At 41.0% G+C, this 116,277-nt stretch overlaps 1 protein-coding gene across 2 annotated transcripts; it reads right to left on the reverse strand.

Annotated features, from left to right (window-relative positions):
* Positions 1-215: 215 nt before the first annotated feature.
* On the reverse strand, positions 216-112,286 carry CACHD1 (cache domain containing 1). 2 transcript variants are annotated; one of them, XM_049809415.1, is made up of 27 exons: positions 111,850-112,286; positions 73,117-73,179; positions 60,739-60,887; positions 47,682-47,788; positions 37,160-37,286; positions 34,808-34,952; positions 32,957-33,173; positions 29,277-29,426; positions 27,923-28,156; positions 25,180-25,329; positions 24,503-24,626; positions 23,846-23,963; positions 21,977-22,145; positions 19,703-19,845; positions 18,920-19,101; positions 17,115-17,225; positions 12,963-13,085; positions 10,674-10,773; positions 10,435-10,551; positions 9,178-9,338; positions 8,393-8,479; positions 8,059-8,175; positions 6,945-7,096; positions 6,381-6,542; positions 5,420-5,497; positions 4,357-4,458; positions 216-1,825 (listed from the first exon to the last, which is right to left on the reverse strand). In XM_049809415.1, exons 1-27 carry the CDS (start codon positions 112,189-112,191, stop codon positions 1,587-1,589), a joined length of 3,969 nt encoding a protein of 1,322 aa, XP_049665372.1. In that variant the 5' UTR covers positions 112,192-112,286; the 3' UTR covers positions 216-1,586. The 2 variants fall into 2 exon arrangements, with proteins under 2 accessions (XP_049665372.1, XP_049665373.1); XM_049809416.1 differs by lacking the exons at positions 47,682-47,788; positions 60,739-60,887; positions 73,117-73,179; positions 111,850-112,286 and adding an exon at positions 39,479-39,510.
* Positions 112,287-116,277: the final 3,991 nt, after the last annotated feature.

Consider the following 116,277-nt stretch of genomic DNA (forward strand, 5'->3'; position numbering starts at 1 on the left):
AAAGTTTAGATCTTTCAGTATCGTTGATAAAAACTATAGGAGCCTGACCAAATGTTTCATTCCTGTCATAGCACTCAGTCAGCCAGAAAATTAAAGGAAACTGTGACAGAATAATTTCAGTCTAGCCAGTTATCCACAGAACTATACTTTATATACAGTTTATTTCACTAGAGATTTTAATTTTATACATAGTATAAAGGGGTATCCTGATATCACACATATAGTTATTTTACTGTACTGTTTAAGAACCAATTTTTTACATAATACAGTATTAAGTACCATATTAATTAAAACAAGTGATTTTTTAAAAAAACCTACATATAAATGGATGTTTATCATATGCACAGTGCAAGAATGATTTTATATCATTGTAATCACAAAATGTGAATCTAAAATACAACACCATGATTTAAAACTAATTTATAATTATGATGCTCTGTGTTGTAGACCGCTTAATCTTTGTTTGAATTACCAAGCAATGTTAAATTCCAGACAAACAGCAGCAGCAGCTTAAAATTATGATTTCAGAAAGACACCTTCCACAGTAACCCAAGTTTTACAAAACACTGGTTTATCCCTACTTCTGACCTTGATAATGTCCTAACGAAACAGAAGAATGGCACAGATTTAATCTGGAATTATCTGGTAACTAATGCTAAATAAATTCTTTATTACTTCCACACAGGAAACCTTTACGGATGATCGAGGAGGTAAAGACAGAGAGGTTTATGGGCAGAATTCTCAGAATTTTAGTAACCAAGTACAGGATTTCTCCTCTGCAAATAGGAAGAAAATACTATAATATAAATCAGGTTGTAATATTTACAGAAAACAATTGTGGAAAAGAAAGCATTCATAATGTAAACATGTCAGAAACGACTTCTTCATTTTCCCTTTTGCAGAGTGGGGCAGTGGATGAATATCAGCTAATAAGAAACAGATGTCTTCCTCAGAAGAACCACTTCACCATCACAGAATATATGTGGTAGTTGTTGAGAATTGCTAACATGTTTTCTCCCCTCCCTCCCCCCAAAGTTTCAAGTTCAATAAATAGTAGAAAAATAATCCTTTACTTAAAAATCTTGAGATGCATTGTCCCAGATTCCATACAGCAATTGTCGGAGCAGTAAACTTCCTATGCACAAAACAAACTGCAGAGAAACCAACAGCCTTCCCCCCCCACCCCGCCTCTCTGGCACTTTTTTAGTCTTCAGCTGCGCAGATTTCTGCTCTTCCAGTTAAGGAAACCAAATCATCTCTGGCTCTTTTAAGCTCGCTCTCTCCTCTTGGCTCAGCATAACAGGGCTTCCAAAGCTTCAGCTGCTGTATAAACTTGCGTCCCTGTTTCTGGAGGTCTAACGTGCCTCCTGCTCCATTTTATTAAATGTTATGGCAGGTCCATTCATCAAGCACATTTCCCTTCCATTTCAGAGCCAACCTTACATTTATAAAAATGTAAAGCTTTTATGCCTAACAGTTTACTCAGGAAGTTAGTTAAATCGTTCCTGGTGAAAAGCACAGAAACAAAGCTGCCCGTCGCTGCATGGATCATTGTTCACAAGTTATGTTGCTTTTGTCGTTGTTCATTAGCATTCTGCATCCACAGTGTGTACCGTGACTGCAGCCTGTAAATGGTGGCTGTGGTGAAGAGTTGGGTGGTGCAACCGGTAGTGGTGGAACTTGTGACTCAACAGGGCAGCTGTCTGAGGTGGCGTGTCCAGGTCTAAATCTTCATCGTGGTTTCCAACATCAACACCGGCCGATAATGGGTCGTTATTGCATGGAGGGTTTTCACTGTCTTCCTGAGGGCTCATAGTGCTGTAGCCTAGAAAATAAATCAGCAGGACTAAGGATTAAAAACAAGACTGAAAGGTCAATATTCCACGGAGCTGCCTGCTGCACCCTTCGTGGAATCAGACACAGTCAGGGCTTTATAGAGAATAAAATGATTAATATTCTTTAATTAAGAAAAAAACCCAAACAAAACCATCCTCTTCTGTACGTTCATTATGGATCCCTTTCCCTGTTGCCATCTTTGTTTATAAACTTTGGGGACCTATGGTCTGTACCGCCCCAAACAGTAAAAAAACAATCATGCGGTCAACCGTTTGTTACGGTAGAATTGCTAGTGCGGATTTTAAAACCAAAACCTAACAGAATTTTTTTGGGGGTGGTATCTTTTAAGATATTACTTGAATTTTTACAAACTGACAAGAAATAGGTGGGATCCACTACCGTTACTTCTGTTCCTATCAAACTACATCTTTCCTAGGAAGGATCGCCAGCTATTGTATCTGAAAGCAGCAAAACTTCTTCACATCATCTTATTGCATAATCACAGTATTATATTTTTAAAATTAAGAGAGCGCTTTTCACCTGTGAGGGTCTACCTGCAAAAACCAAGCATAAGTTTTTTAATGCTGGTGAGATTTCCATACAGTTAAAGAAATCTACTGAATCCACACGGGAAGCATTTCACGCAGCAGGTCCATTAAGCCAACTAGTACTGACACAGCTAAGCAGGCTCACATAGTGCAATTAACTCGAGGCTCTCCTTTGGCTAAAACATCTGCTGCTGGAGTCTGAGAACTTAAAAAAAGCAGATCAGCCACCTATAGAGACATACCATTCACTGCATTATCCTAAGGAAATTGTATCACTAGAAAGCTAGCTAACAGCTAACCCTTGCCAGACAAGATAGTGCTTTCTCAGTGAGGAAGCTGTCTCGTAACAGGTCCTTCAGAGATTTTCTGTCCCTTTCTTTTGAAGCAGGTGCTAGCAGTTACTATGAGATTTGGATTTAGCTCTGAAACCAGCTGTTACCACTCAAAACCAGTTTGCAGTACAAACAAAACCACCTCAGTATTTCTAAATGCAAAAACACAAACGAAATCTAAAAGGAGAAAGTTCTTGCTTTAATCAGAAAAATAATCCTCTCAGAAAACTTTGGCTAAGAGCTGAAAAACCACTAGTGCTTCTGAGCATCTCGGTCAGGTTTTCAGCTTGAGCCACCTAAAAGAAGTGTGTTAAAAATAGCAGGCTAAGTACTTCAGAGCTGATTCTCATTTCCCATGGTCTGAGTCACAGTTTCTAGCTGGCAGAGAGGAATTGGGGAAGAAGACTGGGCAGCCCTTTGAAGAAGATGGAATTACAGAAACTAAAAATAGAAGCGCACATTTCAGAAATAGGTAGACCGTTACCCTGCTAACCCTGACGTGTTGACTAGAAAGATGGGAAGGATTTGCTAGGACTACAAGAAATGGAGCAAAAGGAGCATTAGTCTAGCAAATCTGCCTCAGCACAGGTAATCTGGCCCCAAATCCAGGGTAATTCCTCCTAGAGGAAGATTGTCTCTCAGACGTCTGTTCATCCACATTCCAAGGCTTTGGCCTCCAGATTTCCTGTCCCTCAGCAAATTCCATTAGTGCAACCACTGTCTTAATAATTGAACAGGTCTACTGTAACGTACCCAGCCACTACAACACACAGCTAGAGCTGACATCTGTGGCAGACTGCCTTGTCTATCCCTCCTCTTAATTTATATTAAGCCTCCTCATGAGTCAACAGCATTACACCCTTCTAACAGCTTTTAAGATTTAGGAAGACTTAGTCTCGGGGCATGAGAGACGTACCAAAATTCCCTGAACCTAAACAGGGTTGAAGTGCATGTGTGCGTGGCAAACACACGTGGCTGAGTACCCCTTCATTGCTATACGTGTACATGGTTAATGTTGATTGTTATTTGCTTAAAGGTGATGTAAGATGTCCTCTGCGGTGACGATATGGACTGAATGTGCAACAGAAAGGCTAAGTAAGGAGGCCTCTAAATCCATTGGTCTCTAAATCCATGCTTGCTTTACTCCAGCAAACGCACACATGCTGCTAGAATTTTATGAAAGATGTGCACGTCATGGCAAAGAGCAGAGCAGTAGAGACGCTGACTTGATTGCAAGGGATTTGCCTTCTCTTGTTAAGTAGGAAAGGTCCATTATCTCAACTGAACATCTAAATTGTTAGGGTTGGTGATGGAAAAAGAGTGTGGTAAATGTGGTGCCGTTTCTGTCGGTCTGAATTCTGGTCACCCAGCGAAGCTGGCAGAACCCAAAATCAGACAGGGAGGGCACAGCATTTAGCTGCTGCTCCACTACCGCTCTGACAAAACCAGCTCCCTCGCTGGACAGTATTGTCTGCTGAAGGGTATCAGAACTGTTTAACTGTGAAGCAATAAGGAGCAAAGGTTTTTGGTTTGGTTTGGTCTGGTTTTGGCACGCATGTCTGCAACGTGCCAGACACCTGAAGGAAACCCAGTAAACACAATCATTAACCTGGGGCCAGGGCAGTGATTCAAGGTCTTACCGTGGTCGCTTTCCGTTCCCGATCGCCCCCAGTACCGGCGTCTGCGTTCTGGGCTGTGGGCGTGCCGCTCTATTACTGCTGCTATAAATCGAGTATTACTAACTGGGAAAGAGAAAAAAACAGAACTGGTTTTAAAGAAAGTGATTCTACTGAATTACATCAGTGGGACAAATCAGGCACAGGGGAATAGGCCTTCTGCAAACTACTACTTTGAAGAAAGCTGTCGAGCGACAGAGGAGTAGGAGTAAAGAGATGGTGTTTAAATGTGGAATAGATCGAGATCTAGTCAAACTCACCTCATCTGCTTGGATGAATAGAAGTTAGAGAATTACTGCGCCAGTGCTAAAGAACCTGTGGCAGCACTGAAAGCCGACTCAAAATGAAATTAAAAAGGACTTGGAGAAGCAGTAGATGCAAGCCATGAAACTCAGATATGCTTACTTTTCAATCTTTGAGTGTTGACACAGTTTCAAATCTTGGGTAATGTTTTAGTTGTGTTTTAGTGAGGGCCCAGAGACAGGGATCTGGAGCTCTCCCAGAGCTTAGGTGCACCGGCTCATCTTACAGCACACCACTACTGTATGCAAAGTGCCATTTATACTGAATGGTAAAGAAGTACAAGCATCCCAAACCAGTGCAAGTCAGATTTACTGCCACGTTTGTTGAATGTATATGTCGGACTTGGTCTCTGCTTTCCAAGGCTGAAGAAAGACAGGAGTTTTCCATAGTCTGTACTGTCACAATTGCAATTTTTAAGCTGATCAGAGCTATTTCTGGAAGTGGTCATGAAGCGGGGCGGGGGTGGGGGTGGTGGTGTAAGGGGCAAACCTCCTCCACACTTAAAACTAGATTAGTCTTTTAAAAGTAAAAAATGTAATTTTTCAGCATGAGACTAAAGATGCACTGGAAGTTACAATTTAAGTAAGTTAAAACATTGCTCTGTAATTTTCTACTGCTAATCAGTGCAGGGCTTCCTGAGGCATTTTTAATTCTAACGTATTAAGAAAACAAATGGCTCATTTAATCTAACATTTTTTTAACAGCAAAGTGATTTGGTACTTACTGATTCCTCTGTCTTCATGGCTGTCGTCGTCTCTCTCGTCCCTATCATTTTCCAGGTTCGACATACGCACTGACATTTCTACACACCATTACAAACAGAAAAAGGCAACTGTTAAGAGAAAAATTTTGGATCATCTTACTAACGGCTGTCACCCTGGTAATATAGTGGAAGCACTTTGTGTTACTGTGTGAAGAGAGGCAGTCTGAGCTTGGTCTGCTCTTTTTCCAAGATATATGGGGCTAGGGATACTAGGAAAATGATACACCCCAACTCCCCCTGAAAGGAACAGGCTTTAAAGTTCTGAAGTGAACTGATTCAAAATAGAGCTGGGGTAGAATCAAATGCAGAGGTAATTAGCCCCAATCACATTTCTCACCTCTGTCTCTTTCTACCAGTAACCTTTCTCCCAAACACAGTTTTGTCTCTCAGACTTCAGTGGCTTTATTGATGTGTAGATACCCCACGAACATCACATGGGCCAGAAGCAGGGAACACAAGTAAAAAAAAGACATGTCCCAAACAGCCCAAGTAGAAAGGGTGTGAAAACTGTAATATTCCTGAACGCACTACTCTTGTGCAGAAATAAACATATGCGATCGGAGTGCTATGACAAGGTCAAGGAAGCTGCGAAGCTGGGCTTATCGTTTTAGCTCTAGAAAAAGCGTCAAGAGCTGCATGTCAAGGTTTTCCGGCAGACCCTCTTCAGGCAGCAGCAGGTCTGGCTGCACCCAGGAGAGGGCAGCAATACACAATCACCCTGGACAAGACCCGACTTTCCTAAGGGTTGGCAAAAGGGAAATAAAATGGGGTGAGGTATTGAAACAAAACCAAGGAAAGAGGGTTTGGCTTTTTTTTTTGGTTTGTTGGTTGGTTTTGTGATTTTTTGTTGTTGTTGTTTTGGTTTTGCTGTTGTTGTTTTTTTAATTCCCACCCTACTATTTCTCTTGAGTTATCAGCTTACCCTGGGCAGCCAAAGGTGACATGTGCTGGTGGCTCCTCCGATGTATCTGGTGGCGATATGCATATACTGCTAGGACAAGCACCATAATGCAGCCCATAATGCCTCCAGCCACTGGGCCGACTGGTGCACTTTTGATCATGTTCAGAGTGATCACCTCATCTCCTAAATCAACAGGGACAAAACAGAGGGAAAAAACCTAAATGCTTTGCAGAAAGGTTTAAATCAACATCTTTGAAGATTAGAGAAGATCTTGAAGGCTTTTTCTAGGTGCTTAACTGCACACACACCAGACAGCACACTTGAAATAGGAGAAGAAATTCAGAGAGGGTACATCTTAAAGACAAGAATGTATAGCTACACTTAGCTACACGTCAGTATTTTCAAAAATGTAATACCCACAACAGGCCTGATGCTACTTCTTTACTGCTTGATGCGCTATTTATGCTAATTTACCACTACCATAAGAGATAAACATGATGTTATGTGAAGCATGCTCCAACACTGAAAGTGCTTGTTATTGAATACAAACAGTTAAATGCAGCATCTGTTCAGAAGGGCAGTTACCTATTGCTCCCAAGTCATCCACATACGGGCTCTTTGCTCCCACAATGCCACCAAAGCATTCCTTCTGAGGGGCACAATAGGACTTATCCAGATGGGTCTTCCCATCGCTGTCTACCATACACCACTCACAGTCCAACACACCAAAGCAATCCCTGAAAATCAAAATCGAAAGACAACCGTATTTACTTTCAGGTTCCAACACTTCTTGTTTGGCATAGCTCAGTCTATTTTAGAATCATGAGAGAGAGGGAGGCCAAAATCATCCATAAACCCTCATATGCGTAATGTTTGGCCACAAAAAACTTCTCATTAAAATGCTTGAGTACCACAAGGGAAGTTACAGAGGGAAGCTGCATCTTCAGCATGCATCTTCCAAGGCTGTTTGCTTTGGTTTTTTCCTCCATCACTCAGCCTGAGCAAAAGGAGAACTTCCTACTTGTAACTCCTCCAATAAGACATTTCTCAGTGTGGTGAAGTCTGACTATGGTTCCACCCTTTTTCTGCAGTCCTTTAGAAGATGGAAGAAAGGATTTGGGAAGTCTGGTCAGAGCATGGTATATTCTAGCAATCTCAGTTCCCTGGAGACCGCTCATAACTAGCAAAAAATAAGCCCTCAAGCTTCTCTACATAATGCCAGGAGTAGAACAGAGAAGCAGGACACTAGAAGCTGACAAGCAGCTACCATCTCACACGGGCTCCAAAGTCACCACCGCAAAAGTACTGTCTACTTTCTGTGAACACTTTAGTCCACGTGTTTCTCCAGAAGGCAGACAAGCATAGCAGCGCTATCCATTTTGCTAAGAGGAAGAATTCGTTGTCCTTTCAACAGCAAATCTTCCACTTGCACAACCCTCGGTTCTCAGAGTCCCAAAGTGTGACGGGAAAGCCATTTGTTTGCTATTATGTGACTCAAATGGGAATACTGAGGTCTTCTGTTTCTGTGCTACAGCATAATGTCATCACTGGTGTGTGCTGTAATATCTCATTCTGGCATCATACTTCTGGGTTTTTTTCCTTCTCTGTTTTTTTCTTTAAAACATGTAAGGAAGAGCTATTTTCACTTAATTATTTCAAGAACAGAGTGTATTTTGAGGGATAGAGACCACCACTTTACCCGCTCTCTGTTCTCTGATTGCACTGAGTGTTAATACACTGCGGAAGAGCATCCTGGAGGCTTGGATCAATTGCTGTGAAAGTCATTGGCTCCTGATGAACTTCACAACTCGGATTCCTATATTGGGGCAAAAAGGAAAGCCTTGTATTATAAAAATAGTGAAAGCACAACAATGAAAAACATCATTTTTACCTATTAGGTATCATCTGCTTAATTATTCTAAAAATACTGTCTATTCTATCCTGTATCACCTGTAAGTTAGCATGACCAAACAAGTAATTTTGTTAATTAACTTCTGTCACATGCTGTTCCATTAGAGGAGGTCTGTCCTCACCTGCTTTCGGCGTTAGTGAGGTTGCCGGTACATTCATTTACCTCCAGAGGGCACTCGCAAGGGCACTCACATTCGTTCTGTTCCATTCTTCAGGGGCAGAAAACACAGAGAAAACGCATCAGACATTGCACCGTGACTTTAACCCCACAGTGCAGCTCCGCAACAGCAGTTTGCCACGGAGAAGGCTGTTCAGTAACCTTTCTCCTTCCCCCTGGAACACAGGGATTGCTCTCCTCTGCACTGGGACTGAGGACAATGTTGTAACAGAGCCTCTCTGAGCTCTTACCCAGCACCTGAAATTTAAAAAGCAGACAACCCCTGGGCAAGTCTAAGGTCTAGATGCAAGGATCCTTCTTGCCAGTGCAATAAACATATAACGATGCTGGTGTAGGCAAAACCTCCTGCAAGCACCAGGATCACCTCAATGAAAAACTACGTCAATCCATGTAATTAATATGCCAGAACAAAGGGCCTGACCCACAGGTAACTGCCCCTGAGAAACTGAATCTGTGGTGGTCTCTTAACATTGTCTACCCAAACATGTCAAAAACCAACTACCCTGTGTTTTATACGCTGACAATATGGCAAAGGATTAGAGGTATGCTAAGTCACCATGCCTCTTACAAATAGCATAGGTAAAGTAACTATTTTGTTTTCGCTCCAGTTTTGCACTGCATGTTTTCATTTAGCTTATAAAACAAATGTGCTTTTATAAACCTTGGATCAAGAAAGAAGGAAGAAGTAAATGCCTGGACCGCCCCGCTCATTTCCAATCTCCTGCTCACCTGTGGCAGTTGAGGCAGAGTCTGTCTACCATACTGCAGGCACAGAAAGCAAGTGAATCGCAGGTCTCATTGACGATTCCCACAAAGGCGTTGGTGCCCGGGATTCTCGTCAGCCTGTACTTGGAGCAGTGACTGCCGTGCACAAGGTTTGTCAGATCACCCTAGGAAAAAACCAAATAGTGTCAATGGTCTAACAAGAACCCCGGTGTTTTAGGGAGCTGAAGAAAAAAATACGCTTAGCTTGTAAACATTATGAGATGTGGCAGCAGCGTGGAGTCCAATATCCCACTGACAGCAGGTTACATTTCACTCCTTCACATCGCTCACCAACCTATCCCCACTGTGCCAGCCATCGGTTACCTCCGCAAAGAGGCTCCGCTCTGATGGGGAGACACCATCACGACTTGTTGAAAACTTCCTGGCACATGTACTATAAAAAAAATATACACCACAGCTCTGTACAGCTGTGATCTATTTGGTAGGCAGACTCATTCCTCATTCCTATTTGCATGCCACAATCTTAAGATTTTGCTCTGTCCCATACAATTTCCTTTACAGTAATACACTTTCTATTTTGCATTTCAAGGGTGGGGAAAATCTTTAAGCCCACCTGACATAAATCAACGTATTCTGACATAACTTTCAAATATTTTTGACGTTTGTTTCCCACCTTCTCCTCCCAGGGATTGGAAAGTATCACCAACAACCCACGGGGAACACAGAGCATTCAGGTCTTCAAAGACTGCAGTCTAGCAAATGATACTCTCTGAATGCTCATGTACACTGCATCAGCAAATGCGTTTATTTGGACACCTAACTGAAAGATAAGTTACTAGAGAAGACCTTCACTACCTGTGTCACAGGAGGACGTGACACTGGTCAGAGTTGGAAGCCAGAGGTCAGGTCAGAGGATCCAAAGCAAAAATCCCAACTACTGCTGGAAAGTCCTCACTGAATGACAGAGAACTACTTTTATTTTCATGATGCTGGATGAGGCTTTGCAGACATCAACCACAGTTGGCCAGCGATCACATCCATAATCCCTTGTATGTCAACTGACTCCTCTTGCGAGCTCAGTTTGTGCAGTCCAGATCGCTCATTTTGTGTTTGGAGAGGGCAAACGGAGGCCAATCCACATGGAAGGCTGGCTTCCAGCCTCGTCTGCTGATCCTGGCACAGATTTGCGTTTCCACCAAAAGAAACCCAACCCAACCAAAGTACATTCAAAAGCAAAATAAAATAGAAAAACACACTTACCACTAAGCTGGTATTAAATTTATAAAACCGCTGAACTGTTCTGTCACTGAAGCTGTTGCAGAGGTTTTTCTTGACGAAGTTTGGGTGGTTCAGAATGTCATTTGCTACCAGAGGCTCCTAAATAAAAAAAGTAGGATTTTATGCCTTTGACATCAGACACAAACAACAGCTTCTCTACAGTTCTTACCACCTCAAAAATTAGAACAGGTAGGAATAAACCAAGAAAAAAGGAGCCAGACCTTGTGCGTAATGTGCTGTTGCTCCACCGGTGCGTGTCCTTTGGGATCGATGAGGGTTGGGTGTGCCACAAGATACCCTCTGTCCTCCATGATAAAGCACCTGCCCACAACAAACAAAGCGGAGAGCCTCCCATTAGACTTCCTTGGGCTTCAGAGAAATATGGAGAAATAAAATATGATCTTAAATTTATAGCTAGAGGAAGAATTTTTAAAGGCTTCCATTTATTAAAATAACAGGGCCATTAAACAAATCCGCTGCAAAATGCCTTTAAAGAATGTATTTGGTATTTCCCTGAAGCTTTTAAATCTGTTACTGTTACAGCAAGCCTGGGCCATCAAGGACTTGAAAATTGAACTGATTAGAAAGAGAAAGGAAAACTCATCAGTGCATTGTCTTGTCTGATCAGGGAAGATCCAGAAATAAATGAAGCATAATGAACTTGGAAAGCTTTAGCAGTTATTAATCTACTCTGTTACCTAATTAAACAGAGATTTCACACTCTCCTTTAATGACCTCCCGCTTTAAGAATTCAATTTTAATGGGGACATAAATCACCCCTGTTTCATTCTCAGTCTTCCCAATCTTTCCTCTCCCTTTTCAGCTCTTCCCATAAGTTTCCCGTGTGATCTCAGGGAAATGATGTCAGATCGGTGCCCCTATCTAGAAACCAGTGTGCGGTGAGGTTTTAATCCGTAATGTTTTCGCCACCGCCCGTTTCCATAGCCGCAGACAGCCGCGCTGGGGAAGGCAGAGGAGCAAGCGGCACCGGGGAACGGCACAGCCTGCGCCAAGATCAAGAGAATCGGTGGCCACAGAAGGAAGACGGGAGGAGGTTAATGCGGCCACGCAATGCTCCCGAAGAGCTCAGCGGGGTAGCAGCCGTGTCCAGGCACAGCCCTGGCCTCCCGCCTGGGGCCGGTGGACACTTCGGGCAGCTTTAAAGTCTGCAATTCCCATGGCAGTCTGCTGTGTAAAGCTCTACCGACATCAGCTCAGGGAGGGAGAGAGCAGATATAATTTAAAGCAATCAGCACAGAATAGATGGGACTGTATACTTCGGGTATACAAAGGAGTCATGAAAACTTTTAGTTGTATTTTTTTTACTGCTCCAAACTGTTTGGGTTTTGCGTTAGAAATTCATGTAGTGATGTTGCATTTTCTCTTTTTTTCTGAAAGATGCAATAGGAAACAGGAGAACGAGTAGGCTTGTGATTACCCCAGAATGACTGCAGAGAGAAAAAGCTTAGTAGAGATACATTAAAAAAAACCCAAATGCCTGCCAGATAGTTGGAATAGTTGTCTCTTAGTACCTGCATGCTTTTACGCAGAGGCTGTAAGCATTAGATTTGGCTTCTACGTTAGAATGGTCTAACAAAGCATTGAACAATATGCTTGAAATTCCTCATTTAGGGAACGTACAAACAAAATAAAGCATCTGACCCCTTTGATTAGTAATAGTTTTTAACTGGGGGGTGAGGCAATACCAAACCAGAAATCCTGATTATTTTGTTTTATACACCATAAAATATATAAAAACATACCCAAACCAAACCAGAAAAGAACTGGGAGGATGACAGAAAACCACTTCCCTTCCCAAATTTAAGGCTTAAAAACAAACAAAGAAACAACAACAATGACCAAACCATGTTATCAAGTTACTCCAGATCCAAACCAGAGTCTACCCCTGCCTCCCCCCAGCCCCATGATTTTTCAAAAAATGGTAAAGAGGAACAACTAAGATGCACATAGGTCTAAATAAAATTAGATATTCCAGATGAAATCAGACATATTCTGACTAGTGCTGTGCTACCTATTTCTGAGAAAAATATAACAAAAGTATATTTTAATAATCATAGTTAAAATAACTAGAGATAATACAGCATTATTACATGCTCACAGTAACTAAATAGGCAAAGTGACAACAAACAGAAGAGAATGGAAAGTGTGTTCATTTAATAAAGAATGTTTTTTTCCCCAGGATTTCAGTGAAGTCTAAATATAACAACAAAAAAATAATCAGTTATCTTCCTTTTTTTACTCCTGCAGCCTGTTTACTTAGCTGATGACAGTTTTGATCTTGAATAACAAAAAATTCCACATAACCTTTATGAGAACAAGAAGCACAAATTTTAGTAGAAATCAGAGAACATACATTGAAAGTAAAAGAATCCTAGAATAAGTTAAGTTGGAAAGTACCTCTGGGTCATTTGGTTAAAGGCGGGGGAAAAAAAAAAAAAAAAAAAAAAAAAAAAGCTTTAGATATACCTTGCCTGGAAGGAACAGCTTACCTTATTTTATTTCCTCCGTCTTGGTTACAAACTGGCAGCAGGTCCATGAGAACTTTGTAGAAGTATCGCAGGGTGAAGTCAATGCCCATTACTGCCACTGAATGTCCTGAAGACATCTGTGCACTGCAAAGAGGGGAGGAAAAAAAAGGAAAAAGGCTTTCGTGGCTGTATTAATTATTAATATTTTAATTACTCAGTTCTCTACATGAAAAGGGGACTGGCTTCCCTGGCATATAAAAGTCCAGCTCAAATGCACACCTCCGCACTGAAGCTCAGTTCACCCTGCTTGTCTTTAAATGAACAGTTATAGCAGCTATAAACAGAGAGAACAGTGTCTTAACAGTGATAGTTATTTGCTGCAAATCCGGAAGTCTTTTCACTTAAACTGCACCTCATGCAACCAGAACATGGAGGAGAGAGGAGACAGCCCAGCAAGGACTGGATCACACCCGGGAACCGACCCTTCTCCCCATGGACTGTTCTCCCTCAGCAGTTACATACACCCCTACCACCTATACAGATTTAGTATTTAGCAACATAAATTAGGATTAAAAACTCCCCACCCTCACAAATGAATGCAGGACGCAGCTCCTGCATTTCTAGCACCCAAAACCCCACTGCCTCAGGGAGGACTTACATTCTGCACTGCTCCTCTTTGCTCAGCCGCCAGCATTAGGACCTGAATATGAAGCTGCCATAGACATTTTGCTAAATCCCTACAATTCCAAAGTGTAGGAATGATTATGAATTTCAGCCAGAAAAAAAAAGCTGGCCAAGGTACAAACATGAATGAGGTCACCTTGTACCAGGCAAACAGGTGGTATTTAGGTGCTGGTTAATGAGCACCGTGTTAAATGCTTCAAATCACATCCCGCTAACCTGTCAGTTATCCATGCTAGTTGGAGTTAAACAGGAGTAATTCATGTTAACGTGACACTGCCTCCCACTGCCTATGGAGTGCCAAGTGACATTTAAAACTATATCACTTCATAAACGTTCTGATTCAGTATCTTCCCCCAGTGTAGGGCAACCATAAAATAAACATTTAGGGAAAGGGCAGAACCTGAAGTCTCTGTGGCTGCTCACCAGCACTGGCAGCAAGAGCTGCTGTGAATTGCAATATTTCGCCCATACTGAAAATGTGCTTGTGTTCCTATTTTTACACAACAGTTCAGGAATATACACAGTTGCCTTAGCAACCGATACATCAAAGACCGACAAAACAGTCTCAGGCAGATGTATGGAAGTGTATTTTCTTACAGCTCTATAAACTTAAAAAAGCACTACTTTCACTTAGTCATATCGTTTTAACTTTCCTCACCATCAGTGAAGCAATTGCAAGAGGTCTCCTGGCCCAAGCACCGTCTTGACATTTGCTGAGACCATTTGGATGCTGAAAGCTCCAAATAGAAATTATTTTCTATTTATGTTGTTATTTTTCCAAAACTTCCTGTCCTGGCAAATTCCCACCTTCCCCTCAGGAGAAATATCCAGATACTCAAGACCTCTGGAATCAAGACACTTGAACTAAGGTGCAAATCCTCACTGGGCAGCTGGGCATCAGAGCAGCAAGGTTCTGGAACAAAAGCCTTTGAATATAATCACAGAGGCAAAAACCTAATATTTACTATGGTGGGTTACGAAAACGATTATATGATGCAGTGGTGTGCAGTAGCCTGAGGCTGGACCGAGTGACCAGGGAATCCCTGGCGCTCCTAATTCTCAAAGATTGCTTCCTGCAGCACTGAGATGGCACAGCCAGACCAAGCTGCCTCTTGCCCCTGAAGAACACAAAACGATCGGCTCATCCTCAAATCACGGGGCATGCTATTTTGCACCTATGGGGGCTTTACACTGATGACAAAGGAGATGAGTCTGACTTGCTACTTTTTAAAATTTACTCTTGTAAATAGAAATAAAAACATTTAGAAAAACAAGATAACTGAATGGCACAGCTGGACTATACAAAGTAAAAGCTGCTGGCAACCCCCCGCCCATATAAAACTAACTCTGTTTACTGGACTGAAGTTTGTTTGCTTTTAAAGAGGTACAGTGAAGATGTAGTCAGATCTAATTTGTAGATTTATAAATATAGATTCTTAAAAACCTGCATTTAATTACTTTTAACATTACCCATTTAATGGAGAAGGAATGGGAAAAAGGATGACAGTGAAGCAGCTCAGATATATTTAACTGCATGTGACAAGGCATCAAGCTATGAAGTTACTGCTCTGACAAAAAGCCATTAGGAATGCTGTAAATTTTTTAGCTTCGTTTTTAAGCATTAAATCCTTCTGGTTTGCTGATACAAGCTGTATTAAATAACTTCCTGCATGAATCTTCTATTCCCAGCTTCCAAAAAAGAAATGAGATACACATACAATGCGAACGAGAGATAAGCGTCAGTTCCAGATAAACTAGTGTTGTTATTTAAACCCACAGACCAGTTTCTAATGCAAGTATGCCTATTAACTCTACTGATTCCTCCCCCATCTATTTTTTTTTAACTAAGACCTCTTTGGGGATTATAACCACATGTGACTATAAGCTTTAGAGGTCATATTTACCCAAGAATCACACTCACATCTGCCAAACTTTGTTTAACTATTCTTTAATCATGTTCTAATAACCCACATGAGCTTTAAGTTCTTAAAGCTAACTAAACCATCTCTTACTAGATAAAAATCAGAATTTTGATTAATTGCACTTCCCTTCTTATTTCCCGTGTTATTTCCCTTAAGTAAATTCCTCTGTGAGAAGCAACACGCAGGCATTATGCCTGATAATACTCCTGCCAAAAAAGACAGGCAGATGTCCTGTGGTGGGAAATCCCAAACAAAGCCGAGACATCTCTGAGAAGAGTAGAAAAGCAGTGTCCTGAGCTCTGCTGGCTTTGTAATCTGTATTTACCAGCGCAATGTTAGCAGTCACATTTGTACTGGTGGGCTAGTAGATGGAGCATGCACAGAAGCCACGTGCTCAGTGCAAGTCTTGAAAGAGACTCCGTGTAAAAACCAAAATGATAACTTTACCATTTCTGAAACTTGGAAGAGCTTAAGCTAGGAAGGTTTAGTACATGTTCTGTACACTGACCTCCTTTAAACAGCCTACATCTCAAGGCAAACCTCAGCCTTGGGCTGGGGGCCTGGCCAGGAGGGAGCTGAAACAAAAGAAGCCTGGTCCTCGAGGAAAGGGTCATTCCAGTACTGAGAAGAGGTTCACAGAGAGACTGACTCCACTTCTCCTGGTGGTAATATTAACTGTACTGAGAATAAAGAAACAACTGAGAGTCTCTTGATCAACTTTGAATGAAGATACATTAGAATTTCCCCTTTCCTTCTTTTAAGCCATAGAAGCCTAGTTAATAAAGACAATGCTTCTTCCTCTATGGCTATGATACTCATTTTGGTTTTGATCCCAAAGGCACAGGCTGCTGTTTCCACCCCGATTCGTTTTCTGCAATCCTGTAAGGGCAGTTGAAGGTTTACAGGCTTCTCCTCAAGTTCTTCTTACTCCTGAAAGCCCCTGTCCAGAACTGCCAAATTTAAACAGCCCAGGTGAGGAGCTCCCCCAACTCCTGGAGTACAGACAGAGCTTTAATTAAAACAGCCTTGCGGGCTGAACTCCATTTGCAGTTAGGTAGATCTACTTTCACCTTACTCCCTTCCGAACATCACCCTGGTACATACAACTTCAGAAGCATAAGTGTGAGTAACTTCAGGTAATTTAGAGATTAACTGTCTTGATGAAAAAGTATTTGACTACCAGCAGAGAGGGAACATATCCCAAACTGCCTAATGAAAGTGATCCCTCTCCTCGTCCCAGGTCCTTGTCTTGCATACATGACATCTCATCCAGGAGCACACTCTCACCAATCGATCTTTTTTTCTATATGCTGTAATTATTTGTATATCGATAAAGCTACAGAATAAACCTACTCATACAACATGGATTTTCACAGTTTTTCAATATACTATTTCCACTGAATCTACACACGGCTATATTACATTTCAACAAAAGCACTTTAAAAACAGATTTGGTTTTCAGTTCTTGAACACGTAGGAGTCGCTCAGCATATTTCTCTTCTAACCAAAGCTCATCTTGATAATTAAGAGTATTGTTTCTTGACACAAACCTGAAAACACCATTTACCTGGAAGAATGGACTGTGTGACTGATCGTAACGACATAGCCTGCCCCTCCAACATCTAAGTAGGGACCAGTAAAGGTAATTAGTCCTGGATTAGCCACTGCATGCAAGTACCTAAGGGAAGCCAAAAGAAACACTCCTAATTAATGAAAAAGGGTTACTGTAAACTTTAAAGACAACATTAAATTCTGCACGCTGTGAACAACATGCTACCAGAGTAATGTTTCTTAATATTAAACAAGTACCTAAGCATGATAAGGACCCAGACCAAAACCAGACTAGCTCAATAAATGGTTCCTCAGTACATACAACTGCATTAAAAAAACCCCTCAATTTACTTCTGCATAGAATACATTTAGTCTAATTTTAAACATTTTTCCCCAGAACAACGTATGACACAGTGCCAGCAGAGTCTCAAACTCAAAGCAAACACTGGCAAAATCACTGTGTTGCAAATGCAAGAGAAGGGATGTCCTGTAGGCAGAATTCACACATGAAAATCTGGAAAGATGTCAGAAAATGATTACAATTACAATCTCTTCTAAAACTTACTGTCAACATAAAATGAGCCACAATCACGTCAAATATTTTCCTACTGTCATAAGAAAGTTTATAAAACATTCCAACTGTTGGAAACACTTTTGTGTATGAAATATCTATTACTCAGCTTTCCCCCACCCCAGTATATATACTAACCCGTGAGTCTGGACCGCACTGTGCAAGTGACAGAATTCTACTTTATTATTAGTGCTTTGCTTGCATCTTCTTTCCAAAACACTGCCATTTGGCTTTATATAAAAAACAAGACGCTATGGCATGCTGCATATGGAGGCTTTTTCAAAAGCATGGTTTGAGAAAATCAGTGAAGTGTAAAAGCAAAAAAAACCACAAAAAACACAAAAAAACCCTCCCAAAATCAATCCCGAAAATAATTTGAGGGCTTTTAAAATGGAGACAAGGGAGTGTAGAAGTGCATTCAGTTAATTTACAACATGAATTCCCCGTTTATCTCACTACAAAAAAAAGAGAGCAAAATTCCATCATCTGATGTCAGCAAAAACATAAACAACAACAAAAACGAAGAAAACCTGAAGAAAAGCTAATCAGTAGCTACGGTAATGATTTTTTCCAGGGAAAACATGGGTCAGGAGAGCTACAGCACGGCCAATGCCAGGAGGAATTCAGAGCCTTCGCCGTACAGCTGGAGGTTTGGGACCCAGCGCTGGCTCGTGCCTTTCCCAGCATCACGGTGCGGCAGGACCTGGCTGGCTCCTTTCAACAAAACACACAAGTCAAAACACACTCCAGAGCGCTCTCAGGTCTCAGGCTCACTCTCATTTGTAATGTATACAAATATTTTCCCAAATCAGCTGCTGGTGCATAATTAATAGCGCACAGTCCAGCCAGCAAATTTCTACTTTAAATTAGCGAGGAAACCCGCTGTAAACAAACAGGAAGACTAAAATATTAACAACCAAAAATGGCACAAGGAGCTGAAAACGCTCCCGAATTAGCTAATCCCTAAAGGGGATGCTCATTTTCTGAATATTTATATTCCCATCTGCCATAGCAGGGATATGAAACAGAAACGATCGCTTAAAATAAAAAGGGTTGAAATTGGAACCAATAAAGTTTTTAACTAGCTGTATCTAAGCACCAAGTCTTTTACCGACGATGAAAACATTTCTAGTTAAATAGTTTATTAGCTGGCTGTAAAAAAACCCAGGCTATAAAATCGATACCAAATATTTTCCTTATTGCCCTCCAAGATTATCCAAAGCTTTGATAACAGGACCCTAAAAACTCACCATTGTCTCCTGGTGGGATCAAATGCTTTGTCCATGAGGGAACCGGGGTAAATTCGGAGCACCCCATTGGGGGTTGCTATGTAACGGCGCACAATATAACTGTTCAGGCTACTCATTTCCATTTGTGTCATCCATTCATCTGTGACGTGACTGGTAGCCATTACTTCATTTCTGACAGAGAACTGCAAAACAAAGGCGGACCTAGCAGGGTTCCTCTAAGACTTGCATGAAAAGATAATAAGCTGCTCGTGGGGTTTCCTAAAGAGCGATCGGAGATCATCTAAACTCAATTACTTGTTTAAAGTCTTCTCACACCAGACGGATCTGGCACATTCCAAGCAAAGGAAAAGCTTATTATAATGAAATACTGTTGTCGTTATCTCTGCAGCTTTATTAGAGTTCACTGTTTTACTTCTCGTAAATATAAATACTGTTCCGCTTGCATACAAAATAGGAATTTCTCATTTATATGCCAAAGAACACAAAGATATTCCTGCTAAGAATTCACTGTAGCTTTAATTTTTCTAGTGTTTACTTCAATAGCTGCTTATCACCCTTTTTCCCCGCCTCTTGGGGAGGAAGCCCTCTCCCTCCTCTCTCCACTCTTCTGGGCCTTGAAGCCCTTGGCCACCTCTCCAGGCACGGGAATAGCACTCCAAACCACCGCTCCATAACCCTATGAGCATCAGGAGATTGATGTTTCAGGTACTGCCCTCCTGGATGAAGGCATGGGACGTGAGGAAAGCAGGGTCTCCAGGGCTGACCAGAACACCGAGGACGTACCTTAAGGCCAGGATTGGCGATCAGGCGCGTGTTGTCACTGAGGTACGCTGTGTAATGCTCCACCATCCGCTTCGTTTCGGGCTGGCTGAGATGTTCGTATGGAGAAGAGAAGCTGCCTGCAGAGAGCATTACCGTAGGGCTTTCTAAAAAATAGCAAAATATGAGAAAGTTAAGGACAATGAATTGCAAACATCGCATAGTAAACACGTTTGTCCCACGAAAGGGTATCTGACGTTGTGTCCTGGCTGAGGATGCGTGGAAGGGATTACACTGACCCATTCTTCGCTCCTCTGCCTGTTCCTCCGCTCTCCCACAGTTCAGTATGCAAAGTGCACTGCTCCTTCAGGTCATGGGTGGACTGGGAGTGAGGGCAGGAAACATCAAGTTTTCCACCCAAACCAGAGCACTTACCAGCACAGCTGGCAACCCCAGGCACTGACAAAACTTAGGTTGCACATGAACTACCTTTCTTGCATCAAAACACAGAAGTCTGAAAGTTAGTCCACTTACTCTGATCTCTGTGTGTTATTTGGTAGACTTTAGTGCCCTTGTTCTCAAAGTCTAAACAATTTCTGAATTGCTACGTTTTGAAAGGTTACAGAAGCTGTTTTCCCTTAAGAAAAGATTTTGTGCTAAAGAAGAAGAAATCTATTATCCATGTTTCTGTTAGATACAGCAGAGGAAAATGAAAACGAGCACTTTCAGTTACAGATAATGAACAAATGGAGAATTACAAGTGCAGAAGAGGGAGCTTACCAATAAAAGCGTAGCTGTCTGGGGTGATTTTCAGAACAGACTAGAAAGTAAACTTTCACTGTGCAGAAACTGCAATACCAGACAGCTTTTTCTTTTTAAAAAGAAAAACCATTATGATGATGCAGAGCTGAAGGTTAAGAAGAACGCCTTTTCTGAATATCTGACCCATGGAACCCAATTTCCCCATGTGTAATGGTCTCCAGAGGAAAAATTTCACTGGAGTATGTGAAGTGTTCTGCTTTTATTCACATTCCTCTAAAACACATCACCATACATCCAGCAACCATATGTACTGCAGCCATCACTTATGAGCTTCTATTATAGTCCTTCATCTGCTTCCCAGACCAAATATTCTGACGTGATTGCATTTTGCTTTGCATGAAGTTTTTCCACTTGTCAGCTTAGTACTGTGTTTTTTTGGATATTTTCCATTTGTGTCTTGTCTTTCTGGATATAAGATAATCAAGACTAGGCACCACATTAAAGAAAGAAAAAAACCTGCATTTTAAACAATTGGCAAAGCAATTTCCATAGATTTGTCAAGTTCCTCCATAACTCCTCCAGTCTAATCTCACTTAGCTATTTGTGGAACGGCAATATAGCTAAGAAAATTTCACAACTATGCCGCTAATCCACCATGAGACCTTCAAACCTTGCTACAAACAAAAGGCACTTAATTCAGAACTTCTTATAATGTCGCACAGATTTTAGCAAAACCCCCAAGATTAATACTTAAATATGAAAGCTTACAACTTATGATGCTTATACAAAAAAGCCTTTATGTTCTTAGGATGTATTATGTTTTTTAAGTTCTCTACCCTTTCCAGACACTAGAACTTAGACTGCCATGGAGACTACCCCTCTTTCCAGAAATGTTTGAGCAACTACTGAAATTAGTCAGGTAGAGCAGAATCAGTTTAGCTTATCAAAAGCAGGAATGTGTCAGTAACCTGAGAATTTTTAAGTAGGTAAGGAGGGTCTGGAAACCATCAGACCACCGAAGTTCTCAGTTTCCCCCAACAGACTTAACTTCTGACTTCACATGGACCAATGGTATTAAATGCTTATGGCAGCGAAAAACTTGCATAAATCCAAAGTAAAAAGAATAGTAGTCCTACATGACTCGCTGGGACTTCATCCTATTTATGTTATCTGTCAATAAGCTGCTTTACAGCCAAGAGAACAGAACTTTGTTTTAAGCTTGGTGAGACAGCTCTCACTCTCCCCACTGCACTTTCTGGGAACTTGATCAAGCAAGACTCACGGTGCATTTATCTCGTACTCTGACGAGCAGTCCCACTGCGTTCATCCATGCAAGCGCTTGCCATTGAGCAGGGGAGATATGATCAATGAATGGCAATAAAAAGGTAACGGCTGATTAGAAAATCAGCCTTGGAAATAAAAGCCTCTCAAGAGGAGAGCGTTTCCAGTGTTTTCTGAGATGAGTTTTACTTTCTGCTGTCACACTCTACAGAAACATGTATGAAGTGGTCAAGCTGAACTGCAAGTAAGCTTTACCTAAGGTAGCCAGCTGCTTGAAGTGCAGGCAGGCATTTGGTTGGCCCAGCAGATCCAGTCGATGATACAGGAGCTTGCTGCTGGGGACAGTGTTGAGATTCTTCAGCTGTTTAACAGGTATTTCTGGCTGTATTACCACGACACACAGAATAAAGGATGTGTCCTGGACCTGAAAAACATGGGCAAATCATCAAACAGAAACGAAAAGGTGGAGGAGTTACAGAACTTATTTTCTATTTAGCATTCATTCTCTTTTCTTTAATTGGTCATCTTGTCCAGTTCTGGAAGGCAGCACCACACTTCACCATACTCTCAAGGATCACAGTTCCCACTGTCTCTGAAAACAGACAGCTCCTTTTCAAAGAAGCTAATATGGGCTTGTTCCTACAGAAAACGGAGAGAAGGATTGTGCTTAAGCCATATCAGTCTCCATGCAGGATAGAGACACTTGTTTTCAGCAGTCTGATTACTGCAACTCAGTCCCAATCTGTAATCATATTGGAACCACTAAGTTGTACAAAAAATACTTTTCCACAGTCTATGCAGAAAATAAAAAGATTTTGTTTTCCAGAAAAAAGCTTACATTAAGACCTTCATTTTGTTGCTCAATTAGCATTAATTTCTAACACTCTTCCGTGGATACTTTTTGAAGTGCTATTAAGAGAGGAGAGGCTTCAGGTTCACAGTTGATAAAAACACACTGGTATTCCATTTATGAAAAGTACAGACAAATTAACTCTCGAAAATAAGATTTTTATCATTACCACTCTTAGTTGTGTGCTGCATGTGTCACATGCTTTACTGGTTTGTATATTTTAAGATCAGACTAGCAAAACTTGGAGTTGCCCAGCTGTTCTGTAAGGGTGTTTGATATTTAATGTAGCATTACAACATTAGAAAATTAGCTCCAGACACCCTCCTATGTGGATTTCTGTTACACAATGACAGATTTAATCTCTTAAAACTGCTCAGCTTAATCTTTTAGGTTGGATTTAACTTAATATTGTGAAATGATCCACAAGTACCCTCTTCAGTTTGTTGGCACAAAGAAGTAGCCAATTATTTCTGGCATCAGTGAAATTCACCTGGATTATATTTAACCTTAGATTCCATTTTAATCCCTGGGTCAAGATTAGCATTCAGATATGTTCAAAACTGAAGAAAGGAAGACAGCTGCTAGAAGCGCTCTTGAAGCTCTTACAGCTGGTAATATAGCCTGTTGCATACACATCGTACCCAGTTTCAATGAAAGCTTCAACATAACTAGTGTTTGTAAGAAAAGTGTTAACTTACAGGAAACATCAGCACTGGCTACTGATACAGTTCTGCAACAAGATAGTATCAGAATGAGAAGCTGACATTTTCCCAGCTGTATTAATTAATGGATCGTACTACTCTGCCCCAAACATAACAACAGTATTAAGCGAAAGAATGACTTAATACTAAACACTGCCTCAGCACAGTATTCAATTGTGGTCTCTGGTAGGTATTTACGTGTCACCTGGCTTGCAGTATGACATCCAGACCAGCATAGATTTACTTCCATTAGGAAAGCAGGAGTATAATCTCTATGTAACTCTACATTACATACGTCTTACAAAATGAGTGCCTTCATGAAGGAAAAGCACACACGTATCCATACAGATACATCTCAGAAGATGACATGCTAACAAACCTAAAATGGTAATTTCATTGGTTCTTCACTGTAAGAAAAAACCTCCACATTCATGCAGTTTCTGAGTAATTCAAACCTTTCATACTTCAATATACAGCAATACTTCATGCTTCACTATATTCAATACATTTGTGTACTCCTCAATATATGAACTTACTCTATGCCACCCTGCAATAGTGTCACTAAGTCCTTACCATCTTCCAGGCGTAGCTGACATTGTAGGCTTCTTTTCCAACTTCTCTCAGTTTGTTTACATGCCAAGACAGTGAGGAGTTCACAGGAACTGTAATGATCTGGCTGCCCAGGGGAATGCTATATTGGCAGATATAACATACAGAATTTTATTAAACACTGAGAAAGCTCTTAAGCAAAACCCATCTACTGTACATTTATAAAAATATCATACAATATTAAAAGATTAACTGTTATCTATCTTAGGTGAAGAAAAAGTGGATGTATACTGAAAATGCACTTGTGTACTGGCACATTTTGAGTTAAAACACACAGTCAGGTAAGACAAAGGCTAAAGAAAAACCCAGACCGAATAGTGGAAAACCTTCCTGACATGGAAGAGAGACATTAGCAAGAGTATCCCCCAGATCAGCTATGATAACCCACTGCTTAGCACACCAAATGATAAAATGAAGAAAGCTGGAGGAAAAAACAAACCAGAAGTGTTCTGCATTTGGGGATGGGGACGGGGGGATGGGAGGGTGGACACAAAAATCCATCCGAGTATCCAGATACTATAGGAAAAGGAACTTCACCTTAAATTCTCTTAAAACTCCTCTAGAAATACTTCTAGTGCCCTGAGGACTACTAGCGTTTGGACACGCATCCTGATTCCTTACCTAAGGATGTTCTGACGCACCAGCTCAAATCTAGGAATGTTCTCATAATGGATAATATCTGTGTGGAGCGGTGGTTCAGACAGCAAGTAGGGCCTGGTAAGGGATGGGTGCATAAGAGTGTATCCTAAAAAATAAAGACACAAAACCAGACACTGAATGCATTATAACAACTGAGTCCAGGATGATTTTTTACAGAAAAAAAAGAATGTAGTAACTACATGCAATTTTTACAAAGGCTTAACAAAAGTGAAGAAGCAATATTATCAAAGAAGCCGCAAACTAAGAACTTGGTAAGTTGCAAATGAAAGACAGCTCAAAGAACCAACCAATAAAGAGAGGCTGGGATCAGAGGAAAAGAGCTGAACACACATTAACAACACCAGTTTTGCCTTTTGCCCTGCACATAGAAAACCTCGGGTATTAAACATGTAGAAAATCTCAGCAGCAAGTAAGCATTTCCACATCAAAACTCCAGTACAGACATTTCAAGTCATGAATCCACCTACAGTCTCAGCAACTCTCAGGCAAAACTAACCAAACAACACGCAATTAATCTTTTAATAAGCATTATCATTCATTACTTACAGACTATTCAGAGACATGAGGATTAAGAGTTTCCTTTTGATGGTTAATGATCTCAGTGGGACTAGAAGAGATTATTTGAGCCAAAAAGTTACCTTTATTATCAATGAGGAAAGTGTAGGAACCCAAGGAGTCTTGATAATAGGTGACATCTTCCAAGATATATGCGAGATTAACATCTACTCCAACAATCCCTAGCAGCAGGTTTCCAAAATAACATGGTTTACTTACAGTCATTATCAGACCTTAGAATGAGAGAAAGAACATCAAACCATCAGCAATAATATCTAGTTAATTATTTTTAGCAGAAACAGAGCATGCTCTTTATAATTTCAAAATGTTATACAGTTAAATTTTTTTATAGTATTCCTTGCTGGGATAAGGACAGAAATTGGCACACCTACAGGGAAGATGAGCAGGTTATCTGGCATGTCTGGCTGTTAGCCACTCTCCCTAATTAGTTAATTTCTATGTTTCTGCTAGTGACCTAAGGTACATTTAATCAATTTATTAAAATACACACCACAATTAATGTTTTGGGAGTTTTGTCAGTCTGCAAGTAGATGTCTTACAGATAAGAAATGCATTTACTTGAGAAGCCAAGGTAGTATTTTGTTCCTTTAACATCATTTAAGGCAATTTAAAAAATAGGGGGAGGAAGGAGGAAGAGAATTTGTACTTGTAAAGCAACAACAGGGATGAATTATTGCTCATCTAATTGCATATTCAGAATATGAAACCTCTGCTTAACTAAATCCCAGTATGGCCACTTGTACTGGGAATCATACCCCTAATTACACAATGGTTTGGGATACATCTTGTGCCTGAGGTAAGAACTCTCAGTAATACCTTATTTCTCTTACCTTCTACACCATTGCTATTTGGAAACTCAGCAACTCTTTTCCTTCAAACCAATATAAAATTCATTTGCATGTATAAGCTTTTAAGTACACCCTGAAATTTATGGAAGACTAACCTTCTCTATTGCACCATTTCTAATCCTTCTGTTGCTCAAATTTTCCATTATGCTTGGATATAGCTTTGTCAGAGAGCAATAATACAGCTTAATTACCAAGGTTAGGAGATGCAGAAAGTAGCAAGCATTCTGACTCAGAAGAGATTTGGTCAGGCATAGTCTTAAATTTGTTTTGGGACTCAACACACAAGGCAAACATGCAACCTAAACTCAGCAGCCCTTGAAAACTATTCAGCATAACCCTCAACTATTCCTATGTACCAGTTGAGACTAAAAATATGCAAAGTCCTGAATGAAGAAATAGAGAATTTGCTCAATTGTCAAAGCAATATAAAATCACCAATGTATTTCCTAACATCACTGTGATGGTCACATCCCTTTACAGAGCACCGGAGCAGTGCTAGAGAAATGCCAGGTGAGCTGCCCAAGAACCAGCAGGGGTAAACCCTACAACTCTTGACGTTCCAAGCATGTACCCTGAGCTTTAGGAAGGGCACCAGATCCCAAAGGTAAAAGGAGAAGCAGCACTGCAGCTCACAACTGATGACGCTTAAGCAAGTATTTGCTCAGGCAGTGGGTGTGTGTCCAGCCGGGAGAGCTTTGCCAGCACTGTGGGAGCAGCCTAAGGCCGCTCCCTACCTCCTGAACCTGCCCCTGGGAAGAACCCCAAAAAAGGATCAACCCTGCAGTGCATGCTTACCCTGAGCACAAATGGAACTCTCTGATTTCTACATTTCTTCCATGTGTCATCTCATACGCACGCTGGTGTGCTCTCAGAAGTCTCTACCAATATCTACACCTTCAGTCTCTACATTACTGGATGTAGTGGCAAATCAGATCAAGTTGAACACACAGTTTTTGTTAACATGACACCTAATTTTAAGGTAAAAGGGAAGATCCACGCACCTTCCCACCACATCAGCATAAATTAGGAACTGATGGGACAACCAGACTGCAGACATCTCCTGCGTTAAGATAGTCTTCAGGATGCATTCACAGTCTGGAGAAAAACTGTCACTAGGCTTCTACTAAATTCAGTGTATGTCTCGCTCCAGACTGGCCAGGCAATCACCAGCCAGATCAAGGCTTCCTCTTCTGCCCAGTGCTGGGGGCAGACCAAGTGTGCTGAAGCTAAAAGAAGAACTAAGGATAGCGAATTTTAGACAATAATTAATAATCTCTCTTTATGCTATTTGCTAAGCTGGTTGCCTTCCTCCTCTCACCGCGGTCTGACTGCCAGTGTCCAGCATCCCCATCTTCACAGCCCGGCAGCATGGAATGGATACTAAACTAGTTGTGAAGAGCCACTGCTTGGGGTGCAAAGACAGCAAAAAGGAAACTCCAGCAGAAAGGATGACTCAAAAGTCACATCCATGGCTCCACAGGAAAGGGAGGCACAAACGATAGTTAACTTTTTCTCTCTTCCACTGTAGGGGGCTTATGCAGTCCCCTGAGTCTACTTTGTAAGGCCTCAAGACATACAGAAGTACTGATATAATGAACCCTGCAATGGTGCAGCATGGCGATCGCTGTCATTTCAACATGACAAGATTGCTTCCCTCAAGTACAAAGAACTTCTCTCCATAAATTAAATTATGGATGCTATACATGTACACATATGTAAGAATAAATTTCACCCCCAAGAATCCAACCTAAACTGATCTACTCCATGTCTTATTACCACTTTTTTCATAACTAGACCTTCTGCAGATAAAAAACCTGCTGGCATGAAAGGCTAATTTTATATTTGCCTTGGGAACACACCTAAAAACATCATCTTATAAGACTATATTTGAGAATACATAAGCAAAGGGAACCTAATCTCTTATGTTTTTATACCTAAATTCAATGTAAGCACTTACCGTCTCCCATTTCATCTGAGAAAGGCAGACTGAAGACTGCCTCATCGATCATTCGGTTGGGGAGGTTTGTATAGAATCGGCCAACTGTAGTTTCCAGGTTACTCAGCTGGTTTAGGACCATCATGCTTCCCTTGATCACAGGTAGGGCTGTTCGGTCCGGGACCCCGTACTTTACAGAGTTCTGCTCTGCCAGGTCTCGCAGAAAGGCTAGTTCCTTCAAACCTGTCACCCCCTCTGAAACAGAGATGCAAGACATAGAAAGAAGGAGATAAAAGAAGCTTAATTTCCATCAAGACTTCAGTATCTTACTCCAAAGTACTGTAAATAAAAGCAAAACGATACACATGCTATACTGTAGGACTGAATATACTATAGGCTTATTTAAGTGTTAAGGTAAAGTGATGAAAGACTAGTATGGTTTTTGGAAAAGTAGTTAGCTAGTACAAAATTTTAGTAAGATTGCCTTTCACATACTGTTACACGGTGCAAAAATTTAACATGCTGTTCACATCACCACTTTAAACAAAGATCTTTTAACAAAGACTTATGTGACCCATAAATCCACAGGACAGCTCTTTGTTCTCCACTGGTGGCTAGTCCACATAAAGGACCAGGAGCATATTATACGCCCATGGAGATAACAGGCTTTGTTCTTTAGCTTAAACATTAAAAGTTTCACATTTTACACAAGTCCCAGGCTCAATTCCTGCAGACAAATCAAAGACTTTTGTACATATTAGGTCTCAAATGAGTATTTAAATTTACAGTCAAACGATACATTAGCTTAAGTATTCGTTTCCTTGGCCTGAGCCTGTGTGCAATATTTAGTAATACAACATACAGCCTTCTTACTGAAAATGCTTTGTTGGAAAAAGCACAGGATGCCAAACTACTGTGTGCATGATCTTCATATTTAACTTCACTCTTAAGCTGGGTCCTAAGTTCTCAAAGCATTTCAGATTACGTTTGATGTTACAATCATGCTCCTTAGCTAATGACTGAAACAGAAGTCACGTATACTCTCATTTTGCTGCACCAGGAAACAGGGGCAGCGTCAGGAAGGTTTACAGTTGCAATAGTTAGCAAATTTAATTCAGTCTGGTTGCCACTAGACAATTCAGGCAACAACACTTTATATCCTGAGCAGCTGCATTGTGATATATAAGCATATAGTGGCACACAGTTTTATATACAAAAGAATTAACATCTGGATGCAGCCTCTGGGTTACGTGGGCTAATATCCGTTAACAAACTGCTCCCAATAAGGCATGGAATTACATTTGGATGAGCTTAATAAACTAGCTGTACAATGAAAGGAATTTTCATCCACTGGAAATACAAAAACATTTCTCACCATTCATAAGCGCGTAAGTAAGAATCATTACTGAGTTATTGAGGAAACTATTTTCTTCGTTGATGACACGTAGAGTAGCTTTTTTATCATCTTCCGAGGAATCTTTTGATGTAATCCCAGCCGAGAGATAAATTATGACCATATCGGTATCTAAAAAGAATTACATATATATAGCAGAAAGCGCATTAGATTTTTAACTCAGGAAAGCCATGCGCTAAGAGCCCTTATATCTGCTTGTGACCATATATTGCTAACAGCTTCATTTGCGAGATTCACAGGAATCTACAGTGGACAAACACACTACAGACTTATGAATTATATTATTCATTATTAAACTTCCATTCATAACATTTAACAAACATCTGTTTGATTTGGTGCCTACCAGCCACCCAGAAGCACCGTGGCTTGTTACTCCTAAGCAGACCTCACAGGCACCTTCTGGCCCGGCTGCAACCAGGCAGGACCGCACAAGACCAGCACGCAGTGCGCCGCAGAAGCCGCTCTAACTCCACGGAGAGGGCTTAACGAAAGAGAAAAACCTCCAAGTTTCATCTCCTGACCCGCTGTTTTTTCTCCCCTCATGCAATTCTATAGAGCAGAGCTGGGCTGCGTCCTAGGGGAGCATCTGATTGTATTTCCTACATGAAAAGTGTACGCTGCTTTCCCAGCCATTGCTGCCGCAAGAGCTGTGCAGGGGGCTCGGCATCTCCGTTGATGCTGATCACGGGGCCCTCCTCATCCTCCCTTCCAGTAAGGTTTGGCCGTGCCATCAACCCCTGCTGTAGCATGGCAGCGGGCACTGCAACGGCCGTACATGAAAGACAAAATCCCTGTAAAAGACCTTTTCACCCACTCCTCCTCCTCCTCCTCCGTGCCTGCGTTAGCACCGCTGCAATTTAGTCCCTGACTTGCAGCGCGATAGCTGGAGGACGTCACGGGATGAAAGGCACCTGATGCTTTCCTATGGTGTGGGTTAGAGCATAACGCTTGAGAAATGTGACACGGCACACCGCCGTTCATCATCGGCTCGTTTCGCATGAAGTTGGAACACGTTTTTCCAGCTGAGTGTTCTTGGCAAAAGGCCTGCCTCAACGCCTTCGAACACGTAAATTCACATCACTGCTTACACACCAACCTGTTTCATCATATTATATCTCAGTATTAAAAGTTTTTTATGCATGTAATTAAGACACTTGTAGGGATTATACACCAGTATATTATCTGGAGAACATGAGGTTAGTTGGTTATAAACCAATTTTGTTGTCTCATCTAGTGTTTTTTGTGGTTTTGCCTGTGTTTTTTTTTTAAATAGGTATGAATGCTTTGGCTTCTACTTTTTGTCATCATGACCTGAAAAGGTTTTCAGCCAGAATTGGCTTTTGATACAAACAAGTAAGAGCAGCTGTTAATTTGGGGGGAATTTCTGCCCCCCCCCCCCCCCCCCCTTTTTTTAGAAGCTAAAACTAGGGAAAAAAGTAAAGCCAGGTATTAATACAGCTTTGGCTGTAATTTAAGGAAAATTATTAATGTGTTTCCTAGGCTATAGCATAGTTATTATATACCGCAGCCAGATATGATGCTGCAGTCTAAAAGCTTTGCTAGCAGGAGTAACGTAAGACAGTCCTAAGTCTGCATTAGGGACCAGTGCTAAACAGGGCATCTTGTCGTTCAATAGCTGATCATCCTATACTATTTGATAAACTACACTTCTGATAGTTGGAAAAGACCCTTATATTCAGTGTACCATTACTGCATTTATCTATCTATCTATAGTGTGTGCATGTATATAATATATAAAGCTACACTGCAATTTTATATATGTATATACACAGGCACACCTCCCCTACCTATTTACCTAGAGTTTTCAAGAAATGTTGATACTCAGTGGCAGAGCATTTTCTTACACTTTGGGATGAGGGTCTGCTGAACAGGACTGCAATAGGAACCAGCATAAAGCAGGAAATTCAGACATGTTCAACGGCACAATTCTTCCACCTCACACCAGTAGCTCCCTTCTAACTATTCCAGTGCAAATTCGGGAGCGAGGCTGTATCTCAATAGCTTCCCTGACACACCCACACATTGTTCTCCGGGAACAGGATGTCAGAAAATTAACAGTGACATGAATGATTTTTTTTTCTAGGTTTATTTTTCTTTTTTAAAAAGATGAAAAGATTATTTACAAGAAAATGAGACATGTTTTATAAACATCCTCTTCTCAAACCTATTGTGTCTCACCCTATGAATTCTGAAATTTGCTTTATACGCATTAGGTCTTCAAAATCTTTCACACTTAGAGAAAACCTAGATCCAAAGCATTTGCCTTTTCTTTTAACTTTCTGTACTTGTGCCCCAAAATAATTGTTTGGTATGAAACCTAGTAAAAGTACGTGTTTTCACATTAACGAAGAACATGCCAAAACCTTCTAATCCTAATATACAAACAGTGCCAAACATAAAAGATATGTAGGAGGATGGCGCAAGACTCTACAGCTGATGTTCTTGGAATAACTACTGATGTCTAATGCATCTTACCCCAGCCAGCTTCAGCAGCACTGGATTTTTTATTTTCTAGAAAGTTGCACCCCTTTCATAATTTTGCCAGAGGATGGTAAAAACCTGCCCTTGACCACCCCATCTATCTTTCAGCTAAGCAGTGTACAGTCAGATACATGTTTCACTGTATCTATGGCCTGAGGTTCAGAAGTTGTCTGAACCTTTAACAGCAAAAGCACTATCTTATAAACTGAAGGAGTCATGTGAAGGAGCAGCACGCTTCCTTAGTCCTTTCAAAGCACTTTCACTCCTGGACTTTTCTTTTTCACCTTCTTCTGTTCTGAGCTGGTACCCATCAGGACGATGAAGAATTTGCACTCACTGGAGCAGGCACAGGACCAAGGTATGGGATTTGCATTACATAAATTGACTAAATGGATAGAGATCGGTCTGCTTTCTCCACCCTGCCACAGCATTGGCAACGTCCTCTACTCCAACGAGCCCTCAGAGTACAGCTTCAAGAATTTGTTTTCCACGGCTTCCTGGCAAGCAAATGTGCCACTCAATTTCACATCCATCTTTTCCACATCGTTCACCACATCCTCATTACAAAAAAACACCAATCTTTGGAATGGGAAAGAGAAAGCCCATAATGCATACAACAAAACTCAGGAGGATATTCTTAGATGAAGGAAAATTTAGCCAGGCCAACCCCTCATTCCATAAAATATCACCCAAAATTGGTATTCTCAAAACCCCCGTTTTGCTGAGAAGCACGGGCCACTTCTGTAGGATTCTAGTTAGGCACACTACCCATATAGCTATGTTTTAGCAATAAGTCAATGAACCTGCAGCAACAGCAATTTTCATTAAAAGGACCCCCCCACACACACATATTTGGGAAATAATTCAGCTACCAGGCAATTCAATCCTGCAATTTCATATTATACTTCAAAAGAAAGTCAGCAAGTGAAATAAATTAAAAGGGAATGGCCACATTCAACAGCCACTCATGCAGATTCCAGATCAAGTAAATGCTACTTAATAAAAACATGCTTTAAAAAAAAAAATATATATCTATTCCAGACACTACACTCGTTTGACCTCTGTCAAAGTGAGAATCTTGAATAAGAAAACATTTGCAAGCCTCAGAAATAATCAGGATTGCACAACAAGGGACTTACTTCCTTGGAGTTTTGTGCCATTGTTTGTATTTCGTATCAACTGGAAAGCCTTTTGAAATCCCACTGCATGCTGTGTAGGGCTGTCAGATGACTTTATACTGCTAACGAAGGTGGACATCTTCCTTTTTGTCTCACTAGTGGCAGGAGACAGAAATGTCTTATAGCACTGATCCAGCGAGCAGGTTCTTACTGTGTCTGCCACGGTTAACACAGAGATCTTGAAAGAGAAGAAACTATATTGGATTACCTTACCATTTATAATTCTTTACACACCGATATAGAAAACACAATGATAAGCCAACTGAAGAGATTCTGTGGATTTAAAATTCAATTGTTAAAAAATAAATGCTTGAGGCATAAATCCATCAAATTTGAAAAGGATTAGACTTATGGTGATTTCAAGAAAAAGGGACTTCAGCCTTTGTTTCTCAGACGAAGTCAGCTTCGCTCTGCTCATACATAATAGTTAATACATTGTTCTGGGCAGAAGCCTAAGTGAACTAGAGATAACTGAAAACAAAATCAGCAGAGAGCATTTTCAGGAAAGCCTTGAGTGCCTATAGAAAAGTGAAGCGTATACAGAAAATTAAAAAAAAAACAAACACCAAAAACAAACTCTAAGAACTTTTCATAGGCAAAGCATTATGTTGTTTAAATGTTTCAGTCAAAGCAAGTAAAATCTACCATCAATTTTTATCCTGTAAGTAAGTTAAGGCATGTAGTGGTAACACTTGCATTAATATACACATAACATACCAGTCTGATTAAATGAGTGGCATACTTTATTATAAATTACGAGTGATGCAAGACAGTCACAGGATTAAGCAGTAATTATACATCCATATAACAGGTTTCATAACCACTGAGTTACTGACCAAGTAATATGCATCTTAAATGTATTTTCTTCATTATAGGTCTACATTAAGACACTTCTGACACTTAAATTTAAGTACTATTAATTCTGCTAAACTATAAGCATTATTTTCTCGAAACTCTCTAGAAGTACAGAAGTTATAAGTGTTTTTCCCATACTATTAATGAGAAGACTTAAGGCAAAGATTTTAATCAGTTGTTCTTCAACTTGATTTGACCAAAATTCCCTTCCTACTAAAAAAAACAAAACCCAAGCAGAAAGAATGATCAAGGTCCCACTAGCAGATAATTACTAAAAGTAAAGACCAAACTGGGGACTGCTTATGGTCCCACAGAATCACCTTATGGGTCCCTGGTTGTAATCTCTACTGAAAAAAATTACAGGTTAAGTGACTTTCTCATTGTCAAGTAGAGTACCTGTGTCAGAGCAAGAAATAAAACCCAGATTTCTTGGCCCTTTGCTTTATCCTTTCCTTGCTGGTATCATGGTTGTCTGAGAATCTCTCAAACTAATTATATTTCAGCTCACTCCAGCATAGCAGCAGAATAAATAATTTCGATTTTCATAAGCAAAAAAGACAGCCTCAGACGTAAAATGAGTTGCTCAAAGCAATCTAGTACTTCAGAAGTCATCAGACTCAGAGCATGTTTCTCCTAATTGCACAGTGTATCACACTGCTGACCATCACCTGAAGTTCCTGCCAAGATGAAGAAGCCTTCAAAGATCACTCTGAAACAAGACTTTGCTTTAAATCAGTGGGTTTCACTTTTTTCAGCCCGTGGATCCCCAAATGTTTCTCCTGCAGTAATACAAGCTTCCAAAAGTGAGTTCAAGTCTTCATCACCCATTAGAGGTAGACCACAGATCCCCATGAATCCATGGACCACAAGTTAAAAACACCAGTTTGGATGAAAACTGAAAACACTGAGCATGGTTAAAACCAATGAAAATATGCTCATTGCTTGGAGAAAGCTTACCTTATCGTGTTCATCTATAGAGCTCAGAATAACCTGAGCAGCATCTTTGGCAATCTGAAGCTGTGTCTCTGTGACCGAAGCCCCATGGTCCACAATGACAACGATATGCTTGGACTGAGGTCGAACAGTAGAAACATAGATGGGCCTGAAGAAGAACAAAACCCAAACCACTGTCATGAGTCATCTTGTAATTTCCACTAAAATGTTTACAAGTGAAAATAGTCAAGAATTAAAATAAAAAACATCCCATGAAGAAACAATGAATTATAACAGGAATTTTTGCCTTTATGGAAACTTCTACTAGGAAAGACCAGCTGAGAACCTGAACATACAGAAAAGGCCCTCGCTTCCACTCTCTTTCTGAATTTTTAACCCAAATCAGTGTCGGATCCTTCTCCCTCTGTCACAGCAACCACTTTCAGGTAGGAATAAACAATTTTGCTGATGCAGTAGCAGCATTTGGGATTACTGTTTGCAGCAGCTCACATCAAGGTTTGGATTAAGTGTTGACAAGCACAAAATGCCTCATGATAAATGCTGGGTGCCGGGAACCTTACTCACATGTAGAAGTTAAGTGCAATAGTGGGTATCTGCTGGTTACATGACAAGTAAAAACCTGTGCAACTGTGCAGAGTTGCATTAGCATAGGGTGTTTGGTTTATTGTAATAATGGAAGGCTTCTGGCCAAGAAAGGGTCTTCTCTTGTTGTCTGGAAAGCATTTCACACGGGTTGTGCTCCACAACCCCTTGGGCGTGCGCAGTTTTAAACCCCACGGCCAATCTGAGTTAACTCTGGTGAAGAGTCTTGGAGCTGCCATGTGTCTGTTTGTGCTAACATCAAAAAACATATTTTCAGCAAAGCAGTGCTCAGATCCAGTTCAATATTGTGAGAGATATGTGAAAGATTTCACAAGCTCTCATGCCAAGGTCTTAACCTGGAACAAATTAGGAAGATCTTCAGCAAGGAGGAAGGATTAAAAAAAAAAAAAAAAAAAAAAAAAAAAGACAACTCTCTCTCCTCTTTAATCCAGACCCAAAACTAGTTAGAGTCAAGTGTGAGTTTTGGTATCTAAAATTTATTATATCAGAGACAGCCACAAAAATCTTATTAAGAGTAAAGGAAATGCAGAAGACTTTAGACAAGGCACTGTAATAAACAACTGGCACAAATCAGTTCTTAATTGCAAAACAGCCTGCAGCTCTATACTGGTATTAATACCTAGAACTTAAATAGGGCCTTTGATCTTCAAAGCACTGAAGTATTAACTAATTAATCCATCCAAACTGCCCTCTGAAGTAAATATTAGCAAAAAGGTATCCCTTATTTAACCACGAAGAATGTGTGACCCAGACTAAGTGATCTGGATGAAATCACCAATGGTTTTAGTGTCACAATTCTGATCAAGACTAGGGTACCCCCAGCTCTCACATCTTCAGACCACACCTTTCCAAGACCACAGAAAACTTAATCAAGCCCAGACGCTTCATGCTTTGATGACACATAGAAGATAACATCTGTAAACATTTGATTGCTCACACCGACAGGTAACCAAAATACTTCATAATCTCTGTGCACTCAGCTACATGGAAACATACCTGGATGTGCTGATACTTCCTCCGCATGGATTGATTAACTGGTACAATTAGCCAATGTGTGACCAGAGATACTAAAGCCACTGTACTTTCTGAGAAGATTCCACCCTTGAGTCATTATCAGTCCGACAGCACTGACAGCAAAAGCTAGGGAAAAACTAAGTGCACCACAAATGCTTTGCCTCATGCCTACAGAATAGAAATATTCCCCTGTGCAGGAAAACCCTGTCACCATTTGAACATTTTTTCTACAGTTTTTTTAGTAGAAAAAGAAAGCAGCACTATTGCTGCTTCCCTACTATCCACGATGTACCACCTGAACCTTGGGTGGAGACTGGAAAAATGCTCCTCCCTATGCCCCTTCAAGTCTCTCATCCTTCCACACCCCTCTCCAAAGTGATGCACCTGCCAAACCAGTAGAATACCTGTTCACTACTTTATTAAGAGGGATCAAGTATGAGTCAAATATAAGTCAAATTTTGCCTATGGGCTGACCTGCAACTTACAAGTTACTGCTTTTTACAGCTTAGTTGATTTGGGAGAGGTGAGCAATCTGTATGTAATTTTATTTTACTTCAAAGTTTCTTAAAAGTGAAAACTGGTGCTTTAAAAAACAAACCTAAGAAAACCCAAGGGACTCCATTAAAAGTTACTCATGAATGTGTCATCTTGGCAAAGCATAACGCTGAAATGAAATCAGTGCTTGAGGAATTCAATTTTAGTGCCTTGCCCATTAAATCGTAAGGAGACAAAACATACCTGCTGCGGTGTTCATAGCTGCCTTTGCACCGGAACTTGTGGGCTGGGAAAACGGTGAAAATGCCTTCTTCTGAGCTGAAATACTGCCATTTAATTCCTGGGTTAGACTTCAGATTATCAGCAAGAACTAAAGGTTGGAGAGGAAACATGAAAAATCAAATAGAGTTACAAAGGGACATCAAACGTGGAGGTGTGTTTATTCAAGCTCTCTCTCTCCTATGTGCTTGGAAAAGAATAACCAGGGTCCCAACAGGAAATACAAGTAGCTCTATTTAAGGATTGATAGAGCTTCACATCTGACTTGCAAATAGTTAAAGTCTTTTGGAAACTTAACGCTGGATTTGAGATTTTAATATGTGATGACAATTCCTGAATCTCTGAAACTGGGTCCCAAGAAGCCAAGGCAGGAGCAAGGAAGGAAGAGATTAAGGCAATTATATATAATATGTATACATACGTACATACATTTACATGTAATGATAAATACGTTGTCCATAGAGTTTTCATAAAGAAAAAAACCCTAATGTTAAAAAAGTGTTCTTTATACTGAAATAACTCCAAAATATTAAATAGGTTTGCTGCTTACAGCTCTGTAACCCAATCTGTTAACATTACCTATTCTGACGTGTTTAAAAATGTCTACATGAACATTTAGCAAAAATAGTTTTACATGCAAATGTGGGTCACGGAAAAACTCACCATACAGGAATAGTTGAAAAGGTTCAAAAAACAGGAAGAGTCTTTCCTCTTTGTTCATCGTGGTCTCCTACTTGTGTAAGGGTAGATAGTTACAGCTCCCACTCTTGGGACTCAAGAGTTCTCCAAGTTTCTCATTATCTCTGTGCCATAATTAACAAGGGTGTGGGCCCCTCAAGTATTGCTTGTTAGGAGAAATAGCCACTTTTCAGGGAAAACACAGCATCTTCCCTCAAAGGGTTATGCAGTGGCCACACTCTCCAAGTGCCAGCTGGTGGGTGGTGGCTCCATGCTGGTTCCACCCATCCTCACTGTGAGCATCTCCATCACGTTCCCGTTTTCAAGATCATAAAACTCAGAAAGAATGATAATAACAGTTCTTAGCAGCTATATCACGACTTTCCTCCAAGTCTCTCAAACTCCTCTGTAGCAGGTGATTATTAGTTACTCATTGCATAGACAAAAAGTAAAGAACAAAGAAGGTAAATGACACGTTCCCAAGTTGTGTAGTCAAGCAGGAACTGAGCTCAGAATATAACCTTAGGGTACAGATCTCAAACCCTCCTGTAGTTTATAGGCCACATTCATTCTTTTTAAAACGTGCTTGCTTGCTTATTAAAATAATCTCTAAGGAAGCACTACTTAACACTAACAATAAAAGCAATTCAAAAGCTACAGCTTAGTGATACTAACAAAACTGACTACATCAGTAAAAACACAAAACACCACCAAACCCAACAACCAAATAAAGCAGCTACCCCAGGGCCGAGACCATCTGCGCTAATAACTTACAAAGATATTTAATACACCAAGCTAAACCAACAGAGTGTACAGATACAGTGGAAATCCTGAGCACTCACAAGCCCAGGTGGGAACAATGGTGTTTGAATCACCCGAAGCAGAGGCAGCATTGGGATTTCTGCCTTGTAGCACAATCAAAACGTCCTAGCTGCCACCCGGAGCATGCACCTCGACTGCTCTCCCTGCAAGCTTGGAGAGATGAAAGGATCGGCACTCATCCCATGCAATCACCAGCTTTGCCATGCCAGTGACATTAGGCAGCCGTAGGCTTGCCGAGTCCCTTAAAGCAAGAGCAAAAACACTCCCAGGAGAGAGGGAACAGAAAGTCATTAGTGTGGGAGGCACAAACCCTCTCATCACCATGGCAGTAACAGGATTATATTCCACTCGGGGCAAATAATCGTCTCTGCTTGCAGCAAGCTGAAAATAAAAACTTGAGTGTTTGAATTCTTTAGTTTTTACCTAAAAGTTAAAATGGATCATATCAGCTTAAAATGCATTAAAGAAAAAAAGAAGTATTTCCTTGCCATTTCTCCTTTCCCGTTCTTTGATTATAAAACTAGCCAGAACCGGCAGAGGGGAGCTCTGACTTACAGTGCCTCACCTTTTGCTGAGCATTTACATTCAGCATTTCCCTTAGGATTGACACTGAAAATAGGCTGGACAGTTTCATCTCCTGGATCTCATTCATTATCAAATATGCCAGTATTTGGGTTGGAAATCACTGCAGGGCACATTTCAAACCTTAGCCAGACATTCTACAACAAAATATCCACATAGAGTACAGTTTAAGTTTAACATCCTCAACAGTTTAGCACTTACTCAAGTTTCCCAGACTGGCTGCGGTCACAATGTTCTCTCCACATTCAGCTCAGCATAATTACCCTGTAAAAACCACTATCTTGGGGTTTTTTTCCCTCCTTTTTGCCACAGTTTTTTATATTTCCACAGTGCCTAAAAGTCCCAGTGGAAGTCCTGGTTGCACCCTGCTGGACTCTGTACAAAGATGCAGCTTTGCACAACTGTGGCTTTGAAGAATTTGGTGCTTCAATGGACTGAGGAAGAAACAAGAACAAGACATGAAATGGCTGATGAGGGTTTTCCCAGTGTGTTAATGACTGGGCCTGGAACCAGAACTACACTCTGCTCACACCTCTAACTTTCCAACCTTCCTCCAAAAAAATACCAATTCAACTCCAACAAAGATGCCAAAGCTTGTTCCTCTCTCTCCACTGTGCACAGGTAAAATCAGTCTGGTAATGCTTTTAGGAGCAGGAATCTGTTGTCTCATGAATTTTCATGCTTTCAAAGAAAGCACCCATGATCTTGCAATGAAATGTCGAACGACTTTTTGCTAATACTGTTTGTTTCAATCAAGTTCCCCCTAAATTTCTCTTAAGTCCTTGGTTTGTTTTTACACCTGATATGATACCAGTTTAGCAGTGCCATTTCTGATTCGTAAAAAGAGCAGGTTTCTTTGGTCATGAACGATGGTTTCTGTGTAGCAGGGACATAAAAAACCTGAAATTTTAACATTGCCAAATTTAGGTACCATGGAAAACTTAAGGCAAAAATCATTTTTAATTACAAACAAAATAAACCTAACCCACACAGAGTTTCTAGCTTTTATAGCTAGGACTACCAGAAATTCTTCTCCTCATCCCCCTCCAAAGCAGCCAGCCTCTTTTCCTCTCTGAAATCTTGTCTGGAAAAACCCAGATTAATTTCTGAACTCTTTGAAGGTTTGGCAGCCTGACCCTTCAGAGAACGTGTAGCACCAGTGCTCACAGCCCACACAAGCTCTCCTGCATGGGAGCACATTGAACGGCCACAGCTGTGGGAATCCAGGAAAGTATCTGATAACCCTTTATTAAGCTACAAAGAGAAACCTGGGGAAAAAAATCCTTTAAAAGTATCAAAACCTTTTAAGTAAAAAAAAAAAAACAACATTTTTTTTTTTTTTTAATTTTTTTAAAACAACACTGTCTTTCAGCAGTGTATGACAATCAAAATTATCCATTCTACTGCAATACAAAAAAACTTAGAAAAAGCTAATACAATTACACTTTGACATAAATAAGGTCACCAAAGTCCAGGCACACCACCACAGTGCAGCAGAGCGCTTGGGATGTGCAGGTTATTCCTGGTTTCCCTGATGTCCAGGTCCAGGTGCCAGAGAAGAACCTCACAGCTCTATCATGCAGTGGGCGTAATGCAGCAAGTTAGCAAATCACCCTTAAATTTTCTGGTTATTTATTTAGGTGCAGGCATGGAGTACCTACGTAAGAGTTCGTCATGTGCACTGAGTGCTTCTTTTGGACACAGCGGTTTTCAGTGAGACCACTACAGCTGAACTGCTGGTTCACATGATGGCACTGCCTTGCAGGCAGGGAGGGACAGGAGACTATCAAACATTTAAATACTTTTTATTCCTAGGCACCAGGATTTCATAGTTCTGGGGGGGAAGTATGGCAATTGTTTTGTTTTGTATAAAAAGGCTGAATTTCTGCTGTTTACGTTTTCGTTATGGGTTACAGAACTTGAAAAATATATTTTCAAATCAGATATGTGAACACTCAGTTAAAGCCTGGATGAAATAACTTGTCCAGATTAATTTCACCAACAGCATTAAAATAAAGGAGTTTATACTTAAAAGGGGGGGTGGTGGTTAATCATTGCTGTATTAAAGATAAACTTCTCACTCCCACAAGGCCATGATTTCTATTCATTTCCCCACGAGAGTATCTGGATTTAAAAGTGTTCATTTTCCCCATAAAACAATTGGTTTTGAACCTCAAACTCCTTACAGCCTTGGTGCCTCTCTCTGCCGTTCCTCCTTTTTACAAAGTTCTGCTCATGTTTTCCTTTCAGCTAGTATGTTAGTTCAATAATGCCTTCCCCAGAGACTATCAATTTTATCGAAAGTCTTTGCTTTTTTTTTTTTGCTTTTTTTTTCTTTTTTTTGTCCCTATGACCACAGTAGACAATCTCCCAGCAGATAAGCCATGGCTGAAAAATACTTACTTTTTCTCTTTAAGTGCATTTTTATTTTCCATCCACTAAAGCTGTAAGAATGCCCTGCAGATATTTCTTCGTCTCTTGGTCCCTGCCAGGACACTCAGCTCTTTTTCAGCCTAACCTCACTTACCCCAAAATGTCCACTCCCTCAGTTGCTTGCTGGTACTTTATTCCCACCTCCTCCTTCCAGCAAAGCCAGGCTCTGGACAGGTTACCCAATCAAAAGACCCCAACAAAAAACCTACTGTAAGACCAGTTGCCTGCGTAGCCTATAGCTAAAGGCTAAATCTGTCAAAATTACACCCTTGGCAGCACCGGCAGAAATGTGTGCAGGACTTCTCACTGGTACTTGCTTCCTAGGCTCCATATGCTTGACCTGTGGTTCCCATTTTAACTCAAAAAGTAATTTACTTTTTTTTCAATTTCTGGTTTGGTTCAAGTGATTTTGCAAGTATAAGAAGATACCCATCTCCCTGTTCTAACACAAATTACAAAGTATTTTATATTACTGGGACATGTAATGATTTTGCTTTTCTAAAGTGAGCATCGCCACTAAATAAAGACCCCGCCTTTATATCACACTACTTGGAGGAAGCCAAGTGTCCAAGTCTTATAAACACAGAAATCTTAGTGGCATCTCTTAATTTCAGACACAGACTGGAGATATAAATGGCCAGCTGGGAGCTGCCCATAAGCTGGCATTGCCAGGTCACTCTGAAACCTCTGTCCCCTCCACTTAAAATGTAGCACTATCTGACCCCAAATTCTGCTGCAGACAGAAAAAGTTGGAAAGTATTAACACCAGAGTATTTGAAATGATCATTCTCTCTAATTATAAATATCTCACAAGGCAAGAAGGACTTTTAGAAAGAAAGCCCTATGTGATAGTTTATAAAACTTCAAAGGGAATCCGATATGATAACACTTAGCACTTCTAGATACCACTTTACATCTTCAAAGCATAGTCAAATCATTAACTAATTAATCTTCAAAGAGCGGCACAAACAGTCAGTGAAAAAAAAAAGAACTAGTGAACATAATTGCTCATTATAAAAGAGTTTCTTACAGTCCTCTGTTTTAGCATTTATTGAGCTGTAGACCTCACAGTTCTCACCCCGCAAAAAGAGAAAAGTTGAATTTTCTGTGCAACACACATACTGCAGTTCTTCTCTGACAAGTACCTCTATTAAAAATAATCATCATGAAGATACTTTAGTGTTCCCCAGAAACAACAGCAGAAAGCGAATGTGTTTATTTTACAAGTAAAGACATTCTCTAACTCTCTAGACGTACAAATCTGACCCAGGATTTTCTGAGTCAAACTCTATTCTGGCTCACACGTTTTCAACAGAAATAAAAGGTTCTGCAGCTTGAACCCAATTAAAATTCTGCTGATGGCATGAGCCAGGATGGAGCTCAGCTCACTCCTTGGGAGCTCCTTTGACTCTGAAGGGGAAAGAAGTAAAAAAAACCTTTCACATTTTAAGGAATGAGCCCAGCTTCCTTGATTCAAGGCGTTTGGAATGGGGCTATTAACTCTTCTGCTCAAATACCTTCCAACTATTTTAATTCACCCAAACTATCAAAGTATAGCAATATAAGGAACATGACCAAGGCACTCCACATTTTAAATTAGCAACACCTCGAATAAGGCACAGACAAAATTTATTAACAAACTTGGTACCATCTATGCATATTGCGGAGGAAGAGCACTCTGCTAAAGTTGCCTGACTTGAAACAGACATTTTGGCGCTTTGAAGGATGAGAAGAAAGATTTACTGGTTCCTTGTTTATTCAAAAAGAAAAAATCCCGAAGGAATCTGATAACATAATGCACTGGCTCTAGATAAGATTTTGTCGTCTAATAAATAAAGGACTATTCATACCAGTGAGGACAGATCTCTTAATCTAACTAACTGAAGCCTGTGATTCCATCTGAAGAACAGAGGCTCTCTCCTTATCTATTTTGTAGTAATGGCTAAAAGTAATCCAAATGGAAAACTCAAGCCAAGATAAAACAAAACCTTTTCAAGGCATTAAAAGAAAAAAAAAAAAGTCTCCTAGTATCAAGAAGAAAAGTGGCAAAAGCATTATTTTTTAAGGGCTGAGAAAAGAGGAGTACATCTATTTCTTCTTCCTCCCTTCCCCAAGATTAATGTTTATTTTCTCTTTATATTACAAAAGTCCAACAGAACACTGCAAAAACTAGTTCTTTATTTTTGAAAGTTTCATGAGCTACACTTACCCTTCTTAACACAATATTCAGACCAGAAGCTGAGATGGTTGTCTGCACCAAGGGCTCTCCCAGGCTCTGCTCCCGTGGCTTGCCCGGAGTCTGCGGTGCAAATTCCATTCCCTTCCAACACCTACAACTTCACCACTCTGATCCCACTTTCTTACACTGTGCACAGAGCAGGCCAAGATTAACATTTAAAGAATTGAGACGAGGCTGAACAGAGCAGAGTTTAAATTTGGTTTGCTGACAGCTTTTTATAGGCTGGATTATTTAAGTTGCAAAACTCATGCGGGAAAAGTGAGATACTCATGGGATTTTTTTTTTTATTTTATTTTTTTTTTTACATTAAGAATGAAACGATCAACCCAATCGGGAAGACAACCTGGTTGATGGACAGGCCAGGCTGGTTTTGGAAACTGTGGGCAAACTAGAGAAGCGTACAGGAGCTCCTGCTTCTGGGCTGGAGGAGCAGAGGGCTGTCAAACCCTTTCCCTAGGAGACCGACACGCTTGGGGTCCTCCCCAACACACTGCATCCAGTGGGAAAGACAGTATGACATGATTTTTGGGAAGCCATGGCTTCCCATCTTGCCTCTATGTCTAAACTAACAAAGCAAGGCAGGAGAGAAAAAACACGATCAAAATACCCAGATGTACCAACAACTCTCAGGCTTTTCAGACCAGGAAAATAATTCAGGCTGAGGTAGAGTCTGAATCCAAAATGCAACAGGTATTCCTCACTAGCTCTACATGAGGACACTTACAAGAGAAGTAAGAAAAATATGAGATTAGAGGAATTTTTTTTTGTTTGATCTTTAAACTACAACCACCTTTGAAAGAGGATAGAGTAATGAATACACACATGTAGATTTATTGAGATACAGCTCCTGTGCAGACAAAGTGCTCTCTCCTAAATGTATCCTCTAAGGTAAGCACTTTCACAGAACTAGGTCACTGCAGAAATAATAATTAAGAGTTTTGAGAGACACTAAGTAAGTACTTTTAAAAACCATTTCTAACCTGACAGCCATCTTCACAACTGTAAGGATGTTGGTGCACTGACAGCACTCTGTCCTTCTGATCAAAACTGCTTCTCAATCTGTTTATATCCCCAGCCTGCCTCAAGCCAGCTATTGTCTTAGACCATGAATTCCTTTAGGCAGACACTGCTTTTTTGGCACAACAGGTCATGGCCCATGACTACATAAGCGCTACAGATACCACCAACACAATACCCTCCACCCACAAAACAAACACCCAGCCTCTTGCCCCTAAGCCTTCCCACATTCAGTTTATTCCAAAGCCCAAATACTTCTGCAGTGATACAAGGACACTGCTTTGCATGTGGGCAATGTCCAGCTCCGCACCAGCATTATTCCACATATTATTCTACTATTCTACATTGGAACAGGCTGCCCAGGGAAGTGGTGGAGTCACCATCCCTGGAGGTGTTCAAAAAACATGTAGATGCGGCACTTCAGGACGTGGTTTAGTGGGCATGGTGGTAGTGGGTTGATGGTTGGACTCAATGATCTTAAAGGTCTTTTCCAACCTAAATGATTCTATGATTCTGCTCGACCCTTCTGGCAGCAACCTTTCCCTGAAGCCACACCAGTCTCTTGTTCTGTGCCCGGGGTGGTGGAGCTCACGTGGTTTAGATGTTCTCAGCTGAGGACCAGGGAAGGGAAAGTGGGAACTGTCATCTCACAGACTTTTGAACACCTTCACACAAGGAAGCAAGGACTAAGGGTATACCTTGTAGCTCGCCTACAGAAAACTTCTTATTTCACTAGGGGTGTACCAAGTATCAACTTTTGTTTCTCAGATAAACCTGTTTCCACCTCATTTTTCTGCATCAATCCATTCTTTCCATTCCATTTCTCTCTTACAGGCATTTTCTCAGTAATAAAAAAACTTCCCCCAAAGGCTGTGTGTTCTGAGAGCTGCTAACAGGAAAGCCAGAGGAGTCTGCTGTCAATAAATCCTGAAGCACGTCCCTGTTCTTGCTATCACTCAATTCCCTCTTCTCTTCTGTTGCCCTTCTCTGCCAATGCCATTTTTGAAGCTACTCCTTTCATCAGGAAGCTTTCAAGCCTGAGGCAAGGGAAGAGGAGGCACTCAAGTCTTACTGTTGAGCCAAGACAGCAAGATGCTTGAACATGCACTCTGTTTCTGTGAGAATTCAAACCAGAAATTTAAAAAATGTTTAAGGGAAACTATAGTTTATTTGTTTTCCACCACTCAAGAAGAAGGAATATTTCGTTAATACTTTTTTTTACACCCATCTCCTGCAGTAGAAAAAGAATGTGGTTTTTTTACTTAAATAAAAAACATTGATCCATTCAATGTTTTGCTTTTATAACAGTGCCTGAAAACTTGCTTTCAAAAATTATTTTGATTAATGAACAACTGCATGTGATTTTATACATTATTTTAATAAGTTGTTTGCTTATTTGGTTGGGTTTATTTTAATAAAGAGAGAGCCTACAAGTAAAATAAAAAAGCCCAGTGAATCATAGTAAGTGAACAAAGACTACCTACCTTTAGGATGGAAAACAATACACAAATTACAGTGATGAGACGTATGTCAGGAAATTATCTTATCTGGGCAGCACCTGCATCCAAGACGTGGTATACAGTGGATGGGATGGAAAGGAACCTACGGGGACTGTTCGTTTTGCTTTTGGTTTTTACTTTTTCTTTTTAAATTTCATTAGAAATCCAGAAAGCAAAGCTATAAGAAGGCACACAGTAAGAGAGGCTAGAGAGAAATTTGGAGTTCTTTCATCCTATTTGTTGCAAGATACACAAATGCTCTGTGCATGGTGAGGGTGGAATAGTGGGTCTGCCACTTCATCAGTCACATTAAAAAAATAGATCAGTATTTTATTCTGAAAAACCACATGAAAATTAAAATTAAAAAAAAATGTATTCTCTCAAGTCTGCATTACTTGTCAAAAAAAAAAAATAAAAATCAACAAACAAAAAACGCCAGAACTTGTGCTAAATGAAATCCACAACCAAAGTCTATAGTGTTCTCTAATTTACAACACTAAGGCATCATAAAAAGTGTAAAAGTAAGATGGATCAGCTGGACAAAACTGTGACTAAAAAAACCTGAAAGCCATGTATTAATTCAAGTTGCCTAGGATGAAAAAAAGAAAACCTTGCTGCACTGGAGGACCAAAAGCTGAATTTTTCAGGGCTAAGTCATATGTATTTTGGTTCTAAGCATATTTCTAGCTCTTTAAACATATCAAGGAAATGCACTGACTGTCAAGATAGAAATGCCCTGACAAGACAAAGAAAGGAAATATTTAGGATGTCCTTATATTTTGTAGGTTTTGCATATCGCTGCAAACACAGCCTCACATTAGCTGAACTCAGCTAAGAAGATCAGAGAAACTTCTTTGCATGGTCCCTTTAGCAGCTGACACTACTGATGCCAGAGCAGACAGGCCTAGGAAGGAAAGTGCCTTGGAAAAAAAAGAATTAAAAGTGCATAAACCACAACAAAATTATCCACGGTAGGCTGGAATAAAATCTTCATGACATTTTTATAAAGTACTTAAGACTAAGGACATTACTTTAGGTATCATCTTTCAATCATGAAATCTCAAATTAAGAGCAGTGTGACAGTTTCAAGGAGAAATAAAAGCTTGTTGCTATGACAATCAACGCTAATTCTCTATGCCAAGGAAATGTTAAAAGTCTAATGGAAAAAAACCCCAACCTATAACAGAAGGAAAAAAAAACAAATTATATTACTTACCAGAATTTAAGTCACGTCCAGGATTGAAGGCTCTGCTGTTGACAGTGGTAGACAGTCTATCACAGCTAATAGTTCTAGAAACGTTAGTGTTAAAATTTCCATCAAATCTGAAATGACAACAACAGGATTACCCATTTAACATCACCTATTAAACCTACACAGCATTTACAATGGAAACACATATTTTTGAAATTTCAGTGAAAAGTAATTATTCTGGAAACTCTAACATGATACATATTTTAAGGGTCCAGGAAAAATTGTGAAACCCAGAACTAGGAGGGATACACTCCTCACGGCTGGATGATTGCATCTGCTCTCTACAATGATATGTTGCATTTTCCTCCACAGTATATCTTGAAAGAGGATCATAAGAGATAAAATATATTTGTAATTCTAATGCAAAAAGTATTCTAGCACATAGTTCTATTGACAATGAAATATAATTAAACCAATGCCTTAACAAAATTTAAATAAAAAGTGTTTTAAGGGGTTATAAATAACTGTAAACATTTCTGAAGCTTTCAAGGACTTAAATAGTTTTGTATCATTTACATAGGCCAATTTTATTTGTTAACATTTTTGTGACCTTGAACATTTTGATGACATTTGACTTACGGTGTGACTATTCTGGTACTTCAAAAAACTGTTTACTTCCTATCAAAGAATTTTTGTATCATTAACCTATTTCTAAGGAATTACAACAAGCAAGGTCTGCGTAACATCCCATTCTGGACTAAGAGCCTTAACTAGCCTTTCTGGCATGAAAGCTGCTGGGAAACAAGTCTTGGACAGAAACTGGACAGAGTAGGAGTTTGTTCAATACTGTCAAGACTAAAACAGCAAATTACACAAAAACCAGCTATATCAAAAGATACTGACCAACTTACTTAATATTAATGGCACATCAATCACTGGCATACATCTATATACCACTCACCCAGTGCCATTCTAATGCTTCTCATTTAGCTCAATGCACATTATATTTGTGCTTAAGGTGCTTTACTTAGTTGCTTATTGTCAACTGCACTTAACTGCTTAAACTGACATTACGTTTTTTCATATGCACACATATATGTACACATACCAACACACCCACATACATATGCTATCATATAGAGGAGGCCCAAAATATTGTGAGCAAAAGTGGTATGAAAAACAAGCACTGTTCTTCTGGCTGAAAATTTTAATTAAGAAACTGAAATCCAGTAAGTTACAACTACTTCAGCAAATATGGTGCTCAGTAAGAATGGAAGGACGCTGATTTTCCGATTTTGTCCTTACAGAGTACTTGCCGTTCATAGACACAGACAATAAAACAATGCACTTCTAAATCATCCCCTTAAAACAACAATTAGCAGGAACAAAAACCACAGACAGATGGAACTGGTTATTACAAGGAAATTTCAAGTTATGACCACAGAGAGCAAGTCTTTTTAAGCAAACTAAAACTCTCCTAATCCAATATATTTTCCTTCAGCCTAATCCAAAATAATTTCATTCTACAGGGATGTAGCTGCAGCAGCCCACACTCAGCCAGATGCTGGATTTGCTGAGAGCCTCCATCTCTCAATTTATGGGGTCTTCGCACGCCTGACATAGAAGAACTTTTTATGACTTAGAAGTGAAAACTAACTAAGAAAAAGAAAAATATGTGTTAGTAGGCTTAAGATCGTCACCCCTGTAGGTGACTGGATCTACTTTCAGACATTTTAGCACTACAAACCCAGACAAATGCTCATGAGGAGAGCGCTGGAGCTCACTGTGAACAGTACTGCTGTTACACACACAGGCCATGAGTTTGCCTTTTGTTCATAATTCATGCCAGCATAACCATATTTAATGTCGGGCTGATTTTTTTTTTTTTTGCTTAAAGCAGAGGTTTAACTTCTGTTATGAGTGAAGAGTACAGCATTGCCTTCACAAGCTTAGAAATTTGCCCTTCAAGTATAGAAATAATTTCCCAAGAACTTACTATTAAATTCCTTAACGATTTTCTGAATTACAAATAAGTAAAATATTATTTTATGCAAATGCATTACAAAACCTCAGACACTGACTTCTTTGGTCTTATGATTCTTGTAGAGTCACAAGAAGTCTCATTTTACATAGCTAGAGCTCATCAGACTAGAGGCTCTATTTGAAGAAGCTCTAATGAAACTGAATTTCTGAATATGCAAAAAGTGATCATTATTGACTACTAACTGCTTGATTTTAGTATCTTCACTGCCACATAGAAATATCAATAAAAACAATGCCTCCTTAAACTGGCATGCTTTAAAACTAGTTTCATCTATATCCATAAACACTACCTGCATCTTAAACTGTGTTATTCTTTAAGGGGATGAGACTACGACTGAACAGGTAGAGTTACTGAGGCAGCAACATTTTTTGATCTCTTCTCAAACCTAGACTTAAGGGGGGGGAGGGAAGCGTCACATATATTTGGAAATAATTGACTGCCCTCCATACACTTCAAAGATTATGTAGAACGAATACAGTTTAAACATACCTCTATCAATTTTGGCCAATATTTTTTATATACATATATAAATACTGGGACAAAAAAAAGTATATTTTTAAGTTGCAAACCTTCTACTATATAGACACAAATGTAGATGGAGAGTGCAAGTTTTTGCATCAGGGAGTCCCAGCGCAGACTGTACCCAAATTCTCTCTCTCATCTCTACAAGTATTTTACATACCTCAGTCTTTTGACATAGTCGGGTTACCGTACATAAACACAAATGTTTAACTCCACTTGCCCTCCTCCATCCCCACCTAACACACGCAATTATGAACTTGCTTTTCACTGAAGAAACATCTTTAATTGTGGCAGCTGCTCAACACATCAAAACCACTCAGCGATGAGCAAAGTGAATAATGCCATATACAGCGGGAACAAGAACAGGCAGCTAAATTCCTTGCTCTACAAAAAGTACTGTGGGTTCCTTATTGGACACAGATGTTCAGTGCTTTTGGTATTTTATCCAAAACAGCATAATCAACAGCACTCCATCGGGCGCTGGTGTTTTGATTCAGGACTCAGATAAGGGCAAAGAGCTTTTCATGATCTTCTGCATTATCCTCGCTCTTCACAGCAAGGAAGAGAGAGAGAAAAATGGATGGACAGACAGACAGAAAGGTCTCCTGTCCTCTTGATCAGACCCCACCACCACCACCAAGTTGCAAGATCAGGAAGGGACACTATGTCCGACACTGAAAGCAGCCACACCGTGACAGCGTGGAGCTCTGCATGGGCTCATCCACTCTGCCGGGAGACGCTTGTCGAAATTATTTGGCAGCCTGCTCTCTGAAAACTCCCCAAAGTCCTCTCCATCGAGGAAAAGACTTGACATTTCACACAAACGTAGTTCTCTGATCAAGGCTGTGGCTTTTCCTATCCCCATTAAAACATAACCACTTCAAAAAATTACAGCTCCTACCAAGCAAGGAAAAATGTTGTTGATTTTTTGTTGGCTAAAGAATCTCAAGATTAAGATTGACTGATGAAGGATGGGTTTCACAAAAACCATGTTTATCTTTGGGCAAAACCAGATGGAGAAGAGCGAGAGACTGCAAATTAAACATCTCCATGCTAAAGAAATATTTCCAAGCAATACTAAAGAACAAACTCTTCGGGAAAAATAATGACTTTTCAGGATGTTAGCTAATTGTCCCAGTGCTCCCATCAAAATCTATTAGCAATGGCAACAGGATACCTTGTTAGCAGCTAATATTATTCATGTCTCAGAACACAGGCAGTAAATGCTGGGGTTTAATTCAAAATCATCTGGAATCTTCCTCTGCTCTGATTTTATTTTATTTTATGCCAACAGTCACCGCTCACACTCACTCAAAGTGATATGCACATCCTGACATGCAGTTCTCACGCTACCCAAACTACTCACTTTAAACTACCTGACAGAGAAGTTGTATGTATCTTGATTCAAAATGTTGAGTGTATTGCCACATCACTTCTTCGTACTCACAAAGCTGCCAAACTGAACTTCAGGAGTCTCAGTCATGATAGATATTAAGATGGGGTTTCAAGCAGATGAACACCAGGTCCAATTCTGGCATGCCTTCTAGGAAGGCAAAAATGAAGTTATCACCCTCAACTGCCTCGCCACGGGTGCTCCTGCAGCCCCAAACCCATTGCCACGGGCCAAGGGGATCAGTGTTTCAGCTATAAACACCCTAATTACGTTGTACTTTTTATTGGAGCATGTCAAAGCACCATAATGCAAAAATCAACAAAGTCCCTCAGCTTTTCTCAGTGAGTAAGTATTATGTTACCCATCAGGAAAATGAAGATATGGATGCCTAAATAATCTGCAGCAGAGCTGGAAAAGGAAAGCCGAAAATTACTGCAGCCCAGCCCACCCCTCCCTTCTCTTCCTACAGCACACAAATAGCAAAAAGAGAATACAGTTAATGGGAAAATTATATAAATAAAAATGCAGAAGAAGGATTGTTTTAAACCCCATAAATTAAAGACCAGCCCTCAGAGGGACCTGGGATCCTAAAGCAAGGACTGCTCCAGACTGAGCTATGTGGGATATCTACTTCAAATCTCTTTCCAGGTGCAGTTTGCCTTAAAACTAACTTTTTTGCACCTTGCAATGGACTATATTTTTAAAGCATGACTGGTTCCACGATACAAGGATCTTGAGAAGAGACCAGCTCCCATTGCAAATGTACGTTCTCAGAAAACCAAGACCAGAAACTGGGCAAAGTCAGTACTGTGGCAAATTTACATTGCAATATTTGTGATCATTTTAATTACACTGGAGAATTTTCCACGTGCTTCTTTTGGGTGCCTCTAAGTCACCTCAATTAAGAATGTGCTATTAACCTATTTGCCAATCTTCACCATTAAAGCAACAATTAAAACTAAAGCCTCAACACTGCCATGTGGCATGTACAGTAAATGCTTATATTCTTGGCTATAACTATTGGTTTTACCTTTCCTACAACATATTTATACCTTGCACATTTTCCGTACAAGTTTCAAACCATACAAATCTCCTCATCACTTGCTTCGGAAGAAGTTAAAAAAACAAAAACTTGAAAATTTTAAGATTTGCAGACAAGCATTGATCACCACCCTTTCTCTGCACAAAGCAGACTTCATTTTTACCAGTGTATCCCACTTTTGCCAGCAGCAAGGCTAAGAGGCAGACAATAACAGTGATTGATGGCTGACTGAGGTCTCCTCTGAGATTTGGCCCAAAATGTTCTAAGTGGTAACACCACAGCCAACACACACTTAGGAATTCCTCCAAAATCCTTACCAGAAAAACGCAACAAACCCTGTATTTAGATGTAATTAGTTTTTGTACTTACTGAAACAAGAGCAAAAGTCATTGGCTGAAATTCAGGTTCAAGACAGGCCCACTCACCCCATCCCCCTTTCCCTGCCTCTCTCTAAAAAGCCCTTCCTTCTGGATTCACTTTAATGAACAACCGATCGAAACTGCATCCCGAGGGAGCAAACAGAGCTGCGACTCCCACTTTGATCTCTTCCCCATGGAAAAATGCGCTCCCTGCCTAGCTTGCAAGATGTTCATTTGATTGACATTTGCTCTGATGTGCAAACTGCTTTGAACTTCAGACATTAAATTCCCATCAGGCTGCACTCATTTTTATTCTCCTTCAACAGGATTTACAAGCAGGAGATCAGCAAGTGTAGAAGATAAAATAAATTTGCAGAAGCTTTGAATCTTACATCAAAACAGTGCTCAAGTGAGCTCCAATTGGATTTTGTTCAGCCTGAATTTACAGTGTAAATCAACCTCTTTTGTACAGTTTCAGTTTAGGGAAAAATGAGGGAGCTGCGTATAAAAATGACACTTGAGCAGCTATTGAGGGGTTCGCATTGTTTTTAAGACTCATTTCTTTCCCTCCCTTTCCGTTCATATAAATTTTAAGCTGATTTTAGTATGCAAATGAAATTACGTAAGTTCATTGAAAATTCAGCATTTCCTTTGAAATTCACAATGAGGCATGCTTTCTGGATTGTAAGGCAAGATTATAACTCATCTTTTACATACTTAAATAAATAATTAAATATATGGTTCCCACTGCATCTAAACAGTATGTTTGAAAACAATTTTTTAATTAATAAATTCAACAAGAGAAAGCTACTGATGATTCAGTTAACCAGTTTCTTCCGGCAAGGCATGTAAGTTGTTCCAATTATTTCAACTACTGCTTGAAAAAGTCAAAGTACACTTTCTTTACATCTGAGACCGAGTCTATTATTGGAAGGAGGACTGCAACCCAGTAACAAACTATTCCAAACCCCACTTTTTGATGAGGAACTCGGCCACATTTACAAAGTAAAAGCAGCGGTCCAAGAGAGCAATTTCCTAAATACCTGCTACAGTTTATGGACAAAACAAGGTCATGCCAAGACTAGCACTATGCACACTCCCTACGTTTTCTAGAAACCCACATGCATTACTGTAGCTCGATACTCTGCAAGTACAGCAAATACATCTTAAATTTAATTTAGAGTGGCCCACCCACTTCTCCTTTGGAAGTGCAGCTCTTCAGATATTGCAGCAACTGAAGGAACTGAATGGGATTCCCGTTATCTCCCACTTAACTGCTCCAGAGAGGAAAGATAAACACAAAAAGAGCTGCGATAAAATTGAACTGCATTAGCAAATATTTAACCATCTGTTTAAAAATGACAAAAACAGACCACTTCTGAAGGCGGTATCACAGTCAGGGAGTAAATGATTTCCAAAAACAGGTTTGTAAACTCACTTATTCAAACAGCTCTATTAATATTTGTAATGCAACACTGCCAAGTAGTATGTTTCACCAACAAATATTTCCCCATTCCATTTCCTTTCACAAATTTAGATAAATGCATTCCCTAAACTCTTATCAGCATAGTTAAATAAAGAACAAAAATAAGATTTCTAGCCGCCTTGAAACATGTATGCTAGCAGCAGAAGCAAGAGCATTAATGAATGGGAATGTGCCTCTAAACGTACATTTTTTGGAGACCTGTGACAACTTTCCATACAAAACAGCACTTAAATTTATTTCTGTCCTCCAGGGTAGAGGCAAAAAGAAAGGGGGATGTTTCCACCAGCACACGTGTATATTCACGTCCCGTCTGGAGGAGTAGTGTTATCGGGGGACCAGGGTCAGCCATGCCACCTCCCGCAGCAGCAAGGCACCATGCGGGGCAGCTTTCCAAAGCTGCGACTCTGCCCTTCTCTCCCTGCTCAGGTCCCAGTCACGGGCAACTCAAGGAAACTATTTCCTACCTTCTCTCACAGACACCTGAGGACATGAAATGCTGTAGCACATCAGAGCATGATAGGTCTTAAAACTGGGTAGGAGAGGAGGAGGAAGATCGAGACTGGGTTAGGGAGGATCTTTTTTGTCTCCCTTTAATCGTCTCTGGTTTTTTTGTTGGAAAAGCTGCACAGGCAGCTGCATGTTCCCTCACAAATGCAATCTGAGTAAGATTACCTTTTTTATGGAAGGTAATCTTACTGCAGATGTGCAGGCGTTTGCTGTGTTGAGAAAACTCCTGGAGTGCACTCTATGTCACCGATTCTGTGAAGTACATACCTGCAACTGCGTCTTCACGTGTACTTATCGTGCGAACATAACTTGAACTTAACTGGCAAAACTGGAACTATATAAAGGTACTTCTGAAAGTCTCTTACAAGAGCCAGCTAGCATCGATCACAGCTTCTCCTGAAAAAGGCATTTGTATACCAGATAGATGACGAATACTCAAACATTACACACAGACTTACTCTTTCTTTCTGTGCGGAAAGAGTTTGATTTTCTTTCATCTCCAAATATTCAGTATAAAACACCTGTTTGATCTACATGTTGCCATCCAGTCCAACACCATCTCTATGAGGAAAGCTGTTTCAGTCGTCATTCGCAAGTCAGACTACGCAGACCTGCAAAGTTACAGCCCCACGCAAAGCTAATGCTTCCAAACCTGCTTCCCCAAACTCATTTCTTAAGTCCCTATTTATACACTTTTCACGACTGACACGTATCCCGTAAGTTCCCACTGAAGGTGCAGGGAAGCTGCAGGTGTTCAGTACTTCTGATAAGTAAACAGTTCATTCTTTCTCCTACCCTCTTGCTGACACTGCTGTAGCCCCATCTGTAACCCATGCACATCAGGCCATTTCAGTTCCAAGACTTCCTAAAGACCTACCAAGGGCTTTCTCGGGAACGAAGCATCTCATGCATGACCAATAGGAGACACTGTCTTGTACGCATAGGTATTTATCCTCTTAAGAAGCAAGATACTTTAATTAAAACATTGTCCTGTAAATAACCACCCAATTGAATCATGATAGGGAATGTCTAGAGACAGCATGAAATCTGTTTCTCATGGCAGCTTCAGCAGCCTTTATTAGTGAGGCAACACAAAGCCTTCTTTTTCCAGCAGGGATTTCGTCAAGGATTAGAAGATGCATGTCACTTGGCATCCATTTTCCTTATCTCCCATCAGTTTATCCATCTGTTTTGCTAAAAGCTTGGAGCCCTTTATCCATATTAACTCTGGCTGGCTGGAGCAACGCCTCTTCTCAGCTGCTGTGGACCCTTCCCCAATGCGGCACACAGACCTGCAAAAAGGAGCAAGTCTCCAGGCTCTGACCCCATGGGCACAAATATAGCCCAGATGGCAGGGCAGATACCAGATCTTCGTACCATCCGCTTCTGAGCTTGTCTGAAAGCTGTGCTTTCTGGTTGCTCTTCTCAACTGTTGTCTCTCCCTCCACCGCCATGATGGTTTTTCCATTCCAAAACCTTGATTAAGTAGAACTGAAAATGCAAACAGCTGTATCTTAAGAAAGGAGCAGCAAAAACTAAAGAAAAAACACATAGCACTGGCTCTGTTGCTCCAATTCAGCAGTCCAGCTCTACTTCGCAGTACTTGCATATACACTTAAGCGTATGATTAATTTCCATTTACACAAGCACATGTTTAAATGCTTTAGTAAACCAGATGAGCATAAGCATGCAATTAAATGTTTGTTGAATTAAGGCCTACGGAAAAATCCCTTGCCAAAACCAATGGCCACCAACTGCACTGCCTCATCAAGTTGTTTTTGCATATTCTAGTTCATTTATTTACACCACTTTCCAAAGCAAGGTAGTTCCATTTGCACAAACCTACCTTGGTGGGGAGAACAAATACATCGTTGCTAGTACTTACACTAGTTAGGCTAGTACATGTTGGGTACAATATAGCAACCGAAAGTACAGTCAGGCTGTTAGTTTTAATTCCAAACTAGTCACTATGAACTGGAACCAGAGTTGCATGGACACATACTCATTTGGGCTCTTCACTGTAAAAGCCAACACCACACAACAGCAAGAAAATAAAAATTGTTCTCTTTGTCATATCTCACTACTCAACTAAATAAGCGATTTAAACACCAGGTTCATTTTATATCCCCATTTGTGTTTTGCTAGTCCTATTTTGTATTATTTTTTTATAGTTACCAGGTGCAGTATTCTCACAGCTCATCTCAAGCAACATGGCAAATGGTCTTCTAAGCCAATGTTCAGATTTTCAAGATAAACACAAGCAAACACAAGGCCACACAGGGATAATTTTGTTAATGCTAACAACAAATATAAACTAAAGATACCAAGCCATTAAAAAAAAACCTGGGGGAGATCCTTTCTCTACACGACATTCATCATCTCTTTCCCACATAATTTTTCCAAAACCAACCCGAACTTGCTGCATTCCCAACGCAATGTCAGTGAGCTAGACAGCAATGTAAAAGGCTGATGGAAGGATCAAATGACAGCATGAAGTGCCTTCAGATTTTCAGATGTCACTGTGCATTTTGAGGCTGAATAGCATGCAATAAAGAGCCTTAAATATTGTGGGACAGGCCTTCAAATCTACCTTAAAAATATAGCCTGAAGATAACGTGCTTCTGACGCTGTTCTTGCGCCAAATGTTTACTCAAGCAAAGAGGCCGCATGACAAAACATCTCCCTACACCAAGAAAAAGAATACACAGAGTTAAGCAGTTGCAACAAATATTTCACAACCCTCCTGAAAGAAAAACCATAGCCCTAAGGACACACACATTTTCAAGGTACAATCCAAAGCAAAGTATCTCCTGAAAACAGCAAATAGCACAGACAAATCTATGTCATCTTCAATGTGACCTTTTTTATAGCAGCAGCTAATAAATGCTCTAAACCAAACTATTCTAATTATTGTTGCTCTAACACCAGCACTCTTCTGCCCAACACTAACGCATATCTTTTAAACCTCAAGGATAAGCTGTCACCAGCAATAGCACATCCAACTTAAATTCTCACAAGTGCAGGCCTCCTCGTAGCCAGAGCAAGTTAGCCCAAAAATTAATAATGGAAGAGTTCAAGTAAATCAGTAGCCTTCAAAAATATGATCACAATATCCAGATGGGAGATACTTGTGTCTGTGTTTCAAAAATAATTCTTAAATCCACATTCAAACACTCATATGTATGTTCCAGTTGTCCAAAATCCAACCATTAAGGTAGGTATCTTAACTTTTAGTATTTTCTGTCAAAAATCTCAGTTTATGTACCCCTTTGGACAAAACAAAAAAAACAAACAAACAAAAACCCCAAACTATTGGTGATTTCAGATACATCTGCCTGCAAAGACACTCACCCCACTGGCTGTTTTACTCCTTTGAACCAGGCCTAGAAGTGCCCAAGGGGGATCCTGATGAGCACGTAATCTCATTTCGATGGAAAGCTTCTGCTCAAAAAGAAAGTTATCTCATTCTGAGATTTTTATTAAAAATTAATCTCTTTTCTGGAGAGGCCGGGAGACAAGGACAGGTTTTGAAGTAGCTGATGCTCAACAGGAAAGCAGCGCTTGGTACCCTCCCGGCTTTTCAGGAACAACCACCTTATGCCCATGTGAACCATTTTACTTTCCCCTTTACCATAAGGCCCAGTAACACCACCTTGGATATCAACATTAGCTTTTTTTCCCCTGACATTTTAACCAAAACAGGGAATCTCCCAGAAAGGAGATGCTACAGAGAAGGAAAATGAAAGGAAGAGCAGCAGGCAGGAGAGGCAGAAGGGGGAGAAACAACAAATGAAATGATGGCAGAAGCATTTAGACAAATCAGGCAATTAACAAAGCATGGCACTAGCAACTTGGAAGTTAAGTTTCAAAAGGAAAACATGTTTTTTCATTCTTTCTTTGTACAACTTGCAGACAATTTCCTAAAGACAACAGTGGGCATATTCCCGATGGTCTGACAAGCCACTGTTCTCAACCATGCATACTCAATCCAGTCTTGCCGAAGTGCTGTCTGGAAGATGCTGCAGACTGATAGACTGCTCTGGTAACCACTTAAGCAGATTTAATATTATCATCCAAGTAACTAAATAATGAGAATCATATTGTAGAGCCTCAGTGAGGAGCTCCACGGATAGAAAATTCACACCTCTGCTTTGCCAGCTGTGACCTCCAGTTTGTTTTTCAAACCACTTACTGTGAAGGGTCCTTATGCAAGTCCACCACAGGTAAAGGAATTTCTAAAGGACTTCCAAGCTAAGTAATTTTGGAAGACAAGTGAAAGGAAATTCATGAAAGTTTCCAGACTAAGAGCAGACCTCTCTTTTTTCTGTGAAAAATTATGCAATACTGCCAAGGGGGTTATAAATCTCCTCATTCCTCCTTCTCTTCACCCCTTGCTTGGAAGGTGTTACTGCTGGCTGGCAGTTCCTGCACAGTGAGATCAGAGGGCAGAAAGGTCTTCATCCTCAACTAATTCTTGACCTTTCTACTAACGCTGCCAACAGTCTAGCCACTGAATCCAGATATGCCAGCAATTTACGTAGGCACCTTGTCCAGTAGGAACTGCACTGAGACCACCAAATCTACGCACATCCCAACAGCAAGGTACCCGTTTCTTTGAAGCCACCTGAGGCTTAACCCTATCAATTTCTTGCTTTCATGCCAATCAAAACAAACACAAAACAAGCAAGTGGCCTTTCTCTCCAGACACAGATTCGTACCACTTATTTGAATGCAGTGAATATTTTAACTCCTTATATAAACAAAGGTTAATGCCATACTTCAGAAAAGATGAAAGCACGCTGTCATTGAAGGAAAAGCTGTCTTACAGAGTTAGATTGCAGAAAGTGCTTTTAATATTTATTACCCAAATTACCTTCCTCTCTCTAAAATATTTTTAAAGCAGACTGTCATATAAATAATTAAAATATACTCTGTAATCAAGGTCTGCATAAACTGAAAGTTACTCTTGTTCTTTTCTAGTGCATATCGAAGTAAATGTTTAAAATGTTGAGCATTTAAAAGAAATTATTGCACTTCTATTGGAAAAATCAGCCCTTCTATCACAACTTCCTACAATTAGGAAACCCAAAGAAGTGTCTGCAAATATATAGCATTAAAAAACATGGTTAAAGACAACCAACTGCCTGGATTTAGAATATTCAAAATGAACTGAAATGAACAAATTCAGTTTCCATGCAGTGTATTCAATTTCGGTAAACCTCCGTGTATCAAACAGCAGCATGTCAACTTGATTAAACTGTAATGCAATATTTTTAGCATGCGATGTACTGACCAACTCGTGATTTTGGTTACTGCACTTCAAAGGAAAAAAAAACAACAAACCAGAAGTCCCATGACCAGCTTCAGAAGAGTTATTCAGGGTAAGCAGTGTCTCAATGCAAAAATGGTATCCTGGATATAGACAGACTCATTTTGTATAGAAGACTGTTCCATGCAATTAAGGGTTGAACAAACGTTTTTCCTTTTTGTTTCATTCTACAACCCATCACAGCTGAGCCCCAGTTCTTGTTTAGAGCTCCTCATTAAGTGTGTGGATAGTAGAAATGTAAATATGAGGACAAGATAAGGAGCACCTTTGGAGTACTGTCTTCCCCCTTCTTCAGAGTTATCAAGAGTGGCAGAAAACACAGGCTATTTTGCAAAGAAATCATGGTTTTTCTTCACATATTAAATGACCGCATAAGTAATTTCAGAATTTAATACTTACTCCATCATGGATGGTGGAATAGTACAGCAGTCTTGGATCGCAGTCAAGGGTGACGTGAGATGAGCAGTATATGATGCTTCCACTACTTGCTTGTTACGATTCACAACATCCAAGTAACGGTTAAATTTCTCACGAATTTTTTTTGCCAACTGAAAAAAAAAAAATATAAGAAAGATTAAAATTAAGCCAGTTTCTCTGTATTACCCCGTTCCTTATGAACCAACTTAAATGGAAAGTAAAAACTGCATATGTTAAAGGTAATAGTTGTCTACTTTGCTCATTGTACTTCTATTTTGGTGGCTTAAGCACTGTGAAATCAAGTAATTAATAATATTGGCCACAGAAAGCAGTCTAAACAAAAAGATAAAATACATTTACCATCTAGCAATGTGTACTTGAACATAAATTTTTGCATGTATGCAAAGTGAAATTTCCATTACATCAAACTTCCCTTTCATTAAGAACTGACACCTGGATGGGACGCTACCTATGCTACTGGCTTACCACTGAAGCTCTCCAATATCATGCTCTTGCAAGGCCTGACAAGGACGTGATGGAGACTAAAATAAACAGGCCACAAGTCAATTTAAAGAAGCTCTATAAATGGACACTTAAGGAAAGCCCAAATAATAGTATTACAGAAGACCTCACCTACAGAGAAATCTCTTACTGCTTCACCAGCAAACAGCCAACAGTGCATCTCCCAGTGCACTGAATCTATTTAAAGGAACTAGCTGAGGATGCAGGCAACCCCAAGTACTGCCATGAATATTTCTCTGTTCAACAACAGCTCCTCGGTCAGGTGAATCTGTGCAGAAATATTTCACAACTCCTTTCATGTAGTTCTCCTTGTTGCAATCCCAGCAAAATAAGCCATCCCAGTTTTTGCTTTTTAATTTGTATCCCCTGCTGCTTTGCGGGGGCACCACAGGCTCTTAGCTGAGCATCTTCCAAGTGATTTTCTTCACTGATGTAGCAGCTCACTGCGGCTAGTCATAAGTACAACAGTTTTAACTACAAACTTCAACAACAAAATGAAAAACCTGTAATTGACATTCTATTATAACAGAAAGAAATTAATGGCAACCATCTTGCACAGGTGAAAGTCTTCGACAAGCCTTTTGTCGTCAGAGGTCCCTCTGATGAAAGCAGGCACTTATAAATCAGGACAAGGTTTAGAGGTTACACTATTACTTGTAAGAGCAAATGATCATATTTCTCTCCTTTCAGAAAGTGAAAACAAGCAGACTGTCATCCCTCCCCAGCAATTCTCAGGCCTTTAAAAAAAATTAAGAGTGCCTAACTTTAGAAATAGCAAATTGGGTACTTCAGCCCTACTCTTTAAATGTTTCTTAAAAAAAAATAAAAAAATAAAAATAAAATCAAGTCAACAAATTTTTGCAAGCAAATACTTCCGAGCAATGCATCGGGGCTTGCTGGTGTGGGATTCGAAGGCATGGTTGTGCCCGTGCCTTTTGCAGGCAGAGCCCCATGCTCTCCGTGCCCTCTCCATGCTGGGCAGATTCAAAGCAGTCCAAAGGCACACGGTGTTAACAAGGGCAGAGCCTGCTGGGACACATCACAGGCCTACTGAAGCTCCTGTGCTGTCGGACAAGAGCTTGCTTGTGTCTAGTTCATTAGGTGTTCATCACAACGAGCCTGACTAATGACTTTGCAGGGGAAAATTGGAAGGGAAAAATTTGTGGCTGTTATTTGAGCAAACGTGACAGTAAACACAATTACTAGGAAGCATCAGGTTTTACAAGAACTTTGTAAAAGTTTTACTGCAACTTTTGTTCCTGGTCTTTCGTTCAAAGTGAGAAATTAATGAAACGGACCAAGCACATACAGAATTTGCTCTGGCACCTTTGGTATCCTTTCCACACCAACCTATCTATTACACTTAACCATCAGCCAGACGCATCCTAAATGAAAGACAATAATCTCCAAGCAATATACTGCGGTGTTGAATACTCAGAAATACTGCATTTTGCATTTCTGCGAACTTTCTTCAGAGCTGAAATTAGCTCGTCAACTCATAACACTCATCTCTCCTGCTGCCTGTATGCTCCAAACTCTACGGGGATGATTTAACGGTGCCGCTACATTTGTGTGCTGAGAAACACAGTCAGTTGTTCCAGATCCTCTGGACTGACAAATGTCTTTCCTAACTATTATTAACAGGACATTTCAGCATGATTTACTTCGTTATGCGAATAACGAGGCTCACACTGATAACAGCATTGCCTTTGCCTCCATTGTTCTCGGCAAATGCTGCAGCTCAACGACAGGTCTCCTAGGAGCACAGGTTTTAATAGGACCTTGCTCAAATGACTTGCAGAATTATACCTAATTAGTTTTGTAGAATGATTTATTGCCAAGGCACCAGAGGACTGCTAATGGTCTCCTCCATGTTAGGCATCCAACACTATTAAATTGCTTCCAGTTCTTAGAAAATAAGCTGCTGGGTAGTTCCTTTTCTTTTCCAGTAAACTTTCTTTTTGTCTGACTGTACTCCTCAAACGTGTCCTTCAGAAGTGTATTCTTCTGGAAGGTCCCTGACATAGACAAGCCAAATTTCCTAAACCAAAGCATTTAAGTTTCATGGTTACAAAGTTCCTCTCTCAAGTTTGGGCAAATGAAATACCTGTGCTTAAGCACTACGTAAACCAGATACCTGAATCTATACACTTCTTTCTCAGTTTCCCTACCTGAAATCACAAAAAGGGGAGAGAGCTTAAGTTTGCTGAAAAAAGGACCACACAACCATCAGCAGCAGTAACAGAACTAACACGGAGCAACAGAGCAAAAGGACTCTCATTTGGAATCACTGCTTTTCTCTGATAAATGAATGCTGTACAAGATAAGGTTTTGGTGTTGATGAGTTTTCACCTTCCAGGTTGAACGAAAAAAGCACCCCACAGCCTTTGCATTTTACCCTGCTGTGCAGAGTCTGAAGATCTGACAAATCTGTTTTCCAGAAGAGCCCATACCTCAGAAGCTGATAAAAAGCACATGCTTAGTATCTAAACTGTATCTCCTGTCGAAAAAACTCTGAACGGCTCAAAGTCATTACGTTACTTTCATTACATGGGATCCAACACTTCAGTTGGGGCAGAGAGTCAAGTGCATGTCAGCAACAAGGGACCTGAAGCCTCCTGGAGCTATACAGACATCTATCCCCTGTCCATGGACATAAGCATGGTTGGAAGAACTGTTTATCTAATCTGAAGAACCCTAAAAATACTGCCCTCTGATAGCAAGAGAGCACTCTCAATAATCAAAACCACTTTAAAAACAGCTAACTCAAAAAAGTCACCAACGGCAAAATGATCCAAAAGCAACTCTCCTTTGAAAATCGATTAGAATGAATAAACCATGTTAAGAACCTAAGGGTAACACACCAATCAGCTGAAAAATTACTAAACCCAAATGGTCCTAATTCATCAAATCAAGAAGTATATTCCAGATGAAGCCTGAAAAAACTAACTTACTTTTTCTTCCATAGTTGGGCTTCACTGGAGCACAAAAATCCATGACAGTGAACAGGCATTCCAGCACTCAGTGATTAAAACAGCAGCAAAAAATAATACATACTTCCTAGCTCCTCATCTCTGCCTTGCGTGCCCATGCATGCATGCACACTCACATCATTAGCTCAGAAACATTATTCAGTTTGCAAAGTGATGCACTCAGTTGCTAGAGCCTGTCAGAATAAAAGCTGCAGGCTTAAATCAGCTTCTCATTTTTCTAAATAAAAACCTAAAATCTTTAAACAGAAGATCACTTTTTTTTCCAACATAGACCCTGCTTTTTTCAACCTGCCCAGAGCTGAATAGCCATTGCATACTGATGGATGCAAGACCCACACCACACTGGTTACAAAACCTCAAAGGTACAGAAAGAAAGAGATAACAAATAACGAAAGGACAGACCAGTGAACTATGAAACCATCCTAACGTAATTGTTTAAAACATTTTTAAGGCAAAATGGGAAATTGTGTCCCGAATCAGGGACATAAAAGGGGCAGGTAGCTGACATCCCACGCTCGGGTATACCCTTGGGTAGGTACCAAGTGTGACAGACATTTCCTGCTCTCACAGAAATGCTCAAATTCACCCATTTTAATGGAGACTAAAATAAATCTGGATACCTTGAGATTGACATAAAATGCTATTATCCTTGGGTCAATTCTCAAAGTGCTCTTCACCTCATTTTAAAAACAAAGGCGGGTGGGTGGCGGGAACCCTTGCTTGGCATTCCTCTCATCTTTTTTCAGATTTCTGTATTTTCTCCTTAATTTTAAGGAACTGAATAATAAGAAATGAGTTCTCTCTCCAAACAATGCAGCCATTAGCTCTATTTTTTATATTTTTTTTTTTGGCAGCTGGCATGCAGCCAAAGCATTTCAGTTTGCAGACAGGTTGGACGGTAACACCTGTTTCTATTACCGCAGCACCCATGGGTAATGCACTTCAATTGTCACCATCTCCACTGACAACCTTTCATCACAACATCAGTGAGTTTCTCTAATTTTCCCAGAGACATTTTCCTCATTTGCATAGTTCCCTCGAGCTTTTTTTTAAAGCTTCATTCCACTCAAAGCTCCACAGCTCTGAAGTCCTCCCTTTTCAGGGAGTACTGAGGGAAAGCAGAGCTCCAAGGTTAGGTTTTATTTCTGGCTGTATCTTGACAGCCAAGGTATTTTTAATGGTTTCAAGTCTGTATATAAAACATGTATCAGTGAGGTCGACAGACATGGATGCCAACACTGCTGGGCTCCTCGAAAAGTACCGCTTACACATTGAAGTGTTTAGTTAGTGGTTTTATTTTTAAATCCCCTCTGTGAACCAGAAGAACCTCGAACAAAAGTACCAATCTCCAACATCCACCAGGCACTCCTCCCACTGTATCACAACTTAACACTACTGTGCATCCACAGATTCGTATTCTAGAAAATTTTTAACATATTTATTCCTAACCTACCTGGCTCTTGAAGAAACCACTGCTTCCGTACAAACCCAGAAAGCCACAGCACGGACATGGCTTGAGACAGGATTTTAGAACTGCCACCAGCTACTTCCCACACCCCTGCTTTAACAGATTCAAACAATTCCCACTCCTCTGGATGACACTGAAAATACACGCTTGAGCATTCAATCAGGGTGCAGGAAACTACTTTCCAATGTGCATTTCTTCAGAAATCAGCACTTACTTGAGGCTTTCTACCAGCCAGTAACTTCGGCAAAGCTTTCCCAAGGCTCACTTGAAGGAAGGAGATGTCAAACATGGTGTACAACAAAGACTAGAGAAAGGGCCACAATTTCCAAAAGTCATTCTGGAAATACGTTCAACACAGTATGCATCACCTTTTATCACAAAGCTACAATTAATCAACATAAAACTCAACATCTTGTGAGCGTATCACTTTTCATAGCCAGGGAGATGTCATACTCAACAGCAAAATCTAGGTTTTTCCAGCACACTGATATACTTTCTCTGGAAATTTAAACCATGCCTGTTGCCAGCTGCCATACTTTTGAGTGACATGGGACAAGTGATCAGCTGAAAGGTCAGCATTTGCAGTGGCTGTCCTTTAATCCACACTTGGGTCACCAACAGGTAGTGCTGCAACATCTCCTCCACCTTGGAGGGGATGAACAGCAGTTCTATATGAAGAGCCCCAAACAGTCTCATCAATTACTGTTTACAAAACCTGCTCCCTCTTTTCTCAGAAGAGTTCAAAAGCTCTTTGCCTAGCCCAAAAACAAACAAAAAACTCCCAACCCAACCTGAAGTGCAGCATGCCAACTCTTAGCACCCTGCACCTCGCCGGCCAAGAGGAGAGCGATTGTGGCAAGTGCAGGGCTTTCTCTTCACTTCTACAAAACCTGAGCAGGCAGAGCAGCACCCAGGGCAGGCAGGGCAGGACCCTGTTTCTACCAAGAACATTGCTCAGGAGAATGACATTTGGTTTCTCCGAGGCTGCTGTGCTATTTTTGCAGGAGTCTGGTGCTGGATCGGTGACTGTCAAAGCTGTCAGCCATGGGCACCGACCACTGATGTGCGACATGGTGAGGCAGCGGGACGGCCGCCAAAAGCATCCTTCCTCCTGCCACGGGAAAGGAAAGCCAGGGAGACACTTCCTTCTAGTTTGGTGGCAGAGGGAGCAAATGCGTTCATCTCTCACACAGGTGCTGGTGCCGTAAAGCCAGGCGGGATTTTGATGGTCCGTGTCCTTCAACAGCACAAGCATTTCTGCAGCAAGCCTGTCCTTCCAGACTGAGACATAGCTTACTTTTAGAAAGACATCCCATTTTGGTAAAAAATAAGTAAGTAAAAGAGATCAGGTGATGAGGAGTCCTTTCATTAGCACAACTGCAAAGGAGCTCCTTAAACTCACATATCATTAATTATTTTTGTAACACATACATTCCCTGAGGACACCAAGAACATCTCGCACGTAGCTTGCATCTGACATGATGCTGGTCTTAGCAAGGAACATGTAGAGAGCAAAACATGGTAGAGATGGCTGTGCCCTGTCATGCAGCTTATTAAAAACCCCACAACTAATAGAATACAAATCAACTGGCAAAGAGAAATAAGGAAAACCAAGGAATGGCTATGGTTCTGAATGTAATCCCATCATCTGGCAGCTGGTAACAGAGGAAGCAAAAAAAAAAAACCGAAAACCAAACCAAGAGAGGTCTGGCTCCGAAACAGGCTTAGAAAAAGTAGTGTGTTATCTATAGAGTTTCACGCGGGCCATGTGGAAGTCCTCCAGAAACCCAGAAGATGACAGCCGCCCAACAGCATAAGGATCGAGTGAAAGAAACCCATAATAACAATACCACCTGGGATTTTTATTCGCCTTAGTATATTCCCCTCCATGTGCCACAAAGTCAACAGAGTTTGCAAAACAGCTATTTGATCTTTCAAGAGTATGCTCTCAAATTCAGTGAGTACCTGTGTCCAATTCAGTTTAGAGGGCACAACTTCCATCCGTTACCATATTTTCAGAACTAAAGCTGATGTTGTCTATAAACACCACTTCCACAGCAGTCATCATCAGAGAAGAACCCTTTACAAGCAAACAAACACATGCCCTCCACTCATACGGTGCTATGTACTTAAAAGTATCTCAAAAAATGAGTGTCCTGCCAGGGTGAAAAATCCTCAGCACCTGTCTCCCACTTGTACAAAATTTCTAATTATTCTAACTCCAATGAATAACACACACTTCACTGAACTTGCCCAAGTATGACAGCAAAATCAATGTATGAAATAATTTTTACCCATCAGGAGTATAACAGCAATGCAAAGCAAAACTCTGAATGGTGGACCTTTCAGTTTGTAGCCAGGCATGGAAAACAAAGGCCCCAAATTCGGATAAAAAGTTCTCTAGCAGATTGACAAGTATGTGTAGGTGTTCTTTGCAGTAGAGTTAAAAAAAAAAATAAATTATAAAATGGAAGTTTCATTTTCGATTAGGTAACATGCCATTTGATTTCTGATTCTTTTTAACCATTTGATTTAGAATCACAGAATCATTTAGGTTAGAAAAGACCCTTAAGATCATTGAGTCTTATTTTTTATAACTCTGAAACACAAGCATTTCTGAATTAAAAATATATTGTATTGCAAGAATGCTTTGTATCACTCCAGAAGACATTTTTGTGGCAGACACAATTTACCCAATCCCAAATCATTAAGATTTCAGCTTTCGGGGATTTTTTATTTTTTTTTTAATATACCATTTCTCAAAAAAATACTTCTAGTAAACTTGTTCTGTTAGAAACAAAATTGCATACCTGTAGAAACCAGTGTTTTGCCTCACAATTCTGTTCCTGAACCTCCCAACTAACTTAGTTTGATTTCTTAGCAGCTCCTAGCAGATTTATACGAAACTGATTCTCTAGGTTATTATTATTGCTATTTTTACAGATGATAATTATTCTCTGAATGAGCTAGAAGGAAAAGGAATGACAGTCTTCTAGCTCTAAATGCAGGAGTTACGTGGAGAGAAGCATACATTAAACAGGGAAAAACCTAATGACAAAAGGCGTATCTCACTGCTTGTGCATTCACTTATTCTAAATTAAAATCCTCCCTCTGTCCCTGTCCTTCCCAGCCTTCAAACAGGAGTGAATATTCCCAGGAATATTCCAGCGAGATGATTTTCAGCTGACATATGCATATTTACAATTGACTATCTCAACTAATTTAATTACTTTATTTGCTACTACTTCTTTCCCCAGGATGCATCGACAGATAGAAATAGGAGAAATGATTATGTATTTCTATCTGCAGAGATGTTGTTGCTGCTGTGCTCCAACCTGTCTGCCAAAGTTCAATGTATCACCACTTTTCTACGTGAAGCTGGTAAAGATGCTCCTGCTCAAGACAGTGTCACCATCTTCTCTTCTCCTTGGAGGCCAGTTTCATATTCTCTATACCACAGAAACCATATGTCTGGCAGGACGCTGAACATACGCTGACTTCCTTGAAAATGGCTAATCTAGAATTTCCCCTAATAAAACTAACCATCTTCCTCTTTATTTATATCACCACTATATTTTCATATTGTATGTGAGTTCTCTGATATTGAAATAACTTACAGGAAAGGAATCCAAGTTATTTTTGGCAATTGCCATCCAATTTTTAATAACCTATTCAAAGCAAAAAAAGATTTTATCTGTTACGTACAATAGTAATTCTGTAACTGTCGACCTTAAAAGTGTAAGCAGTTTAACGTCAAAAGGTAAACCACTCCTTGTGTGGCATGAAGAAAGCCAAGCGTATTAAATAGTCAGGCCTGAAGGCCAACAGCTGTAGTTTTTCACTTTCTCAACAAACTGAATGTCATTATTTACACAGTTTGGTCTAAAAAAAACCCAAAAAACCCCCCCAAAAACCCTACCACCCCCCACAACAATTCAGTGGTCTGCCAGAAAAAAATCCTAGCTGACATAAAACCGTAATTAATTGCCTTCGGGTATCAGTTGCTAAGAAAATGTTAATGAATGACAAAAACAGGAATGAGCGACAGGGGATTTAATTTGCTTACATTTGTTTGCATTTGCTCAAGACGACCCCATTCGATGTACTACTCTTACTCATAAAACTCCGGTTATATTGCTTGTGATTCATTAGGGCTAAAAGACCTGGTTATTAATGAAACAGAAGTGCTCAATTATTCTTCTATCCACTTCACTGTTGAGCTTTTAACCACAGTAATTATGCTTCACCGGGGCCTCATTTTTCTCCTCTGACAGCTCCGAATTCATCACACTACCTACAGTGTTTAGACAGTTATTTATATCTACTTAGGGTGAATACGTACATCTGTGGCTGGGAAACAAGCAGCATCGTTTCCTAAGTGGAGAATCAATAGTCGAGACTTCAAAGAAGTTTTAATCCAGTTTCTTGGTTTCCCGAAAACACTTTTGGCTTTCAAAAGCCATCTGATACATATAATCTAGCCCACATGGCCCTTTCACGGTGTGCAGACCACCCAGAAATACTCAAGAAAAACGGTAGCCTAGTGCAATGTCAAAGCTGGTGAACCCTTCTTTTAAGACGTTGGGATGGTTTCAGATTTAAACTTTTAAAGTCAGGCGACAATTACCCTTTCATGGTCCCTTTGCATGCAAGCACCTACCTGTACATGCTTACAGGGAAGCCAAAGCCTCCCAAGGGTGGACGGAGGGCTCCAGCATCACGCCAAGCACGGCATGCATCTCCTGTCTGCACTGCTGAACCACCACCTTTTGTGTGCATCTGACCTTGAGCACCACATAAACCAATCCCTTAGCATCACCAATTACATGATGCCTTTCCAAGCAGCAAATTTCTTCTATGGGATCATAATTTGGGCATCCAATATTTTTTTGGTTTTTTACTTCCAATATTTCACTGATACATCAACAAAAAAAAGTATGCCGAAATTAGTAATAGGAACACACATCAGAATTGTATAAATTAATAACAATGATAGAAAATGAACTACTGAAATACACAGCCATATCTATCTGGACCTACAGGGGAAAAAAGGTACCACTTATATGAAGGAAACAGGATGTTGTTATACTTAGTTCCACATCACCACTTCTTAATTATGTGTTCTCCAATTAGATGTTGTCAAAAAAGAAAAATAATTTGGGGTCTTTCTTGGAAGAGAGGAGATTTAAAAAAATAATTGAAGCATTCTAATACAACATTAACACCACATCTGCTGCCCCCATGTCTGGACATTCATACTGGTGACTGCTTAATAAAAAAAGAAGAAAAAAAAAGAAAAAAAGAAAAGAAAAGCAGAAGCCAAACAAACCCAGGAAAGAATTAAGTATAATTATTAAAGGCATGAAAAGCCTTCTGCACAATTCACTTGAGAAGCAAAGTGGGAAAGGTGGCATAACAAAGACAGGCAGTGGGATCAAAACCAGAAGAGGGAATGTCCTCCTGGTTTATTTACCCCTCCCCATATTTTTTTACTCTTGTATTACAGGTGACGATCTCAACTGTGATGTTCAAAAATCAGAAATGTGTTTCTACAGCCAAATAAAGTATGTAGGACAGACTCCTATAAAATGATCAAGCTTCAGGAAAAACTTGCATCAAATGTCTTCTAACTAACCAGAGCTAGGAAAAACCTGCTGTAAAGTGTAACATCTATTGCTATGGTTGAGACACGATTATCCGCAGGGTCAAGCAATCATTAATACCAGAATTAGGGTAATTTACTAGGACTAATGTGGTGCTCTGGTTTCTTCTGTTGTTTCCCACACACATCTGTATCTCACCAAACAAACATCTAACACAGACACAAGCAGTACCAAAGGTGAACTTTGCTGGTTTTTTCCTAAACACAAACCTTGTCATTTTTATAACACACACAAGAGATTCACCTTAAAATTTGTATTATGTCAATCTAAGACTCTCATTTTAAATCCTAGATCATTAATCACATACTCTTATATTTATCAATTTTTTCTGTTAACATTGTCACACACTTCAATTTAATGCCAGTGTGGGACAAAGCTTCTAGAGCAAAGATTTGGTTTTGGTTTAAGAGAAACCCATCATCAGTGGAACTTTTCCTGAACTATTCCACTTCCTGCAAATTAATTTAGTTTCTACATTCACCATAATCCCATCAAAAGCCACCTTATTTCTTCTGAAGTAGAAGAGGAGCTGAGCCCCACTCTCCAATGCAAACTCTCCAAAAGTTTAAATACAGCGTGCAGGGATTCACAATCCCATTTGATCCAGCTCTGCTTTGTGTTTTTCCTTGGGGAAAAAAAAAAGTCTGGGAATTTTAGTATTTACAGTAAACACAATTTACAGTGTTAATTTGTTTATATTACATGACCAGTTTTAATGCACACGGCATGCAATGTACTGATAATGCTCTTGGAAACCAGCAACAGCGGCTAATGCACAAATCACACTACCCATAAGGCTGAAGAGCAACTCCCTTTTCCCCGGGGAGAGCCCTGCTCTGAGGCACTTTTGTTTTTACTGAACCTTAAAACTGGTTTGATAGGGGTCTAGGAAGGTCAGGTTACTCACTGAAGATTGTGCAAGCGAGTCCATGCTTAAACTGGAAGGAAAAGCTGGTTCTTTGTTCGGACACCCAGGCTGCCCACGCAGGGCAGCGGCTGCCTCTTCTATCTACCAAAACTCATCGTGTTTAGCATGAAGGTGCAGTTGTTAGTGTTCAGAATTGGTACCTTAACTTCTTAAATAAGAAAACGGAATCTATTTGGTCTGTTTTAAAATTGATCCAAAATTCACATTCCAAATGTTTGCATGTATTAAAATACAAGCAGCCCATGTGTTGAGATATATTATCTCAATGTTAAATTGAAGAGTTAAATGTTCAAATGTGTTCCCGTAAGAAAAGCCCACACAAAATTACAAAAAACCCTCAACCACAACTGTTATGCATCAGGCTGTAGTTGTCCCATATTTACACAAAGCAATTGATACCATTTCCACATTCATAAACCCTATTAGTGTTTTTGCTTTGAATTAAAACAATTTTAAAAGAGACATTTCCAACATGAAAACCAGTCAATTAATGTGAGATACTACATGAGGGCCCCAGCTCTGCCTCTGCTCTTTTGTTTCTAAGGGACAGACCCACACAAAGCAGATGGAAAGCCTTTTCATGGCAATGCAAAACGCTCAAATACATAATCAGCCCATACACCCCATCTCCATTTATATTGTATTCCGTTTATTGTTATCTGATGTGCTGGACACAAGGGTAGTGGCCACAATAGATCCAGACAGAACTGTAATTTCTAAGCTGACTCTTGCCTTTGTAACACTGCCAGCAGGCAGCAGGAGGTGGGAAGGAGCTTTTGGACTCACCTGTTGAACTTCACTTTCTCCGTTCGATATTTTCTCCGTGTACACAAAGGAGTTGAATATCCTCTGCAAGAAAAATCAGAAAGGATGCATAAGAGACGTTTTGTCATAAACGTCACATTAAAGCAGCTCCAAAAGGCGCGTGGGTGAGGAAATCGTCAGAAAAGCACTGTTTCATGTGGGGAGACTCTAATGTCAGGCTTACCCAAGGGGAATCATGTCTCCGTATACCTGTTTGTGGATCTGCATGAAGAGGCTGGGTTTGGTTTTGAAGACATAACAGGTTGTTGTTTTTTTTAAAACATCCGTAAAGTCACCAAACTGACACAAGGTGCTAAAAAAAGTATTTCACGTTAGAAAGCTACTGCCATGCAAACTATGACTGTTTGCTGGTGCTAAACAGTTAACCCAACATAACTGTTTTAGAAAGTATTTGTTGTTTCCAACTAACACACAAAAGGCTGTGAGCTGAATTTAGACATATTTGGTATCTGGAAAAGAGAAAAATGAGACCCGCTTTCGAACACAACCAGATCGAGCTCACTAATGGCAAAAAAAGTATGTATCAGAAGCGAGAGCTGTGTCCTCCTGTGGGAAAGCTTGCCATCTATTCCCAAAGGGATGCAAGTGCCTCCATAGGTGACAGCCACACTGCCATCCCTGCTAACTTACAATGGTTACGTGGAGTCAAAAACACTCAACGCCTTGTTAATACTCTGCTTCCAGACTGAAAAATAAGTTTGGAAGGATTTTGGGTTACACCTACAGCATTCCTGAAAAGTTTGGCTGATACACCTAAGTTTCTCTTTCAAGATATCTCATTTCCAATGGCAGCTTTCCCCTTCAGGACAGTGGGGCTATCCCCACTGGAAAACCTACAAGTATCCCTAAAATATTCCTCTGCTATCTGTCTTAATAGCAATATGCGGGGGCTGTGTAACACAACAGAGGTTTGAGAGAACAGTATCATGCAAAACAAGAATAGTTTTGGTTTTTCATTATCAATAAACATGTGCAACGTTGAGGTTATTTAGGTCATTATACATTGGAAAACAGAAAAAAAATGCCCATTACTTTATGAAGGCTTTTCTAATTTCATAAGGAAGTGGCCAGTTCCCCACCACACATCAAATATCTTCTACGAAAGCAACATATCCAATATAGAAGGGGAAATAATTTTCCAAGCAGATCCCGATTAAAAAGCTAACACTTCCTTGCAAACGTGGGTGTTGGCAACACACTGTGCTTTTCACAAAAACACAGCCTAAACCCGAGAGATGCTGTCAGTGCCTGCCACAGAAACAACTGCATGGGGACCCCGTGTGAATCCTAAAGGAGCTGCGCTGGCTGCTCCACGGGAGCGGGTGGTCCAAGAAGGCATTTTAACATTGCACCCGCTGTGACATTTACTGGAGCTTCTGTGCATCGTGTAGGGAAGAGTGAACTACTGGGAAATACATCTTATGACTTCAAATATACAAAAAATTGGTGATATAAACGGAAAGAACACACAGGGTGAACTCTTTCCTAGATTGTGGAGGAGGCATGAAAAATAAAAAAAAGTCAGTCAATGGGATTTTTCTCTACCAGCCTCAAGGGGAGCTGGGATTTCACTGATGGAGTGGATTCCATGTCTATCAGCGTTATGTCAAACACATGACAATACATCTGTAGGCATGGCCACATCTGGTGAAGGACAGTGATTCATAAAGACCCTGTTGAATCCCTCCCTTCACACGACAGTTGTGAAATTACTAAGACTCATGTTTACAGCAACATGAGCCAGACTCAGCACTCCAAATCATTAGCAATAACAACTGCAATTACTAAAGAAGTCTAATTTTCATCCAAATCCAGTGTAATCATTGGTTCGTAATTCCAAGAGTTTTCTTGATGCAGGTTTAGCTGACTTCCTCCTAGTAAGACTATATGCAGCTGTAACTGGCAAAACCAGCCTGGAAAACCCTTTGGTGTGCTCTGCTCCACTTATGATCATCACTTTCCCTTATCCCTCTTCCTCCTGAGGACTTCAGGAATTTCAAAAATTTAAACTCTTAATTCTAAAGAAGCATTTGGAAGGGCAGCAATAAAACTCCTCAGTTTACAAGTCTCAGAGAGCCAAGGAGTGGGGGGAGGGAGAGAAGGGAAAAATAAAAAAAAAAAAGACACTACTCTTAAAAGCCGACCGTACATTGAGACTTCCTCTTCTTCCAGACCTTTGTTTAAAGTTCTGCTTGGTACTTTAACTACAAACATGTTGGCTTTTTTTTTTCCCCCCTCATGAGATGAAAAGATAATTTAAACATCAGAAGAAAATACATTAAAGCATGTCATTTTGATGCAAAATGTTTTAAATGAATTGAATTTTTCTCTCCATGCAGCATTTAGTCTCCAGACATCAAAAGGAGCGAGAAGGAAATAGACTGTCAGCTACTGAGAATGGAGCTTTCTGTCCTTAACACAAAGCTGACCCCTTCCTCCACCCCTTTAACACGTAGCTGTGTTTATGAACTTTCAAAATAATGCCAGAGACCATTACGCAGGGTTATATAAGAGTCACAGTGCCAGCAGAAAGTTATTTGGCCACTGGGCTAGGTTTTTAACCTATTTTTGCTTGATTTATGACTTAACCAAGTTCTTGAAAACATTATGGTATCTTGTACTATTTTAATTAAAAGCACTGTGCGTGTCAGAGAGAGGGTAGCAGGAGCCTGTTAGTCAAACTGCCATCACAGACAATGAGCCTAAACCAACAGTAAAAATTAAATAAGGATTGAGAAACCACCCAGGAAAACATGAGCTGTCACACACTGAGCTCCCCGAGGCTAGTCCCTACCTGGGTACAGTCCGATTACTCAGGATATCTGCTCCCTATTCAAAAACTCCTATGCAGAATTTCACCTGAAGCCAAAAACTTCTCCCTGTTGTATTTAAGCTAATTTCACTAACTTAAAAAGTGATCTAACTTCAAGTAGAAGAACAGAGCTAAATGCCAACCTCCAAATGAAGTTAAAGGAACTTTACAGACCCAACAGTAAGTCAGCTCCACAAACTTACAAAAACAATCTAAATATTTAGGAGAACTTGCTCATCGTAGTTTACACAGAGCATTAGCATCTGTACCTTATTCCTCCCACCCCACATTGTTTAATTGAATCTGCTTAGCAGATGGCAGCAGGCTAAGTTCACTCCAACAGGAACAATTACACACGTGTTTAATGAGATGCTCGCCCAGGATTATTTGTCATAACCCATCACCACTTGCTCTCACAACACATGAAGGCTGCAACTGCTGCGCTGATTGAGCCTCCAGCCTTTCCCCCCATCAAGCTGGTGCTCCACCAGACACGGAGCTACCTGCATCCCCACCACCGCTCCCAATGCCTCCTCATCACACACCGCCTCAAGCACTGAAACAGCATTTTATTTTCTTTTTCTCTTTTTGCCCCCCCTCTTTTTGCTGTCACCAGCTATTTTAAGTTTATTATAATCTTTATAAATATTCAGGTTCTTGCTGAACATCGGTCAACTATGTGAAAAAGATTCATTTTCTCAAGAATTCTCAAATTCCTTTCAACCCAACATCTTTAAAAAAGACAAGAGCTTTGTTCTTGTGGCACACAGCAGAGGGCAAAACTATGCGCTCTATGCTGTCCACTACTTATCTTAGGTACTGGGCTGAGAACAGTTGTTTTTCACAGTCGTGCTCCAAACCCGCAGTACACCTGCACGTGCACACAGTGCTTCAACGACTCCAACAGCTTGGTTTCATCAAGCAGATTTCCACAAAGTTTTCCGACGTGAAAAAAAAATAAATGGAGCAAAAGCAATTTTTTTGTCCCAATCCAAACTCTGAATTAAATTTCAAGATTTGGTTTAGAAACCACCACTTTGTTACAACTTTTCCTTTGTGCTGCCACAGCTCACCCAGCACGGCAAACAAACCTTGCTTCTTTCACTTCAGCTATTTCCACCACAAAGCATCAGTTTCCAAACACAACATTAAGAAGTAAATAAAACTTCTTCAAAACTTAGGAGTTTTCAAGTGTCTGCATTTTCCATACTTTGTTCCAAAAGCAAACTTCAGAAATGACATTCATTCCAGATTTAGCCACGTCTAACTTGGAAAGTCAGTAAAATTGCAATTCTCTTTTCAAATTACTCAAACGTTGGAGATGCTCAGAGAGAAATAACACTTGTCTGGCTGGCTGTATCTATCACCTGCTGCTTTATACTCACATTTAAACTCCGTGGGCAGGCGGGGGCTGAGCACAAAGCCCTGCGCCATCCCCGGGGCCCCCGCGCCTCCGGCAACACCTGAATCCTGCAGCACGATGCTTGGCACATCACTCGTGCTCTTAATCCTCCCCTTCCCTTATCGAACACGGCGCTCACATCCAGCCACACAAACAGAAGCCTAGAAAGAGAAAATCATGGTATCTGCAGGGACCGCTGCAGGATTTCTGGCAATCCGAGACAGCTCTGAGACACGGAGGCTTCAAGAGAGCCAAGTGATGTGTCCCCGTGAGCCTGCAGAAGATGCCCACGGCCTGGATGGAATCATGAGAAAGCTGGGGTTTATTTTACAAATACACATCTTCAGCACATTAGAGATTCTTGCTTTCCTAAGCTCTTTAATTACCTGTCTGGGTCAAAGCACTTGCAACTTCCTAGACAATATTCTTCTGTGGTATCTACATAGATCCTTTAATGACTTTAACTGCAACCAAATGCAGCCTGCATCACTTCTAGCTTTGAACAACAGGACAAATATTTGATAAGTGAGATAAATCGGGAAGCGATGATCCAAGGGCAGGGGTCCTTGGGGCTAGGACAGGGAAGATTTGGGCCACCGCCGACTAATGCCTCCCACAGGTGGGGTCTGACAGTGATGGATGGGCACAGCACCCGAACCCGCATCTCCGGGTGGGATGGAGTCAGGTTTCCCACCAAGCCAGAGAAAAGGGCTAGCTGGGGTTTAGCTTTGTGGTGTGCCGAAACAAGGCTTAGGAGACTTTTATTCATAATTTGAAGCTGAAGGCAACTCAGTTTTAAATCTGGGAGATGACTCCAAACCAAGCTTAGCATAAAAAGTAAAATATTAACTGAGTTGTTCCCTCAGTTCCTTGAGATTAAAATAAACTCAGCAGCAATGCACTGCAGTGAGAAAATACTTCAAAAGCCCCCAGTTTGACTGTCAGCACTGCAGGAAAATAAACAAAAAAGCCACCACCCCCAAACCTCCAAGGTCCCCAACGAAATACAAGCACCAACTGCTCCGCAGAGCAGTCAGCCATTTGCACATCACTTTATTTGCCAGACGAGATACGAATCCATCTCCCTACTGACAAAAATAACATTTTTAGAGACAAAGAGAATCAGGAAAAACAAATACAGCATTAGTAAAATATCCACTGAGCTGTAAATTATGTAGAAGCTGGTTTACCATCTACACTACAATATGTTTTAAAAAAAACCCAAAACCCAACTTTCAGCAGATTTAGGACATAGACTGCTGTTACCTGTCATATCTGGGTAATGACAGGATGAAAAAACCCAAACAATATTTTAAAAGTATACAAAACAGCAGTAGCAAAATGTACATGTGTCAAATATATGCAGTATTAGCTCAGCAGGGCTGCAATACTTTTTAAACTTCAAGTGGCTAACCAGGGTCTGTTTCTTATTTTAAAGGTTAATGTTTTCAAAAGTGGTGAGCAAACACATATATAACAAATCCTTTTTCCGATGAAACTCACCGAGTGAGATTGTTTTGAGGGAAACCTGTGGCTTCTGTCTGGAGTTTATTTTTGCAGTGTGTGAAGCCATATCACGTTATGTTTTGTTACTATTTTCTAAAACCGAGAAACATTAAATAGTCGGTTCCCATGAGATCAAGGACATGCTTCTTGTTTTTCTCCAAGAATTTACAATATACATATAAGAAGCTAAAGTAAATTGGAGGAAAGCACAGCAAAAGGCAAACCCAGTTGGATGAGAGCAATGACAGCCCTGTTTATTAGAGACCCTTCTAAGCCCAGGGACAGACGCAGCAGCCACATGTCTAAAAGGAATATCCCAACATCACACTGCAAACGCCTTTTTTCTTTCTGTAGGTTTCAGAAAAAAACAAGTTTTCAGGAAGGATTTAACTAATTAATGCTTTTTTCATTACGTTATTTGTCAAGCATCAACAGCTATCTTTATCAGACAGGTAGACAAAGAGAAATGTGATGCAGAGCTCACAAGCTGAGCTCAGGTCAGTGCTTTCGTGGGGGTCAGAGTGCAGGCAGCCAGCCTCTCCTCGGAGAGCAGGCACCACAACCAGCATTTTCAGTTTAAAAAAAAAATGAGGAAATGCAAAGACTCATACAGCCTGTGATTCTGCTGTCCTGGGCCAGCTCATCTCCTACCATCAATGTTTTGCTCAGAGAAGCTTTCTATGTCACTATTGGGCAAAGCTGGTCTGTGCTCAATTATCTACATTGCTGGAGTGTTGTTAAGCCACATCATCATCTGAAAGACTCCTTTGGCAGCTTCATTTAAATTATTTTGCTTATTTTACATTTAAAATTTACACAAGATTACTTGGAATGAGGAGGAATTCATGTGTGGGGGAAAAAACAAAAAATCAATTGTGAGAAAAAGCTGAGACTATTAGACAGCTTTTCCACAAGCAAAGTGAACACAGAACCTCCTGGCACTAAAGATGCAAGCATTCATGCATTTGCAGACGTGTATCTCTGCGTGCTCATACGCACACACCTTCACGGGTGCATACATTCCTCAATATCTGAGAAGGTTTTAAGCAGGAAAACATCATCTCTCATCCCAATTTTTATCTTAATGGGGACTCCTTATCAATCCACTATTTACAAATCAAGCTACTGCTATCTTCTGCCACATGCTGAGTTGGCCCATCGCATCTCTGCTCCCCGGTCTGCAGCCAGCACTGGAGCAAAACATTTTGTGCAACACAGAGGACAACAGAAGAACTGGTATTCAGGTTTGGATGGTAGAAAGCATCACAGTTAGCATTTATCTACTATCATTAGCCTGTGGGAGGTAAAAGCCTTTGGGATTGTTTCAAGAGTCGTATTCAGAAGGGGAGATGGTAAGTAGGTACGACATTGCCTGAAAAGAGTCAAAGTAGAGCACAGTTCTTATAAACTTGTTTCCTTGGAAAACTTCAGGCATTTGCAAGGAGAGAAAGCTATGGAAAACTGAGTAACTGCCAAAAATGCAATCAAGAACCAGCAGATTTTTTGTCTTCTTTTTCAAGGGACCAGAGAAGAGGGAGGAAAAAAGAGTGAGAGGGGAAAATACCCTAAGAAAATTAGTTCCACATGTTAAAAAGATTATTCATTTAGCCAATGTAACTTGACTAAGGTTATACTCATGACAATGTATATGGCAGTATTTCAGAAAAAGGAAAGTTATGCTACCCAACCTTAAAATATAAAGCAGATGGTCTTCTCGATAGGATTGGATTTTTTTTCTCCCTACACTTATTCCTCATCCCAGCTTCTAGGATGTGAAACTTATAAATATTTATATGGGGTTTTTTTCAGGTTGAGAACTTTTTGATTACTGGACATTTTTCAACTCGCTGCATTTTGTTGGTGCTCTTCCCTATAAAGAGAACATAAATTTTATCATTTATCAGGAGCAAAATCAACCTGAAACTTCATTCTGTTGGGAGAACCCTGGGTTTCATTCTTCTGGTTTGTTTTCAAGCTCATGACAAAATGACTAACTAAAAATGGGGAAATATTTAAGCAGCAGACCAATACACAGATGCAATTCTATCGCCAAAAGAGCTTGATATCATTTTAGTATAATTACTGTGCTTGTCCAATTTGGTCATGAATTCAATATATAGCAACTACGCAGAAGAAACACGTTCAATTTATGTAATGTTCCAGCTAGGGCTGTGTAATTTTACAGCAAAGTAAAAAAAAAAACAAAAACCAAAACCAAAAAATAAAGGGACATACAGACACACACTGAGAGCACGTGATTTTGTTTCCTGATCTGTTTAACACAATCAAGGCAGAAGCTGTTGGGTTTTGTTTGGAGAAACGCTGCAGCACAGGAACACTAAGGCTGGAGTGACATACTGAAGAGATCTACTTGAATCAGAAAAAAAATCCAAGAACGACAAGCTTAAACACAGGAATTTATAGATCATAAATCATGACTCTAAACTTCTGTGCATAAAATGAATGGGCTGATGCTAACATAATTACAGAACTGTTTTCTTTAAATGTCCAAGTGTATCATTTTTCAGGATCTCTCAGCAGGAACCATCAACATACATAGGATAAATATCATGATAACAGCCTTCCCCTGCAACTGCTGCTGCAGTGCTTCTTAACAATAACTGTCTAATATTGCCAGCACTCAGAAAGACACAAAAGTTTAAAACTTTAATTCACACTGCAGTCAATTCTCAGCTGGTTCCACACAAGGCACCAACAAACACTTTTTTCAACAGAAAAATAATAGATGAGTAACAACCTGAAACAGACTGTCTGTACGCAAGTACCTTCCTGTATGAGTGTCTGTAATAAAAAGTACAAGAGTACTCTCATTTGATAATACTGTTTTGTATTAAGAAGTAGGAGAGTTTTAAGGTCACCAGCTTACATACCTCATTTGCATTGTTTTTCTTTGATATAATCCACACCCTTCCTTTTCTGAGTGAAGGAAGCGGGAGCAATTCTTTACGCTCCAAAATTCTCAGCAGGTTTAATTTCTCAATTAAATTTTAAAGGAAGTTAAAAAGTTAACCTAAGAAGATAAACACCTTGCATCAATTATTATCTTAATCATTCTCTCCAACCTGGATGTAAAGTTATTTGAGAATAACTGTTACATTTCAAATTGACCCAGGGCTTAAAATTGAGTTAGACTTGACCCCCTCGTGCTGCCCACGCAGAGGTGAGGTCAGGCACACCAACACTCGGGTGCCAAACTTCACCAAACCCAACGAAGTGCTTTGAGACCTGCACACCCAACAAACGCGCATGGCCCGGAGCAGTGATGCCTGCAGAGGGTGATACCTCCGGCTGCTGTGCTGCGTGGGTTAACTCATTTCCCCATATTCACACGGCTGGTTTTGGCATGCTGGCTCACATAGGTGCTGTGGCTAGAAAATCAAGCTCTTGACAGAGATTTACAGGACGGCATGTATATTAAAAAAATCTTCTAGTTTAATATCAGCATATTTTCTGGGCTAGAAAGAAATAATTGCAGCACGTACTGGGGCTATATCCCACCTGCAGACATAGCCTTCCAAAACACTTCTCAAACCAAACCTGGTTTATGCAGCAGCTGTGGGAGCCAAAGGAGTACAGACAGAGAAAAGATCCGTGTTTGCCTACAAACGGTAGGGCGGGAACGGCATCCAGAGCAGCAGCAGCCAGAATGCATGTCCAGGAACAGGCACTCGTAGCAGCAGATGTTACACATGCAAAGCTCTCCCTGTGCCTGCGTGTGAAGTCCCATCCTCAGAGGCATCCAGACCCCACAGGGCAGGCACCCTGGCCGAGCAGGGCATGAGGACCCCAAGAGCTCCTGTCCCAGCTCGGCTGCTCTCCAGTTCTCTGAGAACACGGTGCCAGTCCCAGAGCTGTGACCCCCCACACTAAAACTGAGGGTCAATCACCAGATGCTTGCAAAACCAGAGAAGAATCAGTTTAATTTGCACTCTTTCTGACCTTGAAATTTGAAATCCCCTGGTACTCTCTGTGAGCTTCAGAAAACAACATTTCACTATACTTGGGTGCTAATGAAAAGAGACTTACCCATCAACCAGCACTGGAAATAGGGATTTTCTCCTCTTGCTTCCAAAACAGGGCGGGGGGGGGAATGAACTCAGGGAGCAAGCACACTAATGGACTAATTATCTGACAACTTCTCCCCATTACATTTCATGAGTCAGAAGGCCACCTGACACTACCAACAAGAATAAACCCACCTACAACAGGATTAAGTGCTGTATTCTGGACCCCGAAAAATAACGTAGAGATGCAAAGTAGCAAAATAATTGCTATGTCGGTAAAGCAAAGAAGATAATCTCTAGAAGAACTGCTAAACCGCTTTTCCAAGTGAATTTCTAGCGCTCATCCAAAGTCAGTGATAACCCCCCAGGCTCTGCAGGAAAACGGCCAGAGGAGCAGAGCTGGCCCACGGCATCCAGCAACCCACCTTCAGCTGGCTCCTGCTGAACCGAGGTCAATTAGTCCCTCGGACTATTTTTCCCTCATTCTTTTATAGAGCTGTGGTCCAGCATGAGTCACCCCTCTGTGACACAAAACCTTACAGGAATGCTCAATGGGAGCTGGCCGATTAACTGTTCTTCCTCGTGTTTAACTTGTTATCTCGGGACACAGAAGGAGGTAGAGCAACCCGCAGTAAACAAATGTAATCTTCTGGAAAGAGCAAAGCCATGAGATGTTATCGGTTTGCCAAAAAAAAAAATTAAAGATTGAGACTAAGGGGAGGCTCATGAATTGAATTCCTACAGCACTTCAAAGTAATTTGTGCATGAATGCAAGCATTTATTCTTCTAATTAAAAAAAGAAAAAAAGCAAGCAAAATAGCAAGACTTCATTTACATGAAAGAGGGGGGAGCAAATAAAAAAAAAATAAAAATCCAACAACCAAAACTCAAACAAAACATCCAGTGTTAATCAAGAGCAGAGTAGATTCCAAACCAGAAAAGGGAAAGAAAGCTCCAGATTTAATGAGGGAAGGCACTGAAGAAGAGAAAAACTCGCCTCCGCATTTTCTATAGCGCTCTGGCCAAGAAATCCCATGAGAATTTCTACACCCAGCCTCGGCAGCAAGAAATTATCAGACGTTTTGCAAAGGAAAGCCCTTTATCTTGCACCCTCATTGTTTTACAGACTGAAGATGCTGCAAGCCAAGGGTGGAGCTCCAGGATCCTTGACTGTGGATCCCAGAAGATGGGACGGTTCCACCAAGGCAGCCGCTGAGATGGAGAATGCTCCGGCCAGAGGGACCTGCTGCAGACCACGGCATGCTTGGCACCAAGCAAAAGAACTTCTTTGTGTTTTGCTTTTTAGTGGTCTCACTTCGTTTTTTACAAAGAATGTCATCCTAATAAAAAAGGAGAGAGATGGCTCTCTGACATAACTCCCTTTTCCATGTCTATACCAGGTCTCCCCAATATAGACATCCTACATATCAACTATGTGTCCATTTCTCCATATGAAGAACACTGGACAGTTCAAGTTCGCTTAACATTAGCAGCATTCAGGTGGGGGTTATTCAGGTATGTACAATTATTTCAGTTCAACAGAGTACATAATTTGACATTTAAGTCCAAATTTTTGTAGGTACTATATCAATCTCCAAGACACCCTGACAAATGTTGTCATTATTCAGGGAGTCATTTAACCAGGGCTTCAAAACTTAAAAACAAACACAGCTCTGCTTGTTTCTCTTGCGCAACAGCAACTTTAGCATAAATCATACTTCAAGAAAAGACGACTAAGTAGCATAAAAGGATTATGAAAAAAATCAGAACACAAAACAGAACTTCTAATCTGCTGCTCCAATATTTGAATATTGGCAAACCAGTACTTATCATCTTAAGTATAATAAATACACACCATGAAAACAATAGTCATTCACTATTATTGAATGAACAGCCTACAGTATTTCCTAACTCAAAATAATGATTTCAGCCTTCTAAAAATTAGTTTTGCTGAAATTATTAGAAATACATTTATCTTTCAAAAACAAAGTAGCAGGAAATTAGACTGAACCTCAATTTAAAAATCAGAGTATGCACTCTTCTGCTGAGTTGCTGATTAACAATGCTGAGGTGAACAACATCTGAATGATTTCTGTGTTTGAAAATGGATGCTACAAATTAGCAGTTGAAATTTGTAAGAATTCCCCCCCCCCCCCCCCCCCCCCCCCAAAAAAAAAATCTCTAAAGGCATTTTACCTGTCCAAAGATGACTCTTGGGATTACGATGCAGCATTTTTTTAGTTTCCACATAGGCACCTTTTCCTTAGTGGAAGAGGTTTTTGCAGCTATTTCAAAGTATGGGATACTCTTCGCCATGTGGTCAGATTCCTGTGGTTTCACATTAAAGCCGTACATGCTCAGAGTGACTGCAGGAAGAGTTTTCTGCTGGGGCTGTCCCAGATCTACCACTGTTTACCCTGGAGTTTTCAAGAGAGAAATGCACTACTTCCAGCTCCAGCTGACCTGCACTACTATGAGCTTCTGTAAGCTGTTATTTTTAAGAAGCCTTTGTAAAATATACTCACTATAGGATAGTGAAGGTTGATCATTTGATGAGAGCACCAAATACATGCATACATAATGCTGAACAAAAATATTATACAGGTATTGAAGGTAAATCAAGTATTTATTTCTCAGTGTAATTCCTTTTCACTCACTGAAAAGAAATAAAATTATTTTAAAAGAAGATGTATAAAGACTAATTCTTCTAATTTATACTTCAGTTTGCAGACACATGCTGTAGATTGAGTAGCATCACCTGTTCTCCATTTCCTGAGTTCCTCCTCTAGTCTTAAAGGTAAGACAATATTCAATAACTGTGCTCCTTTGGCCCTTTGAAAATACTCTTATTTATTTCTAAAGTTCAACTTCTTTGTGAAAACGCTGAGAAAAGGAGCAAGAACACTACTGGTTGCAAAGGGTTTTGTGGGGTTTTGTAGGTTGGTTGTTTTTTGAAGAGGTTACCAGAAGAGAAGAAAGCATGTTCTTTTTCTAAGAAAACCTGGAATCCTTTAACTGAATATTAATCTGCTTCTGCAGATTACTAAAACCCAAAACACGACAACAGAGGACTTAATCAGTTCAATGTGGACCCACCCAGGTAGCAGCACAGCAGTGTAACACAACTCTGGAGGATGGACGAGCCAAAGAGGCTCTAGAAGATGCTGCACAGGCAGCTCTCGACTCCCTTCCCACCACCACCACGCTGCCCCATGCCGACATGCTGCAGACGAGGATCCTTAATGTTAGACTTAACCAGTTGCCAAAAACATGGAAATAAACCATCCAAAGGGACTCTGCTCGATAACCTGCTGCAAGGAGTTACCTTTTATAGCTCACTGGTTTTGGCAGTCCAGATGAAAAAGCACACGGTTAAAGGGCCTAAACTGTAAAGCACCTTCACATGCAAAGCACCTTCACATACAAAGCACCAATTATACAAAAATGACGGAAAAAGCAAACAGCTTTCAAGATGTTTAAAATCAGCCTACATTTTTTTTGAAGATAGCATTAGGTTTTCCCTCTATTTTGAGTTGTTTTTACCTGATTCAACCTTCCAAGCACAGAGAAGATGAGAGCAGACTGGACTGAGACCTGCACTATCCTGGCTGTAGAGGACAGAATGAAAAACTAGAACTGACTGACATCGAATTCATGTTTTGCAACCTAAAAAACATACAGAAAACATGCAAGACAATTGCTACAAACCTACAAGCACAGTCCTGGGATCCTGCACAGCCACAAAATCTTGTAATTTATGGTCAACATAGCACAACACTGCGAGGACAGGAGTAACAGAGCAGACAACTGAATTTGGGAGCAGACTGACACTGTGAAAAAGGAATTTAAACTGGAGGGAACCAACATTTCAGAAAAAAAAACAGCCCAGGAAATTTATAATGGTAGTATTAATTCCTTTTATGATGTGATATCATTGCCAGTTGAGTTGTACCTATTAAAAAGATCAAAAAGGACTTATGCGCACACACATTGTTAAAATTAAAACAATGACAGAGGCAATTACTGTTTTTCATTCCTTCTGTAAATCTTATTACAAGCTGCTTTTTCACAAAACATTTACAAACTATGAAGCGAGCTCCACAGCTCCTGGTACATGAACACAATTAAAATAATTTCTGTTTCAAAACAGAAGAGAATTATTTGACCTTTTTTTTTTAATCTCGATTCATGTTTAACTTTGTCTAAATAAAGTATTTTGGAACCTCTGGAGAAAAGGTTGCTCATTTACTCAAAATAAATCTCTGCTGTGATTTCCTTCAGAAGATACTACTTATACAAACTCTCTTATTTAAGAAGCACTCATGCTGATCATGTGTACAGTGTCATCTTCATTAAAAATAATCAAGAATCCCTAGGCAGACATTTGCACTTGAAATTATAAAATCTCAATGTTTCATAGTACTGCAAGGTTTCCTACCATTCATTCATATTTAATTTTTGAGGATGCTTCAGTGCACATAAAATATTTATCAGTCAAAGGGGTTTTCAAATTAGAATGTTTAATAGCAGCTTCTTCTTCAAAATAGTTTTTATTTCATTTTGAGTAAATCATCCAAGCTTTCATTTGTTATTTTATCAAACTCAGAAATACACAATGTCAATGAAATGCTGCTGCATTAGAACAAACAGTATTTTATTAAAATCTGTAATTCTTCTAAAGCATTATATAATAATTCTGCTCTTTATGAATACATGATGAATTGAGCTGAACAGGCATCAAAACATTACTCTGGTGGAAGCACAGCTTCCGTTGTCAAAAATGAGCATGAAACAAGGCCACAAGCTTGCCGAGCCTCATTCGGCACATGACTCCAACAGGACTGACTGGTGAATCTGAAATTGAATTAAGGATTTAAGGGTGTATGGAGACCACCTCCAGCTTGGCAACCTAAATAAATTCCCTTTCTTTTGCTTTTCTGTGTAATTATCTATGTGTTGCACATCCGTCTGAACACATGGAAATGACACTGTAATCCACTTTGGTATCAGGATTAGCGAGTTCAGACACCAAGGAGAAATAAAGGCATTAATGCTACTTTGAATGTAGACAGAATTGAAGTACATTAATGCTACTCAGGGAATAAATATTCCTGTCATCAAACACGGTTACTACTATACTGGTATCAGTATTTGACAGTCAGAAAGGGAAAGAAAAAAAAAAAAAAAAAAAGATTTATTGGACAGGAATGTTTTTATTACACTGATACTGATAATTTATCTAAATGAATAAATTTTAACTTTAATAAACTAATAAATTGTTGATACCCACAAATTAACTTTACCTCTCAGTTCAGCATGTAATGTATACTTTGATTTCCAAAGCCTTCCATGACACAATTGAACTGTGTGTTTTCACAATATCGTTTTTGCTACACAGACACTGGGAACAGACAGACCTATGCTGGAAACAGCTTAACACTTCTGTCTCATCTCCTTAGCTTGACTTTAATTCTTTCTATGTCTTTTCACTCTTAAATATAACAAGGATACAAGCACAAGGCTAAGGTTACAAAATCAAAAGCATCAGGCAATATAAAAGTTCAAAAGATTCCAAAAAGTGATGTTGATCCTAGAATAGATGTGATAAAGCACAGTAATACAAACTAATGGTATGAATTGCTGGGTTAGGTTAGAAGTCACAAAATATCAAATTTCTTAAAAAGAAAAATTAAATCTTAAAATTTTGAAAGCCCTCTCTCCATGCAAGTCAAAGTCCTTTCTCTAGTGTCTCAGAACACATTAAATCGAGTTTTAAACAATATGGTGTCCTCCTGTTTCTCCCTACACTTGCAAATGAATGAGTAATAGGTAGCAATATGAAGCAGCTGTATTTTATGGTGGAGGATTTACAGACTTTCACATGGTAGAAGTATATTTTTTTAAGTAAAAATTATGATGTGGCAATTATAACAACATCACTAAGTACGAAGCAAACACCACCAATTCACACTGGTGTCTTCTGCATTTCCAGATGACATCCCTGGCTTTGCAGCATCCCTCGCCCCTATGTGCCAGACTTGGCAACCGCCTGCTCCCTCCTCCACTGCGCTTCCACTCTCATCCACAAAGTGAAGTCTCCAGTATGAGCATTATCTAATAAAAACATAAATTATCCAGACAGAAAACATACCGCAGTACATACTCTGTTCCACATGTGAAGAATTATGAGGTGGTGACCTTTGCATCAAACTACAAAAAAGTGGAATGCTTATTACCAAATCCTCCCCAAGCATGCAGCAGCCAGCCAAGAAATATCTGAGTGTATCATCTGAAGATGAATGATCATTGCTGAACTTTAAAACAGTTTAGGAAGGTATTCTATCTGATAAACACAGCAATCACTAGTTGCTTATGTTAATTCAATATTTTTTCACATATTTGCATCCAATTTCCACCTATTCGCAACCATGAGCTATTATTCATATAAAAGTCATTTGAAAAGCTGATGTCTTGCTGCAAGCTGCTCCTCTATTCAACCAAAGCAGCGAGGACACAGAGGTTTTCTTCAAAGCATGAAAATCAGAGCAAAACCTTTACAATCCTTTTCAAACTCTATAACGCATTTGCATGACAAAATTTAACAATTACAAGGAGTTAGAATTTTTCTATTTCATTATACCAGCAATACAGAGAAAGAAGAAGAGAATAATTTCCAGATGATGTCCTGGTTTGGTTTGGTTTGGTTTGTCAGCTCTACAGGGTTTTAGAAGGTTTAGTTGCTTGATCCTGCAATGCTAACAATTCAGAGACCCTTTTTTCCAAACCAAAATTAAATATGTATTTTCCTCCTACCCTCCCTAACCTTCTACCATGTCACTCTACGCACCCCTCCTTGCTCAGCCCCCCAAAAGTTATCAGGAAAATTTCTGATTTAGTTTTGCTTGTACAAAATGCAGCCCCCTGCAGAGCAATGAAAAAAGAAGCTATACCATGAATGACCTATTGTATCTTTGGGGTTTTTTTTATTTGGAAAGGGATGCAGTCATCTTTAATCTGGTAATCAAAAAGGTAATTTTAGCTGTAACACCTGCCCCCTACTCTAATCTGTTATTTCATAGGGGAAATATCAGTGGTCCTCTCACTTAAAAGAAATAACCAAAAAAGAGTAGGATACTCATACAATAAAGATATCAAATGCATAAAGTGTAGAACAAACTGGGGGGGGGGGGGGGGGGGGGGGAAGGTTCCTGAATTAGTTTTCAATGTGTTCCTTGTTGAAAGAGTGGACAAAGTAAGATGAGCCATTTCTACAGTGTCAATGCCATTTTAAGTTTACAACTTGCAAAGTTAGTTTTACTTTAAGAGTTTGGCATGTCTTGTTCAAACACCAAAACAGACCCGAGAGATGTATGGAGGAAAACAAAACCCAAAACCAAAGCAAACAACAACAACAAAATCCCAACCCTTCCAGATTCAACTGCTGACAAAGCCATAATGTAAACATATATATTGGTTTTTAAAAAAACAAACAACAAAGTGTTCTGAGCATTTATCCCTTCTCTTCGAGGACAGAAGGCATGCGCTAACCTTGGGCATGGCAGGCGTTTGTGACAAACACAAGTTTGAAGAGGATTTTCCAGCTGCTTCTAACATAGCCTTCAGCTACAGAAATATCTGATGGGCATACGCTCTCTCTTGTGAAGGAACCTGCCTTGTTCTAAGGTCAGCACTAACCAGAACTGACTCCAAGCCCTGGTTAGGTTTCCACAATGTTCTCAAAGAATCATAGAATAGTTTGGGTTGGAAAGGACCTTTAAATGTCATTTATTAGGCCAGTCCCCCTGCAATGAGCAGGGACATCTTCAGCCAGATCAGGTTGCTCAGAGCCCCGTCAACCTGACCTGGAATGTTTCCAGGGATGAGGCATCTACCACCTCTCTGGGCAATTTGTGCCAGTGTTTCACCACCCTCATTGTAAAAAATTTCTTCCTTGTATCTAGTCTAAATCTACCATCTTTTAGTTTAAAACCATCACCCCTTGTCTTATTGCAACAGGCCTTACTAAAAAGTTTGTCCCCATCTTTCTTTTAAGCCCTCTCTAAGTAGTGAAAGGTCCTCCTTTACCTCCGCAGACCAGAGTCAATTGAAATGCCATTAGATCTAAGGACTACTTTTTAGAAACACAAGTTTTGGGCACAAAGAAATCTCTGCCATCAGGCTTAAGGGTCTTTTTACATCTCTTTCTGTGTATTAAATGCTAATAAGCAAACACTCCAATTCAAGTTTTGTGAGCACAAATAGTTAAACAACAATTTTAGATCTGTTTTGTCACAGTACATGCTTCACTCTCCTCTAACAGGTCCCACTCAGTGATTACTTGCTGAAGTTCAATCCCAGCAGCTCAGCCAGCTGCTCCAGCAGCTGCAGGGCAAGGAGGCACCTCTTGGCAATGCACTTTTCATACCAAAACAAATGAAAATGAGCCTCTGAAGGACAAATTCTTTGAGACTGGCATACAATGATCACCCATCTTTAGAACTGGCAAGTTTTAAAACACAATTATTCTTTACTTCAAACAGTGTAGTCATATATACGCAGGCACAAGCAGCAAATCTGCCTTAAGAAGTATCTACCTTTGTGCTTCTGTTATGCCGGCACCACTGTTTGCTGGGGCTGTGCTGAACCCCTGCAATCCCAGGGATTCGTTTCAAGACTCCAGTTGATACTACAGCCCCACAAATCATTGCACTAACACAACTATTTGTGAGGCAGACCTCAGCGGAGAGATGGGGCAAACAGCCAGCCAAGGAAGGAACCTCTGAAGTTCTACAGCTGCAACACCAAACTCACATGGTATGGACTGACTCGTCGGTGCCTGAGGGATGTCAAGCATTCAATCCAGAATGGACCACTGTATATTCAGTAGCAATCACTCAGTAACTATCACTGAGCTGCTAACGCTGGGGAAAGTGTTAGGTTCCACCCTGAATTTACTACATGAAGAGATGAGCTGGCATGCAATAGGGGTGGCACGGTGCAATCCGACTTCCAGAAACCAGTGTAATGCAGCTGGACGTGCAGAAATTCAGAATCGTCACACAGCACATTGCAAGAAAGATGCTAAAAACAATACTTACCAAGTGGTACAGCTGACAAAACATTAAGTCCATCAGGCAGTTTTTAAACCTAACTCATTCACTCACTGTTTTGTGCTTCACTGGAAGCATACAAGACCCTTCTGATGTAAATAAATAACATTTGCAACCCCCTCAAGGCACTTACACCATTACAGAGACGTAGACCAACTAGTGAAAATGAGACCTGGCTTCCCATTTTTTCTCTCAACTTTATCTTCCCTGTTGCTAAACTGCATTTTGCTTAATCTCCAATTTATTTGTTCTATTGCCTCCTGAATAGCTACATTTAAGACAAACACCTTTATTAAGCACTTATTGTTCCTCCTGTTCTGAAGATAAATGTTAGAAAAGGTGCAAAAAAGATTCCATACTTCCTGCCTGCTAAACATTTTCCATATAAAGTACTCACAAGAATAAATGCATTTTAGTGGGCTCTGGCAACAGCATCTATATGAAATACTTGTTTTCTTTAGCATTGAATTTCAAAATTATCATTAAATGGCTGCTTCTGGAACATCTTGCTACCATTTTTCGTTTTCAGATTGATTTCATTTAATCTCAGATAAAACAGATTTGTTACAAGAAAGGGACAGGGACAGAGGGACGATCCCTGGGGTAGCAGGACCCGTAGGACTGTCGCAGCTGGACAGGAACCCCGCTACCCTCTGCCTCCTAGGTACAACAGCAGATTGACTTCTTTTTCATTTCAGCCTCTCACAATGCACATGTAATGACTATTTTCTGAGCAAAATAGTTGAATATATGCTCTGGGATCAATATTAAAATTTCAGCCTTTAAAGAAAAATAAAGGAGTGCCATAAGAAAGCTCCACACTGACAGCACAAGCACGAGATTGGATTTCAAAATTTCAAAGTGCACAGAAATTTCTGCCAGATGCAGACACTGTTCCTGGGAAATGACACTCTCGACACCACACCATCACACAGGAGTAGCAGAAGACACCACACCATCACACAGGAGTAGCAGAAAACACCACGCTGTGTTCATGAAGAAAGAAATATTTTCCAATTTCTGAAGGCAGGAATACCTATCTATTTCTCAAAATTCTCACAAAATGCTCACCAAAATTCTCACATAAACCACAACATTAAAGGCTCTATCAGTGGAGAGAGCTGGAAAGAGTTAGTGAAAACCCACTGGGATTATTATACCAGAAAATACTGAAATTGCACAGAGCAGCCAGCCTCCTGCAAGGAGCGCGATTAGCACGTTAGTTTAATTCCCGCGCATTGCTCCAGCCCACCTGCATTCCCGCAGTGTCAGACCGTGGCCCTTTCTTCGTGTATTAATTTTACATGCTCCTCTCTTACAGGCAGGCAGGGAGCTAATGAGCAGTCCCCCAGGCTTAGTCTGCAGAGGAAAACTGGCAGCAGGACCACAGCTGTTGCCTAATAAGATCTTCATAGGAGAAGGCAGAGGAGCTGCCCAACACTAGCAGTCAAGCTGGTTTTAGAGGGTTTTATTTATTTATGTTGAAGCAGCCCTCTCAGACAGTAAGCTGTTTCCTTACCACTGGAGAAGTTATGAGTGCATGATGGTGTTGTGAAAAGGTCTTACATCAATCAGCCAAAGCTGTGCCAAATTCCTCCAGACCCATCTCCTGTTGGTTGTTTGCCGATGGTACAGCAGATTTTTAGGTTCACAAACCACTGAAGTCTTTCACATAGACTAGAAACTGTTGGCTTAGATAGCTTTCATTGGGGAGATCCTAATCTCCTGCATTCAAAAAAAAGGCTTGCTTTGATATTCAGGAGATAAAAACCAGACTATTTCACTTAGTTTGAAGTATGCCAACCTAGATGGCATACTTTGCATAAAAAGTTCAGAAGGAGAAAACAATGCATGGAAATAGCACTAACCAGCTGGAAACACTTCCAGGACAAACAAGGTACCACATGGCCATGGAGAGCACACAAGGTCCCAAGACAACAGGAACCTCAAACCGTTCCTACAACAACTTTCCCTTCCAGGTATTAAAAACTTCATGGGAAAACAAAGGTAACCCACACACAGCGGCAAGAAACACATTAGATAAGGCAATTATCTTCTCCATCTGGACAGAAAAACACCTACTGAAGAAGGAGCAAGGCATGAAAATCCATCCAACCGTTTATAAAAGCCCAGGCTAATCTCAGGGTAGGGGAAAGGAGTCATGTTTTACTGCACGGTTGGGTGCAGCCAGCTCAGACAGCCCAAGGGATGGACCACAGGGCTGGCGGCAGTGGAGGTGCAAGCAAGACCCTCTCCACTCAGCAGGCAGGATCAGCTCAACCGCTTTTGTAACCCTCCTGAATACATGGTTTGCTATTAGAACTAAGCCACTAGGCTGTAGGTTGAGTGAGTTTGACAGAACCCTGCTGAAAATAAAGCAGGTTCTCATGAGCTTGCTCAGCAACTCTAGGCCTGATATAGCAGGAGCATGTGCCCAGAGAAGGACCTCCTCCTTGCACAGCAGCCAGCCGTGAGGCTAGATGTGCCTTCATCTGCCAACACATCTAACCACAGCCTGTGTCTGAATCCACAACTCCAAGTTTCTTGCTCCCTACTTCACTGGAGTAAACCTGAAACTGTATTCAATATGACTGCAAATTAAGATGTCCTTCACACCGTCTATTTTCATGGAATTTAAAAAAGGAACTTTTAAAACCTAGTTTCTCATTTCAATATCTGGATAAGACAATTTTATAAACAGTTTACAAACAAAAAGTCATCAATTGTAGCGCACTGCCTATGTTTTAAGAGATATAAAATACAACAGCGCTAACCCCCGAGATGCTGTAGCGGAAGCAAACACTACCACTTTACTTAGAAACTCGCATCTCGCTCTACAACTCAACTTATTAGGATTCCTTCAGGACTTGGTCCCTCAAATCAAGAATAGACACCAGGCACCAGTTAGTAACAGGCTTAGAAGTTTATCAACTTAAAACACCCGCTTTTGAAAGAGAAATAATTTGTTCAGACATCTGCAGTTCCCAAACTAAGTGGGATGGCAGAGAGAAAAAACAACAAGGCAGGACTGTATGATTTGTGCTCTCTTTTTCTACCCAGTTGTATGGATATAGGGAACCTGCACTCACTTCATATTGTGTCAATTCCCAGAAAGTAAAATAAACTTCCTTTAGAACTGTCTGAATATCTAGCATTTAATCTGCTTTATTATCTGAGATTCAAACCATTTATCAAAAAAGGTCCTTGTGCTAAGTATTTCACTATATTTTAAATATTTATCGCCTTTGCCATGTCTTGGAAGATGTGTACGTGTACGTTAACACCCTGATCAGCATCCCCATTATCAGCAGAAGAGACTTCTCAGGTTTAAGTTTAAATTATAAAAAGACAAATTCCTACATTCTACTTTTGCATGGTGACATTTTTAACACACACTATTAGAGGAGGGGCAAAAGCAATGATCAAAAGTGAGGAAGTCCATGAACTGCCCTCAGGTGAGCTGCAGTAACAGCAGACCTGGCTGCTCTAACCACATCTTTCTGGGTAGGAACATGCTGAGCAAAGGAAACAGCAAAGAAAACCCCTAAGCACATTGTCATTTTCTTAGGATTTGCCTAGACAGAAACAAAAACCAACACCAGATTTCGCACTGAGCAAGAGGTTCTGTTCTGATTTTACAAATCCATTATTTATTAACACATTTGTTCCAGTAGATTTTTATTTTAAATAAGAGCTCCCCCCAAAAAAAGCCACATCTATGCTTTCAAAGATTCTTAATTTTCCTTTCACTGAGGCATTACTGTACTTCCTTGTCCTTGGAGAGTTTTATCTGGCATGATACATATGTACCAAAACACAGCTGTTCCACTTCTTTTCTCCTTTATTTTTTTCACACAGAAAAACCTGCCTCTATCAGCCACCCAATTAGCTGCTCACTATCAAAAGACTGCTTTGGCCTTTCATCTTCTTGAAAACTGGATTCAAGTGAGAGGGTGTCATGGAAACTGTGTCTCAGGTCATTTCCTGTTTCAGTTTTTAGTCACCAAAAAAAAATAGTAATAACAATAATAGTGGTTTTTTTCTGATTAAAAAAAAAAAAGAACACTTGTTATCCCAGTCTGCAAAGCATGCACTAGCCATAAAAATAATAAAATACTATTCTTCATGAGAAATCTTCATCTGACAAACTAGGAACCTAATTTTCAATTCAATATTCAACTAACTCTCCCCTAAAGAAACTGAAGATCAAATGTGGAGAACACAAAACCTGCAGCAAATATGCAATGAAAAAATTTTTTAAAAAAATATCTCTAGCTTTCAGAACATGCATGCTTTTTATAGTTCACAGTACTACCGTACAGCATACACTGTGTGTGTTTCTCTGAAGTATTTCACTAAGCAAGTAGGATAGAAAAGTGTTAGATTATTACATAGGGGATTGCTATCAAACCACAAAGTTTCAGGTGCTTTATCTATTCCAAATACCTCCTTTTAGAAACTAACAATCTCAATTACTTCTTGCTTTTGCAAAAACAGTTCAAAGCTTGCTGAATTTCATTATTACAGAAGAGTTGCACTTGACTGGTAAAGCCACAAAAAACCTTATGAAAAACACCAAATCCATACACATGACAAATTTCAACCAGCTGCTTGATTTTACAGGTAACATCCCATTTGTGCAGCAAGCCCATGTGCATGGAAAGCCTAGTAAAAGGTGAGATTTGCAGTCATGCAGCAAGTATTTTTGTTTATTCATCTGAAACTAGCAAGATTATAACCTTTATCCTGAGCCCACATGCAATGTGCTAAAATAAAGTAGACGACTCGGGTGATTGCTGGGAAATCCCTGCTCTGTGCTCCTGATGAAGTTCCTGTCAATGTTCATCACAAATTACTTAATTCACACAAGTTCTGAACATAAAACTTTCACACCACCTCACAAGGTACAGTCCTTATGTATGAGATCAATCTCAACCCGACTTACCGTTTTAATAATGGTATGATTTTGAGGAACTGTAATCAGGAGAAATTTGGAGCAGGGACACTATGGTAGAAAACTGCCAATTCATCTATATCCACATTATTGGGGGAATGGCTAATTTCTGATTCAAGCAATTGGTGCTGCAATCTCCAGTTTCTGAACCCTGCAGGACACAACTCCTCATTTCTTTTTTAAATTAACACAGTACAACCACATGCTCTTAGAAATTCCAAGTTCATTCTATCTAATGAAGCAAGGCCGGTACTCAAAACTAAAAAATATGGGAAAGCTCATGAACTAGGAAGCTTTTATCCTTAAGATGGGTGGTAGATAAAGGTAATTTTAAAAATGAATAAATAAAAATCACTCAATGACTTAGGGATGCCTTAGTCCTTTGCCAAATTTTCTTCTGTTTTGATGAAAAAAGAAGGAGAGATAAACAGATAGCATAAGGTTCCACATATACCCACATAATGCACTTCGTTAAACAGAGTTAAAGGGGGGGCTAACAGGGAAAGCCAGATACCTTCCTCTTAGAGAAGGAATTAAATCAAGGATTTTGGAGCTTACTGTCACTTCTGTGAGATCTTTTCTTTGGCAAGAGGAGATCAAGGAAAGTGAGTGGCACCTGAAATGCATCAGTTCAGAAGCACACCTGGAAAGGGATTACACCTTCATCCAAAAATTAACAGGCTGGCTGTTTGTTTTGGTTTTACAGAGAGAAATGCTATGTGCTTGTGCTGGGGCTGCTGGCAAAAAGGTGTCGAGTGATTTGTCTCAAAAAGCTTTTTCTAATTCTTAAGATGAAATCCTCAATCACAACAATGACGCCAATGCATAATATCTCGGTTTGTCCCAAGAAGTGCTTTCAAGTCATAAAGGAACACGGAGAGAGCCCAGCCCACTGCCTTTCACACAATTCACTTGAACTTTGGCCACACATGTTCCTCTTGTGGCATTTTCCAATTTAATACCTTCATACCTCTTTGAAGGTACCTGGGTGTTACCCAGTCCTCAGCTTTTGCTCTCAGCCACCGCACAACCAACTGCTTTACCCTTTGGGTGAACCTGCAGACACTCCACTCAAGCCAGACACAGACCTACTTTTGCTCTTTCTTGACATGATGGAGTCTCTGGTCATGAGCGCAACTGAAAAAACATTGCAAATACAAGGGATGGGATGAAGACAAGGGTCCAAGGCAAGAAGCAGAAGTGAGGTACTACCGCAAGAGTTACCGCTATCGACACACATCTGTTTGGAGGTATCCAACCACCAGCAGCCCCCAGCTCTTCCTCATCTGGCTGTTTTCTTAGAAATACATGAGCAGCATTTGCACAGCAACCCGCAAGAAATAGTACAGAGTATGCCTATGCTTACCTTTCCCACCAGGGACAGGCCACCTGACCAAATTAGGAACCCTACTCCAAAGGACCCCAATCACATCTGTCCAGCTTTATCATTCCTATTAAAACTGTGTGGCTTTTTTGCCCCCCTCCCTTTTTTTTTTTTTTTTTTAAATAATCTTCTCTGTGAAACTTTACTCAGATGTTTCCAAACGAATACATTTTCTGGGGTCATTGCAATGGGACTAAGGCGAAGGTCTCTCTGCTTGTAACACCACAGAGCACGTGAATTAGCAGCAACTGCAAAAGGAGCTGTCTATGAGAGAACTTCAGGAATTTTTTTTGTTGAAGTTTAGTTCTTTTTGCTAGTGGAAACTTAATCAGTTGTCCGCTGGATTCTTGTTCTCATGAAGACATTTGCCAGGTCAAACTGAACATATCCATGATCTTGCAGCCTTATTTTTTGAGGAAGAAAACCTTTTTCTCACCAAGAATCTGTGGTGCACCACAGACAGAAAAAAATAGCAAAATCCAGATGAGGGATTGAATAAAAGATGAAAGATAACATCAAATCTCAATTAAAAAAAAAATAAAAAAATAAAATGCTCTTCTGGTAAAATGGCCATTACAGACAACCCTGATCTGCAGACCAAACCAGCAAGAAAGGGACTACCTGAGCTGAGAAAAGTTGTCTCAATTTCACCAGGCTGGAAAGCCGCTATTGTTGACGCAGACCCACTTGTACTGCCAGGGTAGCACCGAGCTCATTGCAAATGCAAAGCCCCAGCTGGGGGTAGGAAGAACTAAACGTGTTAAATGCTCAGCTGGTGAGTGCCCATACCAATCGCCCCTGCACCGCGGAGCGGGGTTCCCTCCCCCACTCCCATCTCGCTCCCCATTATTCTCCATTCAAGCTGAAAGCAAGAAGGTCTTTTCCTCTGCCGCTCGGTGTCAGCCAGACTTGGGAAGCTCCGCAGGAATTGCTGAGATCCAGAAACGCACAAAAGCCTCCTTCCACAAAGCACCCTTTCATCTAGGCAGTGTGTCTATTAAATAAGTCCTGTTAATGTGCATACATTTTTATAAAGAGATTATAAAGTGAAGACTCAGTCACTAACTGAACCACACAATAAGATTTTTAAGTCTATTACTAGAAAACTGGGGTTTAAAATGAGTAGCTGGGAATGCTTCACAACTCCTCTGCAGTAATGCTCAAATAGGTCTGGTACCCACAACGACAGCCAAAGGTGTGCTTTCTACGTTTTAATGCTTTCATTTCTTTATTGGCGACACGTAGGCACCTCAGACGATGACCACTCCGCCTTTGGCACTGTTCAGGCGTAAAACTGAAAGGATAATTCAAGCCCTGACAGCATACCTGTACCAAACATGATGCTCGGAGGACAGCAACTTCTCTGCTCTGGTGGGCTGGCAACAGGAAAGTTAAAAAAAAATAAAAATTATCAAATCCTGCTCTTTCATCGTGGTGTCAGGATGAACTGGTGAGCTGCCATTCCTGAGCATCTGCTCCTCCTCTCATCAAAACCAAAGCAGTAAACAACCACTTTATCCACTTTCTCCATTATACCCCTTCCTACATCTTTTTCCTCCCTTTCCTTTGCCCACAGGGGCTCAGCATCTTCCAAGATTTTGAATAACTAAGTCAGGTAGATATAAATTCCTGCCAGCCATGTGAGAAAGCAAGTTATTTTCTGCCTACTGGAAGGCAAAAAAAAAGAGAATCTTTTTTCTTTCTGTATCAAAGCAAGGCTAACAAGTGGACAATCTTCACCAGCGTGGCTATGGCTGTACACCAGCTTCACAACTGGCCTTTGCAGGATCTGCAGCTAGCCACACTGCCAGCCCACAGACTTGCTATAGCAAGGTTTTAAAATTTTAAATGTATTTTTGGGCATGCAGGCAATCAGACTTAGGGCTCAGTGCTAACACTGGCTCCAACCTTATTTCAGAGCAAGAATCCCAAAAAGGCTGCGAATCAGTTTTTAGTATTAAAATGAAATGTCATCTCCTAGCAGCAGTGGCAAAAACCCAGTCCAGCTCCTCATTGTGGACGAAGAGGAAGAGCGGATGGTTGCAAAACTGCTGGGTTTTGTCATGCAGACAGTGCTCTGCAAATCTTCAGGTCTACGCGTTTGCAGCCCTAGGGATCCATCCAGTTCTCTGCCAGTCCCTCAGGGATATCTTCCATCAAGCGCAGAATTTCAGGGGATCTGTTATAATCATGTTATTTCTTGTGCTGATCGGAGAGTTGTGTCCATCTGCCATACCCAGGCTGCGAACCGACCTCCACAGCCCCACACATGTCACACAGAAGAGGGCTAAGTGCTCGACTGATGCCGATGGGCAGGGAAATTGCTTGCAGCATGCTGGTGGTACTGGAAAGCGAGGAGACAGGGAATAGCAAAAATGACACAAAACAAGCAAACTAGAGCTCAGGAAATGGTGGAGCGATGCTGGAAGGCAGCGGAAACCCAGCTCTGCTGCACCTTCGGTCTGCACAAGACAGCCTGAAGTACAACTTCACGGGAACCCCCTACGCTTCTCGATGGGTCGAGGTTTGGGGTCAAAGACCTTCAATACACAAGAACATTTTTCTGTATCAAAGCTGCACCAAGATGTGGATTAATAAAAAACAGGTAAGAGCCTGGAGTAAGCCTGACCTCCACTGTATGCACATCTAGCAAAGCAGCTCTCACCCAACCTGGCTCATAGGAGTCAACAGTTTTCATTACATTTCTAAAGAATCCCAAAACAATGCATTTCTCTACTAACATTTATAATGACTGTATTATCCCTTTCTAGCTGTTTGTTTTTCCTCTTCCCCTTTAGCATGAATTTTTGGGTTCTAATAAATCATCCAGACGACACACTTGAAGCAGAGAGCACACTCAGCAGGTCTTACTTTTCAAACGAGCCTTCACATAGCAGGTCTGCATTCATTTCATCCTGACTCCAACTCTTCCCGTCCCTTCTCAAAATAGCTGCTGCACCTCTGCTCCTCAAAGAGAAATCCTCCATTTCAAACACTGAAAACCATGGTGATGTACGTTGGGCTTCATTTATTTTTGGAGGCTGGCTTTCTATTCTTGGACACATATGAAAAAGTGGCGTTTGAAAGTCTGAGGCTGCAATTACCAGAATGTATTTATTTGAATATATTTCTAGACTTACAGTCAACAACTTACTGAATAAATACATAAATATGAAGGGGGAGGTAAAATTACATTTATGTGACACCATGGTGAATCAGTGATTTTAAAATTCATTAGATTCAATTTCTTACCAAACAGAAATAAATGACTAGACATTTCTCTTAAGCTAGTTATCTACTATTATGGCTATGTTGGTGTTATTCTAATTTTGGCTTTGCATCCAGTAGTTTTAATGGAAATACAGTATCATCAGTACATCACTATCCAAAACATTAAAAACCAAACACAACTTTTGGAATAGTCCCACAGTCCCAGCAGCAAGCTCAGCACAGCACGGGTACCTCCGCCAAGAAGAGCCGGATCTTCAGCTAACTGATTTTAATAATTTCAAGACCATCAAGCATATCCCTCAGAGCAACTATCGAAATCATCTAGGGCTACATAAAATACAAGAGCAGCAGAATTCAAAAGGAAAAGCCAGAATATTATAATTTAAAATGATAGTTTCATTTCAGTCAAAAATAAAAAATTAAAAATAGACATAATTTTTTCCCAAATTACACTACTGAGCAGTAACTCACAAGAGAAGGTAGGCTACTTAAGTGATGTTAGCTTTATACTTGTGACCTCAACATTGGCGAAGCTCATCTAAAGCTAAAAAAGTTTGAAAAGTTTGCAATTTTCATCCTCCTCCTGCAATGTATTTGAATACTAACTTTTTTACAATTTTATTTTTTTTTGTTAATCATGACCTCCTACAAGCAAGACACAAGAGACTGTGTATTCAGGAATAACATTGTCTCATTTTAATCTAACAGATCAAAGACTTTGAAATTTACAGTTTAAAAACAGATGCCCGACCACTGCTGGATAATGTGACAAACTAGCCATCCTCAGTGCTTATCCCTGTCTTCCTGCCTGCACCAGAAAGTGCAGTTTGCCTTGTAAATTGTTTTCTGAAGCTGAACTCCACCAAGCCAGACCAAGGGACTAAATCCTGCAGCACCTGGCAGCCCTGGATAGCCACTGGCAAAATAAATGGAAGACAACTAAGAAATTCACATAACACATGATTCTTCGGGCAAACAGTATGCCCAGGGAAGTCTAACTACCTACACCACAGTCGTAGCACCTCTTAATAAAATAGCCTTTCATTGTTAAAATTGCTAAATATATTACCCTCAAATTAAAAATCCTTTTATTTTATCCTGTATACACCTTTCATACAACACAAAAATTCTGTCTCTAACATGTTGATTTTGCCTGTCTTGAATACACCAGTCCACAAGGGCTTGACTGTGCTGGCTGTTGTCAACTGGAAGCTGAACCTGCAGACCACGCACCCGCTTCAGCCTCCACTGCTAACAAAATACTGAACTGCAATTTAGGATCCACTGAGTTGAAGTGGCCTTTCCTCCTCCATTTTACACTCCTCGCAACGGTGAGAGATCCTGCTTCTTTCTTTTCCTCCAAATGGCGTTTAGGTCTCCAAAACTGAAAGTCAGAAATCCCGTATGACTTCTGTATCGGAAGAAAATAACATGCTAGTTCACCGACCATGAACAAAACAATAAAAATGTCCTGAAAACACCTTCTTCTGTACCAATCTTCCATCAGCACTTGCCCATGTGTTGATTTGCAATGGATAGGCTAGCACTGAAAGAAAACACTTCAGGCAAACTTAATTTTGCTCCCACAAAGCGCATGCCTCTGTAGCCATACCAAGGCAGCTGTTGTAGAACATTCCCAAAAAGCGTTCCTCACCTGATGCTTGCCAACACATACAACATCTCAGCATCTACTTCAGCCAGAAAAGCAACACACGACTTGTTTTTCTCTTCCTCGCTGTTTTGAGGCAAAATAGTACTAGCGCAGGTCAAACACAACCAGTCTCTGCCAAGGACTTGGGCTTTCTCCTGTTCCCAAAGCAGCAGCCACGTTTGGGATGATGCACCAGCGAGCTGAACCGTTCCACGGCGTAGCACACAACCTGCCTGATATGCAGCAGATGTGGAATGGTCCCTGGCCAGGAACAGCTCTGCTGTCACCACTGGCCACGACATCATCTGGATGGCGCTGAACACCTCTCTGCCTGCAGCGGTAGCACCATTCGACCAGTTTTCACACCCATCCGCCATCACATGGTAAGGGGGAAGGAGAGGAAATGATCACAAGCATGCAGGGATCACACAGCTGATCTTCTTTGTGCTAACACAGCTTCTGGGAAAGAGCTGGTGAAGACTGCTGCTTATTTGGTTAAAACCAAGATATTTTGCTGATTTGGCATTAATTTTTGTATCAAATGCTACCCTCACACAAATGAGAAGTCTGCTCTGATAAAATCTCATGCTCTTGACCCACACAATCCAGGGTTCCTTTATTTTCCAACAAATAAAAGGCAAAGAGCCCTCCTGGCTCTCCACGCAATCTTCCCAAGGGCTGGTGAGCCCTTTCCAACCTTGGCTCAGAGCCTGGACTTGCTCCAGGCAAAACAGCCTCCCACTATAGCTATTTTTGGGGTTCTGTCCCTTCTCTTCTCCGCCCCATCACCACAAACACCTCCCCAGATTTTGTTTGATATTACTTCTGAGGCGAAAGTACAGCCCAAGAGGAAATATTTCAAATACTTCCTTTGCAGAAAGCGAGAGAAGCAGGGACTGAACCAGAGACAGGGAGGTCATGGGAGCACCCAGCCCTTTGGTGTGGTACCATCATATCACTGTCAAGCTGAACTCACCTTCAGACACAATCTGGTCTGAAATCCACAAAAAATGGCACAGAAATACTCTCATAACCCTACCAGGCTGAGCGCAAAAGAAATTCTGCTTAAGGCGTTCCAGCTTCTAGAAACCTTTATGGCAACTTCCAGATGTGTCTATTTTAAAGCCTTTTTTCTCTGGCCTCATTCCCACCTGTGACGATCATAAATATAGCCAAAAATTCCTACTGTATCGCAGGAGTATGTGCAAAAGATGGCCAAAACCAGACAGAGAGCACTGGCTAGAGAGCTCTACAGAAATGCTGAAAGTAAAATTGCAGCTTTTCTCAAAAAGGTGTTAGGGCTTTTCTGCTGTACTAGTAGAGCGGTTGCAGCTTCAAATCACATAGTCAAGAGCTGAGCAAAACCATGCACTCAAAGGGAAACAGCACCAGTGAAAAGTTGGTTTTATCAGCTGCTTCTGGCTGCAAAGCTGGTAAAGGGAAACGTAATAGTTTGTTTTTACTAATGATTGCAATTGTGCAAATATACTTAAGCAAAATCACTTGGGAGACTCTACAGAGACCTTACAGGCAGTTGATAAAAGTGACTCCATTAAAACTTTTCATGGGATTGGAAATGAGTATTATTGACTTGTAGCACCATGATTATTTCACAAGTCAATTCAGATTTTCTCTGCTAAATTAGACATACAATATCTGTATGGAAATCTATACCAGGGAAATACACACATAATGCAAGATTCAAGCAATGACTTAGCATGCACTCCATTTTATGTTAGAAAAGGCATGTTTTCACAACAGACACTGGGTAAGTATCAATGTTATTAAGCTCTGTTTTCCATGGGAAGAGAGCACAGGGATATCCTTTCAGATTTCATTAAAATTGCATGTTACTGAACAACAGTAAACTACAGGAGAACGATAACTGCAGAATGCAGTCCCTCTGTACTTTATAATTTTACACTTTATTCAGCATTAAGCCTATGATACAAGAAGAAGTAGTATAGCTATTAGTGAAAACCTTGGCAGAATCTTTGACATACAAAACAAAGGTTAATACATCAAAGAAGTTACTTAAATTTCAATTTTTAAGCTGTTATCCATGTACAGCAAAAAAGAAAGGAAAAAAAAAAACCACAGAAGTTAGTATTTTCCTATTCAACTACATACAAATAAATCATTCCTGGGACACTGCCCAACCCTTACTGAAGTCCCCAGCAAAATCCGCGTAAGCTCTGATCCATGAAGCATCGCCATTACCAGGCTTCACAGAGAGCCAGGCTCGCACTGGGGTAGCTCTGTATCCCAGCCTAGAGCAGTTCAAACTATGGAGTGCCCTAACGGGAAATACAGAAATTTGGGGTACCTTCTTATTGCTGGGCATTTCCACACATGAGGGTATTGAACTGACGAGGTTCCAATCATTTCTTTGCCAATTTTTCACCAATAATTGATGAACACAAAACAGTAATTGTCAAACAAAAAAAATATCTGTTAATACTTAATACTTCCTTTTATCCATGGACATAAAAGAATAACTGGTAAACACACACACACAAAATCTTCTAATACTTCACATTTTCTTCTATTCTCAAACATATCTTGCCTTTCTGCCTGAAAGAACGTGAAGCACTCGATGCTATTTGACAATAAGCATTAGGTTTTTTCTCTCACCCGTGCCTGGCCAAGCTACCAGCAGCACAGCAGCTTCTCTGCTATGTTCAGATTGTCAGCCACTAACCATTCCTCCTCTGCTGAATTAAGCCAAGGAAAAAGTGGGCTGACACATGCTGTATTTACTTTTGCGCCTTCTTAACATATGTGTTATCAGCCCTGCCACAGCTGAGAGATTCCCAATCGCTTCACAGCGTACTTGGATTTCTTGCCGCTAATAACCCCTCCGGTCCCCACCACGACTGGCAGGATCCTTCGTTGCAGCAGTGCAGGGGACAGCTAATTATCTACCAACCCACCTTGCTGCACCACACTCGACAACTTTTATCTGCCCAGGACAGCTGCCTTCTCCCCGTTTGAAGTGAAATGTCAGTCTTCGCTCATGCCACAAGACTTACATCACTAACGATGTCCCAACACTTTGAAGAAACAACTCAAAGCCTAATTAAAAATTCAGAGTCGGTATCCTACGCGCAGCCATTTTCACTGCCCTTCCACCAGGACCTCTCTCTATCTTTTTGAAATGTTTCATGCCAGAAAAAAAAGAATCCGTGTGGAACAGGATGAAAAACTGCTGCTGTCTTAGGCTTTCAGAGAGCCTTGAAAAAGGCTGCTGTAGCTGGATTCAAACCAAGACAATATCATGTAAAACAGATGAGGTTTTATTCCGCTGGTTTCTACTCTGTAATTATTACTAAAGTGTGCGCTACTGCCAAATAATAATTTTTAAAATATATATATATAATCAAACATTTATCAGCCTTCCTTACTTACATTTTTCTATTGTATTTCAGCTTCACAACCTGGAAACAACCTGAAAGTATAAGGGAAAAAAAGGGAAGCAGTTTTCCTTGCTGTCCTTTGGTTGAGGGTCCACAGAGGTCTGGATTTCAGACCCAGCGCTGGAGGACTTGTGGTGCTTTACATCACTTGCTGCCCAAGTACCTCACAGTCACCGACAGATTTATTTGTCAATACCCATAGAAAGAAGCGGGGAAATGTGTGAAATCCCTGATTTCAGAGATGGAGAACCACAGTTCTGGCATTTCAACTGGTCTGCAGTGCAGCTCAATATGGGATTTCTCTCTTCTAAGTCGTAAATCCACTGTCATTAGCCAGAAGACCATCCCATTAGAAAAAAAAATACCGTATTCAGTCAGTGTTCATTTTCAAAGATATTAAATAAATGGACAGTTCTGGTGACTGCAACTCTTTGCCATCATCCAGAAATCTTCAAAGAATGTGGATTTTTCAGAACAGTGGTGTCAGGGCATCCTCCCCTTATAAACCGCTGGACATCTCCCCATCTCTGTGTCATTCTGGTCTGCACGCAATCTGTTCTTCTTGAAAAACATATGGCCAGACAAGTTATTAGTAAAATAAATAAATAATACGCTTGCCAATCAAGCTGGAGAAGCTTGTACTATGCTGTTTGTTATTTTACACATCACTAGCTCACCTGAGCAAGTATTAATAAAAAAAGGAGGGGAAAAAACCCAGGAAAAAAATTACCAGCAAAACTGCTCTTTTCAGATTCAAAACGTGCTTTTTTTTTCCAACCTCCAAGATCAGAAACAGACAATGAGAAAGGGATGTGCTTCCTTCACAGAGTAAGTGTAAAGGATTAAGATGGCAGAGCTGCCTTCAAAAATATTCAAGGCCCTCTGGGCCTGTAACTTTTGTTACTATCTGGCTAGAAACATCAACATGCATTTTGAAAGTTATAGAAGCACTTAACAATGCTTTTCATCTTCAAAGCATTGCTTAATCCTTTCAACTCTCACTGCAAGTATCACATCCCTATTTTGGAGGTGGAAACATCACCTTGCCCCACACCATCAAAAAATAGTCCTCACCTTGGATGCCCCATGCAGATTTGGAGGGTTAAACCTTGCCAAAACCAAACAAAATGCCCACAAAAGTTCTAACGTATCCTTTTCCTGCCTCCACCTCCCAACCAAAGAATTTCAGTTGTTTCAACCAACGACCTACTCTGTAATTTCCACCAGGTCAGAGAAGCCAGGATCAGACAAGCCAGGTAACAGGGATGGTGAAACTCCACCAGCAGACCAGGTCATGCCACAACCACCAATTTAGTTATAATTTTAGTATAAAGGGGCGCTTAGCTTTTAATTACAACTGACTGTCAGCTCTGCCCAGGAGAATATATTACAGGACTGTCACACGACCTGCTCATTCACCAAGCTCCAGCCCTCTGCGAATTACGACATTGGACTATTTAAGATGTAGTCTACTGAGTAATGACAAGTAAAACGGCTGCTCAGGCTGGCAAGCGGAGATGTGATTGCACGCCGTCTTCCAAGGGTGCAGCCTGCTGCCAAAAGCTGCTCCCTGTAACGATACGGATGCTGTCAACACACGCTCTAGCTAACAAAAAAAGAAGGTAACGGTTACGGGTGACTGTAGGTACAGTACCTGCACCTGGCTGCAGGCAGAGCACCCCCCACAAACCAGCGGCTTCTCCTCCCACCGCTGTCACAGCACAGCGCCCTCCATCCCGCAGGAAGGAGAGGGAAGAGTAAGAGACCGTGGTGCAGCTGTTTCTGGTTAATTTGGAAGAAGCATTGACGAACTTTGGGGAGAACTGTAAACAGATCACCTCTATCGCTGAGGGCAAAAAAATGCGCAAGCACGTGCACGTACGCACTACCCCATACCCCGACGCATAAAAGGAAATACACGCGATATTAAGATACAGCAACGTCATTAACTGTGGTTTTGGTAGAACTGTCAAGTGGAGTGGGAACAATAATTAATCACAGCAATAGAGGAAGTCAGACAATTGATGAACTTCTATATTTAACCACTCCTGGAGAAATAACACCCAACACGGTAACACACACACACCCAGGAACCCACACATCCTTCTGCACTGCAGCACCCAACATGTGTTTTCACTAAGTGAATGTTTCGTATGATACAAATGTGTCTATTCTAATTTGAACCTTAAATAAGAAACTGTTAAAACTGCCCTCCAATGATGCATCTCACCAGTTGTTACCTCCATTACATTATCCTCAGCTGCAAGTATGCAGTACTGTTCAAGGAATAAATTTATATATGAAATCAGAGCACTTACAGGAGTGCGAAAACAAAGCATTACTTAAAGGTAACGGTCAGATACTGTACTCACGCAAGTGTCTTTAAATAGAAAGCAGTGGTGTGAGTGCCAAAAACAATTGTCAGACTGATGCTGGCATCAGAAATCTCTCTCATCCTCATTCTTCCTGTAGCTTCAGCCTATATTACGATGCAGATGTACATGCACCTCATTCCTCTCAACAATGCAAAACAATGTGATTTGATTAAAAACACTAAGTCCTTATTGCTGTTGGTCTAATTACATGGAACACTGGTAGGAGAAGAATGTATTGCAGGAAGTAGATACTGTGAGGAGGAGACGGATCTCGTTTATAGCACTGACGGCTGCTCCAGCAGAAATCTATTTTCTATCTCGCAACTTCCATATCCGTTACACCCTGCCCCTTTCCACAGGCATTTAAGGCTCAGAAATCTCGTGGTTCTCCTCTTACCTCTTCCACTTGCTCCGTTGGTGTCTGCTCTGGAGGCTCCACCTCATCCTCCTTTCCTGCATTTATGGAGGCTCTGTCTACAATTTCCTCTTTTTTCCAGACTCAAAACACACCCAAACCAACCTCTCACCTTCACTCTATTTAAGCATTTCCACCTGCTCCTTCACTCATTGGATGCTTCTTCCCCACCTCCAGCTCAGACCTATCCTTCCTCTGAAGCCCTCTCCCGCTCCAGCGGCTGGTGACACCACCTCCTGCCTATTACCAGGATGTGCAGACGTGGGAGCCACAACTGGCAAGGACTGAAGCACGAAGAGAGCGTGCAACGGAAGCCTGAAATCCTGCCGCTTCCTTCTCTACAATTCATGAAACCGAATAAAACCGCCGCTCACAAATGGGTGGATATCAATCCTTCCTCTCGCTACCGCAACTTCCTCTCACTGGGTCCTGATTTGGAGCCTGCCTCCACGTCGCCCTCCAAGCCCAGGACAACACTCCTGGATTTATACCCAATTAAAGGCCAAAAGTGCTCTCGCTCTTCTTCCAAAATGCCCCACCCCTCCCTTCTGCCCGGGCGCAGCCCCACCATGGCACCTGTTTGCTTCGCCCCGAGCATCCCCGCTGTGCCGATGGTCCTCCGGCACAGGCAACCCGCCGCAGCTCGCCAACAGCCCTGCACAAGCGGAGAAAAGGGTAATTCTGTGCCAGCTACACCCGGCCCCACCTGAGCAGGCTTAGGAAATTTCTACCCTAAAATGACTGAGAAGCATGGGCCGCAGTGACACATGTCATAACATTTTTTGTTCTACTGTAGGAGGTCAGCAAAGAAGCTTCTAAAATCAGGGGAGGTTTGTTCCCACCGGTTTTTAATCTTGAACAGCTGTAATAATGTTACAGGGGAGAGCAAAGGACAGGCTGCGCATTAGCTTGATGGGAGTTAAGACAGCCAAAATATTAAGCATATAAAAATAGAGCTCAGTATGAAAAGGGTTTAACTACCAGTTTCACCGCATTAAATTACTTTGGGGCCTCAAATATTCAACTAATAGTAAACACAGTTTCGACATTATTTGCATCCCCGTGCACCGGCATCCAGATTGTTCCCGAGTTCGTATCATCGGTGCAATTCTTGGAAAGAAAACCTGGCTCATCCTACAGTTAGCTGGTGTATCACAGCAAGGTAACCACATATATTTTTATGAGTTGCTTTTTTAAAGACAATGCATGTTGAGATGATCGCGTTAGACTTTTTTTTTTTTAACACCAGAAACAGATTTAGCAATACAATTACAGTGACTTCATTTACATTAACCAGAGACTCCACCATTTACAGGATTATGCTCGTATCTTTTCAGGGGAAATACATACATGCGTATGCACAGCACAGGAAAAAAAGTGACTTCCTTGAATTCAGTACATCCATAATCTACCTTGTTAACTGAAGTCATTTAAATCCATGTCTTCTTAGCATCAAGGACAAGAGACAGCTCAGTGTTTTCCCGGACAAAACACAACCCTAGGAGGCCGGCCAACACAATGATGTTTCAGAGGTGAGAGAATGAAGCCAGTTTAGAGAAGATAAAAGGCCATTTGGGTAGAGACCCCTGCTGATCCTATGAAAGTGTCTCCTTTTCAATTTGGGAGGCTTTTAAAACTGCATTTGCTACTGACCATACCTTCCCCCTGAAAGCCGCCTGGGATCCGATTTCGCTTTTTCACTACCCCCTCCCCAGGGAGGGTCCGTCGCTGATACCAGGTACCAGCACACCCTCCCAGTCCGACCAGTCCCCTCCGCACGACGCCCCATTAAGACGCAGCCTCTAAGGCCGAGATGCAAATAACTCCTCACCACCACCTTCACCCACGACGAATTACAGCATCTGAATAAACTTGTCCCAACGCACGCTCGGGCCGGAAAGCATTTCTTTACCCGGGATCCGAGCGTTTTCGGGCAGGACTCGACTCATTACAGCTCCCAGCCAGCAGGCAGAGGGATGCTCGGGCGGGAAGGCAGGTTAGCACCGAGCCGCAAAACCCCCACCAGGCCGGGCTCGGACCCCTCTGCAAAAAAAAATAAAAAAACCCCACGGCCTTCGGGGACGGGGAGGGAGGGGACGGGGACGTTTTCTGCTCGTTTCTGTTGTGTAAATTACACACAAAACAGGACTCCGGCCGTGCCCCCCCCCCCCCCCCCCCAAGCCTCCTCCCGCGCCTCAGCCCGCCCGCCCGGGGCTGAGGGGAGCGGGGCCGGGGGAACCGGGCGGCCCGCGCAAGGGGGAGGGAAAGTTTGCGTAGAAGAAAAGAACCGGGAAAGGGAGGGGGGAGAAAGGAATGAAGAAAGAAAGGGCGAAACAGGAATCGGGAAGAGCGTGTGGAGAAGGGAGGGAAGGAGGGAAAACCAGGCGAGGCGCGGGGCCGGGCCGGGCCGTACCTGCATGGTGACGACCCCCAGCTCCTCGGTGGCGAGTTTCCTCATCTGGGTGGCCAAAACTTGCGCCTCGTCCAGGATGGAGAACTCCGCCTCGGCGGCGCTCAACCCGCAGACCAACGCCAGGCAGAGGAGGCCGAACGTTCCCCGACCCCGCTGGCGGCGGCCCCGGGAGTCAACGGCGGCCTCCCGCCTCCCGCCGCCCCGCGCCATGCTGCCGCCGCGGCCGGAGAACCGCGGGCACCGCCTCAGGTCAACTTCCACCCATCCACCCCCCCCCGCGACTCCCGCACCGCCTTCCCCCGAGCCCCGGGGGCCGGTTAAGGCTGCGGGGGTGGCCGCCATACGGGGGGGGGGGGGGGACGGCGGCGGTTTGGGCGGGCGCTGCGCCCCGCGCCCGGCTCTGAGGGACAGTGGAACGGCGCGGCCTCCGCCGCTGACTGACTGACTGACTGACTGACTGACTGACTGAAGAGCGGCGGCTGCGGAGAGACGCAAACTGCGGAGCTGGACGCCAACTGCGGAGCGGACGCAAACTGCGGAGGGGAGGAGCAGGGAGCGGCGGGGACGGGATCGGAGTCGCGGACGGGGAAAAGGGGAGGCGGCCGGTAAACCGGATCGGGCCTTCCCCCCCCCCCCCCCCCCCCCACGACAAAACCACACACACCGCCCACCCACCCGCTCCCCCCCCGTCCCCGCGGGACGGGACTGCGGCAGCGGGAAGCGCGAGTGTTGTGGGGAAAATCAGCAGGCTTTCTTCACCCCCTTTATTATTTTTTTTTAACCTTTAACTTCTTTTTAAACTTTTTTTTCCACCCCCTTTTATAAACCTTTTTCCGTTCTTCTAATTTCACCCCCTTTTTTAAACCTTTTCTTCTCAATCACGGTGGCTTTCTCCTCTGGCAAAAGTCATCCCGCCCTCCCCCGGGATGGCGCGGGCTCCCGCCAAGCGACGAGGCTTGAGAAAATGTCTGTCGTGCCACGGGGGTGGAAAATTAAATAAATGAAAGGAACGCCCGCGAAGCCTAACCCCCTCGATGGCGCGCAACCGACAGCTGTCCTCCCGGCGAGAGCGGCACGGAAAACATCGCACGTGAGACACCCCCCCCCAGGAGAAACGTCCCCTTGTCGGGCCTAAGCGCTGGGTTAGGAACAAGGCCATTTTTGGGGCGATGCAGAGAAATCCCTTTCCATAACCTCTGCTCGTAACCCGCCTCGGCCCTGGAAACGCACGCCAACCCCTGCACCCCCCCGATAGGTAGCGGCGTCTTCCTCAATCCCTCGTCTTCCTCACACCTTACGCCTTCCCTCCTCCTCGCGCACCTCGTTAGGAACGCGCTGGAAGCCTTGCGTGCACAGGAAGGTTATTAGGAAAACACGTACAGGGGAATAAAAGTCACCAAATGAAAGCGGGAGTCCTTTTATTTTGCACCCGGCAGTAGTTCCTGCTCGGCAAGCAGCGAGCCGAAAAAGCCAAATACTAGGCACGTACAAAATACAGACCCTCTCGATTTTCTCTTCATTAATTAACACTTTATGGCAACACCCTGCAAACGTATAGGATTTTTAAAGAACTCTGACTTGTAGTGACTAGACGGCTTCGATACCCGCTTCACTAGTTAATTTTTTTTAAGAGCCCTACCCGAGTCACTCGTGTCCCCTAGCAGTAAATTCCACGAGTTAACAATTCATGCAAGAATTAATATAGCGACATAGTATTTACTATAATCACATACTGTTTTCTTGAAATGTGGTGGAGTTGATTTTTTGACTTCTCCCAGGCACTGGGTGCCAGGAGCGATTCCCCATCCCGTTTTGTGGAAAGCGGGAGCTGGGTCAGACCCAAACCCCTTCTCCTGCGGGAACAGGCTGCGGCTGGGCAGCCTCCGCTGGCATCTCTCGGGGTCAGGTTTTACCTGCCGCTGTTCTTGTAAGGGATGTCAGCAAAACTCTCCTTCATTTGGTTTTAATAAATGAAATTTAATTCTTACTACGCAAAAGTCGTATCAGTTTATCCTTGGCTTTTGTTCATTTAGGTGATTTATGGGTCTAATTTTTGGGTTTTTTTTTTCAGTTTTCCTGACGAAGACTTCTGGTTTAGCAAAAGCAATCTAAACCAAAATGACACCTCTCAAAGCTGCCATAACAGGTATCTTGTATTTCTGTCGCTGAAGTAGCATTTGCTACCTGAAAGACAAGGAATTTTCCTTCCATCGCACTGAAGCTCTTGGTCTTCTGTTGGAGTATTTTCCTTGGGCCCACGAGAGAGAGAAGCAAAACTCAGCCAAATTCGCTCTTAGCACTAGTCATTTTCGTATTACATTTTATGGTTTTTTTATTAGATTCACTAGTGTAGGACGCAAAGGTTTTAAATTATAGTGAAAAGCCGAGTGGTTTTCAAATATCTTGGCTAAACTACCCAGTTTTTTTTATTTCATTTCTGTCCTTAGCTGCATGTTTGAAAAGAAAACTCCATCTCTGTAAACTTTCTTACGTAAAAAATTATCAAATCAAGGTCACAGCTGGAGCTAAGTCAATAGCTAGCTGCATGAGCAACACCACTGAATTTCCAGCTATCCAAGTCGTCCAATTCATGCACCCGATCATGAAATCGCAAGGTTAATGCTACAAATAGTTTTTTGTTTTTTTTTTTTTTTTTTTTTTTACAAACTAACCTCAGGAAATGAATGAAGCAATTGTCCTTCTGGTTCCAAAGCCCCGGGATCCTGCTCATGGCAAGGGAACCGACTGAACAGGTTTAACATTTTCGTGTGCAACCTAAACTCATTTACTCTAAAACCCTCGAGGCAAACCCGGACTCCTCCTGGAGTTCCCATATGCTTCGTGCCTACATGGCTGCCTCCCCAGACAAGCTAGCCAGCTTCCAGCAGCAGTTAGCAACCCTTCCTTCCACCCCACAGCCTCATTGCCTCTCCTGTTTTCGGAGGAGCTGGTCTGTGATGTGGAAAGCAGACCCGATGCAGAATTGCAACCGAGGTAACCACCAGTCGTGTCATTTCTAAATTAGTTGTATACACGCTCACTTTCACACGTCAAAATATTTAAAGAAAAATAGGAAACGACTCCCTCCAAAATGCCCTGGGGAAAAAAGAATAGGATATCTAAAAATAACCCCCAAAATTCAGATTCTATGATCTTTGGAGTCATAGGACATCAGTCAAAACTGCCAATTCAGACAACTTGATGTTTATCGCCCTCTCAAACCAGGCTGGTCTTTCCCACGCTTGGATGGTCAGGCTGGCACAGCTGTGGATTAAATCTGTCTCCTTTGGCTTTGAAATAAGCCTTGGAGGAGAAGAGGATTGCCCTTCCGTGGTGCTGTAGGGTTGTGGCATCCTCAGTTGTGGAGCGTACACGTGCTGCAGGCTGGAGAGGGGAAGGACCAGTAAGATGCAAAGAAGAGAGGAGATGACATCTCTGCTGTGCTAACAGCCTTCGGGCATAAATAATGCAGCCATTAAGATCTGCAAAAATGAGGCCAGACTATAAATATGTCCCTTGTTTTTAGAGAGCAAGAAAAGAATGAATCTGGAATTCAAGCGCTGGAGTATGGGAAGAAGAGGAACATATGTCAGATATAAATCCCAGCGCCATGGTGGGAGTAAACATGCTCTGACAGCAGCGTACGCAGATGCCGAATAGGTCAGTATATGGCAACGCTGGGAAACAGAACAAGTGAGACGACTCCAGCGTAGCTGGTACGTGTGACGGCACCAAAGAAAAGTACTATTTCTGTAGCGTATGATTCAACATGGTTTACTAATTGCGTATATCCCTCTGTAGAGATCATGACGTTATTGATATATCTTCTGAAGTTCGTTTACAGATAAATATTTAACTTTTTTCCTAGCAAATCAGGAGCACCACGTGTCGAAAAAGCATGGTCTGACCTTTGGAAAATCTCCTTGAAAGGGGCACTTCTTTTATGATACTAATCTTCATGCCTGCAAGCAATACAACATAGGGTCCAAAAAATGATAAGGCAGACAGAATAATTGTTTGGCAGCCTCATACTTTCTGCCCGATCCTCTCTCCTGGTCCGTAGCCCTTTCGCTAACTGGCTTTGTGCAAACCGTGCGCCCGGTAACCCGTAAAGGCACAGTGATACTCAGACACTCACTAAGAAAGGAACTGAGAAACTCTTTGTGGGTCTCATTTCTAACCTCACAGGAAAGACTAAATTTAATCTTTTGGTATAAATCCGGATTAAAAACAGTGAAAATGGAAGTTTGCATGAGGCTACTACTTTTCGCTTTGCTGCAGTCTTCCTCTTGTGTCTCCCAGTTTATGTGCTTTGGTTTGACTTTCTCATCTGACTCCTTTTCTGTTTGCCTTCATTTTGATTGTGGTCATCAGTAAGCTGAAGTACACAGGCTAAGTCTGAAGGGCTTAATTTCCCCACGTTGATTT

This window comes from Accipiter gentilis, chromosome 8, assembly GCF_929443795.1.
Source record: "Accipiter gentilis chromosome 8, bAccGen1.1, whole genome shotgun sequence".
Lineage (NCBI taxonomy): Eukaryota > Metazoa > Chordata > Aves > Accipitriformes > Accipitridae > Astur > Astur gentilis.

Excerpts from the sequence above, each read along its gene's own strand:
- CACHD1 (XM_049809415.1), bottom strand. The coding sequence starts at position 112,191 with ATGGCGGCCACCCCCGCAGCCTTAACCGGCCCCCGGGGCTCGGGGGAA. Across the intron at positions 33,174-34,807 it reads CTATAGATGAACACGATAAG|ATCTCTGTGTTAACCGTGGC; the intron begins GTAAGCTTTCTC and ends TTCTCTTTCAAG. Across the intron at positions 4,459-5,419 it reads CCATGAAGACAGAGGAATCA|TTAGTAATACTCGATTTATA; the intron begins GTAAGTACCAAA and ends TCTCTTTCCCAG.